The sequence below is a fragment of the Pantherophis guttatus genome, chromosome 1, assembly GCF_059756535.1.
Source record: "Pantherophis guttatus breed Tessera chromosome 1, ASM5975653v1, whole genome shotgun sequence".
NCBI classification, from domain to species: domain Eukaryota; kingdom Metazoa; phylum Chordata; class Lepidosauria; order Squamata; family Colubridae; genus Pantherophis; species Pantherophis guttatus.
Genome location: NC_142063.1, coordinates 273,880,895 through 274,018,058, shown reverse-complemented (window position 1 = coordinate 274,018,058; position 137,164 = coordinate 273,880,895). Strand labels below are relative to the sequence as shown.

General features: G+C 38.7%; 1 long non-coding RNA gene across 1 annotated transcript; it reads left to right on the top strand.

The window, feature by feature from the left end:
* Positions 1-20,358: 20,358 nt before the first annotated feature.
* On the top strand, positions 20,359-135,809 carry LOC148116857 (uncharacterized). The gene is made up of 3 exons (XR_015731443.1): positions 20,359-20,540; positions 39,740-39,873; positions 134,145-135,809. It is a non-coding gene; the product is annotated as an uncharacterized LOC148116857 (long non-coding RNA).
* Positions 135,810-137,164: the final 1,355 nt, after the last annotated feature.

Here is a 137,164-nt window from a genome sequence, read left to right as displayed (position 1 = left end):
ACAAGTACTCTAGTTTTTTTCCTCTTGCATAGAGGGTAATTAGTACGGTATTGGTGTGCATTTGTGAGTGTGTTGTGCATGTGTTTTGCTCTTGTACTTCCCTCCTTGTGAGATGATGAAACACAGAAGTTGAATGTCTGAACAGAGCTCTTCTGTATTATGTTTACTTGGTTATGAATGTTGAAAAGTTAAAAACTACTTTTTGAAAGAAAATACATTTGTCTGAAAATCTGAACCAGATTCTAAAAAAAAGAAAATGTCCATTTTCCAAAATGCAGAAAACATGGCGGAAGCATTATGCCTAATACACAACAAGAAATGGCTGGTCTAAAAATGGAACGAAGGCACTAGCAAGCAAAATGGAAAAGCCATAAGAATTTAATTCACTAAATTATACAAAATTGTTTGGACAACATTCAATATCTTTATACAGAACAGCTCCTGTTCTTTTTCAACCTTCCCCTCATCTGCTCTCCCTGCTCTAGTTCTGGAAAGATTTGAGGTATCATTAGTCCAAAGCCATGTGCTATTCTGAAAAGGAAAGAAATCTGTTGCTTGGGCCTACAAATTCTTTTTTACATTTTAGATTTCAGCTTGCATTGCCTTTTTGTGTCTTAGCTTCCCCTGTGTAGCTGTGTAGCTTATTTTATCTGCTATTGGCACTAAATAGTGCTGTTGTTATCATTATCCACGAATTATTCTGTCTTAGATCTTTAGTTCTGAGGACGCTAAATGCAGTTAGTTTATTAGAAATATATGTCTTGCCTAGTTTAATGTATACTTCCTGCCTTATGTAAATCATATTAGACTCTTTATGGCATCTGGAATAAAACTGCTTTGAAAAAAGTGGATTTCTACCATTTGACTGGTTTCACAAAATGACAGCTTTGCAGGGAATGGTCTGGTAATGGAAAAGAGAGATAATAATAAAAAATATAATTATAATTATAATATAATAATAATAAAAAAGAGGGAAGCTTTGGATTTAGGCAGATAGTTCATTTTTCTCATCTATCTCTAAAAGGCCTGTGCAAAGTAACATCACTTAACCTCACAGAGCTGCCTCAGGTCAAACTGAAGAAACAACTCAATCTGAGCAATATTATTTGCCTCAGCTTAAAAGAGTGAGGCCTAGTCAAAGTACTGGAACAGGCAGCTTCATCTAACTGCTTCACTAGAAATTGTTTTCTTGCGCATTTAGACATATATGTAGAAGACCACCAGGGGTCCTTAAAACAGTTGCTTTGATGAGTTTTGGATGCATTGACTCTTTAGAATTACTAGGGTGCTCTAGTTAACAAAATGACAAAAAAAACCCAACCGTTCATCTCACTGGTGTCACAACTGATCCTATATTATAAGTATATGTGGTACAACAATCTCATTTGTTGGAATGGCCTGGAATAAGATTCAACTACTTAGAATAACAGGTATTAATGCTGCTTGCATTGAAGTTAGACTTGTGAAATTAGGTACTATAAACCAAAATTAAGAAGTGAGAAGATTTAGACAGTTGAGATTTGTATCAACCAAGCTCTTCTACTATGTTCCTTATGAAACAGATATTGAAATAATATAGGAAATGGATGGAGGTATGGAGGTGACTATGCTGGAAATCAGCCAAAATAAAACATGCTGTAAATCAGCCAAACAAAAGTTGGAGGTATGGAGGAGAATATGCTGTAAATCAGTCGAAATAAAATATGCTGGAAATCAGCCAAACAATAGGAGGAGATATGGAGGAGGATATGGATTTTGAGATAAATCTGTATAATATGAAATATATAAAATTAAAGGTAAATTGATAAAGTTTAAGATTTAAAGATTTGATGAAAGGGTCTAGAGATTAAGAAATATGGATAGAACTTTGATTTATAAATTGAAATAAAAAATAGAGCTGTAGTCAATTTGAAACTAAGATGTGTGGTGATAAAATTGTAAGGTAAATAATCAACCAAGAGGTTGGAATATTTTTTAAAATATTATGTTTTGATATTGATGTTAAAAGGCATAATGAAGGGAGCTTGGGAAAGAACCAGATATAATTGAATTTATAAATGGGTATATAAAATGAATTAAGCTTCTATTTGGAAACTAAATTGGTGGTGATATAATAGAATGGTTCTGATCAAGATACTAGAAATATGTTAAAAAAAATTCTTTTTATTATGTTCTGATCTTTAATTTTAAAAGATGTAATGGAAAATTGTGAATGGAGCTTTTTAATATTTAAGCGATTGTACCTATCTATGACCAGATCGAGACTTCGCTCTTGAAAGATATATATTTATGTTTTATGTTGGAAAAAAATAAAAAAATACTTTTCAAAAAAAGAAAAGAAATAATATAGGAAATGTATGGCCAACAATGCCTTGGCTCTCAAGGTTCTAGGAATGAGTTTTCACATCCTCTGATATGGTATTATTGGCTAGCTCCCCCTGCCCTGCCCCAAATGCAGGAAGGGTGCTTTCTGACATGGTTTGAATCTTCCTCTCCAATTGGTGCTCAGGAATTCCTAAGAATTATTTGAAAAAGTAGCATATTCTGGAAGCTGCAATTTTTACACATCTGAAAGGCACCAGTTAAACTGTTCCAGTTATCTTGGCTGCTGGCGGTCTGAGAGGGGGAACGTGTTCCTTCAGCCTTAGAGCCTCAGTCTCTGCTTTCACCCCCAAAACTGTCTAATGTAATCTAATTTATTGAAGGCAGCCATGTTTACTTACCCAAGCAATTCAATCATTTGAAAATCTTCAACGGCCTGCATGGTTAACCACTTGACAAAAAAATGGGAAAGGGGGGAAGCGGTTTCTCAAGATAAATTTAGCTTTCTCCAGAAAAAAAAAAAATCTTCCAAGAAAAAAATAAATAAAATAATAAAAAAAGATTATTTCACAGTTTCCTTAAAAATCCTTGTGAACGAATGTAATGTTTAGTCATGTTGTCACCTCTAAGCTATGAAGGTCTACCACAAACATCCCTGTCAAAACTGCAGAGCTTACCGCATGAACCCAAATACGCAGGGAACCTAAAAGAAGAGAGGAAATCAGCCCCAAATGCTGATGGCTGGTGCTTTAGCTTCTGCACTCCAGCAGGCATGTGGTCAGGAGTTGGGAAAGGGACATGCTTACCGAACACAGATTTGAATACTTACTGCAAAATTTAAATTAATAGGTTTTTAGTTTCATTGTGGACAAAGAAAAGTAGATGTGGAACAACTTGCACAGACATTTACAAAAGTGTTTTTCCTCTCATTTTCTCTCTGCAGGTCCCTTAGGATGTGGTTGGGCAGATGGATATGGACACATATGTAGAGAAATCCTTAGTAGTAATAATCTGTAGGGGGAAAAGAAAAAAAAATGTTATGTAAGAGGACACAATGTTATTTTCAACCAGAAGAGAAAATGATCCATAAATGTAAACATCTTAGATTTTCTATAGTATATAGCACAAAACTTTTATTTTTTGACAGAAAACTGTTGTTTTTAGTACTCATTACTCAATGAGTACTCTTATTTCGACAGAAAATTGATTTGGTTCAATCAAGGTGATGATAAAACAAAGAGACTTTAAGTGTTCCTCTGAGAAAGCTTTTTTTTTTTTAACAGATAGAAATTATACTGACATAGCACAAACCATTGGTCATATGAGCCACCGTATTTTTTTTAAAGAAACTTAGCCTAATATTGGTATATTCCAGTTTCCTGTCTTGAATCTGCCTTATTGGGATTGGCTTTGAATATCATGGCTCCATGTCATCCTGATTCATGTGGAACCAGCTTTTCTTCTTGAGTAAAATGGTGATGGTCTGGATATGAAGCACATTTGTATCATTTCATTCATGAATGAATCACTGCTTGGCAGACTTTTGTGGAACTGGAGGTAGAATAGGCAGTGCAATTCAGAAAATCTACCCTATGAGATTGATGGATCTTAAATGAATTCTTGATGCCTCTGGAAGATTTTCCTGTCACTTTAGTAGGTGAGGTTGTCAGCTTTAGCAGATCTTGAATGTTTCAAGTCAATTATGATGATTACTTTCCTAGTGAGAAGAATCAGACAGACCCTTGTGGTTTTCAAGGAGTTTCGGATAATGAAACATTGGAAGAGTGGGCTCAAAACCATTTATAGGAGAGTTCCCTGGCAGTGACATCCCCTTTTAAACATTATTATCTTCCTCCATCTCTAAATGGATCAGCACAATTATGCTCAGGTGTTTATTTCAAGTCTGGCAGAATGGAAATTTGTCCTGCAGGGTGGACTGTTCAACAACTTGGATTTATCCTGATGTGTGCATTTGACTATTTGAATAGTCTAGACTATTTGAAATACCTCCTATGGGTCTCCTATGGACCCATTCGATTTTAGATACCCCCTCCCCCAATTTTTTTTCTTTGTTGTGTGTGTGTGTGTGTGGGGCTGTGCAAGAGTGTCAGTAAGAGGGAGAATTATTCTGGGGCTGCAGTCTAGGGTTCTGAAAGTCTCTGCAAATGGAAGTCTGGGGAATTCAGTTATCCTTCTATTGGGAACAAAATATATTTATTTGGGTAAGCCGTTGGCTTCATGGAGTTGGGCATTGGGAGTGGTATTATTTCTTTCATCTGGACAGAATTTATTGGATGGACTGAGATGTTGATAAAATGATGTTATTCTATGCGGGCTTAAATGAAATTTGTAGCAGATGGACAGAACAGAGATTTCAAGGAAGAAATAAACTTATGAATGCATTAAAGCAAACTTGATGAGAAAGAGAAAGATGCTAAAATAGGCTGGAGAAAAGAGGGGGCTAAAAACCTGATCCATAAAGGCTGAAGCTGCCAGCTACAGGAGATTTTGGCAGAACCAAAGTGAGGACATTTTGGAAAGATGGGGACAAGAAATGGTTCTGGTTGCTGGACTGTCTCTTCAAAGCTTAGCATGTTTTTAAACACTTTAAAGTGTTTATTTTACCTGTATTTCTAATATACGTAAAAAAAGTTCACAGAGGAGGGAGATTTTTTTTTTAATCGATTGACCCAGAAGGGAGGAAAGATGATTCTTAGAGATGTCCCTTCCAGTCAAAAGCTAGTTTACTTAAAATAAATAGTATAGAAGCTGGAAGAAATTCTAGTTGGAAAATATTGGGGGGGAAACAGCTCTTGAACTCAGTACCAGCCTCAATGCTGTAACTGGGGTTATAGTTGTAGAGTATGGCCTAATGCCTAAGAATTCTCTTCTCTTAGATCTCCAGTTGAAAACTTACCTAAGCATCTCTCTTTCTCCTTTCCTTCCTTCTTATTTAGCTGTCTCTGGACAAGAGAAGGAGAGAGAGAGGGGGGGGGAAGGAGGGGGGGAGAGGGAGAGATCTTTAAAAAAATCATATTTTAGACTCATCTGGTTTTACTTTTTAATGAGACTTTTCAATGAGAGTAACTTTTCTTTAAAACTTAAGAAACTTTCCATGATCTTTAAATTTTGCTTCCTGCAGAATGTTAACTTGGAAACTGGAGGTTAAAAAGACATTACAGGTTTCAAACTCTTCCAGCCATTATAGAACAAATGTTCTGAGTGATTTGAAACAGCTCTGAAAAAGACAATTTTCTTCTCAGCCAAGCCCAAATAGAATGCAAACGATAAACTAAACTACCAAATAAAGAAATAAACAAACCATACTTTCAATATTTGGAAAGAATAAGATTCTAATGTATGTTCACAGAGGATTATTGAGGAATTCACTGCAGGGATGTTTCTCAATTCTGAGAATGGAAAAATAAACATTATTTTTTTTTAAAAAATTACTAACTATAGAATCAATAATAGAATAGAATGATTGGAAATCACCTTGGAGATCATTTAGCCAAACTCACTGCCCAGTGCAGGCATCTAGAAAGAGTGTAGAGAAGAGCAACAAAGATGATTAGGGGACTGGAAGCTAAAACATAGGAAGAACGGTTGCAGGAACTGAGTATGTCTAGTTTAATGAAAAGAAGGACTAGGGGAGACATGATAGCAGTGTTCCAATATCTCAGGGGCTGCCACAAAGAAGAGGGAGTCAAGCTATTCTCCAAAGCACCTGAGGGCAGGACAAGCAGTAATGAGTGGAAATTAATCAAGGAGAGAGGCAACCTAGAATTAAGGAGAAATTTCCTGACAGTTAGAACAATTAATCAGTGGAACAACTTGCCTCCAGAAGTTGTAAATGCTCCAACACTGGAAGTTTTTAAGAAGATGTTGGATAACCATTTGTCTGAAGTGGTGTAGGGTTTCCTGACTAAGCAGGGGGTTGGACTAGAAGACCTCCAAGGTCCCTTCCAACTCTCTTATTCTATTCTATTCTATCTGCTACTGCAACAAATCTGACATATGGTTTTCCCTTCTTTCTTTAAATATGTCCAACAAAGGACAGTCCATCACCCCCAAAGGCAGTCTGTTCCATTACTGAATATATAGAGCCTGATGGCACAGTGGACTAAACTACTGTTAAAGTAGTATTTAGCTGCCAGCTGCCTGCAATTACTGCGAGTTCAATTCTCACCAGGCTCAAGGTTGACTCAGCCTTCCATCCTTCCGAGGTAGGTAAAATGAGGACCCAGTTTGTGGGGGCAATAAGCTGACTTTGTATAAAATAGAACACCGCTTGAGGGGCCAAAAAACCCTACTAAGCAGGTATATATAAAAGTATGAAGGCTATTGTTTAAAAGCATTATAAGCCGCCCTGAGTCTCCGGAGAAGGGCGGCATATAAATCAAACTAATAAAATAAATAAATAAATAAAAATAATAAAATAAATATATTTAAATCGTTGTTTCTTGTCCTGTCACTTGGAACAATTCTGAACAATTCATCTTCTACACAACAGCTCCTAAATAATCTCCTCTTCTCTTTTGTTCTCTTTCTAAAATATGGTGCCCAAAATTAATCTGCATATTCAATGTGTGTTGCAATCTGACCAATACTAAACAGAACAAAAAAAATTATTCTCACAGCATTGCGCAATCTAATCTTATCCTGAAATTCTCGAAATCAACCGTTTCTTCTCTGAATGAGTGAAGAATTCATTGAAATATGGCCCCTAATTTTTAAGCCATATATATATATAGAAGAAATATTGTATATCTATGGGCCCAACTGAGTTGCCATTTTGCCATTTTGGCATTCTGGCATCTTTAGAAGAGTCTTCGGCATCACATTCCAAAGATACATAATTAATGATTTGGGGAATTCGACAATGGTTTCAAAAAAGCATTATTCAAGTTTGGGAGCTATAAGAAGCGACAAAGGGAGCCGCTTTTGCCTATGAAATGCAACTCCATTTTGATTTGAAGAGGAACTATGACAGTGGGAATATCTCTCCATTCATCCATTGAATACCCCACACATTCCCTGAATGCATGCAGGAAAGAGTGAACCTAATTCAACTGCTGCGTATGAATCATGTTGTTTCTAGAAGCATCATTTGTGCATGCAATGTAACATTTGAAAAAGAAGAAAACTTTTCGGGAGAATGGAATTATAGACACATAGGTAAAATAAGTAGTTAAGAAGAAAGCAAAAGGGGTAAGGACTAGCCTATGGGTGTCCAAGTTGGAGGAATTTATCTATTGTTGTCAAGAGTTCTGGGATTAATTATTTCTCATTGTTTCAGTTATACACTGCCTTGAAGACCTTGTTGAGCTTTGAAAAGAAATACACATCTGGGCTGACTCCTGAACTTCTTGGCTCTTTTTATACCTCAAAATCTTGGTCTATTTGATGTCTGTTGTCAAAATAAGACCCCTGGTTCTGAACTGGAGCATCAGCTATTTTTCCATAACGGCACACAACAGTAAAAGCTGGAAGCAAGCAAATGGCACCTCTCTGAAATATTTTGTGGCTCACTTGCAAATCCCTCTTTCTGAAAGATGGTTCCCCCCCCTTCTTCTCCCAGCTGTTCCTTTCAATTAAATCCATGAGTTTGGCTGAGCTGCAGAGTCAGGAAAACAGACCCGACTCTGAAAGTTTCAAAGAGAACTCTGAGAAAACATTTTTACGGTCATAGTATGGGAAGGTACATTGCCAGTTTGGCTGAACCCCTGGAATACTGAGGACGTATGTTTCATTGTTATTTATTGTCCAGGTTGGGGGTATTCTGGCATTACCTGTGCTTTGCTTTCCTCATCAGTTTATTTACTTGGCCATGACAAAAGGGTTTGGGTTTTTCTGACACTAGTTTAGATTTTTGGTCCCTCCGGGGCCTTGATACTAAAATGCCATTAAAGTCAAATTGATGGGATTATACCCTTCCATTCCCACCTGAAGAGTTCCCCATTCTTACAATATATTTTCTGCTATTTGCTAAGGCTTTTTCCAGCATATGTAAATCTTGTCTCCTTGGCAACGAGGCGCTCTTCTTCCTTAACATCTGCTGCCAGAGGGCGCAGTCCTCGTGGGTTTTTGGCTCATCAGATCAGATCAACTCAATGCAAATAAAATGGGACATAGCATACATTTCACAAGTCGGTTGGTTTTCCTGGTGAATGGAAAGCAGCCCTAGTGTATTTTGGAATTCCTAACTTGAAGTCATATATTCATCCCTGGCAGAAACCTCCTTATTCTGATAGTGGTCCCTAGAAAGGGATTCCTAGCAAGGATATAAGTTGCATATGGAGAAACCTAATTGCAATCATATGGGGGAAGATTTTAAAAATTAGCCAACCCCCCATAGTCAACTTGTGTCCAATGTGACATTTTTCTCTTTTTGCCTCATGGAATAAAAATATTATTGGCAGCTCTTATCATCTCATTTTGCTGTAGTACACATATGATATAGTTTCTTGGATAACTGTATTTCCAAAAAAGGTTGTGCCAGCAGGAAGATATTTCATTGTAAATGGCTCATTACTAATAATGGTAGGACTATGCAGATCAATAAAAAGCTGCTCCATTTTTTTTTCTTATAGATTTTCAAAAGCATTTTATTCAACTATTTAGGCAATTGAACTACATTTGGTGCATCAAACAGCTTGTGAAGATGTTCTGTTTCTCTTTTCTTTTGCCTTGAAAATACTTTGTGTAATCATATCAGCTGATTGCATCTTCGGCAACATTTCATGGATTGTCCATTTGATTACACACAAAAGATACCCCATTTTGAAAAAAATATGTGGGATGTTCCTAATTTTGGGAAAGTTTTTTGGAATGATTCAAGAAGCTATGCAGTGCAGGACGTATTATCATGTTTTAATATTATCATATCCTGATATTCTGCTTACTGTGAAATTCCTTAGAGCGTTTAAAAATGAATCCCATTCTAATTAAAATAATTGCTTTCCAGCATGACTGGTAATTGTCGTGTGCTTCTACTACACTACAGTTCAGTTGTAGCGTGGGATTCAAATAATTTAACAACCGGTTCTCTGCCCTAATGGCCATGGTGGGCGTGGCCATGGTGGGCGTGGCCAGGGGGTGTGACAGGCAGCACTCTGCTTCCTGCACCCCCCTGGGAGCCCCCTGTGCCCTATTTTGGGCTTAGTAGGCCCTCCCTGCAGCCTCCTGGGAGCAAAAATGGGGTGCAGGGGGCTGCACCGTACCCCTCTGGACCTTGTTTTGGGCCTAGTAGGCCTCCCTGCAGTCTCCTGGGAGCGAAAACGTGGCACATGGAGACTCCTGGAAGGAGTGGGGAGGGCAGGGGCAGCCAACAATTTGACAACAATTCTCCTGAACTGTCCCAAACCTGCTGAATTCCACCACTGCTACAGTTTGAAATAAGGTTTGAAATTAACTTTCTCAGTCTGGTTTTATTTGCAAGTAATTCTTCAAAAATGAAAGTAACTTTCAAAGTTATCCTGAAATACCTTTTATATTTGGATGCTCAGCATCCATAAGGGGATGAAGGAAAAAGGGGAAAGTTGGTTTCGAGAATTACAGGAAGGGAAGAAAAGATGCCACAATAATGTATAACTCAACCCTAACTAGTAAAATTGAGAATATGAAGTCAAAAACCGTGTCAGATCTCAGCGTTTTCATGGAGCAAAAGGAAATACAACATCCATTAAAAATGCCAAGAAATGTCTAAATCAATCATATCTTTTCTGAGTTTGAACTTACCCTATTTCCTCTTCGTCACTTGCACAAATTAATTTCAGTCACTGAATGCTATGGAACATGGTTAAGGGATCAAAACCGTCAGAAACAGGAAATATTCACAATGGTTGAAAAAAGAAATTGAAGAACATTTGGAATAATTAATTCAATATCCAGAAGGATAAACATATTAGTCACTTACAGCAAAAATAGCAGAGCTTTTCCTAGAACAGTCCTATCAGGTCTAAACATCAGACTTAAGATTTAAGCCAGACACATTTATGGAGGATACAGCTATCAGTGGTTCCTAATCTTAACAGAATAACTGAGTTGGAAGTGACCTTGGAGGTCTTCTAGCCCAAGGCAATATATATTCTGAATCACAGGGAATAATTAAGTATTAGCATCTTAGGAGAACAACATTAGAAGATGGTCATTCGTGCTCTGTGAGCTTCCTGGATACATCCAGTTCAGGGGTGGATTCTACTTACCTTTACTACCGGTTTGCATTGCGCCTGCACCCGTGCCCGCACGTTCTTCTGCACATGCGCAGAAGCTTCTGCGTATGCGCGGATCAACTTTGATGACTTCTGGGTCAGTGGGCGGAGCCTCCCACCAGTTTTACTACCGGTTCTTGCGAACCGGTCTAAACCGGTGGCAACCCACCACTGATCCAGTTGCTTACTGAAGCTTTGCCTTGTAAAACATATACGGTAGCTTATATGTTTAAATAGAAAAAAAAAAGCTATAATTTTTATATTTGGTCATAGTAGTGCCTTCTGAGAGATCAAACCTATTACATTTTCAAAAAAACAAAGGAAGTTTTCATTCTGGGAGAAAGGGAAGTGGAGAAGATATATAATTTTCCATATTATGGATTTTGTGATGAACTATATAAAATCAACTTGCGCCTAGGTCCGTGAACCTATGGCACGGGTGCCACAAGTGGCACGCGGAGCCATCTCTGTGGGCACATGAGCCATTGCCCTAGGTCAGCTCCACCGCACATGTGCGCATGCCTCCCGCTGCCCAGTTGACTGGTCTGCGGAGATGCGTGTGCATGTGGGGGGGAACTGGGCGGGGGGGTCATGCACACATGTGCAGGGGGCAAGGGGGGGGTCATGCGTGCATGCACAGGGGGCTGGGGGATGTGGCGCACCCCCATGCCCCATTTTGGGCCTAGCAGGCCTCCCTAAAGCCTTCTGGGACCAAAAATAGCCCCAGGGGGGTGCGCACATGTGTGGCGGGGGTGGGGGAGCACAGGGTTGGGGGCGGGGGAGTCATGCATGCATGCACAGGGGGGAGGTGAAACACAGGGGTGCAAGTGCATGCGCAGGAGGTGGGGCACGCTGGAGGCATTGCATTCTGGGTGTGGGCATGCACGCACGCACTGTCGCACACACACGTGCGCTCTTGGCACCCGAGGAAAAAAAGGTTAGCCATCACTGCCCTAGGTAGTTGCAAAGGTGCTTTTTCAAGAGGCAACTGGACTGTCCAGTTGCCTCTTGAAAAAGCACTTTTGGGACAACCATGACATGGATGACTGAGAATCTCCAGAGACATTTGCCCCTAGGTAAGTAAATGCAGAAATTCTGAAAGATAGATCTCCTTTTCTGAAAAGGAAGTTGTTCCTGCAGGGGAATATCCTATATATTTAATGCATGTCATAGAAGTTCTCATAAAGAACCTGCAAAATTTCAAAATGCTATGGGCAACAAGGTTTGACGAGTGAAAATATTAAATGAGATTTTGTTTTCTGCTCAACTGAGAGCAACTGAGCAATTCCATTCACACCTGTCCATAAACTCTGTAGAATTTAGGGCACGAGGTTATGGAAGATTAGAGTTTTGTGGTTTTGTGTTGTAAATTACCGAGACTTTCAGTGCTGTTCAGAAACTAGCTTATAATGAACAATTTGAAAATTGATATCCTTTTGTAGCCTCATATTTGAAATTAAGTGGTATACTTTTTTTATCCACGTTAATCTACTGTATATCTTTAATCAATATAAGACACATATAGAAATCTACCTACTTCTTTTAGGGTTGCCAGGTCTGCTTCCAAAAAATAGCAGACAAGCGGGGGGGGGGGGGGTTGGTTAAGTAGTAAAAAAATAAAAATAAAAAATTTACAATTAAATTATATATTTTCTTACAAACATTTTAACACGTATTAAAATAATCACTTCAAAACTTTACTTAAAATTCAAAACATCAAATATATTATAATAATATGTAAAACATTAAATTACATTTTAATTTCATCATAAAGCTTTTGAATAAAAAAAATGTCCACTATTTTGTGAAAAAAATAGTGAACATAATGTGAAAAAAGCGGACAGTCCGCTCAAATAGTGGACACCTGGTAACATTAACTTCTTTCCTTATCTTTTAAGAAAAAAAATAGCTGCCATTTTGGAAAACTGATATGCTTATTTACAAAGATTTATTTTGCCTGCAAGCTTATCTTGGCTACTTATGTCCACTAACAGGTATTGGAGATACAATGATGGTATTCTCTTCTTATGTACCCATGGATACAAGGTGAATGAGGGCAGAATTAACTGCCTTCAGAAAGGCTGCTTTGTTCAGGCTGACTCAACTCATCACACTTATTTGAGCCCTACAAAGATTTTTACCTTTTATTGATGTTTCTGAGGCATCATCACACTGGTGACTATGCCATCTGATTTCCCGATTTCATCAGATTGAGAACTAGAGTTTTTAGACAACACTATTTATTCTTTTAAATACATGAACTGATATAACTGTGTGTTAATACTTTAGATGTGTATAAGATCATGCTCCTTAATATTGCAGCTAGGGAAAGTGTTTTTAATCACACCTTCTTGTGACATTATAAGGGACGGCACAAAAGGCCTGTACCACTGGTGGGTTTCAAAATTTTTTACTACTGGTTCTGTGGCCGTGGCTTGGTGGGCGTGGCTTGGTGGGCGTGCAGGGGAAGGATACTGTAAAATCTCCATTCCCACCCCACTCCAGGGGAAGGTTACTGCAAAATCTCAATTCCCTCCCCATTCCAGGGGAAGGATACTGTAATCCCCATTTCTTCCTGATCAGATGGGACTTTTGAGGCAGAGAATAAATGGGGGCGGTGCCAGTCAGAATGTTTACCACCGGTTCTCCGAACTACTCAAAATTTCCATTACCAGTTCTTCAGAACTGGTCAGAACATGCTGAAACCCACCTCAGGCCTGTACATTTGAGAAGACTTATTTGCTTATAGACAATAGAGCACATTATTGCTGTCTATGCTATCTATGCTTGTAAGGTTATTCCTGCAAGAAGTCCAGACTCTTCATTTATATGGAAATGGATATCACAACATCCATAAAGGATAGTGGAAGAATCTGGGAAGATCTGGTCTTAGGCCTCATGAAGTGATCATCAAATGTCTCCTCCTTTCCAAAGTTAAAGTACATAATAGACCCAAGGCCAGCCAAATTATTTTGACTGCAAGTCTTTCTTGTCTCCATGGCAAAAACAATAGCCCTAACAGAGTGAATATGTAAAGATTTTGCCTTTTCTTGCTATTCTCAATTAGCTGCCTTGTATAATCATTTCACTCTGCTCCATGGTAGAGCTGCCCCTAAATGGAAAAGAAAAATATTTGAAATATCTCTAAAAGTATTCCTAATGCATATTTCTAAACCAAAATAATTTTGAATAGGAACAAGGGCAGGGGAACACCCACTGATTCCAAATTGACAAACCATGTCACCTCTGTTATAGGAAATTATGTCAAGCCACTTTTCCCTTCAGTGTTAAGATTGTACTACCTATACTGCTTTAAAGTATAAGAGAACCAAATAGCTTAATTTAAATGTTTAGTTTTAGCATTTGCTATTCTTCAGATAAGTCTCATGAGACTGTTTTACTTTTATTGAATATAAATATTGATTCTGAATATCACATTTCTCTAAAGGAACTTGATTAATTTTTTAACAGGAGTGGATTTCCTGGTCATTGAACAGTCCCACAAGGAGATTATCTGCCATCTCTACCATTTCATTACATTAAGAGCTTCTGTTTTAATGTCTTTTGAGTTTTATAGATGGCTAATTGTTCACAAACTACTGTATACTAAAACATATGTGGGTCTCCACTTCCTTATTAAATATTATATAACATTGCTAGGATAGGTTGAGTCATCAATGGAATATATTTGCAAATATGAGAGCATATGTTTGAATTGCACATAATGTGGACTTGAAACAAATCAAGTAAAAAAAGCATAGAATATGAAAATATATGGGTAAATCATGTTTTAGCAGGAGAACAGAGAACTAAACTGGGTTTGGTAATTTCAGGCTATTGTGTCGAAATTCTGACCAGTCTATCTTCATCAAGCTGAGTTAAACCAGCTCATCCAAATATTTCCAAAATTTACAATAAATCACTATTAAAACTTTCTTGGGCTTGCCTTTTTCCAGCCATCCAACTTTAATTTACACAACTAAGCTGTTCTTTTGAAAAGCTGTCTCTGAATGTGTGTCTCTTTCAATCCATTTAGGAGGCCTTAATTTACGTAACATTCCACAATATTATTGATAATCCTCTGTCAAAATAAAGTCCAGAAAACCTCAGAACCAAACAGATAATATTCTACTGACAGACAATTATAAATTTTTAAAAAATCATATTTGGGCACAGCAAAGCCCACCCATAGAGTTCAAGAGATGTAATTCAAGGCGTAACAACTAGAATTCCTGCTCAAAATGATGTATAAAGCAGCTGCATCATTCACCATGCTTCATAGAACCAAAATAAGAAATGGATCCATCTCTAAACAGGTAAAACAAATGAGTTTTACTCTTACCAGAACACAAGGATTAGCCCCCACCACTGGTGAAATTCAATTTTTTTTTTACTACCTGTTCTGTGAGCATGGCTTGCTGGGCATGGTGTGGCTTGGTGGGCGTGGCTTGGTGGGCATGGCAGGGGAAGGATATTGCAAAATCCCCATTCCCACCTAAATCTGGGGTCAGCCAGAGGTGGTATTTGCCAGTTCTCCAAACTACTCAAAATTTCCACTACCGGTTCTCCAGAACCTGTCAGAACCTGTTGAATTTCACTGTTGGCCCCCACCAAATTTCAGCAGCAAAATATGTTGTTTGCATGTAATAAAGAAAGGCAGCCTCGGTGCAGCTGATTGCTGGGGTTGAGGGTTTTTTGTTGCATTTTTTTTTAAAAAAAAATATTGAGACAAATATGCATCATTGTGGAGAGGGGGATTTTATAGCTTTCATGAATTGAAAAATAATTCAGCTAATTTTTAAAAATATATCTGTTTTGCAGGTAGGTTAGTTTTCTTGCCTAAAGATGGAAACATGACTGTGCAAGATCGGTGTTGTGCATGCCAGATTATAGGATTAGGGTGTGCACAACACCCATCCACGTGAGTGAGACATGGACACTGGTCTTGTGTAATGTCAAATTATCCCAGCCTTTCTCTTTGCTGGAGATAGAAAACATTTGGCCCTTTTAAAACAAAGATAAAACTCAGTGGAACTCTGTAATCCAAAGGGCTTTCTAACTTCCCAACAGCCCCGATTAACTTTTTGAAATTCCCCAAGAAGCTGGAGAAGTCCAAGTAATTCAACTACCCGCACGTCTGCTATAAAAAGAAAACATACCTTTTAATTGCCAAAAAGGCAGAACAGCTTTTGAGAGACATTTTTCTCTTATGCATATTGGTTGTGGGAATTGGGTGTCAAGTCAGGTGTACGGATAGTGGCATGAAGAACTGCAAAGTGGGAATCTGGGAAATGAAGTCCCATGGGACTTCTGAAAGAAGCATTTTGGAATCCCACCTCTCCTAGCTGAAGGGCTCAGTCATTCACTACAGGAAGTTTCAAGCTGTGATTTTTAAAGGAATTTTAAAAATAGGAGTTTTAAAGGAGTTTGAATCCTGGTAATTATATTGCTTGGTAACAATGCAGCACTAGTTTGCCAATGTCTTCTTCAGCCTTGAATTTTTTGATGGCCTCCTATTAAAGATATCCAAGCATTAATTTACACTGGATCTGTTTAGCTTTTTGAAGTTTAACAAGATTAACTAGGTGTAACTACCTTTTTATAGTGACAAAAATGGGGCATTTGCCCTGCTCCCTAGAGCTGGCTGAAGGCCACATACCTTAAAGTTGGCAAGGTTGAGAAACTTTGCCGTAAAGGATGGGGATCCCATCCAAACTATGAATTAATCAGATTGTTCCATATTTAACTAATTTAAAATATAAACCCATGAATCTTTTCCTTATTGGGACACACATATTGAAAAGCCATATCTTATTTATTAGCAAAAAGTGCTTTGTGCAATCTGAGTGCTCAGATTCCTCAAAGTGGTTTTGTAAAGAAGTTTCACACAAGAAAAAGAAGTTTCATACAAGATTCTTGGAAGTTGATGAACTTCGAAGATTTGAGAAGAACTAACCTCATTACAACTGCTCTCAAAAATTGGGAATAAGAGGATTGCATATGAATGAACAGGTGGAATGCATTTAATAGTTCTAATTCTCATTCATTTCCATGGATGGAAATAGAATGATTAAATGCATTCCAGTTATTCACTCATATGCATTAATTTATTTAAACTGTTTATTCAAACAGCATTGTGCAATGCTCAATGTGTACTTTAAAAAGCAATTTCCTATCAATGTGTCAATTTTAGACTTGAAAAGGAGTAACTAATGCAATCCACACTAAACAAGTGGTTGAAAGCACTGAACTCAGATGAGGTGAGGGACTTATGAGTGGGGCTTTTGTTTCACCCTCCTTCTTCCTTGTCACCATAACATTCTAGTCATCATTTTTCTCCATCAAAATATCCTGAAGCATACCCTCTCTCTGAACTTGGCTTCTTCCATAATGGTTTATGCCCTTCCTGCCTAATCTTTATCATCTTCCTTCTCCCTTTGCTGGCCTCATCCTCCCAGCAATGCCAGAGAGCTGAATCTACCCAGCATTTTATTCTCTCCAATGTCTCCCATTTAGCCTTTTAATGTGCCTCTCAGGGGAACTGAGGAATAGCCAAATCCACTGCAAATTCTGAGCAAGAAGATAAGCAGGTACAGCGGTACCAGTCAGCGATGATGTGAGGCATTAGAAGAATGAGAATACTGAAGAACGAAATGAAATGTTTTTGATCCACTGCTCACCAGTTTCCTTGTTAATGTAGAAGTAGTGACCTTCTAGGACAGTGATGGCTAACCTTTTTGCCATCGCGTGCCAGGATGGGGGGGGAAGGGAGATGTTCGGGCGCATGCGTGCCCACATCCATAATTCTATGTGCCCTGCCCTGCACATGTGCGTGCAACCCCCCCTCCCCCCCTTCCTGGCACGTGATGGCCCAGGAGGCCCATTTTTTCTTTCTCACCTGGCTCCAGATCCTCTCTATGCATCTGGAGAGGGCGAAAACAGCCTTCCCCACCCCTCAGAGGCCCTCTGGAGGCCTGAAATGGCCCATTTCCCAACTCCCAGTTGGACAGGAAGCAACTTTTTTGCTGTCCCCAGCCTCCAGAGCCTCTATATTAGATGGCTCAGAAGACCTGAAAATCAGCTGGCGGTGCGCGCATGCTCGCCAGAGCTGAGCTGAGCTGGCGTGCCCACTGATATGGCTATGCGTGCCACCTGTGGCACGCGTGCCATAGGTTCGCCATCATGGTTCTAGGATCATGCTTATAGAGAGTTCCAGAATAATATACTGTAGGAAGTTAGCACCCACCCCTTTCCTAGAAGAATGAAATATTTTGGGAAATATTAAAAAGGCAGAATATTATGTTTCCCTGGATGAGAAGCATGTTTTAAAGACGAAGCAGCTCCCATCTTCCTGCCCCCACCCTTTGTCAACTGTCCACCATTAAACCATCTTTCCAAGCAGTCTCCATGTTTCCAGTGTCTTTTCCCCCACTTGGAGCTGAACCCAGAAGGATATTTCTTCTACCAATACAGGAGGAAAAATCTATCTTTTTCCTATCTGTCTTTAAAAACACTGCCCGTATACTGAATTTAGAATTCCTTACTTAGAAATATTTCAGTTACATTGTATTATTGTTTTATTTCATATTGTATTATTTACACTTTATGTATTGCTGGCCACCCAGGATCACTAGGCTGAGATGGGTAGATACATAATATTCCCCATCAGAGAATGTTGAGTGACAGAAATGCATATTTGTCATTTGTTTGTTTCATTGTACCACAAAGAATCAAAATATACAACATATAAAATATGTATTATGAGACTCCTTTCCTTTCTACTGTAAGAATGAGGCTCCAGTCCAGATCATGACTACTATACAAGGAAAAGGGGAAGCTTAATCTTTCCAACCTATCCCTATTTAGTAAAATTCATGTATGATTGCTGTTTGGGTATTTTTTTTTATTTATTTTTTTTAAAAAAACCCTTTGCTTTCATTAGAATTTATTATGGTTTTTGGGGACAATTATGACATTTTTTATCTTAAACAAAATGAGTCTGGGAAAGAGATGGGAAGGAAACTGTTCCCTTTTCTCCAAAGGACAGTCCTGAAGTAGATCAGGCCTTCATGAGTTAACAAAATATAGAAAAATTTTATAATAAATTACAATAAAAAAGCAGAGCAACATGTCACATATTTTATGTACTATATAGTCTGGCTCTTAGCTCCATTTTATGGAACTGCAATCTCTGTGAGATTGGATGGATCTAACCTGGTTAGCTTTCTGGAAGATCTTGAAGATCTGGCTTGTTTTGCAGGCCCTGGAGCTGGATTATTCACTGAACCCGTTGTATATTACAATGAGCATATTAGGAGCTCAGTTGCATTGTATTGTTGATTTGTTTCATATTGTGTTATTTATGGTTTATATATTGTTGGCTACCCTGAGGTCACTAGGTTGAGAGGGGTAGATATATAAATAAAGAACATCATGCAAAATGCCAAAATAAGTATGAAATAGTAGGTTAAAAAAATAAAAAAGTGTTAAATAAGAAAAGGAACAGAAACATAGGTGAAACTAATTTATACCAGCAGTATTCATTATACTTCTTTAAACTTTTCAATCATTGCAAACTACCCTTCTGTGTGTCCATACATCAGTCCATTCAATGGTTTTCATTCTTTAAACGTCTGTTCTCTCTTAACTTCATCCAGCCACACCTTTCTTGGCATTTCACTTCCTCTCAGCCAATTCATTATTCCTTCATATATCAGTGGTGGCACAGTGCAGTACTGCAGGCTACTTCTGCTGATCATCAGCTGCCAGCAGTTTGGCAGTTTGAATCTCACCAGGTTCAAGGTTGACTCAGCCTTCCATCCTTCTGAGGTGGGTTGCCCCCAGATTGTTGGGGGCAATATGCTGGCTTTGTAAACCACTTAGAGAGGGCTGTAAAGCACTGTGAAGCAGTATACTGTATAAGTCTAAGTGCTGTTGCTATCTATGTTACAATTCATTGCTTTTGTATGACCAAATTTTTGCAACATCCACTTGTTATACTGGTCACTCACTTCTACACTGCAATCTACAGTACATTCGCTCTTCACCCACTCATCCTTGATCTCATCTCTTCGTCTCATTCAGAAATATTACAAGATTTATTTCCCTCCATTCTTCCCTTTTTTCCTACCTTATGCCACTTGCAATATCTTGTCTGATTAAGTGAAAACTGGTACATTTTGTGAACTTTGAGTTGATTCAATAGATGCATTATGCAATGTTTAGACTATGTAATGGTCAACAAGACTATTTTAATTCTTTTGCACATCAAGGCGAATTGCTGCAACTTTTAAAGAAGGATAATTATTTGAGCTGGGCAGAAGACAGGTCTATAGAGAGCTCTTTCAGTGACACTGGAAGGAATTCTGATGCCCAGTTGGAAGAAAAAAAAAAGGGATAAAATATTTTGATGGCTTGGGGTAGTTTAGTTAGAAGTAAATAATTATGAGAATATATCCCACAAGTTCAGAGTCTGCCAACAAATATAAACTGTTTATTATTAAACCCACTATCTGGAATGATTTAATTCATTAAACTTTTTAAAGTTGTTAATGGATTCTAAAGAAATATATATGAAGAAAATGATGGATGCACTCTTCCAGCATTGTCTTGTCTGTTTGGTTGTAAAATATGTGAGCAACCAATCTCTTTGTGAGCAATTAAACTTGTGCAGCTTGCCACGTCTGTCACATATGCTTTCCCTAATTTTCTTGGAAAGAATCAGTTTTTGGATGCAAGGAGAACTATTTAAAATCAAAGCCATTTACGTCATTGAAGTCTTTTCCTTAAAACATACAATTGCTGAGAACCAATACAGTATACCATACCAACCAAACTAATCAAATCATTAAAAGATAGTGAATCAGTGGTGGGTTGCTACCAGTTCATCCTGGTTCAGGCAAACCAGTAGCAGCGGCAGCAGGAGGCTCCACCCACCCAGATGTCATCAAATATGATCTGTGCATGCATAGATGTGGTCCGCGCACAAGTGAACTGGTAGCAAAGGTAAGTGAAACCCACCCCTGTAGTGAATATTGCACTAAGGTGTTGTGGGGTTTTTTTTGTAATGCTCTCCTATCACTTTTACCAGGTGTTTTTCATTCTGAACCTATTGAAAAATGTTCTTTTGCAATTTTATTTAGAAAGAACTGTTTGTCAATCTTATGACACGTTTTGCACAGATAGCAAATTGGAAGATTCAACAAGAAAGTAAGGAGATCCTGCAAGCTTGAATTCTGCCCTTCCTGTAGCCTCAGTTGCAGAAACTCACCATATGGTTTTGACTCAACCGTATGAAGTTTTAAACATTTCATAAGATTCCTGCCAAGAAAACCTAAAAATGTAACAATTATTTTTACATTAAACCCCATTCTTTCCATGAAGCTACTCCTGCAGTTTAAGGCAGCCCACAAAGCAATGACATTTTTATTACTGACTTTGAGGATACCGTGATGTATTATAACCATTTATATTTTAGTTTCTCCAGTTCTCCAGAAGTATAATGAGTTTATTTTTATGTACTTATTTATAACGGGCCATAAACCAAGGGGAGGGGGGGGAGAAAAACTGCCTCTTTTGCACTAATTAAAAGTAAAAACCCAAAAATACATAAGCAGCAATATTTAGAACACAACAAAAGTCACTATAATGAGTAGGTCAAACACAACAAAGAGTAAAGTATTATAACGGGTATTGTGGTTTGATACAAAGATTAGTGGGAGGTCCTGGAACAAGGCAGTCAACAGTTATAGAACAGAAAGATGAAAAGAAAAGAAGTTGAGCTTAGCTGGTTGCAGACTAACTCCCCAGTTTATGATGGCTATAACCACAGCTAGGAATCTTGGCTATTTTGCTGAAGACATTTTGCAATAGCTGATTTGTAATTGTTGATTGTGATAGGTGGGGAGGCTTGCTATTAATGGTTCTGGGAAAACATAGTGCCAATTCAGCTCCAGTTGAACAATGACAAATATACCTCTTAATTAAGTACACTCTGTTATAAACAACAGCTTAATTCATTTAGAGGAAATTTCATCATACACAATGAATCTTGTTAGAACACTGTGACTTATTCCAATCAGGTAGGAAAATATTGCATAGTTGTGACTGAAATAATAGTTCTTCTCTCTCATCCTTGTGTGAGGACTTGTAATTTAACATTTCTCTGAACTTTAAAATATTGTAACTGACACAGTATGTTTAGCCATGCTGTATGGGGATGTCTGATCTCTATTTACAATCTCCTTTCAAAATACAATTGTGTCAAAATTTTAGGTATTTTCTACGATTGACACTTTCTAGTCAGTCTAAAGAATGAACCTGTAAAAATATACGATGACTTCCATCATTGTAATAGCAATGTTGAATCTTTTCATTACAAGCTGTCTAAAATATATTATTATTACAGCTGCATTAAAATGATATACACAGGAAGAAAAATATTATACTAATGAATAAAAGGTGCAGAAAGAAAGGCAACTGATATAGCTGATTATGGCCAGCAGCTTATTTTTCACAAATTTATCTAAAAGAATGTAAATCTTATCTGCCTATAGTTCTTCCTTTCACCACTCTTCAATCACTCATTCATTGGTTGAATTTATAATTATCAGAGATAAACTTAAGCACTTATCTATCATACATATACCTATGATGGATATTTTGTGGCACGCCATTTAGCATTGATTTGATGCCTCATCCAATATCAAATGGAGAACAATAGGATTCAATTGAACTGTGACAAAATGGAGTGACTTTGGGTTTTAGGTCTTCTGTTTCTGGGATTTTTCCATCTTTGATACTGGATGGGGTGTGGAATTTCCCTCGACAAAGTGTATAATATGGGGATCCATCTAGATTTATAGCTCCTGTTTGGGCAACAGGTGATAGTCATGGCTAAGAGGGCCTTTGCACTGCTTTGTTTGTGCACCAGTTGGCTGCCTTCCTGGATCATGAAGGACTTCTCACAGTCACTCATGCCCTGGTCACCTTCAGAATGGAATGCTATAACATGTTCCACATGGTGCTGCCCTTGAAGAGCATCTGGAAACTTCTGCTGATGGAGAATGTGACTATATGGAGAGTTAGGTGTGCCCTTAAAAGGACACACATTACATCTCTATTTCATGAGCTGTGTTGATTGCCAGTTTGCTTCTGGCTGCAAATGCAGGTGCTGGTTTTGACCTTTAAAGCCATACGGTACATGACATGGGACCAGATTATTTCAGGGACTGCCTCTTCTAAGTTACATGAGAACTGTGATGGTGCAGTGGTTAGAATGCAATATTCTAACTCTGCCAACTGCCAGATGTTTGATCCTGACCAGTTCAAGACTGACTCTGCCTTTCACCCTTCTGAGGTCAGTAAAATGAGGATCCAGATTTTAAGGGGCCAATATGCTGACTCTGTAAACCACTTAGAGAGGGCTGTAAAGCACTATGAAGCAGTATATAAATGCTATTGCTATTGCTACATGTACCCATCCCACCACATTAGTCAGGAAGAGTACACTGTGGGTCCTGGAGCTCCATCTGGCAGGACCCAGACAGTGTGCCTTTTCTGCTATGGCCCCCATTCCTCTGGAACATCATTCCCCCTGAAATGAAGTTAGCTCAATCTCTGGTAACCTTTTGGAAGGCCCTTAAAACATGCTTTGTCACCTGCAGTGTGGATCCTAGGGAGAGTTCTCAAGATGGTCCTATGTGGTGTAATAGTGGCTATATAAATATGCTAAATAAATAAAGTATAATGTAGCCATTTCACTCCTCAAACATCTCTTCAAGGGCAAAAACACATCAGTGATGCTGATTCAGCAGGCTATAGACTCACTCCTGTGGCCTACAACCACTGTAGACATGGAAATGTAATCCTTAATAAATGAAAAGCTTGGTGTTCCTTTTCCTACCTATCCGACATGGTTACTTTTCCTAATAGAAAAGTATTGTGCTTCAGCTTCTTGCTTGCTTGCCTTACAATACCTTTGTAGATATAATAACCAGGCGAGAACTGTATGGGTGGTCACGCCATGTATTTATATAATGGCATTAAATTAGTGGCAGTTTTATTTCCAGTCCATTTCCTAGTGCCTCCAGAAGGGAATTTGACTTAAAAAAAAAAAAAAAAACCCACAGCTGCACACTGGTTTAATATTTTTATTGGCCTCTATCCATCACAATCCAAGATTCAACTTTCTGATCAGATGCTGCCAACCCAGAACCATTTGTATATGTGTGAAACTGGTATTTGTTTATCCAAATGTGCAATGTCTTACATTTATTTATGGGAAGCCACATTTCTCATTTGTTGCTAAAATGAATCACTTTGCAATTCCTTCTTTTATTTTTTACTTGGTTGAATCATTGGGTAACCTCTGTGATCTTGGCTAGACTTATGACATCTGAACAGCAGTAAGATGCAAAAGAGCTAGATGAAAGCAAAGAGAGAAAAGAATCTAGATTCTGCAATCCAGATTGGCATTCCTAGATCTCAGTGGTCTTTCCTGACTCCAGATGGCATTGTGAAATCTACTGTAGAATGTATATATCAAACTGATTTGAACCTTTACAACATTCTCAATTTACATCTATTTAACCCAAAACCTTTAAGCAAAGTTAGCAATCTTTGTTACAGAACAGCTTTGTTCAGAGAGCTCCTGAACAGTTTCTACTGCTGGTCCATATATCACCTCAGCATATCCTTATTGAAAAAGAAGGCCCTTCTGGGAACAGGTCTGTTACTAATACTAAGTTCTGCTTCTTGGGTATGCACTTGTTGAGTTGGATTTTGAAACTACAAGTTCTGCTACTCTCTAGCCAAGTGTTAGATCAGGTTACATTCCAATATCAGAAAAGAATCAGTTTGTAACCCAAGGAAATTGTTCCAAGAGCTTGTTCCTTGGGAAAGAAACTACTATAGTTCTCATTTTCTGAGATGAACTTGTTATTCCAGTTCAGGAATCTCTGGCTTTTTCTCCAAATAGTGTACTCTGGTAGGGAACATTATAATAACCCTGAACGGATCTCAGAAATAGACCCTCTCTGAAGCAACAAAGAAAGCATCTCAGATATTCTGGCTGAGGAATTATGGGAGTTGAAATCAACACATCTTAAAGTTGCCAAGGTTGAGAAACCCTCTCATACATAAAAGTTCTGAATCAGATAGATTAAATATTCGTTTCCTAAAACACTGACCAGTTATTTATTTATTTATTTATTGGGCTTTTAGCCCTCACAGTCAAGGAGACATTTAATGATTTACAGTATATGCATAAAAATACAATAAAACCCCCTTGGTTGAACAAATCAGATAAAACAAATAGAAAACAGAATAAAAGTTTTCAAAGAACCTAATCCCAATGCAATTGGATGAATTAGATCAATTACCTTCTTTTCATGATCCTATGATCCAGTATTCCTTACTAGAACCAGATGAACTCAATTAAAAAACCCCAAATTCCTATCTCTTAAGATCTGGAAAATCTCACCCTTGGATCCATACACTGAGTCATGATACTATAATCCTTCCTTGTTTATATTCTCTGATTTTGCAGTGTGGGTCACTGTCTTAAGTCTTGCTATAGATATCAGAACGGAATTGGTTTTGATTGCCTGACTGGAAAATATTAACCTGAACACTAGTAACTATTGTTTTTGAATCACTGTTACCAAAGGGAAAAGGGGGATAATTATATCTCTCCTTTGCTGGACTTCCACCAAATGTGTGTTTGCATAATGAAAAGAAGATTTGGGAGATTTTACTCATATTATCTGTCTATTTGGCCTGGTAGGCAAAAATCAAAATTCTCTGGATTTTAAATGCCTTTAATCTTTTTTAAAAAATATAATAAATAAATAAGAGGGTGATAATGATAAGAACAATATGTACTCATTGTACGATTTACTTGTGTGGCTTGATTGGATTGACTCCCATACATATATTTGCCAAATTATTTCTGATTGAAAGGTATCCATTTCCAGCATCAACCTACTAGGCTCAGAACATTCTCATTAGCAGCTCCTTCCCATAACTTGCAGTTTATAAGGAATAGAAGAATCTGGTCAATCCAGTGAATTCCAGTGTTTGTACCAGGCAAATTCTCATGCAAGTTTGCCTTGCAACAGGGGTGGACAATTAATTATCTGAAGGGGCCACATGAGAAACTGGGACTGTTGTGGAGGGCTGCCACCGCCCTGCCCTCATACCCTGCCCCACCTCCTATGCCCTGCCTCAACCCCAATGCCTCTATTTCACTCCCTGACATCCCCGCTGCATTGCCCCGCCAACTTCTGCTGATGCCATACTGCTCCATATTGCCAATGCCCCACCCTGCCACCCTGCCATCCTGTCTCCAATGCTGTGGGCTTGTTCTGCCCCAGCTACGGACCCAAAGAACGCAGCACACACAAAGCCTGTACAAACCTTAGTTTACTAAATTAAATCAGTCTTTTTCAAACAAAGGCTGTCAATTAACTTTCTTAACAGCCAACAAGAATCCAAAGAATAAATAATCGTAATCTTACTAGGATTGGCAGAAAGCCCAGAAGCAATTTGCAGGACACTGATAAAAGAACTAAGATCCAGACGCGAAGGAGAGTGAACTAAGTTGTTCCCTGCAAATTGCCTCAGTTGTCGTCCATCCTTAAATAGGCTAAGGGAGTGGCCAATTAGCCCCAAGCCTTACTCTTGAGGAGACCTCCTCCTGAGGAGCCACTCCTGCCTTTTGGCAGCTCTGTGTACCCGTGCATTGAGAAGAGGCTCCTCCTCTTCTTCCTCTTCACCCATGGAAGCTTCTGGAGATTCTGAAGGCCCTGGCTGAATCCCCGCCTCTGGCACCACATCTTCTCCAGCCTCCTCATTGTCCGACTCGAGTGCCAACTGCACAGGCTGCTGGCGCAGCACCACACCAGCCCCCTCGCTATCAGAGTCAGCTACTAGCTGCACAGGCTGATGATGGGCCACAACAGGGCTGGACTGGGATGATCCCCAGGCCAGAGGTGGCCCATGGACTGTGAAATACAAAATCTCCATTCCTAAAGACCAACCTCTTCAAGCTTCTGCTTGAGGCTGTTTTTCTATGGCAAGAAAACTGGAGCTGCTTTCTGCCTTTGTTAAGATTTTTCTCCATTTCTCCTTCAGGGTGAATATTCTATCCTGCCTCTTTTTAAAATTAAGAATAAAGAATATTTTAATCTGGGGAAGGGGGGGAGGCTTCCTACAGTAGGATTAGTAGTTGTGGTTTATACTGTTTATCTGAACTACTTCAAAAGGCTGCCAACTGCCAATTTTCAAAATTCCAGAAAATTTAACCATTGATTCTTGAATGCTGGTGTGAGCTGGCCCCAGCACAGCATTATGTGCAACCTTCTTGACTTCCAATACTTCAATTCAAGTTCAGGAGGGAGTTCCACCCTGTTGTTATCCACTGAGGAGGCAGGGGAGAAATGATGAAATGTTTATTGTGCCATTGTGTACCCATCCCTTTGTACATCTGCCAGAATATTGCATGCACATATTTAAGGGATGGAGTGTCGTCATGACTTCAACACATACATTTTGTCACTCTGATCAAACCTTCAAATTCAACACTTGCCTCTGATTTTGCCTTTGAGAAAACTGTTAAAACCGTTTACTCTTTCCCAGTAAAAACTGTTAAACGAAACAGAAGATTTTTTTTCCAGCTTGCGGTTGATATAAAATTATTTGAAGTTATCTGCAGTTTAATTAAAGAATATGTATGGTTTAATAATTGGATTATTGTGTGTAAATCTCTCTACATAAGATTCCAGGCAGACAGACGCCAGAAAGGATATTATACTGTGAACTTTCATAACTTTCATGATGAACATTCCCAAGATTTTAATAATATAAATGACTTGGCAAGATTTCCTAAGAAGTCACCTCCTTCTCCGTAGGAACTTCACTGACCCAGATTATTTTTACAAATATATATATATATATATATATATTTATAAAATGGCCATTATTTAATAATTCTTTTTAAATGGATGATTCAGATGTGTAACCTGAGTGGTTGTCTGGGAATGCTGCAGGAATTTGGATTTATGATATCTGCTCCCCAAAAGGTCATTGTACCATTGGTCAATTTAATGCACAAAAATATCTTGCTTCAGACTGAAATTGCCTGAATTCTTGCTTTTGACCTAAGCAAGGAATTATGGAATACTTATTTGTATTACTGTGTGGCATAACGTTTATGATTCTGCCTGTGCAGAAGCCAGCATGTGGTACCTTCAATTACTTCTGATGCTCTACAATTACCAGATGCCATTAAAAAAAAAAAAAATCCAAGAAGTCTCCTAATAACCTGGAGAATATTTCATCAGTTGCTTTGCAGCCCATTGTAGCAGCCCTATGTCAGAGATGAGAACTGAAAAAGTTCTTCCTTCTCAGACATACCGTATTTTTTGGAGTATTAGACACACTCCCCCCCCCCCAAAAGAGGCTGAAAATTTGGGTGTGTCTTATACTCCGAATGTAGCTTTTTTGAAGCTTTTTTTCAGCCCTAACAAGGCGCTAGCGAGTGAAGCGATCTCCATGCTTTGCCTGCTTTTCTCATTGCTGCTCCCTCTCAGCTGTGCTTTAGAAGTTATTTTTTAGCCCTAATGAGGCGCTAGCGAGTGAAGCGATCCTCCGAGTTTCCCCTGCTTTTCTCATTGCTTCTCTCTCCAAAGATCAGCTGTGCTTTAGAAGCTGTTTTTTATCTCCAAGTAGGGGATAAAAAGCGTGCACGTGCACTCAAAACCAGCAAACTAATGTGCTGAAGCTGATCAGACTAAGGACACTAGCCAGATAAATACCTGATAGGCAGATTTTTTTTCCTATTTTCCTCCCCAAAAACTAAGCTGTGTCTTATACTCCGGTGTGTCTTATACTCCGAAAAATATGGTACATAAGGGAAGAAGTTCCTTCTTCTCATAATTGTAACAAAAATTCAGAAAGATATGAAGTCCTAAGGAGATAAAGCAATAGCAATGGCATCTAGATGTATATACTGCTTCACAATGCTTTACAGCCCTCTCTAAACTGTTTACAGAGTCAGCATATTTCCCCCAACAATCTGGGTCCTCATTTTACTGACCTCAGAAGGATGGAAGGCTGAGTCAACCTTGAACCAGTCAGGATTGAAATGCTGGCAGTTGGTAGAATTAGCCTGCAATATTGTATTCTAACCATTGAGTCACTATTGTGGCCCGTCAGCGGCCTGTGCAGTTAATAGCTGATTCTGACAGCGAGGAAGCTGATGTGGTGCTGCGCCAGCAGCCTGTGCAGTTGGCACTCGAGTCGGACAATGAGGAGGCTGGAGAAGATGTGGTGCCAGAGGCGGGGATTCAGCCAGGACCTTCAGAACCTCCAGAAGCTCCCATAAGTTAAGAGGAAGAAGAGGAGGAGCCTCTTCTCGATGCACGAGTGCGCAGAGCTGCGAAAAGGCAGGAGTGCCTCCTCAGGAGGTCTCCTCGAGAGTAAGGCTTGGGGCTAATTGGCACTCCCCTAGCCTATTTAAGGAAGAATGATGACTGATGCAATTTGCAGGAAACAAATTCATTCACATTCCTTCGAGTCTTGATTACAGAAATGTTTGATTTCGGCTCTTGTTTTTCTCTTATCAGTTTTCCTGCAAATTGCTTCTGGGCATTCTGCCAACCACAATAAGATTATGGTTATCTGAAATACTGTGCCTCAGATATTATTCTTTGAATTCTTGTCGGCTGTTAATGAAGTTAAATTAACAGCCCTTGTTCAGAAAAGACTGATTTATTGTACTTGTGTTCGAACAACTACTAAGAAAGCTCATTAGTAGTCTTTAATTAGTAAATTAAGGTTTGTACGGACTTTGTGTGTGCTGCGTTCTTTGGGGTCCGTAGCTGGGGCAGAACAGCCACCATAGCTCTGATATACTGAGAGATACTGATATTTTTCTCTACATGTCAACAGGGAATTGGATTGAGGATTTTATTTTTAAAAAATGCTTGGGTTTTTTTTTTTTGCCAATAATTCATTTTGAAGGATTTTATGTGTTATAATTGAACCAAGTTGTAAGTTAAATATCAAGTGACCCCGCTAAATTCATTTTTTGAAAAACAGAAGACAGAATGTTCTTCCTTATCTTGTAGGTGCCTTGCTTGATCCTTGATGCCTAAAAAATTTAAATAGGAGTATAATTGTTAGTGTTTGCTAAAACAACCAATCCCAAAGACTTTAGATGGCTCATCTCAAAATAAAACAGTATTGACAAAAATGTAAAGAAAAATAACCTCAAATAAAATAACAATATATCAAAATTAGAATGTAATACCAATAATAATTATGCTTGCAAATTCAATTTTTATGATGCTATAGCATCATTCAAGTGCATATTTTCTTAAGAACTTCAATTCTATGCTTTTATATCTAAGAATAAATCCCATTTAGTGGTGATTATTTCTAGGTAAGCCTGAATAGAATTGCATTCTGAAGTTTAAATTGCTTGTGATCTTTATTATTGATCAATAGATTATGTTGCATCAAGTTGTTTTCAACTTCCAGCTCCCACATAAATAAATAATTTTTGTGATCTTAGTAGGCATGCATAGCAGTGTTTCTCAATCTTATCCACTTTAAGATGGGTGGACTTCAACTCCCAGAATTTTACAGCCACCCATGCTGGTTGGGGAATTCTGGGAGTTGAAGTCCACCCATCTTAAAGTGGCTGAAGCTGAGAAACACTGATGCATCGAATTGCTTTGGAATGGAATCGAATGTTCTATGCATGTATTTGTAGATGTCATGTATGCTGATGAAATGGAAAGAGGATAATAGTGAAGGGCAATTCCTCTTGCTTCTTCTCTTCTCCAAAGAGGGCTCCAGTCTGACCCATATAGAGTTTAGGAAGACAGGAAGGGAGCCTATTTCTATTTTGCTTATAGAAATCTGCTAGCAAAACATTAGACCCCATCTTTGGAATGTGAAGTTTTTCACTGATTTATATTTAACTTTACAGTTTATAACAAAATTTCCCTCTGGTAAAATTGTGCTATGTGGAAAATATGGATAATATGCTCCTTAAGTTGTGGTTTAGAAACATTGTTTTTGAACAATATATCTCTGTTCATCACTAGACATTGCTTTAAAGCCTATTTATGTGCATATTATTTGGGATACTTTAAATACCATTTTGAAACAATTAAAATGAATGTTTTCAGTAATTATAATTTGCAATGACCTAATCGTCTTCCTATGGGAAACCACAGGACCATGGTGTCCAAGAAATAATAGCATATATACAATTGAAAGGGTGCATTGAGCCATTGAACCTAAGCTCTGCTCAATGCAGGAATCCAAACCAACCATTCCAGATAGATGATTATCCGGGGTGGGCTGCTGGGGGTTTGCAGGGGTTGAGGAGAACCTCTAGCTAAGATTCTGTGCAGTTTGGAGAACCCCCAAATCCCACTCTGGCTGGCCCCACCCACCCCTCCCCTCCCCTCCCAGGAGTCCCCCACGTGGCCCGTTTTAGATGCAGGTAAGTCCAGGGTGCACACAGAGGCTCGGGGAGTGTGAAAAACAGGCCTACCGGACGTTCAGGAAGAAACAGGCCCGTTTCTGGCCTCTGGAGGGCCTCCTGAGCCTGGGGAGGCTGTTTTTGCCCTCCCGGAGGCTTGAAGAAAGCCTCCAGAGCCCGGGAAGGGCAAAAATGCCCCCCACTGTGGTGCAGGAGACCAACTAGGCCATGTCCACCATGGCCACACTCACCCAGCAACCGGGCAGAGAACCACTTGCTAAAATTTTTGAAGTCCCCCCCCCGTCTGCTCCCGCCCCAAAACAAAGGACAGCCCACCACTTCTTTGAGGTATTAGTTCTGATATCAAATTGCCTTTTCTTTAGGATTTTTTAAAACAGGCAATTGAAATCAGTATGAAATCCATAATTATTCCATATCCTATGTTCCGCAACATGATGGCATAAATTTTGACCTCTTATCTATGACAGCCCTTTAGTATTCTCAGGGCTAAATATACCCTGCTTCTTCAATATCATTCAGTGGGCCTTAATAATTTTATTCTATGTACTTGTTCTAGTTTCTTTTAATATTTCTTTAATTTTGGGTGACCAAAATTGACACACAAAATATACTCGGATCCTTTAGGAAGATTCTCTCTTTATTATTGCTCTTCAGAACAAATCAAGACCCCAGAATCAAAGCTGTGTTCAAAGAATGGGCTCTATTTCATGTATAGTAAAAACTGGGTTGTTGATGGACACTGGGTTAAACTGGGTTTAAACGGACACCAAACTAAAGCAAGAGTGCTGAGCAACAGGGAGTGTTAGCATAATCAATATTCCTCAAGATTTATAGAAGTACAAATGTGTGTGTGTCAGAGAGGTGGGGGGAGGGAGGGAGAGAGGGAGAGAGAGAGAAGAGTTCCATGCCTAATCTGAGGACTAATATCTGGTTCTCCCAATTCTTATTCGTAGTGTGTGTGTGTGTGTGTGTGTGTGTGTGTACACTAAAATAAAATTCTCTATCACTCCTTCCTTTGAAATACAATCTTCTCAAAAACTCTGACACATAAGCATGTTGGGGCCCATTGACAAACAGGTGATTTCTGTGGAAGAAATATCAAAGTGAAGATGATTACAGCTGCAGTGGAATGAAGAACCAGCAAATGGACTGGCTTTTTGTGATTCTTCTCTGAACAAGGAAGGGATTCCCTGCAAGTGCCCTGCTCCTTTTGAGGAAACTATAAAACTATAGTCTCCATCTGGGAGTCAAAGAAATTCCATCTCTGCCCAAACTATGGTTGATGCTTTTATGGATACCAGGTTCACATACTTCCTTTTGTAATCACTTTTTGGAAACAGTTTGTTAACTGCTTTTCATCTACAGCACCTTGAATTGAAGGAAACATTGTGTTTCCTTAAATCCTTAATGTAATAAATTGTAAGTATAAGTTTAAGGACTTTTTAAAAAACTCTTTTTTGAATAAACAAAAAAAGAGTTTTTTTAAAGTCCTTAAACTTAGGACTTATTAGGACTTAAACTTAAACTTAGGCTTATTAGGACATTGATTTTGAAAGTCACAAACAGACTAGGGGTCTAAATTTTCCTTTTTACACTTTCTACTTTTTTTCTTTTAGTTTTTTTTATTGTAATATTTAGTAGAATTACTATAGAATAGAAAGAAATTGGCTGATGGATTTAGGTTTAAAAAAAACCTAATTAGATTTATTTTTTGTCATCTGTCCTTTTCTTCCAGTCTTCTTCCTTTTTTTAAAAAAAGACAGTTGTTCAGCAGTCAACCTTCAGACTGTTTAACTTATTTTGAGGCTGATTTAATATGTCACAGGTGGTTGAGTACTTTTAAAAAAGTGATTAAGGAATATACTAATCAAATTGGATTTGTTGCCTAACATGTAGGATATACTGTATTGGATTTTTTTCCTCATTTTAAAATATTTAATGAAACAGAAAGCAGTGGAGCAGAGAAGGTGGGTGGGGTTTTGGAAACATGTGGCAATTTAGGAAATGTTCCAACCATATAGCATTTGTTCTATATTCATTTTGACATGAGCAATGTAGAATGAGATTCAAACAATTGGTTAAGCCCAGAATATCCTGCAAAATTCATTGTATGGTTAGTTTGAAGTAACAGGTGTGACATGCCTTAGTATTAAGCATATGATCCAGAATCCACTCTGGGACTGCCAAAGTATAAACCATCATACAGAAGACTGAAATTTTTGAGTCTCTTTATTTTGGCCCTTTTCTTTGCAAAGACCTTTGGAAGTGTCATTTGCCAGATAAAATAGTTATTCCCTATATTTTTTGTTTTGTATTTAATAGTAAAATGATAAGGTATTTAGTGGAAATCTGATGTCCATGGAGGGATGAATTTAGGCTTCCTTTTGTACTAAAAGGATAAAGTTACTAGAGGTTTCATCCAGCATTGTCCTTTATACTAGTAAAATATACTCTGATATTGGATCAGATTCTGTCTCATCTTGAAGTCTCCATATGCCTTGAAATTTCTATCAGAATATTGTGGTAATATATTTAAAGTACACACATGGAAGTGGAGTATGGGGAACTAGGGTGGAGAAGGAGAACATAATACTGGCTTTAGCTTTATGATATGATTAGTAATAAAGAATAGAATAGAATAGAATAGAATTCTTTATTGGCCAAGTGTGATTGGACACACAAGGAAGTTGTCTTGCTGCATATGCTCTCGGTTTACATAAAAGAAAAGATACATTCATCAAGAAACATAAGGTACAACACTTAATGATAGTCATAGGGAACAAATAAGCAATCAAATCATATTAGGAAACAGTCAATATAAATCTTAAGGATACCAGCAACAAGGTTACAGTCATACAGTCATAAGTGGGAGGGGATGGGTGATAGGAATGATGAGAAGATTAATAATAATGCAGACTTAGTAACTAGTTTGACAGTGTTGAGGGAATTATTTGTTTAGGAGAGTGATGGCGTTCGGGGGAAAAACTTTTCTTGTGTCTAGTTGTTCTGGTGTGGAGTGCTCTATAGCGTCGTTTTGAGGGTAGGAGTTGAAACAGTTTATGTCTAGGATGCGAGGGGTCTGTAAATATTTTCACAACCCTCTTTTTGACTTGTGCAGTATACAGGTCCTCAATGGAAGGCAAGAATATATGGCCAAATTTAGCCTGAATATGAAAATATCTGAATATGATTTTCCTCTTTAGTTGAAGAATTTATGGAAGTGTTTCAAAGTGCTACTTCTTCTAAAGCAGGTCCTTCCATCAATTATCTATCTAAGAGGTCTCTTTTGGTTCCTTATTTTCTTCTTAAAGAGGATCATGCCAAAATCATGCTAGGCTTTTGTGCCATGTCATCTAATGAACCCACATCTTGGCTGCAATTAATGTTTCTCTGCATTTTGGGGAATTGCTAAATGGTTGAATCCAGTTTTTTATTTTGTATAATTTTTGACACCAAATTGCTTGCTTTTTCTATGCTTCAGCAGCTTCCGCTAGTGCCTTTTTAGTATTCTCCCAGCCTTTCCTCCTAGTCCTCTACATCAGCTTTCATTTTTGGCCACCAAAACTGCCTCCTGGCCAAATGCAGCGTTTTCAAGAATCCGAAATGGCCAGCCAACCTGGATTCATGGCTGCACTGTAGTATTTCCAGCCTTAAGCTGGTGGGGACATATAGTTTCTAACCCTTCTAAGCCAGTCCATCTCTCATGGTCAAGATATCCCCATTATCTATGAACCATGGGTCGTCTGGGAACACTGCCTTCAGTGCCGCCGTCAGCTTATCCTGGCTGGGGTCTGGTTGTCATCTGGTTTGACCCCTGGTGGTGACATGTGCAGCTGATTGTGAGGGGGGAATGATGGCCTGGACGTCTTCCCTGCAGCTATCAAATTGGGGGTTTCTTCATAGGGCATCAGCTAGTAGATTCTTTCCAGCTGGGATGTACTCCAGCCTGAATTTGAACCATCTGAAGTACTGTGCCCAGCGGATTTGTTTGGGAGATAGTTTCCTAGGGGTTTTTAGAGCTTCGAAGTTTTTATGATCAGTCCAGACCTCAAAAGGCACTTTGCCCCCTTCTAGAAAATTGCTATAGCCGTCCTCCCACATGATGGTTGCTCCCCATTTATCTAGCCACGTGAGTCCCAGTATGATTGATTCAGTCATTTTTGGAGCTGTCACTGGAAAAATCACTGAATATGAGACCCTGCTTACCTTTTGAGATCAGCCAAGGTCAACTCTTAGTTTCTGCCAAGAAAGAGAGGCCATACTAATTTAATGGCATAGATTAAAAACAAAGGTACTTCTTGCTAGTACTTGGTTGTCACAGGAGAGGTGTTGTTGCTGTCAAAACCATGAGTCCAACAGCGCTTTATTGTTGCCTCTTCCAACAGAGTTCTTTGTGCAAAAACATTTGCTCTAATCTTTGTCCTTCCACATGTAACAGTTTAGCAGGTTTAGCAAGTGGGCTATGGTTCAGCTAATAGGACTTGCTTGAAGTCCAGGTGTACACCCAAGATAATTCATGCTATATTTTTTTAATTTAGAACGCCGAATTCATTAAGCAGCATAAATGAAAACAAAACAAAACAAAAAGTACAACATTATTAACAATTGTATTTGAGAACTGAATTGCCTGTGTTTTTGGATGAAGATATTACTGGATAGTTTTCCACAACATCTGTAGCTGATTAAATGTATGTTTCTAGACACTTTCCCTCCACATCTATGTATTTTAAATAACAGAGAAATACGGTTTATTCCAGCGCTAATGGGGGAGCCACAGCTCTTTAGATTAGAAGGAAGAAAATAGGGAATGATATAGCTGCTTTTGTTGAGAGAAGACCAAAGTAGAGGTAGAGATTGCGACTGATCTGATAAAAATAAAAATGGTAATAGCTCAAAGTATTGCGGTTATTACAAAGAGAACTGACTAAATGTATCAAAACATAGCAGCCAAAGAAGCTGATTTGATCTGATTTGGTTAAATTAGCTAGAGCCTTACCACATCCCCCTTACATCTTTATAGAAGGGTAGCAAAAAAGAAAGAGGAATCTTTCTTTACAGCCCCAAACTGACGATGGATATTGTATTTCAGTGGTGGAATTCAAATTTTTTTTACTGCCGGTTTTGTGGGTGTGGCTTGGTGGGCGTGGTGTGGCTTGGTGGGCGTGGCTTGGTGGGCATGGCAGGGGAGGGATACTGCAAAATCTCCATTCCCACCCCACTCCGGGGGAAGGATACTGCAAAATCTCCATTCCTACCCCATTCCAGAGGAAGGATACTGCAAAATCCCCATTCCCTCCCCACTCTTGTGGGAAGGATATTGCAAAATCTCCATTCCCACCCCACTCTGGGGCCAGCTAGAGGTGGTATTTGCCGGTTCTCCAAACTATTCAAAATTTCCACTACTGTTTCTCCAGAACCTGTTAGAACCTGCTGAATTTCACCCCTGCTGTATTTATTAAATGTGCAGTGTAGTTTGATCTTTGCTGATTAGGCATTCCAAGGTTTTGGAATGAATGTGAATGACGCTTCTTCAAATCACAACCAGCCATGAATCTCATTGCAGTCATTTCAGACATGCTAAAAATTTATCCACTCTGCTCCTCCAAATATCATACAAAGTGGAGGAAATTGGTGTGTATATTGCACAGGATAATGTATATTCTCTGTAAAATCCCCATTCCCTCCCTACTCCAGGGGAAGGTTATTGCAAAATCCCCATTTCCTCCCAATCAGCAGGGACTCGGAAGGCAGAGAATAGATGGGGCAGGGCCAGCCAGAGGTGGTATTTGCCGGTTCTCTGAACTACTCAAAATTTCCGCTACTGATTCTCCAGAACTGGTCAGAATCTTCTGAAACCCACCTCTGGTGCTGACCCACATTAAAAATGTGCTTGAACCCAATTACATACATGTTACCAAACAGCTCTAAGTTGCTTCTGAAATCGATAGGAAGTATAGCTTAAAGATTCATTATGACAAGTCAGATTACTTGCAATACAATATGAAAAGATCCTGATTAATGGAGACTACTTCTGAAATAATTTGAGAACTATAGAATTGACTGAATACCAGTTTTGACCAGGGTGAAATGCTCCTGGTTCGGACCGGATCACCCGATCCGGTAGCGATGGCGGTGGGTGGTTCGGAGAATCGGTAGCAAAAATCCCTGCCCTCCCCCCATGCCCAGCTGAGCTGCATTATCATCAGAGACTTTTTTTTTTACTTTTAAAAGCATTTTTTCTACAACCTCTTTGGCCGAAAAAATGCTTTTAAAAGTAAAAAAAAAAAAGCCTCTGATGATCGTGCGACTCAGCGAAGAGGCCGAAGAGGTTGTAGAAAAAATGCTTTTAAAAGGCTCTGACGATCCCAGCTGAGTTGCCTGATTGTCAAAGCCTTTTAAAAACATTTTTTCTACAACCTCTTAGAGGTTGTAGAAAAAATGCTTTTAAAAGAAAAAAAAAAGCTCTGATGATGAACCTAGCAATACAGGCTGGGAAGGTCATTTCTGGGAAATGTTTGGTGCTCCAAATCTGTAAGAATAGGATACCATTGTAAAATGTTTGATAGCCTTTTTTGCTTGCTGCAATAGTCATGCTACTGAATTTTTATGTATAATCCAGATTTTATGTGTGCAGGAGGAAAGCAACTATTGAAAATTGACTCTCATCCTCACTTTTTGTATCCTGCACTAGTGAATAGTAACTTGGGTAGTATTTTGTCTCATAGCTTTGGACAAGAAAATATTGCTATAGGTAGAAACAAGTGATAGAATATTTGTATTATGACGCATTCTATTATAATGAAAAATACGTTGGTCAAGGGGATTTATAAACAAGGGTATTAATGTTCAATACAGCAAATTCTCAAAAAGGCTTATTAAAGACAAAATCAGTTCATCCCCATGTGTCACAGAGAAGAGGGGATCAACTTATTTTCCAAAGATCCTGAGGCAGGACAAGAAGTAATGGATGGAAGCTTATCAAAGAGAGATCCAACCCAGAATGAAAGATAAAGTTCCTGTCAGTGAAAACAATCAATCAACAGCTTGCCTCCAAAGTTGTGGGTGCGCCACCACTGGCAGTTTTTAAGAAGAGGGTGGACAGCTATTTGTCCAGAATGGTATAGGTCTCCTGCTTGAGCAGGGGGTTGGACTAGAAGACCTCTCCAAGGTCCCTTCCAAAGCTAGTATTCTGTAATTCTATATATCTATTTTGACTCATATCCAGGGGTGAAATGCTCCTGGTTTGGTCAGGATTGGGCGATCCGGTAGCGATTGTGGCAGGTGGTTTGGAGAACCGGTAGCGATGGCGGCCTGAGGCTCCGCCCACCCACCTGGGTGCCACAGCTGTGATCGTCAGAGCCTTTTTTTTTACCTTTTAAAAGCATTTTTTTACAACCTATTCACCCGAATTGGTTGTAAAAAAAATGCTTTTAAAAATAATAATTTAAAAAATTGGCCACGCCCACTCAGTCACATTAACCCCCGCCACCAAGCCACGCCCACAGAACCGGTAGTAACAAATTTTACGTTTCACCACTGCTCATATCTACTAGAAAGTATCTGGTAGAAAAAGTTCACTCCCTTGTCATTGCTGCCCTGCTCACTACATATCTCCCATCAATATAGGAACAAAAGTAGGTCTCCTATTCTCTTTGTTTTAGGAATTGTCTTCATCAAGATTCCTGAACCTCTCGCTGTTGCATCCACAAAGCTGCATGTTGGCATACTTTAATTATTCATCAACATTTCTTACAGATAAGCTTTCTAAGAATTATGAATTCTTACTGCTTATGTTATGGCTTGGAGAATCAGATATTTTAATAACATCATTAAGCAAGCCTATCTGATATAGTTTTTATATTTAATATTATTTTCCCCTATACGGTAAGTGTTATTGTTTTAAAGTTTTAAAGTTTTGCTAAATTGAATAGCCCTTCAATATTCGGTTTTGTCGCACTAAAAGGAAACAATAAATTCTAAACAATGCTAAAAGAACAGGGGTATATCCATTTCCGGGAACAGAACAAAATATGTTTCAAAGGATTTCAAGTCTAGACTATTTCAAAATCCTGAACAAATGTAATAATTCAAATATGCCTTTTTGTCTTTTTCGTATAACCCTTCAGACAGGATCTGTGGGTAAAAAAAAGGCCTTCAGATAAAAGTGTACAATACTCTTATGTTTTTTACACAAAGAATAATGTCCACATGAATAACACAATTAGAGGAATATGATGTCATCTGACCTCTTTCAGCTGTCTTGCACTCAAAAAATATTTATTGCATTTATAAAATACTGTATATATCTCAAGTCATCAGTTATAGTTCCTTTCACCAGTTAGCTTGTCATGGCTTTATCACAGATATTCAAGGTCACATTACTAGCTTTGATATCATTTTATAGCATTCATTAGTAAACCTTATGATATCAGTTGAGACATAGAATATCTATAAACAATGGACAAATAGTAGCAAGTATATGTAGCTCAAGGATGAATTATTGGATTCTTGGGATTCTCTGAATTTGCTTCTCTTCCTGTAGATGTTTCATTACCAGGCTAGGTAATATCTGTAAGAAGAGTTCAGAAAACATCAAAAACCCAACAGTTGATTAAGTCTGGATTCCTTAGAGGCCTCCCAACCAGGCACTATGTACAGTATGTACAATCCAGTCTTTATCTTCCAGGTAAATTGTCTCCAGATTGAGCTTCAAATATGCACAATTAATGCTACATTGACTGCTATGGTCCAGGCTGCCCCACCACTGTATTCTGGAATTGGCAGAAAGCAACAACAAACCTCTGAAGTTCTTTCTCCCAGGTAAGCCCCATTATTACATTTATCATGCCATACTTTGTGCAAAGTTTGAAAAAGAAAGGATTGTGTTGTACATCAAGCTCTAATTCTGTTTGCCATTAGAAAAGCCATTAAAATGTGTGTTTTTTCCCCCCTCCAGGCATTTGGGTCTTCCAGGTGATTGTTTAATTTTCATGTCCAGGTGTCACTGTATATTTTTTTAAGTTATAAGATTATGGGGGTGTTATGGTTTTTTTCTGTTTTCTGTACAAAGTCACAATGGTTGACTTTAATGGCCCCTATAAATCTATTGAATGAATGAATGAATGAATGAATGAATGAATGAATGAATGAGATCGATTGAACTATTGAACGAACGAACGAACGATCAATAGATAGATCGATATAGACAGACAGACAGACAGACTTCTTGGAAGAACTAAGACCATTTCTGACTTGATAGTTACTGGAAGCTGTGTGCTGCTAATGAATGGAGATGAGTCAGTTAACAAAGTATCTGGTTAATCGGAACAGCCACATCATCCACAAATGGTGTGTTTCTATAAAGGCACAGCTAGACCTTTTGGAAGCTGTTTGCAATCCAGGATGCTGCAGAGAGGCATGGAAAGACTTCAATAACAAGCATATGGCTTTTAGCAGGAGGAACAATTGAAAGGAATTGTTGGCTGGGAATTATTATGTGTTTGATGGGCCTGCAGCTGCAGTTTTTCTAAAATCCAGCAATTCCCAGAACTAAAAATATTTTCTTTTTTTAGTCACTGAGTTATTAGTAAGGGTCAGTCATGCCTGAGAGCCCAACCAGAAGGAAACGCAGTTGTAGTTTCAGAAACTCACAAATGTTTGTTAATGTTTAATAGTGCGAGTAAATTTTATTCCTGGCACCATATCCTATCCACCTGCAGGTCACATATTTGGGGGAAGGCATATTTTAGCAACCATTTTGTCAGTGTTTTAGACTTTGCATTGAGAAAAAAATACACCCACATGTTGTGGTCGCAAGAGAAAAGGGCAGCTCTTTTCAGTCACTTTTCATTGTTAGCTAAACAATTAATTACTACTTTCATGACAACTACCATTTGAAAAGTGTCGACATTATTAAAAAAAATGGATTCCCTTTGCGTCACTTGGAACAGCTCCCAAATTCACACCTGTTCATTTAAAGCCAATGTCAGAATTCTACAGATGGCTGAATTTATAGCCTGTATTTGATTTACTTTACAGAGATGAAGAAGGAGACATTGTTAACAATAGAGTGTGGAGGCAAAAAATTCTTATATGCTCAAGGGCCACCCCACTTTCCAAGACATCTCATCTCTCTCTCTCTCTCTCTTTCTCTCTCTCTCTCTTTCTTTCTCTCTCTCTCTCTCTCTCTCTCAGACTCAACATTCAGAGCCAAACAAAAATTCAAACAGTGGACTTGTCTTCCATTAGCCTGTGCCTCTGTTTGCATAGACCAGGGGTCACCAACCTTTCAGACCCCAGGGACCACTAAATTCATAATTTTAAATCCCGCGGACCACTAATATGATCTGCCTAATGAATGGCTGGGTGGGCATGGCAAGGTGGTCATGTGATTGGGTGGACGTGGTCACACATATTGAGGGGCACCTTGCCAGCCTCTACTCGCCACTCCTTACCTGCCCGCCCGAGCTCCTTAGGGCCCCAACAGGAAGCAGTTGCTGGAGCTAAGCAGCCACCATGAGAAAGAGTTGGCTAAACAGCTGGCTCAATTCAAATTGGATCTGACCGAGAAGGAGGCTCAGCAGAAGTACCTCACTGAGGACTATGAGCATAGGCTTTCCAAGCAGAGGGAAGACCTGCAGTAGTGCAAGGCCAGGTGCCAGTGCCTGGAGGCTCAGCGAGCTGAGATGGTCGGCCAGTTCCAGGCCATGAGGCAGTCCCACTGGAACAAGGTCCTCCGGCTCTTCACCACCAGCGGCATTTCCCTCCAGCCTTCGCCCAAAGCCCTCCAGACTCCAAGTCGGAATTTCTGATCCCCTCTGACCTGCAGAAAAAGACCCAGAAGGGGGAGGCTCTCTGCAGCAAACATTCATTGCACGTATTCGGCCCAAGGGCCGTAGTTTGAGGACCCCTGATTTAGTGCAATATAAAAAATGCAAATAATTTTTCTGCGGACCACCAAAATTTTCTCACAGACCACCAGTTGGTAACATAGAGGATGGCATAGAGGATACAATTGTCTCTCCCTCTGTCTTGTTCCAAGAGCAGAAGTTATAAGATAGTGGGAAAAGTTTTTAACCAGTGTTTCCCTGCCTGAGAAGGCTTTGTTGATCACATCCAGCTATGGGCCAGAGGTCACATGTTCCTACAGGTCCTGAGTCTGAGGTGACATTTCAACGCTACTTCACTTTTTTTTGTCCCAGTTAAGAATATAGTTGTCTCTTTTAATCCAGTGTCCATGTGTTTTTAGGTTAGTCTTACAGTATGTTTACTACTCTGATGCTTCCTAGATGTGTTAGGATTGGAACTGAAGCCCAGCACACCTAGAGGATAACCACATTGCAGAAAGCTGGTCAAACCTCCTTCGGTTTCATATACAGTAGTGGCCAAAATTGTGGAAACCTTTTGGGAAAAGTATATTTTCTAAACCTAGCTAATAACACCCCCCTTTTTTTGGAGTAGTACCATAAAATTATATATCAATGGAAAGATAATTTAATCAAGAATGTAATGCAATTACTTTTATGAAGGATTTGCTATTAGAATAGCAGTTACAGCATAAAGAAGAAACGCGTAGAAAAAATGAGATATACAAAAATTATCACCATGTCCGTTGGGTAACCTTTAGCATGAATTACGGTCTTACAATGTCTTCGCATGGAGTGAACCAAGTCTTTTAGTTTTGCAGCTGTTATAATGTGAAACCAAGATTGAATGATTGCTTCTATTAACTGGGTTTTGTTGCTGGGTTACTTCTGGCTAACAAGTTTCTTTAGTCGGCTCCATAGATTTTCAAGGTCTGGGCTATTTCCAGGCCATTCCAGCAGTGGAATATGATTATCTTGAAACTCCAAAAAAAAAAAAAAAAAGTGGTGTTATTAGCCATCAAACCTCAAAAATACTTTCCCCAAAAGCTTTCTACAATTTTGGCCACTACTGTACTACATCAGGCTATGAAGATTCTCAGTCATTCAGATCATGGTTGTCCCAAAGGTGCTTTTTCAAGAAGCACCTGGACTTTCTTGATTTTCTTTGAAGACATTTAGCTTCTCATCCAAAAAGCTTCTTCATCCAAGTTTCTTGGATGAGAAGAAAGCATCTTCAAAAGATAAATATTTAGTTATGCAGAGCTGAAAAAGCTTCTTGGATGAGAGGCGAAACATCTTCAAAGAAAAACAAGACATTTAGCTATGCAGAGCCAAAGAAACTTTTTGGATGAGAAGCAAAATGTCTTCAAATAAAAACAAGAAAGTCCAGTTACCTCTTGAAAAAGCACCTTTAGGTATATCAGGGACGGCAGTTGGAAGATATTGGGGAAATGAGTTTCTAGAGGCCCCAAGAATCGTGTCCAAAATTGCTACTAAATTTTGTTACTAGACAAAATTTTGTTACTAAAATTCATTATCATTATTATTATCATTATTAGGATTTTCATGGAAATAAAAAGAAAAATAGGATTTTTTTTATTTGCAGTCAGTTTGGGATATGTAAATAGTACATGCTTTGTGGTAAGTGAACAGAGATGGTAAGTAAGATCAAATCAAGCACCAGAATTATTTTCACAATATAGAGGCTTGTACTAACTTTGGAAACATTAATAATAAACCATCAACATTGAACATTTCCAATATACTGAAACACTATTAACATCAGCATTTGTGCATGGATCATATACCATAGAGCAGGGGTGTCAAACTCGTGGTCTGTCAGCTGGATACATCACACGCTGGGCACGCCCACTCCTGGGGGGGAAAATCACGATATATCACGTGACGATGTGATGATGACGTGATGACGCGAGTTTGACCCCCCCTGCCATAGAGTGACCTTTTGATTCTACGTGAGGCCTGAATATTTATGTTTTTACAAGTAGAACATAATAGGAATTCTAATTTAATATGCATTTATTTAAAACTTAAGTTATGGAGAACATGTTTCACTTTCACTGAATGAAAAATGAAACCATTAAAATAAAGAACTTGAATTAAAATATTATTATGAATAAAATATTATTACAGTCATGGTGTCAAAGGTATATTGTTTCTACAGCTGTAGAACTCATGCTTTTTAAAATTATACTTTAAGCTATTTCAGTAGCACCTTTTCTTGCCAGACCAAAAATATGAAAATTATTCAAGCCATTTATTTATTCATAAGTCAATCTTTGATGAACTCTTGGTTTGAGATTTTGCAAACTTTATATTCATATGCAAACTATATGCAAGGAATCAATTTTTTTATCTTTACTATTCAAAACGTATCGCTGTTTATTAATTTTATTATTTGCATGTACAATGAAACATGACAGCTGAATTGCATGTCACAAATTGCGTAGGTTTAAATGGCTACATCTCTTTCAAATGACTTTGAAAGAATTCCTTGTTTGGGTACAGTTCCTTCCTGTTCATAAGTTACCATGTTCCCTGTTCTCTATGCAGCACCACTCTTTGCTTTCTACGTGGTTCATTTTAAGTTGTGGACAGTGCACTATCAAGTCAGCCTACGATTCCCATTAAGAAGCCAACAAATATCAATATCAAGCTCTTTCAGACAATTCTGGTACTGACCAATATTTTATAGCAGTGATTCTAACCCTTACCAGCTTAATGATATGTGAACTTCAATTCCCAGAATTCCCCAGCCAGCATGGTTAGTCCACATGTCTTAAGGTTGCCAAGATTGAGAAAATTTAGAGAAAAGCTTTGGTATGAGTTTATTTTTAAAAGGCATTGGGAGTAGCTAATGCAATTTGGGATCATGGATGCTATATTTTACTCTGGAACTCGCTTCCATGATTTCAGTCCTTCATTTTCATTGTCTGAAAGGTAGAATACTTAGAGAATTTTGTGCTTATTCTTGTAGTGATGGGTGTGTTCTCCCAGAACCAAACAGATTACTTTTCTAACAATAACCAATAACAATAAAACTGTGATGTTGCACAAAGCCAGGACTGATCCTGGAGCAGGTTTATAAGGGGAATAACCTTCCAATTTCCAAACTTACTGGAATTTTGAATACAATAAATTTATAAACTTCTTAATTTTTAAAATTACTTTTACTGATTTTTCTATTAAAATATTTTAAATAATATTCTAATAAGGTGTCTGTATCTGTCTTATTCTTTCCCCTTTTTCATTGCCACTCATTCTCTGAGCTCCTGTGCAAATAATTCATCTGAACTGCCTCTATTTCCTCTTAAGACAAGACAACTTCAATGTCTCTATCCAACTGTTAAATCTTGGAAGTCAGGTTGTCTAGGTATGCAACTGTCTTTTTTCTATGTCATTATGTTTCCAAATAATAAATTATAACAACCTGGCAATCTGGTTACTTGATTTGGATGGAATCGTTAGTAGCAAAGTACAAGTTTAAGAAAACATCCAACTTTTCTAGCATTCCAAGTTGAATGGTTCCAATCAACTTGCTGAAATTCCTCCAACTTCCACCAGAAGTACTATTGCTTGCCCAGTTAGTGCATATAAAGTTAAGTATCAATTTGCACAAATGTGCGAATGGGCCATGCAATAAATTAGTGGCACTTTGGTGCTTAGTAAATGTAGAATCAAATAGTAGTCAGCTAAGTCAGTGGTGGGTTCCTCCCGGTTTGGTCCGGTTCGGCCGAGCCGGTAGCGGTGATGATATGACGTCACCAAACTGGTTCTCCCCCCCTCACCCTCCCTCCCTCCCACCCACCCACCCACCCATATTATTCTTACCTTTTATTTGGTCCCACCCCCAATCTATTGCTGCCTCCTGAGTCCCAGCTGATGACTAGAGGGAAAAAAACTGTTTAAACTCTTGCCGCGGGGCTTCAAAGGGCCGTCCTACAGCTGATCAGTGTTAAAAGCAAACAAATGAGTTGGGTCGTAAGTGCGAGGACTGATCGTAAGTGCGAGGATCTTCCAGAAATGACTCTGACCAGCTAGCCACACCCACCTAGTCACATGACCTCCAAGCCACACCCACAAAATAAGCCACGCCCACAGAACCAGTAGTAAAAAAATTTAGAACCCACCCCTGAGCTAAGTTGAGCATACTGATTAACTTTGTAAACTAGAAGATGTTTGCTAGGAGAGATGAACAGGAGGAAGAGAGAAAAGAGGATATAGCTTCGAAGTGTTTATTGTGGATAACTGAATGGTAGCTTCTTTCTGAGTTAACAGGGATTCTAGGAGGAGCATAAGGAAGTCACATTCCAGAGTACAAACCTCACAAGAGAGAGATCAGGAGGAGCTAATATAAGGTTGGTGAGAGAGTCTCCAACAATTTTTAATCAATAATGTGTTCTTGAATAACCTGAAAGATTAAAAAGGAACAAGAAGAAATAAATAGCAATAGCACTTAGACTTCTATACCGCTTCACATGCTTTACAGCCCTTTCTAAGCGGTTTACAATGTCACCATAATGCCTCCAACAACCTGGGTCCTCATTTTACCAACCTTGGAAGGATGGAAAGCTGAGTCAATCTTAAACCTGGTGAGATTCGAATTGCCAATCACTGGCAGCCAGCAGTCAGCAGAAGTAGCCCATAGTACTGCATTCTAACCACTGTGCCACCACAACTCTTCTATAATAAAAGGCTTCTGTTGGTGAGTTCCTTGAGACATAACAGTGAAATTGAATGGACATGAGTGTTGGAAATTCTAGGGAAGAAATTAAGAAACTAGAGGCACAACTGATCTTTTAATTTATCTTTTCAGTTTATAGAAGAAGCTTGGAAAGAGAAAAAAAGAGTACTATGGTGCAAGTCAATGATTGGGTTCACATATAACACTGAGGGGAGAATTCTCAGAGATCATGGTTTAACTTGCTTAAAATGAGCTGTTGGCATCTTACAGCAGTGGTAAAATATGTTTGGCCAAATGCTGCTGAACCTGATCAGAAAGGCTTAAAACCAAATTTGATAAAAACAAGGAACTCTTTAAACTGGATAATACACCCAGCAATTTCATGACTACCCTCACCTTCAAATGCAAATGCAAAATAGGGTTAATTACAACAAGAAAAATATAATCACATATGCAGATTTGGTGTTTTCAGATTCCAGACATGGCTTAAATACATAGCAAAAATGATTTAAGGAGGGTAGGAATTTACTATGGTTGAAGTATATGCTGTCTGCTGGAAGCATGAAATGTGATCTTGGGAAACAAAGGACATTAAGAAAGATTACAGAATTTGAAACACTTACATAAAATTAAGGCCACCTTTTACAATGCATATATAAACTGGTATTAACATATGAATTGGAGACAGAACAAGCAAACATTTGCACGATAAAGGAGAGGCAAAATTTCAAAAGAACAATACAGTTACAACAGTGGAAGCTATTATGGAAAAAAAAAATCAATAAGTAATTGCGTAAGAACTTTACTCCAAGTTCTTACTCAAGGGAATAAAATGTATAAAATATAAAATGTTTTACAGATGGTACGTAACTGTATTAATATGTATATGTATTTATATATATGTATTTATAATATATATAAATATATAAACATATATATATATATAATATTGTATGTGAGTGAGTGTGTATGTATGTATGTATGTATGTATATATATATATACATATATATATATACATATATATATACATATATATATATATATATATATATAGAGAGAGAGAGAGAGAGAGAGAGAGAGAGAGTATCTATCTATCTATCTATCTATCTATCTATCTATCTATCTATCTATCTATAGCTGATGAAGGGAGGAGAACTTGTGGCTCAGAGGTCAATGCAACTGGCTAACATGCAAGCAGCCCAAGTTCGAATCCAAGTAAGGATGAGAGTAAGTAAGGCTAGCTGATGAGAGCTAAATAGCTTGAAATAGATCTATACTAGTCTCCCTTTATTTCTTTATCAGCGAAATATAAATTTGGTATATATAAAAATGTTGGAAATGTCATAATAAAAAGGAACATTTTATCATATGTGATGGTTATGTAAAGAAAACTCAAAAGGATTGGAAAGAAATACATAGCATAATAAAAAAAATCTAAAAATAAATTTTGCATTGAAACCTCAAATATTTTTTTATGAGAAATTGTTCCAGAACATATAAACAAGAAATACCGCAAGCTATTAAGATATATTGTATATTGATGGTTGCAAGGATAAATCTGGCACAGGGTTGGAAAATAGGCATTTTGCTGATGACACCAGTTTGGGAAATTAAACCTGGAAAAAAATTTAGCAATAATGAAGCTAATAGTATAAAGTTACACACGGAAATTTAATCAAATTCAAGTAAGAATGTCAGCTTTATGTGTCAAATATTACACAATGTGGCAAACTTAAATATATTAGCTGCAGTTAATAATCATAATACCACAGGGAGGGGAGGATATAATTTCTTAATAATGTTTTGTTGATTTTTCTTTTCTTCTTTTTTGTTTATTAATAGGGATTTTTTTAAAAAAAGGTTTATCACTGTTTATAATGTTATGAATATTGGAAAATTACCCTTTGTTTATTCAGTTGATTACATTCCTTCACCTTTTTCTCCCTTCTGGTTATATTATTTTTCCCAAAACCATCAACAAAAATAAATATAAAAAATATTTTCAACTGAATTCTGTGGGGATTGAAGACAAAAACTTTGATGTAAGCATCTCAGAGGTGTGCATCCTGTAGACAGATGCTGAGTAATTTTTGTATTGGGTCTTTTTTTAAATGCAAAATCAGGAAGAATGATTATATTTAACTGAATGTGGAAAAGTGACCAATAATGCTAGAGTTCTAAATTTTTAGATTTTTGAAAGCTGAAGAAACATATTGTAGATTTTTATTTTTATAATAAATTTGGAGCAAAGATAAATAGTATTCCACAGCAGTAAAAACTGTTTATAATTAGTGCAATTCTCTAATGAGAATTTTAACTCCACGAAAGAAGTTAAAATTAAGAATAGCAAAATAAACCAACGTGCCTGAATAAAAAGTATAATTAATATCTGGGCAAAATAGGCCCAAGAGGTCACCAAAAAATAATACAGACAGGTAGTTGAGAATTGTAAGGAGAAGAACTATTTTACAGGTGATAAACCACTGCCTGATTGTAGGGCTGCAGCATTACCCTCCCAAAGTAAGGTATAGATCATTTCCCAAATTCAGTCTGTTATGGTCTCTTTGGACCACTGAAGGAGCCAAGAAGTGAGGAGGTCAAGCACACAAGTGTGTAGAGACAGTCAATATACCATACTATCCATTTCACCAGTGTCCACCAAATGGATAGTATGGTATATTGATCTGAGGCCATCTCAAATGGCATGGCAGAAAGTTGCCTCAGTCACCACAACTGACTCTGTTCATGATAAGCCAAGACTTTAGCAAATCTGAACAACTTTATTAGTAAAATACTAATATAAATAATCATAGCAGACAGGAATGAGATCTATCTATAACTCTTTCTGTAAAAGGATATACAATCAAAGCAGTGGTGGGTTCCTCCCGGTTTGGTCCGGTTTGGCCGAGCTGGTAGCGGTGACGATATGACGTCACCGAACCGGTTCTCCCCCCCGCCCTCCCCCCACCCCCCCACATTATTCTTACCTTTTATTTGGTCCCACCCCCAATCTATTGCTGCCTCCTGAGTCCCAGCTGATGACTAGAGGGAAAAAAACTGTTTAAACTCTTGCCGCGAGGCTTCAAAGGGCCATCCTACAGCTGATCAGTGTTAAAAGCAAACAAATGAGTTGGGTCATAAGTGCGAGGACTGGTTGTAAGTGCGAGGACCTTCCAGAAATGTCTCTGACCAGCTAGCCACGCCCACCTAATCACATGACCTCCAAGCCACACCCACAAAATAAGCCACGCCCACAGAACCGGTAGTAAAAAAATTTAGAACCCACCCCTGAATCAAAGTAATATGCTACAAGGTGTAATGGCTGAATTTATTAGATCATAGGAAGCCTTTCAGTATAAATTTATTAGGGGACATGAGCAAGAATATGTTCTTATACTCAAGCCTTGTTTGTGAACTTTTTTTTTTTTTTTTACTAATGTCTGCATTACTCTGTCATCTTGTATCATGTCAAGCTGAATTGGTAGACAATTGGTTGATATTTCTTTGGTAGTACTTTATTTGTTCCTTGCAAATTGAATGAATTCTTTTGTAAATGTTAGGAATGATATTGAAATGGATCTGTCCAAGTGGTTCAGTGATTTTTTTTTTTTTTAGCCTCCATCCCTGGGGAGACCGGTTTATTAAGCTGCTAAAACTGTAATACCACAGTAAGGGACAAGGTACAATTCATTCAGTTACTGAAGCTAGTCTCATTCCAGTTTTGGCAATGCTTTGTACTAACTCAAAGTATCTAAAATTCATAACCTCTGGTGATTTCAAAGAGGCCAATAATGATATTAAAGCCAACATGACCAAGTTGCCAATTTTAAGTTTAATGATGTTGAAAGTTTTCCAGCACAGTAAATATAAAATGGAAACAGTGGGGGGGGGGGAAGTGGGACAGGAGGAAAAATAGTGGATTTTATTGAATATTTCTAGAAGGAAATGTTTCTTCTTTTCATAGAAAAATTTTGACTCCATAACTGTTTAATTTACAGTAAAACTACTTTAGGTAAGGCTAATAAAAATAGAGAGTATCTGTAGATGAAAAATTAACTAATTTTATATTTAGAAACTGGGAAAACTGTTTAAGTATAAATTTCGATCCACCCAGTTTAAATTTTATCTATTTTATGAAAAAGCCACATTTACATGTTCCTTTTAAACTATGCATTTACATGTTTCTTTTAAATCTTCTTCTCTTCTCTTCTCTTCTCTTCTCTTCTCTTCTCTTCTCTTCTCTTCTCTTCTCTCCTCTCCTCTCCTCTCCTCTCCTCTCCTCTCCTCTCCTTTTTACCTTCACCTATGGTCATTTCTGAGAATTGACAGTCCAATATCCCCCTTTTTAACTATTTTCTTATATCTCATACTGAAAGGTCTGCTATCTCCATCCAAATTGGCTGAGCTGATGAGTTTTGTTGTGCAATAAGTTCAGAATGTGTCAAGTTGAACATCAATCCATGTGACTTTTATTTCCATTTTGCTTAATGACAGAGACTGAAATGCCAAGAAATGAGATAATAGAATAATACAATAATCAGATAACAGCAGAGAGCACGTGGGAGTTACACAGTCAGACAGATCTGTGTTCTAAAAAATTGATGCATGTGCCATATCAAATTTCTGAGTTCACCCTATTTGTAATCTAGCTTGATATACCTATGAGTTTGGAGTTTAACCTTTGTAGCTATGTAACATAGCTTTGTAGCTATAGTACAAAGCTTAGCTATCTGAGCAGGGATGGGTTCTACTTACCTTTACTACCGGTTCGCAATGGGGCCGGGTGCACGAGCTTGCTTCACTCGTGCGCGTGCGTGCGCTCTTCTGCGCATGTGCAGAAGCATTTTGATGACGTTGGGGTGGGTGGATGGAGCCTCCCTCCAGTTTTACTACCGGTTCTATAGAACCGGTCGGAACCGGGGGCAACCCACCACTGTATCTGAGCCTGCGCATATTGCCATTCAGCTCCCTGGATAAACTCTTCTTGTCTACAGCTTCTTAAAATCTGACAATGATTTCTAAGTTGCTTCTTCTAACTTTTTCAATGGTATCTGTCCATTTCTATCTTAGTGGGCCATTGATATGACAAGGGCCATATTAATAGCCCTTGGGTCTTTTGATGTTTAATGTTTCAAGCCTGGGCATGAGAAGAATGCTCCATTAGTAACTTTGTTGGACAATTTTGATTGGGCTTGATCTTTCAGTGGTGTTCAAACCATTGATCAGACTATCATTTTGGGCTGTGGGAGCTTAGGAGTTGGCAACACTGCTCAGTAGTGGTTCTGCTCTTTCCTGGCTGGGCAGTTCCAATCAGTGTTTATGGAGGAGGAGATGTTGAGCCCTTGAGTCTTCTGGTGTTTAATGCCCTCTCCTTCATTTCCTCATTTGTAAGGTTGTCTATCAATGGGATGATTATCTTGATCATCTGATTGGGCCAATCAGGAGATGTTGTGGAAGTTTGACCCAGTGCTTGGTGCCTGGGTAGAACCTGGTGGAATCTGCTCATACTGAATCCGATTTACCCCTTTTTTTGATGTTAACAGAGCAGTTCTCTGAATGCATAGTATCTTGGTCACAGCAGACTTGTTCTGAAACAACTTATCTTTTTGGTTAAAATGACTGCTTCTTTAACACCTTTTCAGAAGGCAGTAAAAGCAGTACTTTTGCAGAGTGTCTTTGGAGAAAATGAAATGACTGGAAGAAACTAGGGCAGCTTTTCTCAGCCTTAATGATTTTAAGATATATGACACGCTAGTTGGAGAATTCTGGGAGTTGAAATCCACAAAGTTGCCAAGGATGAGAAACTAGAAAATACTGTATATGTGGGGCAAATTCTCAGGTTGTATCTTCTTGTCTTGATTCATTACATATTTATTCTTTTGTTGTTAATGGTATATACTTATTTTGCTTTAGCTACCTAGAGTCATTTGATAAGGCAGTATGCGCATGATATAATCAATGTAGGCATAAATAAAGATCCATCCTCAGATATCTACTTATATGGCCTTTTGGCTTTGGATTCTGCTGGAATCATCAACATCTTTGCACTTTGCCATTCTTGCCTCTGACATAATGGTATTCCTAGCCTAAGTCAGAAAGTCATTCTATCTTCAGGCTTCCAAGATCAACTTTTGATCTTGGAAGCCTTGATCAAGATTTTACTAGATAAAGTCAAAAATTGTGCAAAACAATGACACATACATCTGGAAAAATTAAAGGAAAGAAGTTGCCATAGGAATTAAAAAGAAAGTGTAGAGGAGCCACTGGGACAAATTCAGAGATTTATTAACTCCAAAAGGGTTCTCTTTTGAGAAGATAGAAATAACTAATCCAGACTTCATGGAACAAAGGGGGGGGGGGCAAATTTGCCTTGAAAGAACTGAAAAGCTTGCCATTTGGAAAAGAATCTTGGCTAAGCTAGGTCATTTCACTTCCAATGAAAAGAATGGCAGCTCCTTTCTCACATCTTCACTCTGCCTTTTAATACTGGAGAAATATATTGTAAACGGTAGCTGCCAACTGGGCTGAGGTTCTTGTAGCGCCCTCCAGAGATCCCTAACTTGTCAAATCCCATTCTTCAGTTGGCACCAAGGTATTTGTTTTCATTCAAAGCTTTTCCTTTTTCTGCTTGACCCTCTTTTTCCCATTCCCCCTCCTTTCTGAAGCCAAAAATAATAAGAAGGAAATGCAGCACTTTTTTTGGGAAGATATTTCATTTTTATTTTAGCGTACTACTCACAACATTGCACCAGCCACCCAAATGTTTAGGTTATTTTCAGGAAAAGTACATATCAAGATTTCAAGAAAGAGTTCTTCAGACTTTAAGGCACAGACCACAAAATGTCTAGATCAGGGGAATCCAACCTTTGCAACTTAGGACCAGTGGTCCCAAAGGTACTTTTTCAAGAGGCAACTGGACTTTCTTGGTTTTTCCTTGAAGACATTTCGCTCCTTATCTAAGAAACTTGTTCAGAACTTCATCCATTTCTTGGATGAGAAGTGAAACGTCTTCAAGGAAAAACAAAGAAAGTCCAGCTGCCTCTTGAAAAAGCACCTTTGAGACAACCACAATCTGGATGATTGAGAATCTCCATAGAAATTTAGGACCTGCTGACTTCAACTCCATGAATTCACCAGACAGCAATGCTAGATTTTATTCGTTTGTTAAATGTGCACCGGTTGTCATTGTTCAGTGATAGATAAAATCCACATGACATTGTAAATTTCATCAACTCGTCTTCTTTAAAATAGTTCAGTTTTCAAGTCTTTTCTCCATGATTTTGAACATTTATGTATGCCCAACCATCTAGCCTGGGTCAGCAGGAGATTCTTCTGTTGTGTGCGCTTATCTCTGCGATGCTGGCGTGGATCCAGCCAAGACTCATTACCCTCATCACTGTCCATCTGTGGCTGTGTGGACGTGCTTGGCCCCGGCCCTATCTCTTGCCCTTCGGCGGACACCGAAGGCATTGCCAGAGAGGAGGGTCCTGGAGAGGGAAGCCTTGCCAACTCCTCTCCTTCACTCTCGGAGTCCTCTCCTGCCGATGACACAGGCTCAGGTAACAGAGCCACAACAGAGATCTTCTTTATCCTCTTCCTGCCAGGCAGCCTCTCCACGCTGGTGTCTGGTAACTGTCACCCCGGGGGGGGGAATCTCCTCCAGAGCTTCCAACCTTCCCACACCCAGTGACCACTTGGCTCTGACCAGCTTTTCTTCAAGCTGTAATTCAGACATCCACTCCAAGGCTTCCAAGCTGCGGTGGGACTGGGGAGGAGTGGACCCAGAAGCTCCCATGTCCTCTTAGTCACTGCCTTGGTCAGACATTCTTTGCTCAGCCCCCACGGTAGAGTTTTCTCCAGGATGGCTGTTAAAGCAGTTCTTGCTTAATGTCAGGTGTGCCTCCATTCAAAACTCAAGAAAGAAAAACCCCAACTCCATGTTTGTAGAGAAAGGTACTTTTAGCATGAACTGAATGCAATGAAAAGAAAGCAAGAACTGAGGCAATAGGCACAAAAATTACCTATTGAAAGCATTCCCAAATCCCTCCCCCCAGGGACCCCAGCTGAATGTCCAATCCCCAACTCTCCAAGGTGTCATGTGAGGGCATCTTCCGATGGGGCCATCTATCTGGTATGCCAGGATGGTTGACCTTGACTTGCTATCAGCACTCCCTTCAGCTGTGCCAAGGAAGATATTCCTCCCTTTCATGAGACATCTCCACCAGCTTACTTCCCCCCTCCCAAATACCTATACCTCCCCCCTCCTGTTACTATGGCAGCCGATAACAAGCAAGCATCATACAGGCTGACATCTAGGGTTGGGGGAACAGGCAAGAGGTTGTTTTTCAATGATGTTTTTCATCTCTCTGGAACTTCTTGCCCTTGGAAGTCCATCTGGCACCCATTAAGGCAGACAGTGAATACTGAGCTAGTTAGTTAAGGTTTAAAATTCTTTTCAAAAACTGGGTGGTTGCTTTTGAATTTAGCTGAACTATCAGGAGTCTGTTAGAGCATGTTGATCTACATCAATGTTTCTCAACTTTGGCATTTTTAAGATGGGTGGATGTAAACTCTCAGAATTCCTCAACCAGCATGCTGGTTGGGAAATTCTGGGAGTTGAAGTTCATCCATCTTAAAATTGCTGAGGTTGAGAAACATGGCTCCAAGTGATCAGTTTTCACAAATACACTTTTCCAGGTGGGTCTCCCTGATTCATGTCCTGAACTTTCCATGATACTATTCTGTAAGTAAGCTCCTTTTCCTCCAAACTCTTTAGCTTTCCTTGACGAAACATTTCTGAAATGCAGAGTAAATATTAGCCAACTAACTCACATATTTGTATTTTTGGTGAGAGAAGTGTATGTTAATGTCAGATATTTTCAAAGGGGCTCCATTAATCACTGTTGTATGAAAATGTAAATTCAAAACTGTAATTAACTCAAGTGTTTCGAGGCAAAGGTCATTCATTTTGAGGCAAAGCGAAATAGCTGTGCAAACTGGAAACACAGATAAAGGTCTTCTCAATTATCACCAGCTGGATTTCCAGAGGTTAGGACATTCCTCATGACAATTTTTTTTGCAATATAAGAATTTCTGCCCTAAGAAATTCAAGGCCAGATGAAGCACATTTCTGTGGTAGCTAGAAGATAATCCCTTGATCTCTTTGGCAAGTATGTGCACATAGATCGTTCTACACATGGAAAGAGAACATCACAGGCAAGAATTTAAACCATATGCCGCATGTATTCCATGTGAATTAACTCACAGATCTGCACACCAGCCATAAGACTACCCTTAGACTATGAGAAATAATCTGGATAACACCATTGCAAAATCCTCAGCTATTTTATTAAGCCTAATGACTGATTCCATCAACAGGCTGCCATGTTTCCTGCATGGGTTGCTCAAGAGACATTCTTGCTGCCAACAAGATACACACACACACACACACACACACACACACACACACACACATATATATATTCCTGTTTAGACTTAAAAGCTGTCTAATATATACCAGGTGCATTGTCATTAATATTTAACTGCAATCAATTACTAGATTATGTTTGGAAAACATAAACATCTTGGACATACTTGTCTGATTCAAATAGATCATCTGGAAAAAATGCTGAGGTGTGTAAATGTATGCTTATATGTAAAGATAATATGTAGGGGGAAACACATTGCACACAAACCAGCTCAACAAGGGTTAATTTGTGAGGGAGACAGTGCATCTGAGGACACTTGGTGTGTCATTTTGCTATCTTCCTTTTCTAAGCTGCCTTGTTATTCAGTTTGATTCACATTTTAAGTGAAGATACTCCAGGCAACCAGGGAAAAAGGCTGCCTTAATTACAATATTGTAAATTTGTAGTGGTGGGGAAAGACTCGGTATCCCAATGCAAGGAGAAAGAAAATAAGAGTGAAAGGGCAGGATTCAAAAAAGAAAGTGAGAAAAATTCAGGTCCCTTTTCACCCAAGTCTCAAGGAAACAATTCCAAGGAAGACAATAAGGATCTCCTTGATCACTATTACCAGTCAAAACTCTGTCATGTAGTATATTCTCTTGTATTTTTTTTTTCTCTGTCATTTTTCATACATTTCTCTCACAGAGAGAATTTGGTTTGGACATTTCTTATAAAGGAGTAAAGAATGTCAGTATGTTGCCTTTTTTACACTTATTTCATTAAGGGTGACATACGTGTGAAAATCCTTTGTTGCATTGTACAATCACCTCATCAGCAGTTTGCAGCCTCCTTGGTTTCCCATGCTTTATTGAAACCTAATGGAAAGCATCTGGAGCGAACTTTGGTCTTTGGTCTATTTCAGGTTAAAAAACTCCAGTGAAGCTTTGAAGTGAAGGAAATGTGGTGTAACAGCAATAGTGGCTATAGCAGGGGTGTCAAACTCGTGGTGTCACGTTGTCATCACATGACATATCACAACTTTTTCCCCCTTCGCTAAATGGGGGAGGGGTGGGTGGCTGGGGCATGGCCAGTTTTCCGTGTAAGATTGAGATGACGAGTGGGACCTCATCAAAACGTTGCCAAGACACTCTCAATCTTACACGGGAAAAGACCTGAATACACCAAGACTTGCATAGATAGATAGATAGATAGATAGATAGATAGATAGATAGATAGATAGATAGATATAGAAAATAAAGTGAAAAAAACAGAAGTTTCTTCTGCAAGACAGATTTTAGCAGAGCATCTGTTCAATGGTCTTCTAAGCTCACTTTTAGGCAGAGAGAAATGATGAGGTCAGGTTCTCTGGGAAGCTCCTTATCAGAAGCATTGTTTGGAGAGTCATTGAGTGGGGAAACAATATACCGTTTCAGCAGCGGGTGAAATTTATAGCCACATTAATAATGTAAGTTTGGATCACTGGACGTTACAGAGAGCAAATTAATTATTAATTAATCCCTCACATTGTCATAACTGGATGGGAATGCATGTCTATCATCCATTGGCAATTTTAATGGGTAGTTGGACACACATGTACATATGCAGACACACACGCAGGCAATATACTTGGTGTTGTTCTAATTAACCGAAAGTATCTGTAACATATCGAAAAGATGCTGAGCAGTAACAAAGATATTATTTTTCAAATATGGCAAGACATCTCTTCCAGTTTTTACTTTATATACGATATGTGAGATGACTGATTATTGAACTCTTTCTCAGAGATCGATCAAGAGACTGAGCGAAGTGTTCTCTAAAGTTGTGTGCTTTTTACAGTCACCTAAATATCTCTGATTCCAAATTGATTGATCATCATGAACCAGGTAGAGCAGGCAGGGAACCTAAAGCACCATATACCGGTATAAGAGCCACGGTGGCGCAGTGGTTAGAGTGCAATACTGCAGGCTACTTCTGCTGATCACCGGCTGCCAGCAGTTTGGCAGATCGAATCTCACCAGGCTCAAGGTTGACTCAGCCTTCCATCCTTCTGAGGTCGATAAAATAAGGACCCAGATTGTTGGTGGCAATATGCTGACTCTGTAAACCACTTAGAGAGGACTATGAAGCGGTATATAAGTCTAAGTGCTATTGCTATTCTGGTATCTCTTGGAATTCTTCTAAAGTTCCTTGGTACATAAGTATTTTTCAAAAATGTTATATGAAGTTCTCATTTGTGCTGCTTTTAAATGGTTGAGGATAATTGGGCAACGAATAGCGAGTTATCCTGTAAAATCTTCTTTAACCATAGTTTAACAGAATAGCAGAATGCAGGCGTTGGAAAGGACTCTGGAAGTCTTCTACTCCAACATGGTGTCCAAGAAGGAGTCCTTATAACCATTCCAGACAAATGGCTGTCCAATCTTTTCCTAAAAACCTCCAGTGTTGGAGCACCTACAACTTCTGGAGACAAGCATTCCGCTGATTAATTGTTCTCACTGTCAGGAAATTTGTCCTTAAGTTCAAGGATCTCTCCTCGATAATTTTCCATCTGTTTAGATAGTAAGGAAAATAATGTGCCAATATGTGCATGCATATTCATAACTAATGTTCCATAACTCCAATTTCAGATTTCTCAAAAACTGTTTTCTCTGGAGTCCTTGCTATTGTCTGTCTCTTGGTTCAGTTGCCTCCATCAGGACCAATGAGGACCATGCATAGCTTTTGTTTGCATTCGTACCTTAGGAAGAATTTGTGTACCCATATCAGAGAACATTGTTTTGCTACTGAATTGGTTTAGAATCCCAGAATTATAGAATATTAGAGCTGGAAGACTCATGCTTCATGAATAATCCATCTTCTTCATGATGCATTTGTTATATGAACCTAACTCTCTTCAGATCATAAGAGTATCACTGAATCACTCAATTCATGGGGAGTAAACAGCTGGATTTAGTCTTCCCTCTCTCAGGGCTACATTTAGAATTGTTGGATCAGGGTCCAGAACTTTCGCTTCTTCCTTTTTCAAGTTGGAATTCAGTAATGAACAAAAAAGGAAAATCTGGAAATAATATTGGCATTGTATTTGTGACAGCCTTGAAATTCACTTGCCAACTAATAACCACTAATGCACCCTTTCACTGAGTTAGTCATCCCTTGTATATATAAAATCCAATGTCACCATCCAGTTTATTCCACTTGGCTGTGTCTTCCTGCCAGAATCATTTATCAGAATTTTAAACAGCAGAGAACTGATGATCTCAGGGTAAAGAGAAACTGATTAAGTTTTTTCCATTCTGATTATGAACTACATGAGTATGATGATAAAGTTGCCATGATAATTTTGTAATTTATTTTTTTTTAAAGTCAGCAACATACTTTTATAAATAGAATAGTATTGAACCCCAGTTTATGACAGTGTAGGGCTCAAATATCGTTGATTCATGTAAAAAACAATGATGTGCATGATGCCAAAGGCTAATCATATACAACGTTATTAGGTTGACTGAGATTTTCCACATGCTTACTTTCATTTGTTGCTATAAAACAATTGCTACAGATAACATTATATCCAACAGCTGCAAAGTTTCACTATTGCTATTTTTCAGAAAGAGCCTACTCTTTTTGTTTAGTCATATTAAATATAAATAGTGACACACTATTATAATAACACTAACACTTAGATATTGTAGAAATGTAACGTAAAGGCAAGAGGCTTCAGAAAAGATTCTAATATTTTGGGGAAATCAAAGGCAGTTGGGAAAGGCTATGATGAAAGATACAGTTGCTAGATCCTATCAATGATGACCTCACAAGAACTAAAAGAAAACAGTTATAGCCAGTGGTGGTATTCAGCTGGTTCTATCCGGTTCAGGTGAATCGGTAACGGCGCTGCGGGAGGCTCCGCCCACCTGTCTGCATCAGTGGTGGGATTCAAAAATTTTTACTACTGGTTCTGTGGGCATGGCTTGGTGGGAGTGGCATGGTTTAGTGGGCATGACTTGGTGGGCGTGGCAGGGAAAGGATACTGTAAAATCTCCATTCCTTCCCCACTCCAGGGGAAGGTTACTGCAAAATCCCCATTTCCTCCCAATCAACTGGGACTCGGAAGGCAGAGAATAGATGGGGGCGGGGCCAGTCAGAGGTGGTATTTACCAGTTCTCCAAAGTAATCAAAATTTCCACTACAAGTTCTCCAGAACTGGTCAGAACCTGCTGAATACCACCTCTGGTCTGGATGTCATCACATCCTGTTTTTGACGCTCTGAGCACACGCTCACTTTTGCAAACCAGTAGCGAAAATAAGTGAATAACATCCCTGGTTATAGCCAACCCAACCCTGGCAAACTCATGCCCTTGTCACCTCACGGTTAGATTATTGTAACATGCTCTACATGCACCTAGGTACACCCACATTACACCAATTCTCCATGAGCTGCACTGGCTCCCTATTGGTCTTCGGTCACAATTCAAGGTGTTGGCTATTACCTTTAAAGCCCTACATGGCTCAGGGCCAGGGTATCTTCGAGACCGCCTTCTACCGCATAACTCCCAACGACCGGTAAGATCCCACAGAGTTCGTCTCCTCTGGGTCCTGTCAGCTAAACAATGCCAGCTGGCAGGCCTGTGGGGGAGGGCCTTCTCTGTGGCTGCCCCAGCTTTCTGGAACCAGTTACCTCCTGAGGTCTGGACCATCCCCACCCTATTGACCTTCCGAAAAGCGGTAAAGACCTAGCTTTTCCAGCAGGCCTGGGGCCGTTGATCTCGCTCTTGTGATCTGGCGAGATCCGGCCATGAATGGTATGAATGAGTTTTAATGTTTTTAATGTTTTTAATTTTTAAATGTTTTTTTATAATGATTTTAAATGCATTGTGAGCCGCCCTGAGTCTTTGGAGAGGGGCAGCATACAAATTGAATAAATAAATAAATAAACTAATGTCTACATGTGATCAGATTAAGGAGTGATTGAACGAACAATTTGAGACTATGTGAAATGGGGGCACATCTCCTTTCCAGCTCCAATCAACCTCCTGTGCTACCATTTTTTTTGTGCTCTCCCCAAAAAAACCTAGACCCAGCTGGTAGTCCTAAAATTCCATGACACTAAGCAGATTAGGACAAAGCTGAAGTAACAGAATAGTGGAATGATGGACCAACTTGTCCTAAACAGAGCAAAGAAAGTTTCTCAAACTTGGCAACTTTAAGAATTCTGGGACTTCAACTCCCAGAATTCTCCAGCCAACATGCCACACATCTTAAAATTGCCACATTTGAGAAACATTGGCATACAGATGGGGGGTTTTTTAGATAAAGGAAGAAAAGGGAATAGGGCTACTTGTGACTTGATCTAAATCTCTTTGTGATTCCAGACTTTAAAATATATACTGTATGATACAGCTAAGGCTATGATTGAATGGTGCACATGTAGTCCTGCACTTACAACATTTGTTTAGCAACTATTCAAAGTTACAACAGCACTGAAAAAATATGACTTGCAACCAATTCTCATACATAAGACCATTACAGAACTTCCTACAATCGTGTGATCAAAATTCCAACTGCATGATTCACTTGACAACCATGGCAGAAGAGATTGTAAAATCAGCTGGGACGCACTTAATAATAATCTTGCTTATCAATGGGAATTCTGATCCCAATTGTTGTTGTAAGTCAAGTACCTGTTTAGGAGGAGGGATGCAGAAAGCAGCCAAGAGCTGACAGAGCAGACCCTCCCATTCTTACTGGAGCTCCATGCTTGGCAGATGATGTGGTGATGTGCAGGAGAGGGAGGACAGCAAAGTTGGACAATTAATCAATCAAATCTGCTTATCAGGGGCTGCCACAAAGAAGAGGCAGTCAAGCTATTCTCTAAAGCACCTGGACAAGAAGCAATGGGTGGAAACTAATCAAGGAGAGAAGCAATTTAGAACTAAGAAGAAATTTCCTGACAGTTAAAACAATTAAGCAGTGGAACAACTTGCCTCCATAAGTTGTAAATGCTCCAACACTGGAAGTTTTTAAGAAGAGGTTGGATAACCATTTGTCTGAAATGGTATAGGGTTTCCTGCCTAAGCAGGGGTTTGGATTAGAAGACCTCCAAGGTCCCTTCCAACTCTTTTATTCTATTTTTATTTCATATACTGTGAACACAAAATCAGGACAGGGTCATCTAGCAGTTAACTGTAATAGAGGCATGATAGGAATTGGCAATGGAGATAGATGATTTCATGCAGATAGAGTTTTGTGTTGATTCAAGAATGGTTGGAGAGCATTTTCATTTTACCAGCGGTGAAAGTTCCTCAGAATATTTTTCAAGCAGGAGAAAGCAAAACAGACAGAATTCATGTCTAGCCTTCCTCACTGTTTCTACTCCTAGGACCCCTTGACAGTAAGCAAGCTAAAAAATTGCATTTGGCTGAGGCTTCTGGAGATATATTTCCAACCATGATCTAATAATTCTAAATAGCATTCATGAGCCATGGTGGCGCAGTGGTTAAAATGCAGTATTGCAGGCTAACTCTGCTCACATTGCCAGGGGTTCAATTCCTTCGATCCTGACTGGCTCAAGCTTTCCATCCTTCTGAGATCGGTAAAATGAGGACTCAGATTGTTGGGGGCAATATGCTGACTCTGTAACCACTTAGAGAGGACTGTAAAGTACTATGAAGCTGTATATATGTCTAAGTGCTATTAATGTCAAATACATTAACCTGTAATTGCAGATAGTTTAATTCCTTTTCATTTGCATTATAGGGCGCCAGTGGATGATGAAATAAATGAGTAGGGTAAGTGTAAGAATACATGGTATTCCATGAATTCTGTAAAAATACATTTATGATATTGTAATCTCACATCTTGCAATGGGAAAATGAACTTGTGTGTTTGTGTATTTTCAGCAAAGCAATTAGATTATAAAACTGGCTTAAATAAACGTTCCCATTTTTGGATGTGTAGTGACAAACTGTTTTTATTGGCTGTATAACGAATGCACTTTGTAATTTGTAAAATCCTTTGTCCATTTCCTTATCCTGCTTCCAAAGCATGATCACCCATAGAAAATGCAAAATTCTGCAGTGGATTAGAAATGCTTTCATTGGCACAATCCAAAGGATTTTAATCCTGTCTCTTCCAAATAAACTACTTTCAAACTGCCATTTTTTGAGGCATAGAACAACTGTAATATTGAAAATGATAATTATTTTTCCCATGCCTAGGTATGCATTGCTACCCACCATGATAAAAAAGAAAAGTGGAACCTTAGACTGTCTACTGTTGACCTCACCCCTTTCCTAAGAGGTCCGTAAAGGGGGCGTGCATAAGCGCACCAACGTGCCTACCGTCCCTGCCCTACTGCCCCTTTTTATTCGTATCCATTTCATGTATTCATAATCATGTTTATACTTTTATCTGTAATCTTATATATGCCTGACATAACATAACATAACATAACATAACATAACATAACATAACATAACATAACATAACATAACATAACATAACATAACATAACATAACATAACATAACATAAATAAATGCATATATAAATAAAAAAGACTTGGAAAATAATTTGGAACTCTGATGTTATATATGTTGATGGCAGCAAGACTCCTCTACGCACAGAAATGGAAGGTCAACTTGATTCCCGCAATGGATGAATGGCTACAAAAACTAATGGAGTGACCAGAGACGGCTAAATTGACTGCTTTGATTAAAGAAAAAAATACAAATGCTTTTATTTCTACTTGGAAACCATTTCTGGACTTTGTGCTTGAGGTGGAAAAAAATGAAACTTTGATTTTGGTTTTTACCGATTAGATAGATTTATTGTTGTAGAAATGGCTAGTTTCTATTATTATGAAAAAGTAAAAAGTTGAGGGTAGATCTTAATGCCTTAATTTACTGCACCAAAGGAGTCGGAAGTCAATGCCCTTCCCCCCCTTGCTTTCTCCCACTATTCACTTCCCCTTTTCCTTTCCTAATTTCCCTAATATTTGCTTTTGTATGTCATATTATAAATTAATAAAACTATGTTTAAAAAAGATCACAACAGAAATCCTCTCATTTCATACTTGCAGTCTCTTAATAATACACCTATACTTGAGTAATATTTCTGTTATTTGTTCACTTAATCATTGGTCTCATATGAATGAACTATTTGTAGTTACTTATTAACAATTAGATTTCATTGCACACCTTATTTCTATATTATCTAAATATATTCTATGTTGTTGATAGGAGAACCAGTTTGATATACTGATGAAGGCATCAAGCTAGAGATAGTAGACTGTGAGTTCTAGTCCTGGCTTAGGCACAAAGCCAGGACTAGAAAGTTAACCTTGGGCCGGTAACTTTCTCTCAACCTTAAGATGGAGACAATGGGAAACCACTTCTAAAATCTTGCCAAGAAAACTGCAGAGACTTATCCAGGCAGTTGCTAGAAGTCAAAGACTCATTCAAAGGCATCCCCTCCCCTCCACCCCCAATTGTAAATGTCTTGCACTATAGACTCAGTACCAAGTTTTAGACTTCGATTGTAATTAATTCTATAGGCATTTCTCCATTTATTGAATAATTGTAAGTTTTAGGTTTTAATCTTGGAGTTCATACAGCACAATGCTGCATTATTTATGGCTACCTAAGTAAGTTATTTTGTGGCTGAATCTCCTCATCTTCTGTTTTGTTGGTCATTGACCAACATGCATGAATGCATACATTTCTACCTGCCTGCCTGCTCATAGACATTTGGATGCCCATGCTCCCAAACAATGTAAGAGAACGTAGATACCCAGTTCTCCTTTTCCTATTATACACATAGACAGAGAAATGGCATACTTGAATGCAGAATGAATCAATCCTTCACCCTTGGTGTGATTTGCAGCTGTTTCACAACTTTGCCTTCTCAATTACAGATGTACATACCAGTAAACTGAATTCTTTCGAATTCTGTCATTTGTCTTGTGTCTCTTATGCTTTGCAGAGGCAGCTTTTAGGGCTGTGTATAAATTTATCCATTCATTTATCATCTTTAAAAATATGACTACTCAGGGTGGGTGGGAAAAGAACATAATTGCTTCAGTATTTGCATAAGCATGTGATGTGTTGGTGTTCAGCGGGAGATTTACAACACACAATCATGTATGGGAAAAATCCCATTGCATTTACTATAATGTGGGCGACTAGCATCCTCTGGTGGACTGATTACAAAAATGTAAACAAGATTTTTAAAAGATTACAAATGCCTGGTATTAGTTCAAGTTAGGACTATAGGTGGCTCTGGAAGTGACAAGATGCGAGGATGTGCTCTCTTTTCTATGATTGGCATGTCAGCACCTCAGATTTGTAACCAATGTCCACAGCAGGCAGGCAGGCAGGCAGGCAAGCAAACAGAAATGCATACATGCACATTGGTCAATGGAAAATAAATTGAAATACAGGTAGTCCTTGACGTACAACAGTGCATTTAGTGACCGTTCGAAGTCACCCCGTTCGAAGTTACAACTGAAAAAAGTGACTTATGACCATTTTTCACACTTATGATCGTTGCAGCATCCCCATGGTCATATGGTTTGTATTTGGATGCGTGACAACTGACTCACACTTATAACAGTTGTAGTGTCCCGGGGTCATGTGATCACCTTTTGCGACCTTCTGACAAGCAAAGTCAATGCAGAAGCCAGATTCACTTAACAACCGGGTTACTAATTTAACAACTTCAGTGATTCAGTTAACAAATGTGATAAGAAACGTTGTAAAATGGGGAAAATCTCACTTAACAAATGTCTCACTTAAGGTAAAGGTAAAGGTTCCCCTTGCACATATGTGCTAGTCGTTCCCGACTCTAGGGGGCAGTGTTCATCTCCGTTTCAAAGCCAAAGAGCCAGCACTATCTGAAGACGTCTCCATGGTCATGTGGCCGGCATGACTAAATGCCAAAGGTGCACAGAACGCTGTTACCTTCCCACCAAAGGTGGTCCCTATTTTTCTACTTGCATTTTTTACGTGCTTTCGAACTGCTAGGTTGGCAGAAGCTGGACAAGTAACGGGAGCTCACCCTGTTATGTGGCACTAGGGATTCGAACTACTGAACTGCCAACCTTTTGATCGACGAGCTCAGCGTCTTAGCCACTAAGCCACCACATCCCCTATGTATCACTTAGCAGCATAGATTTTGGGCTCAACTGTGGTCGTACGTTGAGGACTACCTGTATTTATTTACCTTGTGCATTGACTCTGAGAGGAGGAACAGCATGTAATTCCACCTGGTGCTTTTAGGAATATTTTCAATGTGTGGCTACAATTTCTAACCTATCAGACTGGTTACATGTATATGCAATATATGATGTCCATCACATACTACATGTAAGGCTACATACTTTCATTTAAAAAACAAAACAAAACAGGTTATACTGAGTCAGACTATGGATTTATTTATCCAGAATACTGATATTGATAGTCATCACTCTCTTAAGATTCCTGTTCTGTGAGCGTGTTTCTTAGCCTTACCTAGAAACTGAATTCTTCTACATATAACCTTGATCTATAGCCCTAAAAGATATTTCTTTTTTTTAAATGGACAGCCCAAGATTAAGTTATAAACGTAAGATTTTTGTACCACTGCTGCTGTGGCACATTGTTGTATAAATAGGAGAGAAGAGACTTAATCATGAACTCAGCAAAAATGACATAAACCAGCAAGACACCCCTATCCAATACCTTAAGCCCAAATATTGTACTCCAGTCATTTTGACAGAACCAAAACTGCCATGACACTCTTGATTTGGGATCTCACCTTGAAATAAACCCTTCTTATTCAGTGAAGACTTCTCCAAATATATCCCAAAGGCCCATTATCTAGGTAAGGTCCTTGACTTTGCATACTAACTTTGTGTACAGCAATGGTGTTCAACACGGGCCACAAGACCACTTAGGGGCCATGCCAGTGGTGAAATGTAAAATTTGTTACTACCGGTTCTGTGGGGGTGTCTTGGTGGTGGTGGCGTAATATGACTGAGTGGGCGTGGCCAACTTTTTTTTTTTTAAACTTTTAAAAGCATTTTTTCTATAACCTCTGGCTGAAGAGGTTGTAGAAAAAATGCTTTTAAAAGCCTCTGATGATCCCAGCTGAGCCGCGTGATCATCAGAAGCTTTTTTTTTTTTACTTTTAAAAGCGTTTTTTTGGCCAGAGGTTGCAGAAAAAATGCTTTTAAAAATTAAAAAAAAGCCTCTGATGATTGCACGGCTCAGCTGGGCAATTGTGGGGGGGCAGGGATTTTTGCTACCGGTTCTCCGAACCACCCGCCTCCATTGCTACCGGATCGGGAGATCCAGTCCAAACTGGGAGCATTTCACCCCTGGGCCATGCCATATTTTTAGAGGGCTATAGTCTTTATATGACATCATTTAATAAACAGTGCAGATTATAAATATACCTTTTTCCAACTAATAACAACTAGGGATGGTGATGATCAAAAAGATAAATGAGGCTCAGAAATGTGATGGATGATAGAAAAATTTGATCAATAGATAAAATAAATAAGAAGAAAGGCATCTCTTCCTTTTTGTCTTCATGCCTCCATCCAGCCTGCATTTGCCTTAAAATCAAATATTCTCTAGGTCTTGGAGTGTCTTTTTTTTTTTTTTAGCTTTTTGCTTTGGACTGTTTTCACACAGTAGTCTTTCACACCTTGGTGTATTGTGACCTTGCAAATGGCTTCTTTTTTCCCCTTGTCTGTGGATAGACTCAGCAGCCTAGATTTAAGTTAATTCACTTCCTGATTCCAGCAACCTGCTTCAGTTCAGTTCCTTCAAATCTATGGTCACGCTAGTCTGTAGATAACTTGATTTGATTTACCTTTCAATTGTGAAAATTGAAAAGTGCATTGAGAAGTGATTCTATAATAGGTTCTTATTATGCATATGTTCTTGAGAATAAAGATTTGTTGAAAAAATATTGCAATTGAAAGGAATACTGGAAAAAGTAATGTCATATGTATGTAGATCTAAGTTCTCCTCCTCCTCCTCCTCTTCTTCCTATAATTTTTGTCATAGATGTCAAGTAAGTTAAACAATGTGCCCTCCTTTCCCCCCATTTATCTTCTTTTCCAGTTGTCTGTGTTCCAGTTCAGTTATCCATGAACAAAACAAAGTCAAGAACTCTAGCATAAAGGACTTGGGTAAATGATTCAAAATAAGACATATGTTAGGTTGAACACGGTAATATTTCCTCTTCTTTTTCTTCCAAGATCCTTACTGTATCCCATGCCCCTCTTTTACATTTCAGTGAACCTCTTCTGATACAAATGCTTCTACTTTTGCAGCTACTGTATATTTTTGATTATAAAGAACAATATTTGAGCCCTCTAGAGGATGTAAGTGGCAATTACCAAACAAGGTTTTTTTTTAACCCTTGGAAAGAAAGTTCCAAGGGAAACAGAATCTAATGTACTGTATGCACCCAAAAGAATAGTTAATTGTGTAAACAGTGAAAGATAGAAGCTCAATAGCTCTAGGTTCTTTCCCCGCAACCCCCTAGTTCCCCAGAACAGATCACCATAGCTCACTTCAGCAATTGCAGCAGCAGTTTAAACATACTTACCAAATTCCATGTAAGTTAATACAGAAGAAATATGCATAACTTTCGGCTTGCCAGTTCCAGATTTCCATATTGTTTTATTTCCTTGCATAACTGTATATTACTTCTGCTTGCAAACAAGTTGTTTATGTGAAGATATTTGATGTACATGCAGACAGAGGATCAATTAATTTTATGAAAACATTTTATTTTATAGGCCAATAATTTGATCTGTATTTATTTATTTATTTATTTATTTATTTATTTATTTATTTATTTATTTATTTATTTATTTATTGGTTTGATTTATATGCCACCCTTCTCCGGAGACTCAGGGTGATTTACAATGCATTAAGCAATAGCCTTCATACTTTTGTATATCCCTGCTTAGTAGGGCTTTCGCCCCCCCCCCCCCAGTGGTGTTCTTTTTTATACAAAGTCAGCTTATTGCCCCCACAAACCAGGTCCTCATTTTACCTACCTCAGAAGGCTGGAAGGCTGAGTCAATCTTGAGCCTGGTGAGATTTGAATTTGCAGTAATTGCAGGCAGCTGGTGCTACTTAACAGCACTTTAGTCTGCTGCGCCACCAAGACTCTTTAATTAATTAAGTGAATTGATAATCTTTTGGGAGGTGTCCTTTTAGGGGGATGATGACATCTGGCCAGTTTGTACTTATTGAAAATATACAAGTGTGCTCATGCCCACATTTATTGAGAACCAAATAATCTCCAGTATCAGTTTTAACAGGAGTTTTGCAAATTAATTGTTGAGTTGGGGAAGTTAGGATGTGTACAAGTTTCCTCCCCCCCCCTCTTTTTTTTTTTTTGTTTATAATCCTGTTTCTGTCTAATCCTGTTTCTGTCTAATCCTGTTTCTGTCTAATCTTCTAGATTTATAACGTTTAAAATTCAGGCTTTTGAGAAAATAAATTGCCAGTTTTAGCAGCCCATAACACAGAAAAAATATTTTTTTACTCTCTAAACAGAAATTAAAGATCTAGATGTATTCAGTTAAAAACAACAAGGCAGGCAGTTGCTTAGATGGACAGTCTCTGTAGGATTGAAAGTATTATTTATCTACATATGAGTCAATGAGTGGTGTGGTGATCTAGAGGTAAAATTACTTGCCTCCCACTTGGAAAGTTAAGAGTTCAATCCTAGGCAACAGTAGATATTTCTCTATCAGGGTGCAAAGAGAAAATATCTGCTGTGAACTCCGTATAAGCATCGGGAAGGGCATCTGGCCAGTAAATACTCAGCTCCATTCAGTCTCTCCCAACTCCACCCAGAATAAAGAGCCTAAAAATGTTATAAAAAGAATGAATGTATGAATCAATATTATCATGATTGCATTTTTATCATAATGTTTCAAAGTTCAAAACAGACAGGACATGATAGGCAGACAGGCACCAGAAAAGTATGTCTTTGGGGTTGGCCAAAAGTTGCCTTGATAATAGTATTCATGTTGGTAAGGCTAGCTCCTCTCTCCCTCTTGCACTAGTGAAATCCATTGTTGTGTGTGTGTTTATTTACTTAACAGATTTATATGGCTATTCAACTCTCAGATGGCGATTCTGGGCAGCCTACAGCATTAATATAAATAATAAGCAATATAAATAAGCAATATAAAAATCTCTCCCCACATGGTAATGACAAACACAATCATACAAGCCACTTGATCAGCTCAGAATCAATCTTGGGTCCTCCGTCCTTTTGACAGAACCATGTTTTCAGGATCTTCCAGAAAAGTAACAAGAGGGCCAATCTTCTTTCTGAGGGAATGATGTACCAAAGGACTTTCTTGTAAGTCCCATCAGGTGGACTTTCACAGATGGGACTCACAACTCACAACTCACAACAGAATGGGACTCTGATTTCCCATTCTGGTGAGCCAGGTAAATATAACTGGGGAAAGGCAGTCTTTCAAATACCTTGGCCCCAATCCATGCAGGGTTTTAAAGGTCATAACCAGCACCTTGAAGCAAATTGGCAACCAATGTAGCTCTTGAAGAAAAGATGACATGTGTGCAAATCTGGATTTGTGCAGAATTGTGCAGGCTGCTGTATTTGGACCAACTGAAGTTTCTGAATACTCTTCAAGAGCATATAGAGTGCATTATAATAGGACAACTGTAAGGTGACCAGAACATAGATGACTGTTAGATGGGCCTGTTGGTCTCAGAATGGGCATCAGAATTAGTTATGATGAGGAATGATGAATTCCTCCTGAAATGTCTCCCATGATGGATCATGGAAGACATTATAACTAAATTGGCAGCTAGGGTGTTTAGAAGCCAGCACTGGGAGTTTTCTCTATTCTTCATTTCCTGCTCAGCTCTCTAATTCTCTCCCTCCAGTTAAAGTTGGGACAAGTAAAAGTGGTTCTATACTGTCCTGATAGACAAGATGGAAGGATCATTAGTAAACCATGGAGAACTATGAGTAGAAGTTCTCATTGGGTCATCTCCTAAAATTGTATGAATGATGGAATTTAAGAAAAAAAAAATTTTTTTTGAAGCTTGAAAATGTATAAACTATTTTAACTTAGGGAACATAGCCACAAATGCTTATGTTTATGCATGTAGAATAGAATAGAATAGAATAGAATAGAATAGAATAGAATAGAATAGAATAGAATAGAATAGAATAGAATAGCTGACTTTGTATAAATATACAAAAGGATGAAGGCTATTGCTGAGCACATTGTAAGCCGCCCTGAGTCTTCGGAGAAGGGCGGCATATAAATCAAATTAAAAAAAAAATAGAATAGAATAGAATAGAATAGAATAGAATAGAATAGAATAGAATAGAATAGAATAGAATTCTTTATTGGCCAAGTGTGATTGGACACACAAAGAATTTGTCTTGGTGCCTACGCTGTCAATGTACATAAAAGAAAAGATGCGTTCGTCAAGAATCATAAGGTACAACACTTAATGATAGTCATAGAGAAACAGTCAATATAAATCGGAAGGATACCAACAACAAGGTTACAGTCATACAGTCATAAGTGGGAGGAGATGGGTGATAGGAACGATGAGAAGATTAATAGTAATGCAGATTTAGTAACTAGTTTGACAATGTTGAGGGAATTATTTGTTTAGCAGAGTGATGGCATTCGGGAAAAAACTGTTCTTGTGTCTAGTTGTTCTGGTGTGCAGTGCTCTATAGCATTGTTTTGAGGGTAGGAGTTGAAACAGTTTATGTCCAGGATGCGAGGGGTCTGTAAATATTTTCACAGCCCTCTTTTTGACCCATGCCGTATACAGGTCCTCAATGGAAGGCAAATTGGTAGTAATTGTTTTTTCTGCAGTTTTAATTATCCTCTGAGGTCTGTGTCTGTCTTGTTGGGTTGCAGAACCAAACCAGACAATTATAGCAGTGCAGATGATAGACTCAATAATTCCTCTCTAGAACTGTATCAGCAGATCCTTGGGCAATTTGAGCTTTCTGAGTTGGCGCAGAAAGAACATTCTTTGTTGTGCTTTTTTGACGTTGGGTGTCCATTTTAGGTCATGAGATATGGTAGAACTTAGAAATTTGAAGGTCTTACTGTTGATACTGCGTTGTCTAGTGTTATAAGAGGTGGTAGCATGGGAGGGTTTCTCCTAAAGTTCACCACCATTTATACAGTGGTGTTTTGAGGCTAGTTGTTCAACCTCCCGTCTGTATGCGAATTCATGTGAGATTATAATCTTGACATTTATATTTTAAAAAGTGCAGAAAGGAAATGGGAATGTTGATAGAATGATAAAACACCTATATCATTGTTTTTTGTGGAAAACAAATTTCAAAACAGAATATATTCAGGTTGTACCTGTATCTACTATGACGCCCTATATCTACTGCAATGGATGTCATCCATCCATGGAAAAAAATAGGTCACTGACTCCATTTCATTCTATGAGAAAGGGCCTAACAGTAAATCTTGAACATGTAGAAGTTGCCTGACCAAACTGGCACGGAGTATGGAAAAATCTGAGCTGTTGCCAGCCATAAATGGTTCAGTAGAGATGAGTCTACCTTGTTTTATCCACTGACTGATGAGGTGCCAACAAAGAATGTATGACTATACCCCTACTTGTCTTCCAATATGCAGTTTTTAGAAATCCAATAGCCACATTCTGCCAATTATAGAGCAACACAAAAATAACAGTCACCTTAAGTGTGTGTTTTGCTATTTCTAGTCAATGGTATTTTCTCCCACAAATGATAAATCAAGGTATTCTAATCAATGTAATCTCTGTTACTCAGTGACCAAGTTCAAAACGAAGTAAGCATAGTCATATAAAGCTGTGTCATAAAATGTTCTAAATATAGCAATATGAATCATATATAAAAACAGAATCTCAGGAGACATGGCGATGGGAGGAGGGAAATACCTTTTCAACAGCTTCTATGTAGTTTCTGTTAACTAAAATTGGTTCTCTATAGTAATAAATATCGTCATTTTGAAGGGCAGTAATCAGATGACCCCAAATTGAGAGGAATGCAATGATTTCTCCCAATCAAAAAATTAAAGAAAATATTTACAGTATATTGATTATTTATAATAAGATGTAAAAACCTGGCTAAAATTTCCCATTTGATGTGTCTGGTTTTAGAAAGTAAGAAGAAAATCAGTGGGTGGTGAAATGCTAACACACAACACACCAATTATGTCATTATGGAGTCTTCTTCCTCATAGCTCTACTATGTTCGTGCTATCAATAGTGCTTATGCAAAACAAACTTTGCCACTGGCAGACAATCCTTTGAATTATTATACTGCAACACAAGCTAGATCAGACAAGCTAGATATTTAAGAATCTTTTTTGAATTGGGCATCCTCAGAAACTAACAAACAAACAAATCTGAGCAGTAGTGCAATAAATTCTGTCCCATTGTAAATAGGTTATTTCCAGTTGTATCCTAACACTTTTGATTCCCATATTGGAAGGCTCATTCTGTTGTCCTAGTTAATAAATCCAGACAGGAGGACTATAGACTCATTATCTAAATCACATATATATCCACTTTGCTCATACAGAAGGAAACACTCTTTGTTTCAATGTTTTGGCAAACGAAAACTTTTAAGAAACTGAAATAATAAGGGACAGGAATAAGAATATTCCTATATGCAGATATTTCAATCTTCCTTACAAATTTATAGTGCTTATGCAATGTGTTATGCCTGTTTTTCTCTCTGTGTAAAGCAAAAAGGTAGAAAAGAACTTAACTGTTCTGCTTGATTTGAAATACATTTTTATGCTAAAACCAAAACTTTCTTGACCATTTTTTCAGTGCTGTTTGCAATTCAAAGATTATATATATTATTCCATTCCATTCCAATATCTTTATGCATACATAACTGCATACATTAGGCAAAAAATATGCATATGAGAAAAATGAATGTTTACAATGCCTATATTATCATAAATACTCATAAAATGTATATGAAATATCTTATTTTCTTGGGAGGGAGAGAACTATTGCAAACAAGAGCTGAAGCAGGAAACAGCCAGCTTCAATTTGGAAAAAATGAAAAATGAAGTACAGTTGAATTTCAGGGATTCTAGTTGCATTTGAAAATGTAGTCAGGGCTGGGGATGGTCATTGGACATAATTATAATATTTAGCTAACAACTTTGGACATTTAAACCATTTTAAATGAAGTTAGGAATGTATGTGAATACTAGTTAGATTTCTATTGTACATTTCCTGGAGACTGATGAGAAGACGAGAGTTCACATTTTATTCTTAGTCAAAAGATAGAGGTTTTTGGTTCATCTGTGCTCACAACATGTTCAGGAAGCAATGTGCAACACAAACATATGTGCCTATGTTTCTGTGTTTCTATGCATTACCTGACTCTGTAGTTTCTTCCCCAAACCCCCAAAACTTTAACCTTAAACTGTCTACTGTTGACCTCACCCCATTCCTAAGAGGTCTGTAAGGGGCGTGTATAAGTGCACCAGCGTGCCTACCGTCCCTGTCCTAATATTCCTTTTTACTTACTCTTTTCATGTATTCAAATTATATTTATACTTTTACCTGTTATCTTATATATGCTTGGCAAATAAACTTATGATTATGATTATGTAAGGATGCATATTACTTTCTTTTCATTTCTTTGAAACAATGCAAAAGTAGTATGCATATGAGACACCAGAGGGCACTATTTATTTGCAAAATATTTTATGCACATATCTGTACCAATGCATTTTTTTAACAGGTATACACTCCTTTTCTCCTATGACAGTGGAGCATTAAATGGAACACAATGTATGTTTTAGCTAAGGTTTACATTTTAATTATGTTTAGAACGAACATCCTGTCCCTAAATGTTACAAACCTGCAAGAGAGTGGTATATTTTGGGAAAATGTCAATATAAAAGTCACCACAGCAATATTTCCTGTTTATAGCTATTAAATTTATTAGAATAGATACTATTGCCTGGAATCCACAAAAGAATAGAAATGATTCCCAGATGATAAACAAAGTGCAATTCTAAGCATAGTTATTTTGAAGAATGTTCTCCCAGAGCAGAGAATTAATCCCCATTTGCTGTGTAGAAGGCTAACCCGAGGCACTGAATATCTATTTTAGGGAGAGATCCAGTAAACACAGAGCCAATCCTATTACAGAATGTTGGGCTCTCTCTAATATTCAATGAGATGGAATATTTTCCTCTGTGACTACCACGCTTAAATGAAAATGGAAAAAAAAATTAGGAGGTTGTGATTGATATGGTGTTTTGGATTTCCAAAGGGAGATACTCAAAGAACTTCACAAACTGGCATTTCATTGGTCTTACCCGCTATCAGTCAATCCAAGTTTAATGCTAAAGCAACGTAACCTCCCGAGTAAATGAAATTACGTCTTAGAACTCTGATTTTATTTATTTATTTTATTTATTGGAATTTGTCAAACAAAAACGAGAAGAAGAATAAGAGAATGAAAATACAATGACAGGCACTTATGAACATTCCCTCTATTGACCACTTAAGTATGAAGTAAGGTCCACGGAAGTCAATTTGTGACTGAAACTGTGAAAATTTGTATCTGAGACAACTGAATCAGGTAGGGCATTCTAGACTTCGACAACTCTATTATAGAAATCATATTTTTTACAGTCAAATTTAGAACGATTTACATGGAGTTTAAAGCAGCTGTTCACGTGCGTATTATTGCAATTAAAACATAAAAAGTCATCTACACGTAAAACATTACTACGTATAATTTTGTATGCAATATCTAGGTCTGACCGTAAGCGACACAGTTCTAAGGTAACCAAACCGAGAATTTTGAGCCTAGTAGCATAAGGAATTCTATTGTATACAGAAAAGTGCAAGACTTTTCTCGTGAAGTTTGATGATTTGTTGGATGATCCATTTGTTTGTTTGGTTTTTTTGGCTATTCATGGCTTTCACACACTGGATTTATCAGCCTATTGCCCTAATAAAAAAGAAGCACATTGGCTTCATAAATCAGTTTTCTCCAATCATGTGACAGAAATTATGCTGCATTTCAAATTTTAATGTTTACTTGTGGGTATTCACTGCAGGGAGAATATGCTGTTCCAGCAAGGGGAACTAATAGAGCCGAAGAGATATTTGTTTCCCTTGCTGCAAAACAAGGATTCTTTGGCAATTTGGAATAATATTCGACTTGTATGTAGGTGTTTGTAAAAAAATTCAGGGACTTCATAATTCTTCCATGCTGTTTAGTCTTGAGCAGTTCATTTCTGACTAACAGGAAGTAACAGATGGTGTAATTGAACAGTAATGGTTTGCATGTAAGGAGACTAAGTCAAGCAGAATTCAAGAAAACTAAACATTATTTCCCAGAAGAAAAACTAGTAATGAACGGAATGAGTTTCCTGATGGAGTTTTAATTGATGGACAAGTCAGACCTTTGTGAATATCCTCTTTTAGAAGAAATGTTCTTTCAAAGTGTCCTTCTCATGGACTTACATGTCACATTTCTTTCTCCCACTACAAAGATCCTGATGTTCTCTCAGGACTTTGATTTCCCACAAGTTACTTTGGCCAAATATGTGAATTGGTCCTCTGTGTTGGTTGAAGTCAATATTCTCAATTTTGCATCTTCCAAAAGTATTGGGACTGCAACTCCTCAAAGTCCAGCCACCGTACCCATCAGCATCTTGATAGAACAGCAGACAGATTTGTACTGAGCTTCTCCCATGTCCTGCCTTGCATAATATCTGCTGGGCTTTGAGCCCAAACCCACCAAAATTGATTGGCTTCTCATATATATTTTTTTCTATATCTGAGCCAAGCAGCAGAAAAATGATTTATTTGTCTAGATTAGTTATATACATAGTGATGAGATTTAAGGGCGATTGTTATTTTTGAACCATCAACACACCAGCACACACAGTTAGAAACTAAATATATTTAGTAGGTGCTTATAACCCAGCTTCTTTTGTAGTTTAAAAAGATTAAAAGTACAAAAGTAAGATACTGAAAATACAAAATAGATAAACTTTTGAAGATCTCTGCAGCCCTATTATGTGCTGTCCAAGGTTAAGTTTCATCTTCTGAGATGTGCTTGATGGGGAAACAGTTTTCTTTGCCAAATTCCACTAAATTGTCTGGGAGCTTAATTAAATACTCCCACTTCACTTCAGCTGTCAGTCATTCCTGGTACTTCTTTATTGAGTTAAATACTACAAACAGAAAACTCTATCTTTTGAACAAGTATAATTCATGCTTTGTAATGGGGTCCATTTTCTGATCCAAATCAAGTACCTGCTTGAGATCTATAATATTAGAGGAGATGAGAGACCTGCTCTTGCCCCAGGGGATGCTTTTTTAGACAAAGAAGTGATGCCTATAGCTACATACATCTGGATTTTCAATTCCTTTGTAACCGAAACTGCATATTACACAGAATAATCAAATTATATATATTTAAATAAAGCACTGAGTGCTGTATCTTCTTTGCTGAAACACCATGTTGTACTGACAGTGATGAGAAAAGACACAAAATGAAAAATCATTTCCAGATATAATAGGAAAAGACTATTATAAACTCAGGGATACAACACTCATTTTGATGCTACAAATCAGCAGTTCAAACAAACAATGCTGCCTGACAAATTAAAGTCATAATTTAACATGGTCATGACTTTGGGCAAATTCATTTGAATAGTATATTGCTGTGTTGATAAATGACTGCTTCCGGTTGATGTTGCGGTGTGAACGGCTGGAAAATATCGGGGATCTGCCGGGCTCCATGAAATTCAGCCAGCAACTGGAGGGGTGGTGAAGGAAGGAGAGGTGCTTTGTTGATCATGAGGAAACCACAATTTCCTTGTTGATCAGAAGAAAGCTCTCCTGAACAACAGCAGGGACCACAGCTATTTTTGGTCCGTCACAAGCTGGGACAACTAGGATACTAAGATCTTGTGCTGGAGCGGTTGTGGACAGAACAGTGAAACTGGGTGAGAAAATTTCTAACTGTTACCGTAGAGATTTAACCTAAGTTAAAAGTTTCAAAAAATGATCTCCAAACATTAAAAATGTGGCAATTGGATTTATGGAGAAAGATTAAAGACTAAAAACTAAAGAGGAAGATTAAAGATTTAGAAGTAAAAGAAAAGCTAAAGGGTTATTTAAAACATAGAAAGCCTGAAAAAGCCAAACAACATTGTGAAAAGTGACTATTGGGAGAAATTGCTTTTCTAAACTATATCTCTAACTCCCCTGACTGGATGACAATCAGCTGTTTCTGTTTTTTTACATTCTGTGGAACACTGCAATTGGGAGCAGGGGAGCCATATACTGGAGGAAGAAGATTACTACAATGTGTAGAATTCAAAGGAAAGTGATGAGAAATTAAACAACATCTGGAAAGCTATCTGACCTTGACCTTATCTTAGCAGGCAATTTGGATGCTGGGAAATATTTACTGAGCTTTTTGAAGATTCAGAAGGCAAATTAAATTAAATACTAAAACTCAATTGGAACAGTACACTGAAAAGCGGATTTGAAAGATTTGAAGAAACTTGTTGGACTAAGTTGGATTTGGGTTATTAACATTATGTGATAGATCATCTTATGAAGCAAAAGAAGAAAAGTGACAGAAGTGGGGAGAAAAAGAAGAAAAGATAAATAAGATTTTAAAATCTGGACAATTGGGAAGGTGTAAATTGGAAATTATAAAGACTGAAAAGCACAAATTTATAGACATTTTGGGGACTTGGAGGAATAATTTTGGGATTGACTAAATCTTATTAATAATTGATTTTTTTTCTGGAGTTTTTAGATATTGGGATACTGGGATATTAGAAATATATTAACTTGTTACAAAATGACCCAACAGGAGACAATAAAGTTTTATTTAAAAATGTTAGAAATAGCAATAAAGAATTATAAGAAGTTGATGGGCATATTTAAAGATAAAGATATGAAAGTAGAAGGCTCTCAACAAATGAAGGGAAAAGATGAATATAATACACAGAAGATAGCTGAGTAATTAGAAGAAGTGGTGGAGGGGACAGTGCAAATACTTTTAACTTATTTTTAAGTTAAAAGCAGATAAAAATACTGAAAAGACAGCAATGATAAATACTAAAAATCAAATAGACAATCCCTTAAGAGCTTATAATAAAATAGAGGGAAAAAAGGAAGGGCTTTAAAAAATAATGAAAGGGTTATGGATGGATATTCAAAAGATGCAGCAGAAGGAGGTAAAGGGTAAGACAGAGGAAACAATCGGTTTGTGTAAAAATGCTAGAAAGACACAAAGGATTCCAAGAGAGAAACATAAAAGAATCACCAAAAAAATCAATAAATGATGAAATTCTAAAAAGTCTGAGAGATGATGGATAGAGATATAATATTTTTCAATATAGTAACACTTATAGAAATAAGTGGAAAGTTTAAATTGGGAAAATAGTAGCACATATATAGATATATAATAGAATTTATTATAAATACAGATGTATTAAGTTTAGGAGTTGGAAGACTAGGGCTAGGTATATCTAAAGGTATTATGATTAACAGGAGGGAGAAATATATTGGAAAATATAGTTTTCAAGGACTATAAATTCAGGGGACTTAGAGATATAATCTTGGGACTGATTAAATTTTATTGACAACTGGTTTTATTGGTGTTTATAGAAAATTGAGATATTGAAAATGTGGTGGAACACTGAGTGTTATTTATAATATTAAAATGTTAGGAGTTAATAAGTATATAAAAGAATATATTATAATTATAATGAGCACATTAAGGTTAGAAGTTGCAAGATAAAAATTCTGTATATGCAATTGTATTATTACTGTGAGCATGGTGTGAAAAATATCTTAACCCAGTCATTACACTGTCCACAAAAAAATGTTGGTTGTTAAAAAAAAACTGCACATAAATCATATACAAAAAAAGAGAGAGAAATATGATATGGACAAGATAATAAAATATATAAAGGGTTTTTTTCCCCCCCTCTTATAAAGGACAATTTACTGTTAAATAATTGGTAAATGAGAATAATAATGTAATAAACTGTTAAATAAGAAAATGTGGGATAGAGGATTAAGCACAAAAGATTCGTAACCGATCAATACACTTTCTGTGATTGTAATGGATGACAATTGTTTTATGTTTAAGTTTTGTTTAAAAATAAAAAAAATTCAAAAAAAAAAAAAGAGAGAGAGAGATAAATGACTCCTATTTAAAATTTCTACCTTGGCTGCTTTTACCATGCAATATTAGAGCTGCTAAATACATAGGAAATAACTCAGCGCGGGAGAGAGAGAATGTTAGAATGCTTCCAGATGATATAAAATAGTGTTCGATTTGCATCAGATATGGCTTATACATATGGTTAAATAAATATATTCTAATCTTATTTTCAGTAATGTGATTATGGGATTTCCATAGCCATTGCTTTATCCAATTTGAGGCTCTGAGTGGGCTTTCTAGGATGCTTGGATGGAAACCATGCCCCATCTGAAATTTTGTTTCCTCAAGGTTCCTCATTACAATGAAATGTGTCTGCTCAAACTTATCTAGAGCTGAAGAAACTTCTTGGGTGAGAAGCAAAATGTCTTCAAAGAAAAACCAGAAAGTCCAGTCGCCTCTTGAAAAAGCACCTTTGGTATAACAGTGACCTGGATAACTGAGAATCTCCATAGACAAAGAGAAGAAGAGAGAAGAGAAAGTAGAAGAGGATAGAAGAAGGGAGGGAAGGGAAAGAGGAGAAGGAGGAGAAGGATTGTTGTAAAATAAGGGAGATGGAATGGCAGAAGATTCCTCAGTCAGTATGTGGAGAGTTGAAGTCCCCACATCTTAAATTGTCAAGGTTGAGAAATCTGTTAAAATATCATTTTCAGTTTTAAAACAAAGTTTTAAAAGACATAAAATCACAATGCACAAATAAATATCGACATGCAATAAAAGAGGACAGCTAGATAAATATAACCCCTTTGAGATGAGCTGATTGAGTCAGCTGAACTCTTGTTGGTTTTCCTATGATACCCTAACTCTACTCCTACATATTGATAAAAAATGTGAAATTCATAGAGTTGTGAAACAGAACTTCCTGAGGAGGCTGAATTCTTTTTATTCTTCTTCTTTTTTTTTTAATATCCCACCTTTTATTTAGGAGCTCAAAGTGACTTACACAGTACTATCTCTTTTGATTTCTCCTCTCAAGAGCAACAATCCTGTGAGGTGAACTGGATTGGGAAGGTTTGATCCAAAGTCATCCAGTGAGCATCTATGGCTATGGATGGACTAAATAGAATCTGGGTTCCCTCATTTAGTAAATAAGTAACCTGGCTGCAGATTTAGTTTGTACAGAAAAGCATATCTATACAAGTTATTGTGATTGGCATTATGTTCCTTAACACAGGAATAACCTGATATTCAGGTAATCCTCAACTTACAACCATTTGTTTAGAGCATGGGTGTCATACTTGATCACGGGTAAGATCGTGACGTATCACAACATTTTTTACCATTGTGGAGCCAGGGTGGGCGTGGCCTACGCATGATGTATCCAACCCATGGGCCACTAGTTTGACAGGCCTGGTTTAGAGACTGTTCAAAGTTAAACTGGACAAAAAAGGAACTTGCAATTGGTCCCCCCACTTGCAGCTATCGCAGCCTCCCCACAGTCACCTGATCAAAATTCAGGCATTTGGCAACTGGCATGTATTTATGAGGTTCACAGCATCCTGGCGTCATGCGATTGCTTGACTTCCAACAAGCAAAGTCAACTGGGGAAACTGTATTTGCTTAGCAACCATGTGATTCACTAAACAACTGCTTTGATTTGCATAACAACCATGGGAAAAAGGTGGTAAAATTGGGTGTGACTCACTTAACAACCACCTTGCATATCAACAGAAATTCTGTCCCAGTTATGGTCGTAAATTGAGGATTACTTGTAGTTGAAAGTTCTAAGGCATCTACTTTAAGAGCCATTACAGTGCAATGGTTAGAATGCAGTATTGTAGGCTAACTCTGCTCACTGCCAGAAGTTCAATTCTTACCAGCTCAAGGTTGACTTAGCCTTCCATCCTTCCAAGATCAGTAAAATGAGGACCCAGATTGTTGGGGGAAATATGCTGACTCTGTAAACTGCTTAGAGAGGGCTGTGAAGTGGTATATAAGTCTAAATGCTATTGCTATTTATCTCTTAGCTATGTTCCATGAAAGAACCATAAGTGGCACATTTAGTCTTCAAGTCAAGTGACTGTGCCAATCCATTGGGATTTTGCTGGGCAACTTTGCTTAGAAAAGCAAGATCAGCATCAGCTATCAGTAGTGAGAGGAAGTGAAGGAGAGATCTTCATGTGTTTTCTTTCTCCCTTTCGCTACACAGCCCTAGGAGTGGTTGTATAAAACTCTTTCAGACAAAAAATGGTTCCATGGTCCTTGTAGCTTCACACCGTATATATGTGCCTGTGCGCCTGCACATGCTTATTTTATTCCCATACTCAGCATAGCTGTCAACAACTGGTTTAGCAACTCCTTTTAAGCATGATTAAGCTACCAAAGGATACAAGGGAGAAATTGTACTCTGAAAAACTATTGGATGGCTGTGACCCCATTGCATGTTGAGTACCAGAACTGCTGCACAAATCACTGGTATTGTGGTCTGCATATTTTCAGACTGCCCAGGGGTTTACAGTTACCAACTTCAATGTATTAAAACTCTACAGGTGTCATCCTCATCTGTCTGCACCTAACAAATCCAGTATTCTCCCACTCAAATAAATCCTTTTGCTGAAATGTTGGTTTATATACATTCCAAAGGCTTAGGGTTAACATTAATATTCCACCCATCCTTGTACTTAGGAGCTGTTTGAACAGCAATGTAAAATGTAATAGATTTTAAGCAGACTCTTTGGTCCTTCTCAAGTATCCTTCAAAGCACATAGGATCACATCTTGCAGGGATGAATCTATACCGAAATCTTTAATTGGTCTCTGGAGTACCAGTTCTTTCTCGTGTGGATTGTAATGTGTATCTGTAGACATACATTTTTCCTATGTACAATATATGCATTAATGCTGTAGGCACGTATGCTGAGGAACACCATTGCATATGTTATCTTATATGGCTCTTTTTCTATCTATACTTATCCATGACTGGAGAAGATGGATTTCTCTCTGAAAGCTGAATCTCTCTTATGCATAGATTCACAGAGGAATGTTTGAAAAGCCATCTATTAAAGTCATTTGTGTTTTCAGTATTTCTTCATCACCTTTGAACTCCCCATAGGCAGCTCATTTCTCATCTACTTCAAAATTCAGAAGGATAATACCAGCCAAAATGCCTGATACACCAGAGATCATTGTTCCTGACTTAATGGAATTCTGGGAGTCCTTGGTGCTCTCTGAGTTTGGTTGTTTACTTGCAGACATTTCTTTATCCAACTATGTAACATCATCAGTGTGAATGAGTGTGGGGCTTGCTTGCTCTCTGTTCATATACAATACCTTCCCCTGTCAATTTTTGTGGAGGAAGTGGTTTTCTCTTTGATAGTTCCTTAGTTAGGGCATTATTTTCTGCTTCATCCTTTGGCTGGTATTAATCCCTGCTTATCTGGGTGTTACTGCTTGAAAGGATGTATTCTGGTCTTTTTATTTCCTTCTTAGCTATTTTTCTTATTGTCTCTTTTGAATGGTGCATTGATTATGCTGCAATGAGTTAAGAGGCACTTTTTGATAAAGTTGTGTGCATTTTGTTGGAAGATGTTGTATAGATAATTTATTTCCTTTTTCTTTGGTTGCTGCAGTGGTGTCAGGCATGCCTCCTTTCAACACTCAAGAAAGAAAAACCCAGACTCCATTTTCATAGAGAAAGGTACTTTTACTGAGTGAGAACTGAATGCAACCAAAGAAAAGCAAGGTCTGAAGCAAAGGTGCGAAAATCCCATATAGAAAGCATCTCCTCCAACTGTCCAGCGTAAATAATCCAATCCACAATTTCTCCAGGGGTCATGTGGGTGAAAACGTCTGGCAGTGTCATCCTCCTGCTATGCCAGGGCCGTTGACCTTGAGATGTTATCAGTTTCAAAGAAAACACTGCAGCAAAGTTTTCCCTCTTCTTTCTCCTCCAGCTCACTTCCCCCCTCGTTTCAAGTAAGCAATGAAAGAGCGGAGGCTGACAAGTGGATTTGTACTCATGTGAATTATGTTCTTACATAGCTCCTCTTGTGGGAGATTAGGTTGTTACTTTGGTAATGGAGCACTTGGTTAGTGTGGATTGGTTTTACATAAACTTGTGTTTCTAATTTGCCATCATTTCCTCTACTGATGAGGATACTCAGAAGGGGTAGTGTGTTATTGTTTTCTTCTTCGCTTGTAAACTTTATTCCTTTGAAGACGGTGATAAGTTTCATGTCATTACTCTCCTCTAGTTGTTCCTTTTTTGCCTTGATCAAGGAACCTCTGCTGTTATTTCTTTGTGTCCTGGATGGACTAGTGAAACTTTGGAACTTTGTTTACACATTGATAGAATGTGGATTTTTTCTCCCTTAACCGGATGAAACGGATGTTCTTTCAGTTTCTAGTCCAAGCAAATTAGAAGGATAAAACAAGCTTGGTGAAGTATAGAAGCTTAGAAATTGCCATAGAAAATGAGAATTCTAGTCCTCTTTTATCGGTGAGTTCATTAAAGCAATGTCTTACTGATCTCTTCCTGCCTTTTTGCAACTTTACTGACTTGTAATGTATGAGATGAGCTTCAAATTCCTCTCCCGTCTGTTGGTTTTTCAGATATGTATTCTTCCTGTTTCTTTCTCTCACGATCTCTTATAGATTCCAATAAAAGAGAATATTTGTAGCTGAGGGTTGAAATGAAGGGTCCTTGGTGCTCTCTGAGCTTAGCTATTTTCTTGCAGACATTTCATTACCCAAGCTAGGTAACATCATCAGGGTTAGCAAGAAAACAACCATGCTCAGAGAGCATCAAACATCTTACAGGTTCCTTTTCTTTCTACTAATTTATTGGTTTATGGATGATCTGGGAAAGTGTCAAGTATGAAGGGGACAAAGGATCATTAAAAACAGTCTATAAGGGGAAACTACATGTCTTCAAATACGTGTGAAGGGAGGAAAAGGGGTGATGCTTATATAAAGATGGGAAGACTAAAGAAGCAGGAGAATGACTAATCAGAGCCCACAGTAACATGCCCCAACAGAACTGCAAGCCAGCACCATTGCTAATATGAAGGAAAGGGTTGAAATCTGAAAAAGGGTTGTTTAAGTTGACATTTCAAGCATCTTGAGTTTAAAACATGGAAAAGCTCATGGACCTCTTAAAATAGAGGGAGGAGTGGTATTTAGCCTGCCTCATTTACCCTTCAAAACATCCCTCCTGTTACATATGTAAATAGCAAGTGAAGCCAGGGATGTAGGCTTCACCCAGGTCCGGGTTTAGCTGGACATTTGCATACCCACCACTGATTGGTGGATTCAAATGGGGCCCGCCACTGATTGGTGAATTCAAACAGAGGGAAATGTAAAGCGTTATCAGTGGCTGAATCGGTGGGACTGCTCCCTTTAAAAGGGAGTGCTGCCGGCTAAGCCTTAGCAGAAGTCACTTACTTAAATAAAGAGCTGAAGTTACTGTCTGTCCTCCTGCCTCTTCATTGCCTCCCATGATCTAACACCTCCCACAAATTTACCCTTCTCTAACAAGTTCTGTCCTTTGCAGGTGGACTATAGAGCTCTTGTTGAATAGAATTTCTTGGCCTTTATTTGCTCCTTCCGGCCCTTTGAATGTATGTCAGAGTTTCTTGCAAAAATCAAATCCAGAAGCACACACAGATAAAGTGATTCAGCAGGATTCATTACCTTCTTTATATACAAGAATAATACATGAAGTAAGTTTACAATACCAACAGCAGATTCACAATTTCATTTCAGCAGAGCAGACAAGTTGACACACACTCAGTTCACAGTGTGAACTGAGCTGAGTTCACAGCTCAGAGCTTAACACACACTGGTTTCAGTTTCATTTCTCTTTCTCTGCACAGAATCAGAAGCTGCAGACTAAGACACGCCCTGGCGCCAGTCTGTCTCAGCTCCCAATTGGCTGACTTAGTTGCTATGCCTATTCATTGGCTGACCTTGTTACCATGTCTTCCCAGTCATGAATATTCTGACAATGTACGTATTTCTTTCAACGTCTTTGCCAAATGAGTGTAATGGTGTAAAGATTCCTTGAAACACAAACTTTTATCGTCCAGTAAATCCTGTTGAAAGGTCATAAAATTCAGTATAATAAAACTGTACTCTGAGTCCTGGTAATCATAACTGATATAGCCACAAAATATTAGACTCAAATTATTAATTCACAACTCCCTTATGATGCCAATAGCATGTTTATTTTTTCAGTAGACAATTGGGCCTCATCTTTCTTCCCTCCTCTATCAACCTACACCATCACTACCATAAGGCCCCTCATCTCAGCTTCAAGTTCTAAAATGCCCTAGTCATCAAGACAGATAACTGTGGTCACCATCATGTCAAAGACTATTATAAAGCTATCCTGGTATTTTTCTCCAACCTACCCCCTCCTATGCTAATTATATGCTATAAGGCAGAAACCTGAGTAGTTTAGAAACCAGATAAATGAGAAAAGAATATTTTCATTCAGGTGATGGGGCAAATGTTTTCTTTCAGTGGTAACAGGCTGATTTGTTGTGGTTTGTAATACAAACACTTTGAGTGTCCACAACATTCCTGGGCTGATGATATATTTATTTGTTTTGGATACTCTGAGATGATTTGCTTTTCACTGCTGAAAAGTGGTGAGCCAGTTTTTGTGAAAAAGTAATCCAGTGTAACTTTGTTTTGTTTTTCATAAATTGAGAGCTGCACCCAGCCCTGGGAATGTCTGCATATTCACAGGTCTCAGCCATTCCATATCTTAAAGTAACAAGCCAACCGGAGAATATGTTAAAAGAAAAAAAAAACTATACTTCAAGGTCACTGTTGCAGATTAGCTTCCTTAGATATTGAACTTTATCATCTATCCTATGGAGACTCTATGGTATCATATTATGGCAATTTTTATCATGGTTTTACCCCAATTTAATATTGTATCTCATCTACTGTATTGTATTGTCCACACATTTTACATATATGTGTATGCTGCTGTTTATTTAAACAGAATTGTGTTTGTACGTATGTGTTTTATTAGTGTTGTATATCGGTGATTGCATGACTTCTGTATATGCCATACGCTAAATCAAATAAATAAATGAATAAGAGGTCTCAATCAATGTCAAGCAATCAGAGAAAGAATTACTCTACTGCACATTCAAAGGGGTGCTTCATATGCTGTTTTTTCTTACTTCTTTGGTATATGCTCATTTCTGCTGGTCTTCTCAGCTCACGGTCAACCCATCTTTTCTAGAACTAGGCGTAGATCTTTAAAGGGGTACTTCCAGCGGTGGGCTTCAGATCCTTTAGCAACAGGTTCATTGCCCCGTTGCTGGGTGGGCGTGGCCATGGTGGGCATGGCCTAGTCGGCTGTCTGCAGCACGGTGGGGGGAGGGTTCACCCTCCCCAACCTCCAGAGGCTTCCCTCAAGCCTCTGGGAGGGGGAAAACTGCTTCCCCTGAGGTCTGGAGGCCCTCCAGAGGCTGGAAACAGGCCCGTTTCCAGACTTCTGGAACTTCTGGCAGGCCAATTTTTCACCCTCCCAGACCCTCTGTGCAGCCTCTGCACTTACCTGGAATGATGAATGGGTCGCATGGAGACTCCTGGGAGGGGTGGGGTGGGCATGGCCAGCCAGGGGTGGCATTGGGGGTTTGCTGAACCACGGCGATCCTTGGCTAGAGGATCGCCCGAACCCTGCCGAACCCCCAGGAGCCCTCCCCTGGCTACTTCACATGGAAGGTCCCTCTTGAAGCTGTTTTGTGAAATGATGTATGCTTTGAAGGGTACAAGTAAGCAACTACACAACACTTGGTTTCACCCTCTTCATTTGCCTCCTCCTCTGACACTTGCAATAGTCAGAACAAGGGTCTGTCCTTGCATGGAATTCTCTTCTGATGCTTCCTAATGCAACACAAGATTCATCAGAACAGCTGTTCTTCCAGCTTTTGTATGCATCAAAAAACCCATATGAGGAGTTTGTGAGTTTCCACACTAAAGCAAGTTGTGTTGCTTCTTTGTAAGATAAGGGCCATGAGAGAAAATGGCCTTGTTTCACCAAAGCCATCTGACACAGGCCTGGACATCTCCTGTCTCTTAAATGAGCAGATGCAGGTTACCATAAATCTTTGCAAAAATTATCTTCCTAGTATATTAGTCTATCTGAATTTGTTTTCAATTTGAAAGAGTATCCCAGCCAATCTTTCTTGAAATTCTGTGATTTTTTTAGATGGTCACAAACAGTTGCCAGCTGACCAGCGTAGTTTGATCCCAGTTTCTCCTACCATTTTGGATTTCACTTTCAATTGTAGCAATCATTTCTATTATTGTATACATCTTAATGAACACCTGCAATGGCATTGTATCTTTTTTTAAATGATCTCTTTGTTTTGGGCAATGCTCTTTGATTAAATTTTTGAAATACTTCATAGGAAAGAAGCATGGCATAAACTATTACTCACTCTTGCTTTTGATTATCTGATTGTAGGAAAATAGGGTTTTGTAGTACTATTGCCTTTTTCATTTCTTTCCATGGGGAAGCTTATCAATATAGTTGACTGATGGGCTAAAGTGCCTCAATAAAAAAAACCTAATCCCAAAATTCCTTAAACTTCAATAGAACAGCAACAGTTTTCAGACAGAAAACAACCAGAGATAGTACATTTAAATGACAATAAAAAGGATCTCCATATTTCTTGTTCTCTTCAACTATAAACAATTCCTAATAAAGTAGAAAATTCTGAGAAAAAAAGATTAGAAATGAAACAAACAAACAAACAAACAAAACCCCAACAGACTGTTGAGTTAGACAAACTGAAGGTTTAGTAGAAATGAATTACGCAGAGAAGTCAAATAATGGTTATAATTTTATGGCATAGCTAGAAGACAGTAGTGAGTCATTCTTAGTCTTAAATTCCATGTTTCAGATATGTGTAGCTTCACATATACAGTTCGGTTTTGTCTTTAGTCTAAACATCTAAGTCAGATTAAGACTCAGCTTTCCATTGCTAATTAAAAGGATCCACTACAGTCATTAGATTTTTCCAAATTGTGGCTTCCAAAATGAGCTGTGTGCTCCCCTCTTGCCTTTGTAAATGTGGCTGAATGCTCTACTTCCCTTTTCTTAAAACACAGTTCTGTCACTGGGCCTGAATTCAGAACACAATAATCTGCTTGACCATAAAAAGTAAACTGCAGCTCGATGAATGAAAAGTCATGCTCTATGGCAAGCTCACAAGAAGAGGAAGAGGAAGGCTGGGAATATAGATTAATTCACAATAGCCTAAACTTTTGTTTTGGAAACTTACAGTATATCGACAATGGCTGTTTGAGCCATTGACATCATCCACACATTTTGCAAGCAAGGAAAGCAATGCTACAGAAGGAATAAGATAAAGGTAAAGGTTCCCCTCTCACATATGTGCTAGTTGTTCCCGACTCTAGGAGGTGGTGCTCATCTTTGCTTCAAAGCTGAAGAGCCAGCGCTGTCCAAAGACGTCTCTGTGGTCATGTGGCCGGCATGACTAAATGCCAAAGGTGCACGGAACGCTGTTACCTTCCCACCAAAGGTGGTCCCTATTTTTCTACTTTTTATATGCTTTCGAACTGCTAGGTTGGCAGAAGCTGGATCAAGTAACGGGAGCTCACCCTGTTATGTGGCACTAGGAATTCAAACTGCTGACCTGCCAACCTTTTGATCAACAAGCTTAGCGTCTTGTGAAGAAGACAAACCCTTAAAATATTGATAGATGATCATAAAAGATTTGAAAAGGAATTCCAGAAAGATCCATATAAGAAAGATGTAAAAATTAAAATGGATATTATAAAGCACAAAATGGATCTACTGGAGAAGGAAGAATTAGCTCAAAAAATAAGAGCTTCTAAACACTACATATCTGTTGTGGTCCGCATCTATGAATCTTATGCCATTTCAATTCCTCCCAATGCCATAGTGTAATTTTACTTTACAGGAAATTTTAAATAGGGGGCAGCTTTTCAGAATGGACTCTTGCTTTCAGCCAGTTTGCAATGGGATTATTGGGAAGACGGGAACATCAGGACACAGGAAACTGGTTTCATTTGGGGCCTGATCTTTGGCCTACTGCTCCCAGTATAGTCAACACTGTCTCGCTAAGGTTTTATAAATATGAAGATTTTCAAGTTTTTCAATTTGGAATCTTTTAATGATGAAGTATATGAAAAGAGGCATTTGCACTAACAGACTTTGTTCAAGCTCATGGGGAAAAAAATCTTCTGAGGAAGAAACAGAGCCTGAAGAACTAACCACCAAAGACCTTCAGGAGTGGGAAAACCAGCTGCCCTCTACAATTCCAGGGATTAAAGTAGCTGAACACAATCTAAAGAAGAGAATCTCCAGATCTAAAGGCTTGGTGTTTTTTCTTGCAGCTGAAATGAATAATGCAACTGTCCTTGACCTGAATACTTCAGCCATTGATTTTGTCCCCACCCCCTAATTCAAGTAGGATGACATCATCATTCCCAACTCCCATTTATAAAAACACCACGTGAACATTCAGAGGTTTATTCAATTTGGAAGTTATGGAACCTACCTTGTGACATCATGAAGGCCAGCCAATGGGTGCCATTCATGTTTTTTTTTTCAAGATTGGAATGTTACAATACTGTGCTTGTTTGTGTTCGGGAGCTTGAGTCTAAATAGGAATGGGAAAATTAGTGGTGGAATTGCTGAGAGAGTCTCCAAAGTTATCTCATTACTCTAAAATTATTGTGCATTTTTCATCCACAGATCAAATAGCTTTTTGATTTGGTAAAGACTAAATAGTTTATGTTTCTTTAGCAATCACTATATTTAGCCTATGGATTTATTTGCATGTGTATGTACTGGAGCCTGGGAAAATAAAATTGAGGCTGTTTGGAGAAAGGATTTTTTTTTTTTATACCACTATCCTAATCCAGATTGGGCGTTCCCACAAAACTTCTAAACAAAAAGATGTGGTCCACTATATATAAGTGATGTTAAAATGTGCAATATTATAAACCACCTTGGGAACCAATTTGGTGTAGTGGTTAAGGCACCAGACTAGAAACAGGGCTACTGTTAGTTCTAGTCCCAATTTAGGGATGAAGCCACTTGGGTGACTTTGAGCCAGTCATTCTTTCTCAGCCATAGAAAACAAGCAATGGCAAACCACTTCAGAAGCTCACTTCTGAAGTCACGCCGAGAACTTGTGCAACAGTCACTAAGAGTCTCCGTTGAAAAGGCACCTTGGTGGCGCAGCAGACTAAAGTGCTGTTAAGTAGCACTTAGCTGCCAGCTGCCTGCAATTACTGCAAGTTCAAATCTCACCAGGCTCAAGGTTGACTCAGCCTTCCATCCTTCCGAGGTAGGTAAAATGAGGACCCGGATGGTGGGGGCAATAAGCTGACTTTGTATAAAAAGAACACCGCTTGTGTGTGTGTGTGTGTGTGTGAAAGCCCTACTAAGCAGGTATATACAAAAGTATGAAGGCTATTGTTTAACGCATTGTTAAGCCTTCTCCACCTTCTCCGGAGAAGGGCAAAGAAGGCAGAGAAATCGAACTAATAAATAAATCGAATCAATAAATATAAACACACATACAAAAAATCAACCTGTATTTGACACAGGATAAAGACTGACACAGAACCATAGGAGATGTTGACAGGAAGTTGGGATCTGTTGGATTGGAGAAAGGACTAATAGAATAGAGACAACATACTTAATACCAAGCAATATTCTTGCAACCTTTAAAAAAAGAAATTTGGTGGTCTAATAGTTTGTGCCAAGAGCAGCCACCAGGATTTAGCCCTGAAGCAATTTTTGTCTGGCTCCTTCTAGTCCTCCTAAATGTTAATCAAGTAATGTTTAAAAATTGCCCACAGTTTCATTTGAAAGTGAAAACAGAATTATTTTAAGATGTACAAAATAAAGCTGTTTGGCACTTTAAACTTGCATGTCTTGCTATGGGTGTTAAATAGAAATACCTCATGTCACAATAATACATATTCCATATTTTGTAATATAAAGCCCTCTGTAGTTGTTTACAAAAATCATTGGCCATTGTTAATAAAATAACAGTGGTTGCCCCATCATCGCGGGGCAGTTGTGTTGAATGGAGTAGGGCTTGGGTAGTTTTCTTCATGTGTCATCCTTTCTCTTCTGGGACTTTTCCTATAGGGTGGATAATGGATCCTGTAACATCTAAGTAATCTTATGTAGTATCATATATTGCCATATGTTCTGGTTATCATTAGTAGGTGACATCAGTTATAATACATCATGTTGGTATGAGGAAATGTAACAAAACACATTTATAACTGCCAGGTGATGCACAAGTAATATGGATTCTTGAAAGCTCAAAAACTAGTTATCCCTAGTCGGTTCTCAAAATCAAAATATCAGACATCTTTCACTTCGATGCAAATCTACCTATTTTGCACTTCCCAAATCTCCAAATCTCAGAGAAGAGCAACTAAAATGATCAAAGGCCTGGAGACTAAAACATGAAGAACGGCTGCAGGATTTGGGTTTGGCTTAGTCTAAAGAAAAGAAGAATTAGGGGTGACATGATAGCAGTATTCCAGTATTTGAGGGGCTGCCACAAAGAAGGGGTCAAATTATTCTCCAAAGCACCAGAGGGCAGGACAAGAAACAATGGCTGGAAACTAATCAAAGAGAGAAGCAACCTGGAATTAAGGAGAATCTCCCTAACCATGAGGGCAATTAACCAGCCTCCAGAAATCGTGGGTGCTCTATCACTGGAGGATTTTAAGAAGAGACTAGACAGTCACTTATCTGAAATGGTATTCGGTTCTTCTGCTTGAGCAGGGGCTTGGACTAGAAGACCTCCAAGGTCCCTTCCAGTTCATTCTATTCTATTCTATTCTATTCTATTCTATTCTATTCTATTCTATTCTATTCTATTCTATTCTATTCTATTCTATTCTATTCTATTCTATTCTTTCCAGAATGAACTATCAATGTGCTGCTGATCCATTTGGTCTCTTTAAAACTCAGCAAACCCTCCAAAGGAAGCTGATCATGCCCATTTTGAAGGGACACAATTTCAGGCATTTATTTCACTACCCAGCCCCCAAATCTCGTTAATGAAAAGGTCATAAATGTTGACTGCACCACTCTTCTTATATTGCTGTATATTGCCACTGCCCTTGCCTCCTGCAGCCTCAGGCCAGGCTGACAAGGGAAACATGAAGTCTCCAGGTGAAAGACATTGTCCTCTGAGAACCAAAATGTACAGTTCCTTAAATATTTGCATGTCTATGAATTCAGTAATGTTGTTCAAAATTCCAGAATGCAATTAGAAATACAATGAGTTGGCAAAAAGACACAATGTGTAAACCAGTGGTGGGATTCAATTTTTTTTACTACCGGTTCTGTGGGCGTGACTTAGTGGGCATGGCATGGCTTGGTGGATGTGGCTTGGTGGGCTTGGCAGGGGAAGGATACTGCAAAATCCCCATTTCTTCCCGATCAGCTGGGACTTGGGAGGCAGAGAATAGATGGGGGTGGGGACAGTCAGAGGTGGTATTTATCGGGTCTTTGAACTACTCAAAATTTCCGCTACTGGTTCTCCAGAACTGGTCAGAACCTGCTGAATACCACCTCTGATGTATACATGAGTGAAAATCATTACAGAAATGTTTTATACTAAGCAAAATTGCTTGCAGGACCACATAGTAGGGAAAATTCTATGCAACAATGAAGATGTTAGGACACATGTACAACAAATTTTATGTGGATTTTCATTGCATTGCGATGAGGCAAGACAGACTTCCTTTCATATGTTTTCACTGTTCAAATACAGCAAGAAGTGTGATAACTCCACACTCTCAAGACATCACAAACTTTCAGGGATGAGCTATGTATAGCAGAAGAAGAACTATTCAAAGTTCTGGAATGTATTACTGAAGTAAACTTGGAGCCTACATGAAATTACCAAGAAAGTCATCTTGTTCTGGGATCCAATTTGTATTCTAATCTGTTAATTTCATGAATTTTATGAGTTAGTTTTATGAAGCAAATATTTGAAGGAATGTCTATGGAGTTTCTTAGTCATTCAGGTCATGGTTGTCCCAAAGGTGCTTTTTCAAAATGCAATTGGACTTTTTTGTTTTTCTTTGAAGACATTTTGCTTCTCATCCAACAGGGGTGAAATGCTCCCGGTTCGGACCGGCTTGGGCGAGTAGGTAGCGATGGTGGTGGGCAGTTTGGAGAACCGGCAGCAAAAATCCCTGCCCCCGCCCCCCATGCCCAGCTGAGCCGCGCAATCATCAGAGCCAAGCTCTGACGATCTCAGCTGAGTTGCCTGCTAATCAGGCAACTCAGCTTGGATCGCCAGAGCCATGTAAAAGAAAAAAGCTTTTTTTTCTTTTAAATGGCTCTGACGATCTAAGCTCTGACGACCTCAGCCTCCCCCTCCCCTCCCCCTCAGCTTGCTTACCTTAGCTGCTGGTTGCAACGCCTTGCTGTAAACCCTGCAATCCATTGCATCAGCAAGCAACTGAATCTCTCTGCCTGCAATCAAGCAGGCAGGGAGTTGTGGACTTCAACTCCCAGAATTCCTCAGCCAGCAAAGCAAAGCTGGCTGAGGAATTCTGGGAGTTGAAGTCTACAAGTCTTAAAGTTGCCAAGGTTGGAGACCTCTGTTCCATTGGGTAAGTTTTTTTCCCCTTTGGGAGCTTTAAAAAAATAGTTAATTAGGGTTTTTTTTAGTTGTTCTTTTTTTAGACCTAGCCATTTAAAGTTTAGGAAGTTTTAAATTTAGCTGCTTTTATATAAAAATAAAAATAAAAATAAATAAAAATAAAATAATATTTGTGCAGCTTTCTGAGATTTAGTGTGTTTCTGTAGTGTTTCACTCTAACTACACAAACACACAAAATCTCACAAAGCTGTATGTGGAATTTTGTGTGTGTGAAAGTGTGAAAGTTGTTTTTTTGGGGCTTTTTGTGGCTGTGTGAGGTTCCTGCTTGTTGCAGGGGCCATTTTGGGACTAGCACAGCTGCTTTTACATTGTGGGTGAGCCAGTTGTGTTGTGTTGTGTTTTATCGGTTAAAAAAGGGCAAAGAAGTGACATTGACTTGGCCACACCCACCTGCCCAACAAGCCATGCCCTCCCAGTCACCTTATCACCAAGCCCCGCCCACTAATTAAGCCACACCCACAGAACCGGTAGCAAAATAATTTAGATTTCACCCCTGTCATCCAAGAAGCTTCTTCAGCTCTGATTGGATGGTGGGGAACCCTCAATGAAGTATTTGAAGGAACCCTCAATGCTAATAATGAGCCACGGTGGTGCCTTGGTTAGAGTGCAGTACTGCAGGCTACTTCTGTTGACTGCTGGCTGCCTGGAATTTGGCAGTTCAAATCTCACCAGGCTCAGGGTTGACTCAGCCTTCCATCCTTCAAAGGTGGCTAAAATGAGGACCCAGTTTGTTGGGGGCAATATGCTGACTCTGTAAACCACTTAGAGAGGGCTGTAAAGCACTGTAAAGTGGTATATAAATCTAAGTGCTATTCCTAATAGCTGTTTCTCACAAGAAGAAATCTATTTCTTCTTGTGATCTACAGATCTATTCACCTGTACAGCCTTGCCTTCTACCCACTACTGCAGTATTTTAATGGTAACACAAGACAAGGATTCCAGATCCCTGTCATTCTCACATCGTTCTTACTTGATATACCTCTGGGCTTCTGTTGTGCTCAAATGGCACAAGAATAGACATAGTGTATCAGTAATGAAATCTGCTTTGGATTGGATATGAAAGAGGTAGGGCCAAATTGTCAACCAAGCAGAATAGATGTGCACAGTACGGTAAATTGTTAAGACAGGTTTACCTGTCTTCAGTAAATGTTGGGCAGCCAAAGTTCTGATTATGTTACCCAAGAATGTACTGCTAGCCCATCTAAAAGGCAGCAGGTCTACAGTTGAGTGCTTCATTTCATATTTTCTCCATTTGCAGTGACCTTTTAGCAACCTTTTTGAAATTCATGGAAGATGTTTTTAGATCCAAAGTTTATTTATCCAACATTGTGCATACATGTGGTTTTAGGTTTCATAAGTGAGTTGCCCACAGCTCAGTTCTGGACTTGCTTTTATTAAATGATTTTAAAACAATAATTGAAGAGGGGAAAATGCTAGTCAATATAACAAATGCCACAGAATAGATAAATAATTTGTGATTCAAACCATGGTCGTGAAACTGTACCTGCCGTATCAAATGCTGAATAGAAGCCAGCTTTAAATCTTCTTTTAAGGAATTGGATTTGAATAAACAGTGAGGGAGGCAGTAGAAAATGATTTGTTCCTATGTACAGCTGAGTAAAATTATCTATACGGTACTGATGACCACCCGTGGCTTCAGGATCTGTGGTCTTATGGCCCCCAAAAGCTTCAGGTCTCTCCTGCAGTCCAAACCAAACTGGGCCAATATGTCAGACATCTGGAGTGACCAACAGGAGCTGGGCAAATCACAGCCTCTGTCTGAGTTCTTAACTGCACCATTGATGAAGCATACCAGATTGTATAAAGACTGTCAGAAGAAGGGGAACAATGATATCTTAAAACTGGAACAGTTAAAGACAGCTTTAAATTGTCTCAGATTCCTAAGTCCATATCATGAAGATCTGCATAGCTCATGCCATTGTAGGGGTGTGTGACAATGATCCCACTAAGGGACTTTCAGATTGGCTCCTATTTGGATTCAGTTTGCTTGGGAGGAATCTGTTTAATTCAGAATCTCCCATAATTGCAAATATCAGCTGAGTTTGATTCACCTGAATTCAAAGCACAACTCTATTTATGAGCAATGCTGTTTGTCTGAATTTTAAGGGTGAATCACTTTCAGGACAATCAGTGTGGAAATATAATCAACCAAGATATCATTTTTAAGTAGTAAAAGATCTGAAACTCCACTATCATGGTGGAGTTCTCTTTAAAGAGGAGCACAAAGGGTTCTAGCAGGGATCCACTAGAGAAATCACATCTGATTTTAGTACTTTAAGTCTTTAAAGACTTGACATTTATGGATGTCATTCTGAATGTCACATGTGTGTGGTTTACCTCACAGTCATTGTGTCTCTTTGTGGTCAGCCCATCATTTCTTTTTTTTACAAAATGAAGCACAACTAATTTAATAATTAGACTAAACAATGCCCGCTTGGCATAGTTTTTCCTCATGTAGATTTTGATATTCATGTGGTTATTTCTTTGAGCATTTCCTACTTTAATTTTTTGGGGGGTGGGCAAGGGTGAGTCTTTTAACTGCTTACTAAAGCATATCCAAGAAGGACATCATTCCTTTCTCCATATGATTGCATTTTACTTTTTCCTGACGTTCTCTTTACAGTAATTTCAAATAATTGTAACAACATTGCATTTGCTTTCCCTTTAGGACATTTTTCTCCCTAATCTTGGCATTCATTCTAGGAGAAACTTTCCCCCCATTCCTTTTTTAGAGCATCTAAAAATTAATGCAAAAAATCTGTTAGCTCATGTTTTGCATTACAATTATTTTCAGCCAGTGAGTTTAGGAAGCAATCAGATTCCACAGGGAATTGTAAAATGTTGGGATTCAAGTCCATGAAATATCTCAGTTATCACTTTGGGTTATCATACAGCATTAATGCTTGTCCTTTAGCCTTTTCTGTTCCATGGTTGGGAGCTCTAATATGAATTGCACCTGAAAATGCTGGTGGCAGCCTCTAAAATTATGGCATAGCAATCAACTCTCTAAACCTCTTTCTAGTAGAGCTGCTGGATCCCTATAGCCTGAAAGATTCCCAACTGCAGCTGGCATGAGATTTTAGAGATCTTTAAATTAGAGATCTCTAAATTAAAGATCTCTAAATCTCTAAAATCTTAGAGATTTTATAAATTAAAGAGAAATGAAAAAGAAACAATGTCACTACCACTATTTGTAGAAGCAGAAGAAGAACAGAGAAGGTGGGTAAGATCAGAGGGAAAAGGCTCCAGGGTGGGAGAATTGGGGTGAAACTTCAGAAGTTGCCCCAAAGGCATTTAGGCAGGTCCCACTTAACCCTGGCATGCCTGCTGCTTTGATATGTATCCTGAAGCAGCTCAATGATTTAAGTATTCCCTGCATGTCATACTATCATTTTTCAAGGTCTATAATAACTTCTACCATTTGGACAACTTACAGCATTGTTTGTTGTGAGTCATTTCCCAGAAACATGAGAGACTGTCTTTGCACAATTGAATCATTAGACAATTCATCAGAATCAGAGGAAGTCTTTGCTTTCCATGGCTTGGCCAGCTAGCAAGCAAGTGTTCTTCTGAACTAATTCCAGTTATACAACTACCCAGGTTTCCAGAATTGTGGCGACACAATTCAAAAAAGCAAATTATATTATGTGAAGCAACCTTGTTAGGTGATCAGAATGACATGTTCACATGCTTCATTTCCTCCTCTAATCTCCCACTGCCTTTAATGATGCAAAGATCTCTCAGAGTTGTTGTTTGATTTGGTGCTTCCTTTCTGAATTGCATCCCTCTAGTTTGGTTCAAAGTTCACATGGTCTCAATTATCTGGTCAAGAAATGAATCAAGTTTTGTTTACAGCAAACAGCCTAGTCTTACCATAAACCTTGCTTCTCTATGTGCTAGCAGACATCTGGCAGTTGATAGGTCTGAGTAGCTTGCAAAAGAACATCTGCCTGGAAGAGGAGCAGGACACTTTCAGAGTCCCTTCAGTGATTTGCTTTCCTTAGGCCATTCTTGTATGGAATTAATAGAATTGTAGAATATCATATTAACAAGAGCCAAGTGGACTTTGAAGCAGCCACTTGACATGTGCTTGTGCATATACATTCTTGGGCTCACTATTTGCACTATTAATTGCTGGATTTTTATTGAAATATGTCAAGTGGATTAATAATCCAAAAAAGAAGAATAGTTTATATATATCCCAAGGTGGTTTACAATTTTGGAGTTCTCCAAGACTCAGCCACTCCTGCTTGAGGAGCAGCTAGCAGCTATGATTAGGAATACTTTTCTACAGTTACAATTTATAAACCAGGTCATCTGCTATATGGATTGTGGGGAGCACCAAGGACCTCACAGTTCAACCCTGAACTACAGATATTCTCTTCTGTTGCCACTGTATGAAGCTTGAAGACTACCTAGAGGCAACCGCTGGTGCAGAATATGGTGGGCCAACCAGTGCTATGTGCATTTCAATACATTTAGGTAACCCTACTGCTTTGACAGATGCATTAACTATTAGATAACTTCCTGGGGATTGAAAACCCTGCTTATCATTTTAAGACCCTTATATAGCTTTGTTCCACATTATCTGAGGATCCATCATCTCTTGTACTCATCCGCATCTCCAACTAGATTAAATAGGATCAAGTGCCTCCAGATCAGTGGTGAAATCCAGCAGGTTCTGACAGGTTCTGGAGAATCCGGTAGCTGAAATTTTGAGTAGTTCAGAGAACCGGCAAATACCACCTCTGGCTGGCCCCAGAGTGGGGTGGGAATGGAGATTTTGCAGTATCCTTCCCCTGCCACACCCACCAAGCCACCCCCACAGAACTGGTAGGGAAAAATTTTGAATTTCACCCCTGATATTATAACTCTATTGATACTGTTTTCTATTTTCAAAAGCATGTTAGAGTTTACCCTTTGATTTGCAGGTTTGCAGAAGTGAGTTGCAAAAGCTATTCTCCAATCCCATTACATTTTTTGGTTGTAAAATCTTTGAAATGTCCCGAAATTCTAAGTGGGGATAGATCCTTCAAATTGGGAGAAGAAGAGGATTGATAAAGCCAAGCAGCAGATGGAGAAGAAGGGATTTACTGATTATTTTCTGTTGCTCTTTGAGAGTATGCCATTTCTTAGGCCATTATAGATTTAGAACAGTGTGATTTTGCAGTATCCCTCCCCTGCCACACCCACCAAGCCATGCCCACCAAGCCACACCATGCCCACCAAGCCACGCCCACAGAACCAGTAGTAAAAAAAAAATGGATTTCACCACTGCTCCAGAACTCATCTTTATAGCTCTGTCACTAATGTGGGTTATTCAGCAGTTATTCTCAATCTTTGGAATGCCAACTCTGAGAATTTGATCACCCTCATCCCTCCTTCAGGAAAGCCTTGAAGATTTATTTGTCCTGCAGAGGAGGAAAGAGTTTATACTGTAGATATGGAGTTTCTTGAAATATTTCTTGTGTTTATATTCTTGGTTGCCCAGAGCCTGCAGAAATGGGGGCATACAAAAACACAAATAAAGAAAATATGAAACCCTTTGTTTCTACCACACAAGAATGTTATTACTATAATCAACAAACTCAGTTTATATCTATGAACAATATTTGAATCTTTAACAATATGAACTAATTATCTGAATTGAAGGTACTAAAATATATATTTTAAATTTGTTATGTCTACCCTTTATCTTGTTTTTGTGTACACACACACACACTTATGTTGTTGTTTCATTATTGTCATTAAACAGTTGGCTGTCCACTATTAGGGTTGATGAGCCAAATATTTGGGCTTTGATAAAATAAAATTGGCGTTTTTCATATTCTAGTATAGATCATGTAATACTTTGTCTCTGCAAATGATCCTCACAGGTTCAAATTCAATAAAGAATATATGTAGATTCTAGAGGCCTAAGGCAATTCAGGGATAAGAAAAACTAACTTTTCATAACATGTTGAAATTGGAGAGGTGAAAAAAATCTAGGATTTTATACAGGAAAAAGTGTGATGTTATTGGAGCCTGCTGGTCAAGTATTTTCCTGACTCGGCAAGTCTCTCTCCTGCTTCCAAGCAACCAGATACAGCTTCTGGTTGCTTGGAATCATCCTGGTTTGCTTTCTTGGCTAGTTTTTATAGGAGAAATAGGGGACAGAGGAAGTCATGCTTGTCCTATGGGGATCAATACACAACATCAGCAGTCCATCTAACTGCTAATGCATTCAAATCTATTGATTGAGCTTAAGAGGAACAGAATAACAGAATTGGAAGGAACCTTGAACCTCTTGTTCAAGCAAAGATCGTATACCATTTCAGACATGTGGCTGTCCATTCTCTTCTTTAAAACCTCCAGTGATGGAGCAGCCACAACTTCTGAAAGCCGTTCCACCAGTTAATTGTCCTCACTGTCAGTAAATTTCTCCTAATTTCTAGGTTGCTTCTCTCTTTGATTAGTTTCCATCCATTGCTTCTTTCCTGCCTTCTGGTATTTTGGAAAATAGGTTGATCCCCTCTTCTTTGTGGCAGCCCCTCAAATATTGGAACACGGCTATCATGTCACCCCTAGCCCTCCTTATCACTAGAGTAGACCAAATTCCTGCAACCATTCTTCATATATTTTAGCCTCCAGTCCCCTAATCATTGTTGCTCTTCTCTGCACTCTTCAGAATTTCAACATCTTTTTTATACTGGATGCAGTATTCCAAGTGTGATCTTACCAAGGCATTATAAAGCAGTACTAACATTTCACATGATCCTGATTCTATCCCTCTGTAGCCTAAAACTGCATTGGCTATTTTGGCAGCTGGAGCACACTAATAACATGTTGAAATTTACCGTAAGTGGTTCTTTACTAGGACTCCTTGATTCCTCTTGCAGTTCTTGCTGTTGAGCCAGATTTCACCTATTCTCTACCTGTACATTTGGTTTTTCTTGCCTAAATGCTGAAATGGTAACTTATGGTATATTTGACTTGTTTTTTGAAGATGCAAATTCTTGATGGTTGTATTTAAAAAAATTTTATTAAAGGAAATTGATATGGTGGACAGATGTTAGATGTAAGTCTATAAAGATGTTCCTATGAAGGTATCATAGCCTTAGTTTAAACATTGCTAAATATGCTGGAAGAAATAAACACCAACATGTGATTGGCTGGTCTATTTATTTATGTTTAGGTTGAAACGAAGGGTGTGTGCACATGTGTGTTTTCTAAGGGAGAGAGAATGAACATGCTTTCTAGAGAACAAAATGCACTGAAAAAGATCTTAAGAACATTCAGGTCTCTGTTCTTCTAAATTGGCTCCCAAAGGATCTGACCAGTTCCTAAATCTTGCAGGAATGTTTTCAGTCTTAATTATGGTAGAAAGTTGATGAAACTGAGACTGCTTGACATAGCCAAACATCTGTACTATCTTGAGTTGCCTTCGGGTTTGGAAAATTCAGCTGTCCTCCACTGCAAATGGCTAGCCAGGAGTTACTCAACTGTGCTGGGTTTTTAGTGCCTGCCTTCTTGCAAAAAGGCAGCAAGAAGGAAAGTATCATCTGGTACGAGACTGAAGTCTTCATCCCCAATCCCCATTCCATTCATTTTCCGAAGGGACGTCTTCTTCTATGAACACAGAAACTTAGGTTTCAGACTGTCAGCACATTTTATGATCCTGGGATCCTGTGATGAAAGAACAGCTTATAAATCTTTCAGACAAATAAGTGTATTCTCTTCCTTTTGTCATTCAGGAAAAAAAACAACAACACTTTTCCAGATTTTTATCAGGATCTGGCATAGAAAGAGTTAAGTTCATAATGTTCAGAGTCTGTACTTTTGTTCACTTCTCAAGACAACTTTAGATTTTATTTATGGCACTTTGGAAATAATGCTATACTATTGGGTCACCTGTGTTAACATCTGCTTTCATTTGGGCCCTTTTTTTGTTTCTCGCATCAAAGGAAAGAGTTAATAATTTATCTGCCTGTGTTTGACATAAGTCAGAAAACATTCACATGACATTCTGCTGGAAGGTCTATGGTAAAAAGTAGATTAAAAGTGAATAAATAACGTATCAACCATGTGGTTGGGTTTTTTAAAACTATCTTGCCAAAATCTCCAGAAGTTCAAGGCAAACTTGGCTATTGTATAATCATTAGTGTCTTAGCTTTTCAGTTTATTTGGACACACTAAAAATTGCAAGCAACACTTTAAAAATGTACCTCCCCTTTTAGGGAGAAATAATTATTTGTTTTGGTATATTATATGATTCAAAGAACCAGCTTATTACTTTGTTAGGCTGAGTAATTTTTTTAAAAAACACATACCATCCTTTTGCCTACAAATGTATAAAAAAATACTCTTAAAGGATTTTTGCTAGGTTTTTTTTTTTTTTTTTTTTTTTACTATTGCTCTATTATCCTAAAAGGCAACTGGACTTTCTTATTGTTGTTTTTCTTCTTGGATGAAAAGCAAAATATTTTCAAAGAAAAAAACCCAAGAAAGTCTAGTTGTATTTTGAAAAAGCACCTTTGGAAGAAAAATGACCTGGATGATTGAGAATCTCCATGAAACATATTGCTCTATTAATTTACAAGTGGATTTTCAAATCACCCAAAGTGTTCTGATCTGTACCCAGCAAAATTCAAATGGCCTTGTCTAAAATTAGCTTGCAAGTGTTATCATAACATTCTATGTTTTCTTCTATGTTTTCTCCCAAGAGTCTGGGTCTCAGAATAGCTGTGAACAGAACAGAGATGAGAACAAACAATTTGGATCTTACTCTATTCTTATTCTCCCTCATGTTTTTTTAATGATGAAGCTTTGAGACTAAGTTCAATTCTAGTCCAGTATCCAACATATAATCTTTCTTACCAAAATTATTACTGAAAGCACTGTGAACATCTCCAGATCCTGCACTGGTATTTTAAGATCTGAAGATGCTCCCTTTAGTCCTGAGATGGCAAACATACTGTCCTTCAGATAATGACTAACGGTTGCCACCAATATTGTGTTTCACTGCCCCTTCTGGGATTGCTAGATAATTGTGGTTCAGATCTATCTGCAAACCAACATGTTCTCCAATCCTAATTTAATCTATCAAGTGTCTTCAGTTTTGTTGTCTTCCTTGAGAGCAGAGGTGAAATCCAGCAGGTTCTGACAGGTTCTGGAGAACCGGTAGCGGAAATTTTGAACAGTTTGGAGAACCAGTAGCGGAAATTTTGAGTAGTTCGGAGAACTGGCAAATACCTCCTCTGGCTGGCCCCAGAGTGGGGTGGGAATGGAGATTTTGCAGTATCCTTCCCCTGCCATGCCCACCAAGCAACACCACACCCACCAAGCCACGCCCACAGAACCAGTAGTAAAAGAATTTGGGTTTAACCACTGCTTGAGAGAATTCAGTGATAAAATAGGTAGTTCTTATGACCCACAGAAATAGTTGAGCAAACTACTTCTGGAGGAGGAGGAGGAGGAGGAGGAGGAGGAGGAGGAGGAGGAGGAATTATCCTGACTGGACTAAATTCATTAGAGCATATTGTCAGTCTGAATGATGGGTGAGGAAACTCCCCACAGAAACATTTCTCATGGATTGAAACAAGGCAGCAGGTTAACCCCTCATTGAAGGATTAAGTGTGCATGCATTATGTGCTGACATTTTTTAAAGAACTGTCACCCTGACTGTGGATGATTTGCTTTAATTTCTATCTCCTCTTCCTGCCAAAAAAGTTGCAGTTCTGGAACTGTTAAATTTCCTTTCTGGTTCTTGCAAAGCACCTTTGACAAGACCAATGGGTTAAACAGAGTTTAACCAAGGAACCTGGGAATTTTCCATTTTATTGTATTATAAGCAAGAATTTTGAGTTACAGTATCTAGCAGAAAATCCTTTTTTTGCTTACTGACTTGAAATTTCTTCAGGATTCAGTCACTGTGGACAGAATTCAGTAGAAGAAGTCAGCATGTACATACAGTATGTTATTCTACTATATAATTTCTACTGATGTGTTAAATAAAAGTATTTATATGAAAGGCATCCATGATAATTCATTTTGTATCTTCTACAAGACCAGCTTTTGTCCCAAGAAGATGTATCCAATATCCACATTTAATGGGATAAAATAATTTGTAGTAACTAAACCCCAGGAAAGTTAATGTGGACATCAATATTTCAACTTGTTATTTCTGCAAATGAATTTTCCCAATCCATGTACTGATGGAAAAGTTTTCCTGTACATAAGTCATAATGAGCTGCCGTAACATTTAAATTTGATTGAGATGAGGCATCAATTGTTTATTTTGAACTTAATGCCCTCTCTGAGCTCAAAATATTGTAATGATCTCAACTGTGCTATTTAAAACACAATGACATTGAGAGGCTTCTCCTCCCCAACTTTATTTTGATTGCATCCTGTGCCAGTATAATTTTTCTCAAAGTTGCTCGTCTGTCTCCTGTGTTGGACATCAGAGGAAGAATCTACTGCAGAACAAGTAGTGCATGAAGCAGCGTCTTATGTGAGGGCTTTCCAAACTTTTTCAAGCTCTGGAATGTGTTGGCTTTTTAAAATAAAATCCTGGAACCCCTGCTCTAGTGATAACAAATTGGTTGCAGTCAAGTGAATTTCCCCCCCCTCTCCGTCTCTCATGGAACCCCATTGCGTTCTTGTAGGACAACCAATTTGAAAAGCCTGTGCTATTGTCTGGGATTTTTCAAGCTTCTGGAATCAGAAGAAGTGGATAGGATACCTTGTGTTTGAACTGCCACACATGGGCTAGTTCCATGCCCCCACCTGATTTGTTTCTATCCCATCTAAAATGGACACCCAACATCAAAAAACCACAACAAAGAATGTTCTTTCTGCACCAACTCAGAAAGCTAAAACTGCCCAAAGAGCTGCTGATCCAGTTCTACAGAGGAATTATTGAGTCTGTCATCTGCACCTCTATAACTGTCTGGTTTGGTTCTGCAACCCAACAAGACAGATACAGACTTCAGAGGATAATTAGAACTGCAGAAAAAATAGTTACTACCAACCTGCCTTCCATTGAGGACCTATATACTACATGAGTCAAAAAGAGAGCTATAAAAATATTTACAAACCCCTCACATCCTGGACATAAACTGTTTCAACTCCTACCCTCAAAACAACGCTATAGAGCACTGCACACCAAAACAATTAGACACAAGAACAGTTTTTTCCCAACACCATCACTCTGCTAAACAAATAATTCCCTCAACACTGTCAAACTATTTACTAAGTCTGCACCACTATTAATCTTCTCATCGTTCCCATCAGCCATCTCCTCCCACTTATGACTGTATGACTGTAACCTTGTTGCTGGTATCCTTATGATTTATATTGATATTGTTTCCTGATTGCTTATTTGTAACCTATGACTATCATTAAGTGTTGTACCTTATGATTCTTGATGAACGTATCTTTTATTTTATGTACACTGAGAGCATATGCACCAAGACAAATTCCTTGTGTGTCTAATCATACTTGGTATGATAGTACTTGATAGCTGTCCATTTTAGATCTTGCAATATGGTAGAACCTAGAAATTTGAAGGTCTCTACTGTTGATACTATGTTGTCTAGTACTGTGAGAGGTGGAAGTATGGAAGGGTTTCTCCTCAATTCTACCACCATTTCTACGGTTTTGAGTGTGTTCAGTTCCAGATTGTTCCGGTCACACCACGAGACTAGTTGTTCAACCTCCCATCTGTATGTGGATTCATCATTGTCTCGAATGAGACCGATCACTGTTGTGTCATCTGCGAACTTCAGTAGTTTAACAGATGGATCGTTAGAGATGCAGTCATTGGTATACAGAGAGAAGTGGGGAAAACACACAGCCTTTCCTTTACCTGTGTGGATTACTCTTTAAGCAAGAAGAATCTTTTGGCTGGAGTTGAGCATAGGGTCTTATTTCATCCAACTTGGCATAGAAGTCAAGAATATGGAATGTGAGAGTGAGAGGAATAGTTGAAGGAATGTATTTTCTTGACTTAGCATCAATCTGAATGTATATTGTGATGCTATCTGGGTTACCTGTTTCAAAACATGCTGATCCTCCAGAGAAACTTTTTTTTTTTAATTTGATTTATATGCCACCCTTCTCCAGAGACTCAGGGCGGCTTACAATGCGTTAAGCAATAACCTTCATACTTTTGTATATTTATACAAAGTCAGCTTAATCATTTTCTCACAGTTCATATGTTAGAACATTTGTATTAGGATGACGACAACTTCTGGATAATATTAGGTGGTTTACAGTTTATATATGCCCAAAGGCAGTGCCATATAGCATATATAATAGCATTTCTTGGTTTCAGTAGGTTCACTAACCTATCAAATGGCTGCTTTTAAATGACATATATTTGTTGACTTTAAACATTGTGTTTTTAATGCATATACAGCAGTATAAACAGTAGAGTGTGACTTTGCTTGAATTTTACTTCATTTTGCAGAATAAGGATAAATTTATTCACTCCAAATTCAAAGTAGATTGAAAAAACTGACCACAATCTATTCTGAGTATGTAGAAAGAAGCCAAGAATGTCAGGCAAGCTGCAACACATTTGCCATGAAAGGAATGTGGATAGAAGCTAGTTTCAGACATACTAGGTTGAACTAGTATAGGGGAGATATATAGCAATAACAATAGCACTTAGATTTATATACTGCTTCATAGTTCTTTACACCCTCTCTAAGCAGCTTACAGAGTCAGCATATTGCCCCCAACATTATGGGTCCTCATTTTATCAATTTTGGAACAATGGAAGGCTGAGTCAACCTTGAGATGGTCAGGATCAAACTCTTGGCAATGGGCAGAGTTAGCCTGCAATCTAAGCATGGCACCTCCATGGCTCTAATATCTATCCTGTTGTGATGACCCGGGGCATGGCACAGAGGCAACCCAGTCAGTTGACAGTTCAAACCACCCCTTTGTTGCTCCAAATTTCTCTAAACACTCCCACGTTTCTGGCAAGTCCCAGAGCAAAGTGTTCACACCTCCATCAGCCTCTTGCTGCAAGTAGTCCAGCACAATGCTGTGAGCACAATGGCTACAAAGCAAGAAATCCAGCAGGGCAAGTCAATGAGTCCAGGAAGCAAAGGGACAAGGCAATTACTCCAGGAAGCCAAAAAGAAAGCAAGAAATCCAGGAAACTTCAAATGTCGCAATGGCACTGACCACTCCATGAATTCAGCATTTGTTCCCGACAAATGCCCCTCCCCACAGCATCTCCTTAAGTCTCAGTCCCCAGGTGTGCTTTGTGAAGAGGGACAGGGTGTTCTCCTCCCGAGTCGTTAGGTCAGTCTGCACTGTTCTCGCCTTCTCTCCACTCTCCATGCTCGAGGATCAGGAGGGGGTGGTCCTTGCTCATCGCCTGAGCTCTGTCTCTCGTGTTCACTGCTTAGCCTCTCTTGGTCATCCTGTCCCCTTTCCTCCCTGCCTACAAGCCGATCCAATCCTGAAACGCCCTGGCCTGACTCGGCATGTTCCTCCCCACATTCCTCCAAAGCCAACGAAGCCACCCCCTCAATCTCCATCGGCTCCAGTTCCAGCTCATCTTCCTCTGCCAATTCAGGCCCCATGACACCTATATTGTGACTTGTATGTTATAGATGTGTTGGAGATAGGCAATATTATGTGGCATGGAGGTGTCACTGTGTCATCACTCTGAACTAAGATTACTAAATTTATTCTTTCTTTAAAAGATCTAGAGCTGCCTAACATGTTCCAGAAATTCTACCTCATTCATTTTCTTTTGGAATATCAGTTTAACTAACTTTCTGGCCCATCTTCTCTTCTGGAAATACAATATTGGTACTGTCTTCTTCTCACTTTTTGTCTTAAATTTCAGCTTATTCTTAAATTTTGTTTTGACTTGCCTAAATCTTCAGGTTTTATATCATACTGATTTAGCTGACCAATTTCTTTTGCAACATGTTACATTCTTTAACAATAAATCCATAGGGTATTGTTTTTAACCTGAGATGGGCAGTTCTCAAATTTGCAGGTTGCAAAGAGAACCTTGAGCTGCTTTTAAGCACTTTTGTCATCACTGATCAGACATTTATGCAACAGTAAAACCAATGGGGTAGCTTGCCCACAGGATGCTATAGTCCAGTGTTTCTCAACCTTGGCCGCTGGACGCTGGCAGATTCCCCAGCAAGCTGGGGAATTCTGGGAGTTGAAGTCCACACATCGTCCAGTGGCCAAGGTTGAGAAACACTGCCATAGTCTGAACAACAATAACATTAAGCCAGCCAGAGTCCATAGGAGTAGGTGGCTATAATAATTTTTTTAAAAAAATAGAGAAATAATTTGCTAAGGCAATAATAATGATATTACCGCTCCTCTTCTACCATGTGTCAATTCTTTCTTCAAAATACAAAAGTGGAGAAAGAAGCCTCATTGTCTGTTGTGGGCAGGTTAGAAAGTTGGCATGTCTGCATTGCACCATTAGCTGCTCCTATCTTTTGATCACACCAAATTCTCTAAGCTAATTTAAGATACTTGTGTCTAGACCAAGATTACTGCCAGGCTGCAAATAATTCAGCCTCTCTCTTTTTCTGTCCCAGAAAAGCATGTGCCAATATTTTTTTTCTTATTGTAAGTGGGTCTTATTGGATACAGATAATGCTCGATTTACAGCCATTCAAAGTGAGCATTCAAAGTTACTGAGGGAAGGTGACTTATGAGCATTTTTCAGCATCCCCACAATTTATATAATCAAAATTTGACCGCTTGGCAACTGGCTTGTATTTATGATGGTTGCAATGTCCTGGGGTCATGTGATCACCTTTTGTGACCTTCTGAAAAGCAAAGTGTCAGCTTTGGAAGCCATATTAGGCCAGAAGCTCCAATGCTGCCACCTTCTTGTGTATGGGGAAGTAGGAGGGGGGATTAAGGAGAGGGGTTGTTAGTAGACATAATAGCATTCTTCCTGTCAGTCAAGGTCAGGGCGATCCAGCATCTGGAAAAGGAGTGGTCAGAGGGCTGGATCGAGATGGAGCGGACATTGATTGGAGCATATGACCGACTGGGGGGAAAAGGGGATGGTTTTGGGAGTTTTGACTTACTGAAGGAAAACCCGGGCTTTTCAGATTCAGATTTTCCCAGATGTGCCAGTTTGCCTATTCTAGTAAAGAGAACTTTGGAAAATGTTTGCTTCCGCGTCTTTTCTTGGAGTTGGAGTTTTTCTGGAACGCTGACATAAAGTCAATGAGGAAGCCAGATTCACTTAACAATTGTGTTACTAACTTAACAACTGCAGTGATTCACTTAACAACTGAGACAAGAAAGGTTGTAAAATGGAGCAAGGCTCGCTTAACAACAATTTTGCTTCTAATCAGCTGTTCACTGCAATCATTTCAAAAACAATGTTTATGACATTGAAAATTTCTTCTATTTAAAAAAAGCATGTGAAGCTACTTACGTAGTTAATGTTTTAATAAAAAAGGTACAATCATTTTTTTTATAAAACCCATGAAAATTATTAAAAGTCTATATACATTCTCTACAACAGGTTCAGTGTGTTCTCACTAAAAACAGTTGCACTGAAAACATTTGGCTTGTTTGTAGAAAAAACACTTAACTCATTTTTTGACATCTGGCCATCCGTACATCCAAATAGACCATGCTTTCTGAGAAAATATTTTTTAAAAAATATATAAATAAGAGTGGTTTCATTCTGCCTCTAGAAATCCTGCTTCAGTGCAAGTGCCCAGGAGCTTCCAAAATGACTTTTGGGGTGGAAGGCAGAGTGCCCATGCCAGATGATTTCCCTCCATGCCAATATTTAGTTTGCAATGTTCAGTCACCACAGGAGCAATGACCAAGAATGGCACTTTCAAAAAATTAGGAATATATAGCAATCCCACAGGTATTTTCTATGATCTACCATGAGTGCCGTTCACAGACAAAAGGTAAATCAAATGCTGATATAAACCTGAATTTTTGAAGCCCCAATGCCTGGCCTCAGATGGGCCCAACCATTTGAAGGCATGCTATTCTTTCCACACATAAATTCCCCCCTTTTGCTTACTCTAGGACTCATACTGCTAAGTGGCTTAAAGAATAGCATTAGCAATAGCACTAAGATGTATATATTGCTTCACAGTGCTTTACGGCCCTCTCTAAGCAGTTTACAGAGTCAGCATATTGCTCTCAACAATCTGGGTCCCCATTTTACCAACCTTGGAAGGTTGAGTCAACCTTCAGCTGGTGAGAATTGAACTGCTGGCAGTCAGCAGAATTAGCCTGCAGTACTGCATTCTAACCACTGCGCCACTAGGGCTCACCTGTATAGAATGAGGGAGCTAATGCAGATGACTAGCACTTCGGTAATGTGACATAAATTGAAATTCTGATTATTGTTTCTTTGGATCAGGTTGAATGCCTGTGGAGATTCTCAGTCCTCCAGGTCATAGTTGTCTCAAAGGTGCTTTTTTCTTGAAAAAGGCAAGTGGACTGGTTTTTTTCCTTGAGGAGAAAACATTTCACTTCTCATCCAAAAAGCTTCATCAGTTCTGTTGGCAGGGGGATGGAAATATAGGTTCTGATAGGATGGTGGTGGTGGGATTACTTCCTTTCTTCGCTTACAATCCTTCCATCCCACTCCCCCACCATCTTATCAGAACCTATCCTTCCATCCTCCTGCCATCAGAACTGATGAAGTGTCTTGGATGAGAAATGAAATGTTTTCTTCTTCTTCCTCAAGGATAAAATAGTCTAGGTGCATTTTGAGGGAGGGGGAAAAGCACCTTTGAAATGACCAGGTTTTCATCTTCTTCTAAACCACATAAATTTGTACTTGGCTTCTGTTTCTGCATTTACCTGAATCCTTCCAAGAGACCTCTATGCAGAATTTTATTTTTAATAACTGAATCAGAAGGGCATTTGTTTGTTTGTTTAATCTGTCTTTTGTTTTTATTCAGTCCACAGACAGAGGAGGCCACTGGAGTGTGTGTGTGTGTGTGTGTGTGTGTGTGTGTCTGTCTGTGTGTCTGTCTGTCTGTCTGTCTGTCTGTCTGTCTGTCTGTGTTTATATAGGAGTAAATCTGATGGAATATGTACTGTATAAATATTGCAATATAATATAAACATTGCAAAAGAGCCTTGGTGGCGCAGCAGACTAAAGTGCTGTTAAGTAGCACTTAGCTGCCTGCAATTACTGCAAATTCAAATCTCACCAGGCTCAAGGTTGACTTAGCCTTCCATCCTTTCGAGGTAGGTAAAATGAGGACCTGGATTGTGGGGGCAATAAACTGAGTTTGTATAAAAAGAACTCCGTTTGGGGGGGCCAAAAGCCCTACTAAACAGGTATATACAAAAGTATGAAGGCTATTGCTTAATGCACTGTAAGCCGCCCTGAGTCTCCGGAGAAGGGCGGCATATAAATCGAACCAATAAATAAGGCTGCAATACAATGGAAAATTACTTTAGAATATTTCCAACTGAATTCAGTGGAACTTGTTTTTCCTCATACTTAGTACTTAGAAAATATAGGCAGGATCATGCTGTAAAGGAAAAACACAGCAACCAAAACCGTAGATTTGAGACCAGACTTTGAATCTTAAAGAAGCATCAATACCCTTGAGTCATATTGAAAATAAAGCCATTTACTAGAGCTTTCCTCAAAAGTATTAACAATGCTGTCCAAATTCATCTCAAATTTGTTTTCAGCCAAAACATCACTATTTCTTCTGCAAGGTGTTTTGTTCATCTTATTAACACTTCCCTAGGATTTATTGACCCCTTATTTAATTTCTTTTTTCACCTCCTTAGGTGAATTATTTCTTTCTCTCAGCATTGTGTGCCTTTCAATTAAGTGATGAAACAGTTGCAGCTAAATATATAAAACTGCAGATGCAAGTATGAAAATGGATTGAGATCAGGATAATCAGACCATGGAAATCAACAGGTTCAAATCTAGGGGCTCTCTATGGCATCTGGCTACAATTAATTACCATTGCTGTTTTTTTGTTGTTGTTTTTTTTTAAATTTGATTTATATGCCGCCCTTCTCCGGAGACTCAGGACAGCTTACAATGCGTTAAGCAATAGCCTTCATACTTTTGTATATTTTATACAAAGTCAGTTTATTGCCCCCACAAACTGGGTCCTCATTTCACCTACCTTAGAAAGGATGGAAGGCTGAGTCAACCTTGAGTCTTGGAGAGATTCGAACCAGCAGAAATTGCAGGCAGCTGTGTTAATAACAGGGTGCGTAGACCACCGTACTATCAAGGCTCTGTTGACTTACTATATCATCTAAAGTGGTATATGTTACTTGGATATAGTATTTGTTTCAGTGGTGGGTTTCTACCTGCTCCCCCCTGGTTCGGGCGAACCAGTAGTGCAGGGGTGGGTTCTACTTACCTTTACTACCAGTTCGCAATGGGGCCGCACGCCTGCGCGCAGTCTTCTGATGATGTCGGGGTTGGTCGCCGCCGGTTTTACTACCGGTTCTATAGAACCGGTGCGAACTGGGGGCAACCCACCACTGCGATAGTGGCAGCGGGAGGCTCCGGCCACCCGCCTGGATGTCATCATGGACTCTCTGCGCACGTGCGCGCTCACAGTTCCGAACTGGTAGCGAAGATAAGTGGAACCCACTACTGATTTGTTTGGTCCAGGCTGATCCTTGGTTAGTTTCATATTTTGGTTGTTGTGTCTTTGAATTATCTTCCCTTTTATTTTTAAACAGCTTTTTGAGAATCTCACTTTGCACTGATATTTCTAGGATAGCATATTATCTTGCACACACACACACACACACGGGCATACGCAAGATCTCTGACCTCCAAGTTTTCCACTGTGCTCTTAAGACCCTGCTCTTCTGACAGGCAGGGTCTTATTTGAGTCATAATTGAATTTTAAATTCGGAATTCTTAAATTTTTGGGTTTTTTAGCTAATTGGCCTTGAATGTAATACTTTTAATAATTTTTAAATTTAAATTGTGATATTTGTATTGTGTTTTTACCTGGCTGTACACCGCCCTGAGTCCTTCGGGAGAGGGGCGGTATAGAAATAAAATTATCCTTATCCTTATCCTTATCTATATTGCTACAGATACTTATAATATATGAAATATCTGCTCTTATATGCTAGTTTCCATGCTTGCCTGCAACCTATGTGAAGAATTAAGAAAATGCAAAGCAGACCACAGGTAAGTTGTAAAAGATATCAGAAAGAAAAAAAAAATAGGAACTCAAATATCATATAACTACCACTTAATTATCATAACTTCTAGTTCCAGAGTTAGAATTCTAAATCAGAACAGAGCTTGAAGGAACCGTGGAGGTCTTCTCATTCAACCCTCTGCTCAAACAAGGGACCCTATACCATTTCAGACAGGTAGCTGTCCAGTCTTTTCTTAAAAACCTCCCGTGATAAAACCCACAACTTCTGAAGGCAAGCTGTTCCACTGATTAATTGTCCTCATTGTTAGGAAGTTTCTCCTTAATTACAGGTTGCTTCTCTCCTTGAGTAGCTTCCATCCATTGTTTCTTGTCTTGACTTCTGGTGCTTTGGAAAATAAATTGACCCCTCTTCTTTGTGGCAGCCCCTCAAATACTGGAATACTGTCATTGGATTGGATTTTTTAAAGTTACATTTACCTGATGTATACCACCGCATGCCAGGAGGGACCACTTCTTACAGACTATGACTCAACATGAACAAATACATCAAAGAGATTATGCCATTACTGAAGTATTTCCTGCATTTCTCCATATTTTAAAGATTTCGCTGCAAAACTCTCAGTGGTGTGCCATTATAAATTTTCCCCACTTAAGCAGTTTCATATTAAAAGCCGTTATAACTGCACACATATGAAGATATTAGAACAGTTTCAGTCAAGGAAATACTCTTTTCTTTTGATCATCCTGATTTATTGGAGGCCATAAAATTATTAGAAATGACATTATTGCTTGACAAAACACCATGAATCTATTGTTTCCTAACAACTTCAAGTGTTTACTATCTCCTGGTATTGCCACATCAATTATCCACACTTTCTTCTTTTCAACCATAGTTGAACTTGGTGTGTTATGAGTTGAGTATTCAGAAATCCCACAATATTTTAATCTATTAATTTTTAACTACTTTTTCAACACTATAGTCCCAACAATTCACTACTGTCACATGATAATTTTTATCGATGTTCCAGTGAAATATTTTGGTGAGTATTATGTCATTATTTATAATTGGTTTGTGCAATCTTCTTACCAGAACTGAGTGTATGACCTACTGTTTGTTCTGCTTTTTTTGCAAATTTGACAGTATTTCAATTCTTGCCTTAGTTGCATTAATTTGAATAGCTTGTTCTTGTGCAGCTAAAATCAAGCCTTCAGTTTATTTTATTAATATTCCAGTTGTAAGCCATTGCCAGATTTTGTCTCTATCCACTTTGTAGAAATCGACTATGTAATGCTTTTTCTTGCCAGTATTGTTATTTTATATTTCAGTATTTTATTATTTCAATATTTATATTTTGTGTTCTGCACATTCAGTAAATTCCTATTTTTAACTTGGGTTAATGCTTGTTCTTGATTGACTTTTACATAATCAGCCAATGAATACTTTTCTTCAACAGTTTGACCCAAAGTAAACATATTCCTTTATTATTATTATTATTATTATTATTATTATTATTATTATTATTATTATTATTATTATTATTATTTAATCTTTAGTGAGATTCACAGGCTTTGGGGCTGGTTAATAGCTCAGCAGCTCGAGTCCTAACCAAGGACCTAGGAACTGTTAAGGTATCGTCGGAGGATGTAAGCTGTTCCGAGTAAGGTGGTTTTTTGTAGAGTCAAAATGTTCAAGTCCGGCAAATTTAGAATTTCTAAATAGCGGGGTAGCCCTTTGGGTATTGCTCCAAGGGCTCCAATTACAATCGGGACATGATAAAACAATTATTATTATTATTATTATTCACACATTCAGCCAGATGTTCAAACTGGTTTGGCATTTTTGTGTATCTATCGAATCCTTACCATGGACCTGGGATAGGCAGATCTGGATGTTTGATGATGTTACAAATATCGTCGCAGGATGGAAGCTGTTCCGAGTAAAGCCACTTTTGCAATTGACTGATGGCAAATTTGTCAAAGCCAATGGTGTTCAAGTGGTGCTCCAGTTGTTTTGGGATTGCACCCAAGGTGGCTGCTGCTGTTATCCTATCCACTGTGTATATGAAAAAAAAAATGAGAACCCTTGTATATGCTAGTTTCTTGTTGCAGATGCTTCCAGATGTTTCAATAAATAAAAAATATTTGATATTTGAAGTAAAAGTCCTTTTGTGTTTTATAGTGGATGGATGGGTGAAAGAAGATCATAGGATAGGATAGGATAGGATAGGATAGGATAGGATAGGATAGGATAGGATAGGATAGGAAGGATAGGATAGGATAGAGATAGAGATAGATAGATAGATAGATAGATAGATAGATAGATAGATAGATAGATCAATCCTCTAATGAATTCACATCTGGGAAAGATTTAGTAAACTAAATTATCTTATTACTTTTCAGTTGTTAGGGCCAGCCTTTCCATGAAAAGAGCCATTATTAACTTGCCTCAAGGAACAGCTTCCAAAAGATTCCTTTTTTAATTTTCCATGTGTACTGCTGAAATATTAGTTCAAGTGTCTACTGAAATTCAAACTATGCCAAGAACTGAATGGTTCAGCTGTATCTGGCAGCCCTTTTCAATACCCTTGACCAGAAGTCAGCAATATGACTTTTGTGATTGCTAGAGCTGCATAACATTTGCAACCCTCCTAAAATCTGGTTGCCACCACTATCATCATTATCATCATCTGGGTGATGCTAATGGCAATTCTTGAAAAGATTGTTCATTTCCTTAGTATCTTCCTGGCTAACTAGCTTCAATTGCCCTGTTAAGTGTTTTTAGATAGGCGAGTCCCACAGTAATAAATTTATCTGTTGCCCAGAATGTGCATTTCCATAAAGATTACTGGAACTAATCAGGATGTGACTGCACTCTAATGCTGCCTGTAGGTTTTCCAAAGGCATCTGATTGGCTGCTGTAGAAGCAGAATGTCGGTCAAGTTAGGCCATTGGTTTGAGTTGGTACTGTAGTGCTTTTCTGATGTCATTTATGATCTTGGCATTATTGCTTGGGTAACCTCCTTCCAGTATAAATACTTGGGATTATTTGCTTAGCCCAAGCATCAGCCAATGTTAAACATGTTTAAAGCAAGAAGTATATTGAACCAAACTGACAGCAACAGCCTCTGTCTCCTAAAAAGAAATTAGGTTTCAGAAAGAATGTAAGTTACCTTAAATACTTGCTCATTATTAAAACAGGCTGGTGTGCTCCTTTAGGTCTGTTCCTTTTTCTTGTTTATTTAAAATTATCGAGGTTTTGACAATTAAAAAGTGATTGCTTTTTAAAAGGACTTGAAGGAGTGAAGCATAGAGAAGTCCCTGAAAACAGGAGATAAAATAATGATATTAAGCTACAGAAAAGCAGATTATGATCATATATTAGGGGAAAAAAAATCTTGCAACAGTTTGACAGTGAGACCATCTACCCAAAGAGATGATGGGATCAATTTCACTGGATGCGTTCAGAGAATGACCAGCAATCTCTCAGGATGCTAATTTGGTCTAATGGGTCCCTTGCAAAATTCCAAAGTTTTGAGCTGTGTTGAATTGCATAGTATCTTGGTGATTTAAATCTGTTTTCTGTAGCCCAATTCAGGGGTGAAATCCAGCAGGTTCTGACAGGTTCCGGAGAACCGGTAGCAGAAATTTTGAGTAGTTCAGAGAACTGGCAAATACCACTTCTAGCTGACCCCAGAGTGGGGTGGGAATGGAGATTTTGCAATATCCTTCCCCCAGAAGTGGGGTGGGAATGGAGATTTTGCAGTATCCTTCCACTGCCACACCCACCAAATGGCACCACGCCCACAAAGCCACACCCACAGGACCGGTAGTAGAAAAATTTGGATTTCACCACTGGCCCAATTCCCCATCCATCTGCGTAATATTATCAATTTCTCTGGAATGCTGAGTGTGAACTACAGTAAAGAAATATATCTGCCCCCCTCCAAGTTTATATAACAAGAGAAAATACAAAACAACAAAAATCCAGTTTCAGTCATTTAATGTTGCATGGAAGTTACGGAGCACAGCACAAGAATGAAACCTAGACTGAAGATGCTTTGTTGAAAGAGTCTGATGATTTCTGGAGAGTCCAACCCAGAATAGGGATTTGAGCTGGGTGAGGATGGTTTTCTCTGGAAAATCCCAAAAGGGTATATCCATCCTATCACCTTTAAAATCATATCTATGACCCCATCCCAGACTAGACCTCAGTGAGAAGAATTAATGAGAGTAAGTAGAAGGTAAATGCCAGCTTTTTGCCATTATTGAGCCTACTTAATTAATGAGATATAGGGACACGGTGGCTCAGTGGCTAAAATGCTGAGCTTGTCGATCAAAAGGTTGGCAGTTCAGTGATTCAAATCCCTAGTGCCGCATAACGGGGTGAGCTCCCGTTACTTGTCCCAGCTTCTGCCAACCTAGCAGTTCGAAAGCACATAAAAAATGCAAGTAGAAAAATAGGGATCACCTTTGGTGGGAAGGTAACAGTATTCCGTGTGCCTTTGGCGTTTAGTCATCCCGGCCACAAGACCACGGAGACGTCTTCGGACAGCACTAGTTCTTCGGCTTTGAAATGGAGATGAGCACCAACCCCTAGAGTTGGTAACGACTAGTACATATGTGCGAGGGGAACCTTTACCTTTACCTTAATTAATGAGATCCTTCAGATTTCCTTTTATTGAGTTACATACAAAAGACTTGCTGGCATTCAATTATCACAAACATCTGTAGAAGAAGAGTATCTTCTATTAGCTTTATGTCGACAATTAATTGGTCATTAACACAGTGAAGTGGCCTGTTAATGAAAGGAGAGCAACTTGTTTTGCTATATTTATAGTCTCAGGAACAAGAGGAAACACTCGTGAGATTTTCTACTGCTGGTGTCAAAAGAATCCAACTTTATCTGAGAGGCAAGGGTGATAATTTCTGATCAACTCTAAGCAGCCATATTTCTTAAATTACTCCCAGTGAAGAGGAATGCTACATGGAAAGTCAATTATGTCTCTTCCCTGAGTCTAACCATGCTGAAAAGGAGGAAATCACACAATTTAGCCGGCCCACATACAAAGATCATTTGAAGCAATAGGGGACCTACAAATGGCTTTTTCTTTTTTACATCTTGACTAAATAGAAACAAGAATCTGAGGTTTGGCCATGATGAAAAATGAACGCCTACATGTAATCCAGAGTTCACATACCAACAGTGGGAATGAGCGAGGGATTTTACTTGACACTGTTAGATCTTTGTCTTCGTAAACAGACGGAGCATTGAACGACAATGCAATACTTGAGGGACAATAGTTTATGTCATGAACTAACTCTTACCTTTTCTAGAGGGGTGGAGCTGTTCCCAACTCTATGCCCAAAGCTCCCACAGCAAAGTAATTGCAAAGTAAATATTTTTTTAAGACAATGCATATTAAGTGGTTTCATGTGGAAAATGTCAAATGGCACAGAATTTATGAAAAGAAATTAGGAATTCCATTGTCTTCTTTCTCTTTTGTCTTTTCTCCTTGGTCCCTGAACTCATTTCGTCATACAGATCCATCATTTAGTGTGAAATCTCTTACAATTTGAGCGTTGGCCCCTTAGCAGCAATTCCTCTTAAAATGAATGGTCATTGTTATATGGTTATGTTTAAATATTATTTATAGAGAAGGTAAAGGTCAATGCTTTAACCTAGGAGTGATTGATTTTCTCTTGAGAGCATGCTTAAATATTTAAACTTAAGCAAATAAGTGAGAGGAACTTGATCATTTTGTGAAGCAGGCCATATCTGACCTTGGAATCACATTCCTGGGACCATAATGCAATATAATTTCAGTAGGCAAAACAAAGAAGTGGGTTAGAAGCAAAAGTAAAACTAAACTCAATTGAATAATTTAAATGCAAATTAATAAAAGCATTTCCCATATATTTCATAATGTTCCATTAGGTTAAAAATAACAAAATTTGAAGAACTTCATGGCCAAAGCTTAGGGATGGGAAAGTTATGAAACTTAAGAGTCTGGACCAGTGGTGAAATCCAATTTTTTTTACCACCAGTTCTGTGGACGTGGCTTGGTGGATGTGGTGTGGCTTAGTGGGCGTGGCTTGGTGGGCATGGCAGGGGAAGGATACTGCAAAATCTCCATTCTCACCCCACTCCAGGGGAAGGATATTGCAAAATCTCCATTCCAACCCCACTCTGGGGCCAGCCAGAGGTAGTATTTGCCGGTTCTCCAAACTACTCAAAATTTCCGTTATCTGTTCTCCAGAACCTGCTGGATTTCACTCCTGGTCTGGACTCTTGAAATAAAGCAAACAGCACTACTTAGTGCATCATTTGCATAAAGCATACTATTTACAGGACTTGTTGAATGAATCCAGTAGACAAATAGCTGATACTGCAATACAGATAATCCTCAACTAACAACCACAATTGAGCTTGGAATTATACAGGGGTGAAATGCTCCTGGTTCAGACCGGATCGCCCGATCCGGTAGCGATGGAGGCGGGTGGTTCGAAGAACCAGTAGCAAAGATCCCACCCCCCATGCCCAGCTGAGCCGCACAATCATCAGAGGCTTTTTTTTTTTTTACTTTTAAAAGCATTTTTTCTACAATCTCTTCGGCCAAAAAATGCTTTTAAAAGTTAAAAAAAAAAAAGCCTCTGATGATCGCGTGGCTCAGCTGGGATCGTCAGAGGGATTTAAAAGAAAAAAAACCCCTTTTTTTCTTTTAAATGCCTCTGACGATCCAAGCTGAGTTTTTAAAAAAGCCTCTGCCGATCAGGCAACTCAGCTGGGATCATCAGAGCCTTTTGAAAGCATTTTTTTACAACCTCTTCACCGAAGAGGTTGTAGAAAAAATGGTTTTAAAAGTAAAAAGAAAAAACATGGCCACGCCCACCCAGTCACATCCCCCCACCAAGCCATGCCCACAGAACCGGTAGTAACAAACTTTAGATTTCACCCCTGGAATTACAGTCATAGGTAATGACAGTCAACAAGAGGATCGCCATGTGACTGCACCCAATTTTATAACCTTTTTTGTAACAATTATTAAGCAAAGGCTGTGGTGACAAAACAAACGTGGCAGTTGTAAAGCAAACATGGTGATTGTTAAGTGAGTTCATTATCCTCTGTGTATCAACTTTGAACCAAACCTGGCCGCAGCCTTCTTTCTGTTCTTCAGTTGCCACACAGAGGAGGAAGGGGGGGAGGGGGGAAGGAGGTTGGAATGCATTACTAGACACAATAAAGTCAAAGAGCTTTTTTTCATCTCTACTGGTAACAGATAAGGTTGGGGAAGGAGCGCCTGAAGAGCCCGCCAATTAACCCAATTGGCCAACGTGACCTGTGACACTTGGGGATGGGGTTATTTCCTAGTTTAATTACACCGAAACCATGGGAAAGATTTAGAATTGGTGTTCATTGAAGCTGTGCCAATATGATGTACTCAATAAAGAAGACCTTTGAGAAGGAGCCAAGTCTCAGACTTCTGATTTGCTTGGGTTCATTAGTCAGAGCCTTGACACTATGGGCTGTTTTTTTGTTTTTTGTTTTGCTGGAAACCAGAAGAAATGCTGGTTTCTGGCAAAAAAACCCATCATAAATCACAGTTACATGATTGGGAGGCTGCAAACAGCCATAAATAAGTATCAGTCACTGAGCATTCAAAATGCAATTGTGGGGCTGCAAAGGACAAGGGGGTAACTATCATAATTTCAAATCTGGGTCATAAGTAGTCATGGAGAGATCCATTGTAAGTTAGATCGCTAAGCAGCCAGTCGTAAGTTGGGAAGTACCGTAGAGAACAGCCTGTCTCTGTAGTCATCTAACACCCGTTGATTTCCATTCTAAAATCCTATAGTGAATTCATTCCATTGGTTTGAGCAATGTTTCTTTCCCTAATCTAATTTTGTTACTTACAGGTTAGTAAGAGCTTTTTTAAAAAAATCCTATTCAGGTTTTTTGTCCTTGAATCATATTAATTGTTTCTTAAGCAGTTTATTCTGGTGGGCAGAGGAATAAGACAAAGCATTATTGTTCTAGATTAAAGGGGTGGTGCTGAACTAGGGAGGATCACCCAGATCTATGCAATATTCACTTGCACCAGCTTTGACACAAACCCTGCAGTGAAGTGTCTATCATGAGCCATGATTGTCAGTTATCAGCTGTACAGCTGCCCCCAGCAGACCAAGTTCCTATGCTTCTGCCATTTAAGTGTGAAAAGCACTTCAAGGGACCCATAAGTCGTGGCCTAGTCAGCCTCACCATGGCTGGGGGGGGGGGCTCCAGAGGCTTTCCTCGAACCTCCAGGAGGGTGAAAACGGCCTCCCCAGTCCTTTTCTGGCCTTCTTGAACTTCCGGTAGGCCTGTTTTTCGCCCTCCCCAAGCCTCCGCTTGTGCTCTGCACTTACCTGCATTCAAAACAGGCCATGTGGGGACTCCTTTGAGGGGCGGGGCAGGGTGGGAGGGGCCAGCAAGGAGTGGGATTTGGGGGTTCTCCGAACTGTACAGAATCTTAGCTAGAGGTTCTCCCAAGCAGCCGACCCCTGCCTCTAACTCTGTAGCTATCTGGTAAAGTCCCAGAGTACTATGCCATTTGACTGCTTCCCATTGATACTTGGGAAGGTCACAAAGAATAGAGACCATTTACTGTACAATGAAAAGAATAGGCCCTGTGTATTGTACAATAAGTAAATGTGTTTATATTTAAGATAGTTATATAGCCACCCATTCAGCACACAGCTCAGGGCAATGATGTCGGGACAAACACTTTAGAATATTCATACTAGGCTGACTGCTACTGGAGCAGATTACACAAAGGAGACTCTATTCAGCAATTTGGAAGAAGCATGTAGGAAGGCACCATAGGCATTGCTCTGAGAGGTAGTTTATGTAAATGTAATAGCACCTGGGAGGTCCAGGTTTTTTCTTTTTTAAAAAGAAATCTAATATTTCTCAATAAACTCTTCAGTTTAAAAACAATTTCTGTCAATGCTTAGCATTGCAGCAAGACATTCATGTGACTGTTGGGATAATTATTTATTTGCCTTGCAAAAGATCCCTGGGTAAAGATTATACATCATTGAATGACTTCATGACCACAGCACCATATGTCAATTTTCGTTTTTTATATATCATTTTAATTGAAAGATTTAACAACAATAATAGGGACTATTACAGTACTAGTTAAAAGAAAATGTACAAGAAGAAGGAAAATGAGACAGAAAAAAGAAACAGCTAAGAGTGCAGAAAGGCAAAAGTAGAAGAAAAATAGAAAAAAGATATAAAGAAGTGGTTATGATCTGATTCACAGAAGTTATAAGTACAATTGTATTTTAATCTCTCACTAAGGTAATACCATCACTCTATAAAATCTATCCTTTCTAATCATGAGAATCATAAATCACGTTCTTTTTTATGCAAAGAATTGTAAGTGGTTTCTAACACCAATAAATGGAAGTATTACCATTCCTCTAATCAAACAACTCATTTTAGCCTTTAATATGTTGATTTTCACAGGAGCAATCACACATCAAACAAGTCATCAGTCACATGACCACCTGGCCACGCCCACCCAGCTGGTACATCCCCCCCCAACAATCTGAGGGACTGTGAATTGGCCCCCTGTTTAAAAAGTTTGAGGACCCCTGTACTAGAGCAACAGAATAAATCCAATTCCTAAAAGCAAAGCAAAGTAAAGTGTGTTATACGGGTTGAAATAATATTGCTCAGCTGCCTTCTAATTTGAATAGAATTAAACCAATGCTATTTGTCAAAGAGTGACTGAATTGCTGGTGGTATCCCCTAGCACACCGCAAACATTTGAAACAATTGATTTTTATTTTTATTTAAGCCTGGTAAATATTGGACTGTTTTACAATACATGCAAGATGAAGTTCAGTTGATGAACCCAAGGACATATAATGTAAGTGAGACGAATAAACGGATGACACAGTTCAAAGGAAGAATGGCTATTTGACAGAGCAGCAACATCTGTACTTACTCAAGTAAGGATTTGAAAAATCCATATTGGTTATTAAGGTTCATGAGTCAAGACACATTGAGCAAGAGCTGGAGTCAGGAAGCTTCCCCCTTTTCCCCACATGGCAGCATGTGGAATGACAAAGTTTTGCACAGAGGATGTCCTGTCTTTGTTTCTTGTCTCGGTATTGGCTACTATCCTAAAAGAACGCCAGACGAGAAGATTCATTGTCTCTTTCTTGGTGTGGCGGTTCTTACAGAAGGATGCCCGCAGTAACATTCCCAAGCTGGTCAGGCGTCATAAGGGTGCTAATGGCTGCTTCTTTGCTTTGTATTTTCCATCTGTATTGGATAGCCTAGAAATTAGTACCAGCTGAGCCTGTGGTTGTCTCCAGTCTGACAGCTGACTAGCCAAAAGGGATATGGAAACACATCAGAGAGTATAATGAATAAGCATGTATCCCAATCACATTACCTTTGTCCGAGCTTAACATTCCAGGTTGCAGAACACAAATGTCAGAGGGACAGCCTTCTCTCAGAATGTTATTTCATTCATTTAGGAACATCCGTCTTTACATGCTTTGGATTTGGCAGTCAGGAAAAATCATTGCACATACCGTTCAAGTCAGTTGTGTTTAACTCTCATTCAGATACAGACTTTTCCGGCTTAAGGGAGTAGGGAGTGAAGTTCAAAGATTGAACTACGGTACATGTTATACTAAGACACTGATAGTTCTACTAGCTTAAAGGCTGCTGCTGCTTCTTTTTTTACGTATCTGTTTAATTGCTGGAGTAGATTATGCTGAAATCTGAAAGCCATCTGTCCCAAAGGTGCTTTTTCAAGAGGCAACTGGACTTTCTGGTTTTTCTTTGAAGATGTTTTGCTTCTTATCCAAGAAGCTTCTTCAGCTCTCTTGGATAAGAAGCCAGAAGAAGAAAAACCAGAAAGTCCAGTTGCCTCTTAAAAAAATCACCTTTGGGACAACTATGACCTGGATGACTGAGAATCTCATGGACCTCAAAGCCATCTGTAGCATTTCCCTAAAGTGATTTTGTCAATCATCAGGCAAAAGTGACCAATTCAGTGAAAGTTTGGCATCAACAGATGTTTTCTGCACTGCAATATATTTCTTAGTTTGGTTGTTCTTGGAATGGGATTAAATGGCATCTAGGTTTTCCAGCTTTGTATTTTCCTCTAATCTCACAATAGCATTCCAGCCATGTAATAAACACACATACTAAAATATAATTTTGAATGAGAACTCCAGCTCCGGCATGATCATCGACTTTTATGAAATGAAACAAATAAGAATAGAATATACTCTGTATAAAAAATGAAGACTAATGTTACAGAAGTAAAACCCTGCAGTAATGAATGGAATGGGGGCTGAAGTAATGCATTGTTGGGCTCCTTTTCCCATAAGAAGAAAACCTATTTTAAGTGGCCACTTTTGTAGGAAGGCATCTTACAAAATACCTGTATATAGCAAAAATCCACTCTAGCATGCTTTTTAATTGTAGCTGACCTATGTATAGATCGGATCAAACACCTTCTATGCATATTGGGCATTATATGGTATATGTCATCTCCATGATTATTGTTGTATTACTTTCATAACATGAAAACCTAAGAGATTTTTTTTGCCAAAAATGTAATCGCTCATTGATATCAGTCAGGTTTGCCATATTTCGTCAGTTTAAACTCCTTTGACCTAATCAACCTCATCTGAAAAGTAAAGTACAGTGATACATGCAGCGCATAACACTTCACATACCAAATAACTGATCACTGATGGTTCTTTTATTCCCCTATATGCATGTTGCCATTAATCTCTTGTTTATTTATTTTTATTTTATTTATTTTATTTTATTTATTGAATTTATATACCGCCCTGCTCACCGAAGGACTCAGGGCGGTGAACAGCCGAAAGATAAAATATATATAATACAAATGTTAAAAAATCATTAAAATACAATTAAATAATTTGGCCCAGAAAAATTTTTTAAAAACCCCAATTATAAGACAGATTTAAAATTTAAAAAATTTAAAAACAATTTTAAAAAGAGGTTAGGCCAGGCCAGCCTGCTGGAATAGGAATGTTTTAAGGGCACAGCGGAAAGCATGCAGATCAGTGATCCTCCGTATCTTCGGGGGGAGCTCGTTCCAGATGGCAGGTGCTCCCACAGAGAAGGCTCTCCCCCTGGGGGCCGCCAGTCGACACTGTTTGACCAACGGCACCCTAAGAAGCCCCTCTCTATGGGAGCGTACTGGTCGGTGAGAGGCTACTGGTGGCAGAAGGCGGTCTCGTAAGAACCCCAGTCCTAGACCATTATTTATTGAAAAATATGGTCTATAATTCAACTACACTCTAGTCCAGGGGTGTCAAACTCTATTTCATTGAGGGCTGCATCAGAGTTGTGTTTGACCACAGGGGGCTGGGTGGGTATGGCTGGGGTGGGCATGGCCAGATTGACATCACTTGTGTCAGGGACACCTGTGGTTGTCTGGACAGGGCTGGGAGGATCATCCTGTAGCCCTCTGCCAGTGAAAACAGAGTTTTGTTTTCACTGGCAGAGGGTGTGGCTCTCCTGAACTCCATTTTCGCTGGCAGAGGCATCGCGGGCCGATCCTCTGTTATTTCTAGGGCAGCTCTCTGACATGGACATATGAAAAGGAGAAACTTACACAAGCTATATTCTACACATTGACTCCCAAATTACTTTCTCCTGTTTCTACTTTCTTCATTCACTTTCTTCATGCCCACTTTCTCCAATTCTATTAGAACCAGGGTAGATGTTACTGTAGTCAATTTTGCTCATACAAATAAGCTAGTTGGATAAAGGCTGTAATGTGTGAGGAATAATCTTTGGAAACCTCACCTCCCTCTGTTCAAGTAGAATAAATCTCTCTCTCTCTCTCTCTCTCTCTCTCTCTCTCTCTCTCTCTCTCTCTCTCTCTCCCTCCCTCCCTCCCTCCCTCCCTTTGTCCCTGTCTCTGTCTCCCTCCCTCTGTCTCCCTCCCCCTCCCTCTCCCTCCCCTCCCCCTCCCTCTACTTCTGTCCCTCTCTGACTCTGTCTCTGTCTCTGTCTCTCTGTCTCTTTTGCTCTCTCTCTCTCTCTCTCTCTCACACACACACACACACACACACACACACACACACACAAACAGATGTAAAGATGACACTGCATACCATTTCTGAAAAAGTAGAGCACAGAACCAAGCATTAAAAATTAACTATCAGTACCTAATGGGACATCAGAAACCAAACGTTACTAATGGAACATTATCTACTTAGTATTTTTAGGGTTTGATCTGCATTGTTTTATTATGGCTAGAACAATAAAGTAGGCAACTGTTAACATCCCTAAATTGCATATATTTCCCAAAATGGGAAAGATATATGTGTATAGTTTCAAGTGAAATTTCCCGTTCTTAGATCTAAATTAAGTGTTAGATAGTTAGCCCTGCACCCCATACATTATATAAAAAAGTAATCAATATGGCTGAGAGATATAGTTGCGATGTACAACACATGACATTCTTGAGGTCTTGGAACCTGCAGACAGGGTTGGAAAATAGCTTTGCGCAAACTGTAGAGAGCCACTATTAATTATAGCCATCTGTATTGCGTTCAAGGGACCAACTATCTGACTTAGATCTAGTCTGAGACATTTAATTGCCAGAGGCAAAGAAGATCATGCCATGCTCCACAGCCAGCTGGTCTAGCTTTTGAATGTTTCTTCAACATGGATATTGAGATGACATCCTTTGTTGCACCTGATGGGAATAAACTAGTTTAGGAGACTCAAACTGTAGTTCTTTTCCCAAAATCTCATTGATACCCCCCAAGCATCAAGAGCTTGAAGCAAGAACCCCAAGAAGTCTTCAATACAACTGGTCCTTAAATTAGTATATTTATAATATTACTCAGTAGGTTTTGCTCCTCAGTGTGCATCTACTCTCTAATGATATAAAGATGAATGAAGAAACTGACATTGATAGACTTGAGCATTGGGCATGTTCTCCAAAGCACCTGAGGACAAGAAGGACAAGAAGCAATGGGGTGGAAGTTCATTAAAGAGATATCCAACCTAGACCTAAGGAAGAATTCCCTGATTAATTAACCAAAGGAATAGCTTACCTCCTGGAGTTGTAGTTGTTCCATCCCTTGAGGGTTTCAAAAAGAGATTGGACAACGATTTGTCCAGGATTATATATATCCTACCTTGGCAGGGGATTGGACTAGAAGACCTCCAAGGTCCCTTTTAACCCTATGATTCTATTTTTCTTTTTTAGAAGACTACATCAGTAATTATGCTGTATCTGGCCATCCTAGATCAATCCTGGGCTCCAAATTACATCCATATAGCAATAGCAATAGACTTATATATTGCTTTACAGTGCTTTACAAACCCCTCTAAGCAGTTTACAGAATCAGCATATAACTGCCAACAATTTGGGTCCCCATTTTACTCACTTTGGAAGAATGGAAGGCTGAGTCAACCTTGAGCCTGGTGAGATTTGAACTGCCAAATTGCAGGCAGCCGGCAGTCAGCAGAAGTAGCCTGCAGTACTGCATTCCAACCACTGCGCCACCACGACTCATATATGAAATAATGAAAGAGAGGTCCACTAATACAAGGAATTAGATTTGAATGGGGAAGAGGATAGTATCTCCTCTTCTAGAACCACATACATAAAATACACTTTTTCCCATAGTAGCCACCATGCGGTTGGCAGGAATTAAGAGAGGAAAACTCTTTTAAACTGGAATGAAACTATGAAGTTCAGAGTTTCCCTTATTGACTCTCCAACTGTCACAGCCTATTTCTTCCTCACTTTTCCTGAGCTTATGGAAGTAGCAAAAAAGAGCCTTGGTAGTACAGTGGTCTAAGGCACCCTGTTATTAAGCTGGTTATTAAGACCAGCTGCCTGCAATTACTGCAGGTTCGAATCTCGCCAAGGCTCAAGGTTGACTCAGCCTTCCATCCTTTCTAAGGTAGGTAAATTGAGGACCCAGTTGTGGGGGCAATAAACTGACTTTGTATAAATATACAAAAGGATGAAGGCTATTTCTGAGCACATTGTAAGCTGCCCTGAGTCTCCGGAGAAGGGTGGCATATAAATCAAATTAAAAAAAAAAAAAAGAAGACAGGAATGCTTCTGTAGGAGGAAGCACTCCTGGTTAGAACCTTCCTGTTATCCACCACTGGTGGAAGGTCTGCCAATAGACTAGACCCATGACGGTGAACCTATAGCACATGTGCCACAGGTGGCATACAGAGCGCTCTCTGAAGGCACACCAGCCGTCGCCCAAGCCCAACTCCACCACACATATGCACGTGCCTCCCTCTGGCCAGCTGGTCTTCAGGTCTCTGCCACGCATGCATGGAAGCGGGGCACATGCAGGGGACCCATGCGCACATGCATGGGTGTCGGAGTGCATGTGGGGGGGGTGCAGGTTGGTGCAGGAGGTTTTCCAGGCCCAAAATGGAGTGCAGGGGGCCACGTGAGGCCCCCTATGCCCCATTTGGGCCTGGAAAGCCTCCTGCACCAATCTGGAAGCCAAAATGGGGTGTAGGGGGGCCGCATGCACAGGGGGGGCGGGGCACATGCGTTGGGGCCTGAGGCGCACATGCGGGGGATGTGCATGTATGCACAGGGGGACATGTGTGTGTGGGGTTGCTCACATTGCATTTGGGGGGGTTCTTGCATGTTTGCGTGCATTTGCACGCACATGCACTTTGGGCATTCAGCACCAAATAGGTTAACCATCACTGGACTAGACCTACCTCAGTTCCTTGCAGCCATCCTTTCCACTCTTTAGATAGACATGACACTAAGCTTTGGAGACTGAATCTATCTCTGTGATTCCTTCTCCTATTTCATCATGTCAGAATCTTGAAATTTTGAAAGATTTCAGAACCAAAGCCAGAGACTTAAGGAGCAAAAAGGCTTGGAGAGAAATGAAATAGATGGGAATCCTGTCCTATTACCTGTGGAGCTCTGTATCTGTGTATGTGTGTGTGTGTGTATAGGAGGAAGATAATTTGGATCATCACTTCACACTGCCATATTCCCAATCCTAACATGCTAAAACTAAATAAGTATATGACAATCTTTATATCTAATTTGGCCTACAGTAGCTACTAAATCCATTTCTAAAAGCGCTGGAAGCCATCTACATTGATAAATATGTATTACAAATTGGCAGATTTACCTTCTTCCCCATTAAACGAAAATTCCCTGTGCTTTATGGATGTTATTTTTAATTTTGCCTGCCTCAGATCTGACAATGATATGATAAAACTAGCCAGGAAGCACATGATATTCACTTTGTTATGGCAAGCAGGATTATGCTTGACTCCTTTAATAAAGAAAAAAAAAAAGAACAATGGGAGGTGTTCTCCATGTATTTGTCTTGTACTCTCACAATATAATTATAATATTGTGGTTGGGAGCAGGCCACGCTGATGGCTAAGTAACATATGGCAATGACTACAAGGTGGTCTTAAAGACTTCATGACTCATTCAACATTTCAATGAAGTTCAAATGCAGTGTCTCAAAAGCATTACTGCATATAGTGCAATGAAACAGGGCCAGATCTTATCCTGCAGATCATTGATGTTAATTACTCCTAATGTTTATTTATTTATTTATTTATTAATATCAGATGTATTTGCTATTCATCTCCAGTTGAAGGCAACTGAAGCTGCTTCAGTTGAGCAGCTTCAGCTCTCTCTCTCTCCCTCTCCCTTTCTTTTGCTCCCTCCCTCTCTCCCTCCCTCCCTCCCTCCCTCCCTCCCTCCCTCTCTCCCTCCCTCCCTCCCTCCCTCCCTCTCTCCCTCCCTCCCTCCCTCCCTCCCTCTCTCCCTCTCTCCCTCCCACCCAGGGATGGGTTCTACTTACCTTTACTACCGGTTCGCATGCGCAGAAGCGTTTTGATGACATTGGGGTCGGTGGGCGGAGCCTCCTGCTGGTTCTATAGAACTGGTGCGAACCGGGGGCAGCCCACCACTGCTCCCGCCCTCTTTCCTCCCTCTCCCCCCTCTCTCTTTCTCCCTCCTGTTACAAGTAAAGAAACAGGACCAGTGGTGGATTGCTCCCAGTTCGGTCCGGTTCTTACGAACCGGTAGTAATGGTGGCGGGAGGCTCCACCCACCCACCCCGATGTGATCACTGAAGATCTGCACATGCACACGCACTCCCATTGCAAATCGGTAGTAAAGATAAGTGGAACCCACCCCTGAACAGGACCAATGGCATGTAGCCTCTCTCTCTTGCCTCATTAATTTCACAGCAAAGAAAAAAGAAAAACAAAAGAACTCCAAACTGCTTTAGCGGTTCCATGAAAAAGAGGGGAGGGCAGCAAGGCACAATTACTTTTATTCTCCTGGCAGGAAGGGGAAAAATATCAAGTGGCAAGAGGAAATGGAGATTCCTGCCAACAGGCGACATTTGCCTCTTAATTAAAACTCTGAAAAAGTATCTTTTCAATATTTTCTTTGAAGCAGGAGCTTAGCTGATAGTTACTTGTCTCAGCTTTTGATGCCCTGGAAACCCATGGGGTTGTGAGGATACAAGACAGTCCTCACCTAGGAAAGGGCCCATATCCTCTTATACATGATTAACCAATGAAAAGTTATAATAACTCTCTTATTGAGGATGCTCACTTCCTATAATTAGTTTCGCAGAGTCACAACAACTTAGGAGTTGGAAATCACCACTAAAACTAAGTGTACTCTCTGGATCAGGGGTGAAATCCAGCAGGTTCTGACAGGTTCTGGAGAACCGGTAGTGGAAATTTTGAGCAGTTCAGAGAACCGGTAGCAGAAATTTTGAGTAGTTCAGAGAACCAGCAAATAACACCTCTGGCCCCAGAGTGGGGAGGGAATGGAGATTTTACAGTATCCTTCCCCTGCCATGCCCACCAAGCCACGCCCACCAAGCCATGACCACCAAGCCACAACACACCCACCAAGCCACAGCCACAGAACCAGTAGTAAAAATAGCAGTGGATTTCACCACTGCTCTGGATCAGGACAGACATCTAAATTAAAATGGGATGGTAATTTCTTATTCTTCTTTCTTATTCTAGAATAGAATTCCTAACAGCTAGAGGGCCAAATATTGTCTTTAGTTAAAGATGTGTTGAGTTAATATTGAATAAAGTAAAATTGCTCCACCATACTGGTAGAGATGATGGAGACAGTGAACTTAGGAAGAACTTGAAGTACTCTGGATGAAGAGGACTGCTTCCTTCTATCTCACTGATTTAGTTACAATTGGGCCTGAAAATTGGATTTATTTGTGGATAAATAAAAATCATAGAAAAACAACAAGAATATTTTAAAGGAATTTTGGCCCTGGATGTAGATATACTTCAACTCTGGCAGCACTGTAGGTTTTTGGTTACAGAAAATTAATATTCATGATTGCAGATGTTTATAATTACATTCAAAACATAACTTTTTTCAGTTTGCCATATTCATACATATTTCAGATTTAGAATTACTGCCTGTAATTCTAGGACTTTTGCTATCCCTGGAAATATTATATATGGTACATTTAGTTTATGGGTGCATGGGGAGAGCTGTAGTGGCACAATAGTTAGAATGCAGTATTGCAGGCTAATTCTGCTGACTGCCATTAGTTTGATCCTGACCGGCTAAAGGTTGACTCAGCCTTCCATCCTTCCGAAGTTGGTAAAATGAGGACCCAGATTGTTTGGGTCAATATGCTGATTCTGTAAATTGTTTAGAGATGGCTATGAAGTGGTATATAAGTCTAAGTGCTATTACTGTTGCTGTTGCATGGACTCCACTCCAATTTGAAAGTAGGTCCATACCTCCATTTTCCATTGCAATATAAATGCTGGAGAAAAAGATGGAGCTTTCCTCAGCTGAATCATAAGACGACTCACAGATCTCCAGTTTAGAGGCATCAGACACTGGAGCCCAAAAGGACTTGAAGAAGGGCTTCTAATGTCCCACTTGCTGAAGCTTTTGCCTCACTCATCTCCCAAACCCTGAACTCAGACCATATGACTGGAATGATTCAATACAGAGTGTTTACTTGGATTTACAAAGGCCTTTTTATAAAGTCTTTACTAAAGACACCTGAGCAAATGTAGGAATCATGGGCTAAAAATCAAAACAAAACCAAAAATAATGGATCAGTAACTTTATTTCAGGAACTGGACTTAGAGAGTGGAAATAAATAGACACTTCTCACAGTGTAGGGATGTAACAGTGAGATAACTGATGGATTTGGATCTGTATTGTTATTATTTATTATTTTAATGTTTTTATATTTTAATGTTTTATTCTGTATCAAAGTCGACTCAGTCTTCCACCCTTCCGAAGTGGGTAAAATGAGGACCCAAATTGTTGGGAGCAATATGCTGACTCTGTAATCCACTTAGAGAGGGCTCTAAAGCACTGTAAAGCGGTGTATAAGTGCTATTGCTATTTTAACATTTTATTCTGTATTTTATTCAACACCTGTAAGCCATTCACAATTGTCTTTAGCAAGATGGGCAGCGTACAAGTTTCATACATACATACATATATAAATTTATACAAGGATTATTATTTTTACGTTTGTTCATCAATCACCTAAAATTAAAGGTCTGTGAATTAAATTTGATAACAACATCAAACCGTTTAGAATAAATGAAATTATGAGAAGAGAGCAAAGGGCTTCATCCTTTGAAATGGTTGGTAAAGTGGCAAACCAAATTCTATAGGGAGACATGTTGTATGATGTTCATTGGAGCCAAAAATCCTAACTTCACATGCAGATAAGTGTGTACAAATCTGAACTGCCAAGAAATGGGCAGGAACTGATCCTAGAGTTTTGGTCAAGAGTTTGATGAAACCCTTGACTTACAGCAGTATTTCTTACTTTTTTCCCTCCTGCCAGAACCATTTCCATATTATTTTAAAAATATGAAGCCCCCCAATCAATCAATAATTTCAAAGCGAAATGGAAAGAAGTTTGATATTTGCACAATACTTCAACGAAATTAACTAAAAATCATAGGTACGGTTCTAATTGCAGCCCCTTGGAAAATAAGACATGAAAAACTGCAGAAAATAATAACCAAACCAGCAAAAAGTTGGAGCAGCTCCATTAAGAGAAAAGATCTTTTCAAAAAGTCTGGATAATCATAACTAACTAAGGTAAATAAATTAATGTCTGTGTTTCTCAAACTTGATCTTCATAGGGATTTAGGGCAGACAAAAGGATAACATTCTTCACATAACATTCATTTAAACTATGCAGAATTGATTTGATCCCATGCAATGATGGACATCAGTTTGAAGAAATTTAAAAAGTGATTAGCTACTAGTTATGAGAAAGATATATATATTATCAAGCAATTGATTTAAGAGATACTAAAAGCCTCTAATACTGATTAATTTCTTCTTCACATACCAATTGTAGTCTTCATATAAATATGTGGTTGTGCATTAAGAACTGAATGTTATTTTCTACTCAACATTATTAGAACTAAAAAAGTATTGGGTAAATATTATTTGACTTAATTTTTCCTTTACTTAGATTAATGCATGAATATGTATGTACGTACATACGTACGTACGTACGTACGTATGTATGTAAAGGTAAATGTTCCCCTCGCACATATGCTAGTGGTTCCCGACTCTAGGGGGCAGTGCTCATCTCCGTTTCAAATCCGAAGAGCCAGCGCTGTCTGAAGATGTCTCCGTGGTCATGTGGTCAGCATGACTAAATGCCAAAGGTGCACCGAACACTGTTACCTTCCCACCAAAGGTGATCCCTATTTTTCTACTTGCATTTTTTTGCTTTCGAACTGCTAGGTTGGCAGAAGCTGGGACAAGTAACGGGAGCTCACCCCATTATGTGGCACTAGGGATTTGAACCGCTGAACTGCCAACCTTTCGATCGACAAGCTCAGCATCTTAGCCACTGAGCCACCGTGTCCCCTGGATGGATGGATGGATGGATGGATGGATGGATGGATGGATATATATATAGGTGAGCCATACATTTAATAATAAAATATATACTTAAAATCTCCCCTCTTCCCAAGAAAAATAATTAATGTTATTGTTCTTTCAAGTACTGAGGCAGTACTACTGGATTCATTCATAAAGCAAATCTAATATTGTCACAGTGAAACTAATCTACTTCTGAGAATCATGAAAAAGGTTTTAGATTTATTTTCAAAGGACAACTGCAAAACAGATAAAAGGACAACACAAAATCAAGATGAGTGACAAAGTGGTAGCATTTCCTATAGTATTTGAATAAGGTCTTAGATACTGTGATGCTAATCTTAGAGGTGCCAGTGATATTATGTTGTCAGAAGAGATGATAGGTGAATATCAAATATATCAGATGAACTGCCTGTGCTATTGTTGCTATCAGCATGCATGGCCCTAATCAAGGAGAATAAAACTTATTACTATGTGCAGAGCTTTGCCTATGTACACAACTATACAAGTATATGTCCTAAATGTTGTGATACTAGTCCACCTCAATTCTTCCAAATATTTGGAGAACTAGACAAATATCAAAATTCTAAATCAGCTAGTCATGGTATCTTAGAAATCTAAAAACTGTTTTTCTAACATATTTTAGTGGCACCAGATCTATTTGAATAATGTTTCCCTAGATAGATAGATAGATAGATAGATAGATAGATAGATAGATAGATAGATAGATAGATAGATAGATGGATGGATGGATGGATGGATGGATGGATGGATGGATGGAGGGAGGGAGGGAGGGAGAGAGAGAGAGAGAGAGAGAGAGAGAGAGAGAGAGAGAGAGAGAGAGAGAGAGAGAGAGAGATAGATGATGGTAGCTATCCAGGAAATTGGAGATGGAACTAGAGATCTTAAATATTCAAAACAAAAACTTCAACTACCATTAAGCCATGTATTCTTACTCTCTTTGTACTTTTCTGGACCTTTTAATCATGTATTTGGCTTATTTGACTTTTCATTCTTCTCCTTGTTTTTTCTGTCTTTCAATTCGCTGCTTTCTCTTTATCCCAAAATACCTCCTGTCTTTTTTGTATCATAGCTTTATCTCCAAATTTTTATACATGATCAGTTAATACTTTTTTAAAAAAATCATCTTGTCTTTTTTTTTTTTTGCAGCAAACAATGGAGAATTTGAGCCATTGCATAATTGCATAAACCATAATAATTAGTACATAATCAATTTTTCAATGTTAAAAGGAATGAAAATTCAAAATCAAGAATATAAATTGCAAGCATTTGCGGATGACCTGGTGTTTATTCTGGAAGATCCACTTGAATCAATAAATAAACTAATCGATAAAATAGGAGAATTTGGTAAGGTGGCAGGCCTGAAAATAAATAAAGATAAAACAAAGATTTTGACAAAAAATATGTTAAAAAAACAAAAAGAAGAGCTGGCGGAAGTATCAAGGATGCAGGTCACGAACAAGGTTAAGTACTTGGGGATACATTTGACAGCAAGATGTAGTACACTTAAGGAGAATAATTATAATAAGGTTAAACAACAGATAGCGACAGATTTGGCTAAATGGGAGAACTTGCAATTATCATTGATAGGGAGGATATCAACTATTAAAATGGATATATCGCCTAGAATTTTATATTTATTCCAGACAATCCCAATTAAGTTGGGAAAAGAATATTTTGAAGATTTAAATAAAATTGTGTTAAAATATATTTGGCAGGGTAAAAAGGCAAGGATAAAATTAAAATTGTTGCAAGATGTCAGAACAAGAGGAGGCTTTGGTTTGCCGGATTGGGAATTATACTATCAAGCTAGTAATTTGATGTGGATTAAAGAATGGATAATGTTAAGAAATATTAGATTGTTGACTTTAGAAGGACATGACTTGCTGTTGGGCTGGCATGCTTTCTTATGGTATAAGAGTACAAAAACACAGGGTTATTTTAGAAGACATATTATACGAGAGTCTTTGTTATCAAATTGGGAGAAGATCAAAAAATATCATTATTTAAAAATTCTAGTCTGGTTATCTTCTATTGAAGCATTCTCATACTCATACAATAACATTTAGAAAGGAACAA